Source organism: Alnus glutinosa, chromosome 3, assembly GCF_958979055.1.
Source record: "Alnus glutinosa chromosome 3, dhAlnGlut1.1, whole genome shotgun sequence".
Lineage (NCBI taxonomy): Eukaryota > Viridiplantae > Streptophyta > Magnoliopsida > Fagales > Betulaceae > Alnus > Alnus glutinosa.
In genome coordinates, this window is record NC_084888.1 from 5,430,943 (window position 1) to 5,565,236 (window position 134,294).

The following is a 134,294-nucleotide window of genomic DNA, read 5'->3' on the forward strand; positions in this document are numbered from 1 at the left end:
AGAGTAATTTTTCTTTTGAGGTGTTAAAATTGCATTGGTGGAGAACAGAGAACCCCACACACGTTGTTTCACCCAATACCTGCATTACACGGAAATATCTTTTTATTTATTTATTATTTTATTTTATAGATAACATGGAATTATGTTTGTCGCATGCATAAGCGTGTCTAAAAAAGCAAAGTAGGAGGGAACAGAGACAAATATATCACTCACGATTTACGAGAGGAGACTTTTCTGTTCCATATTTTCTCTCTCACCGATTATTTTTTTACTCGTTTCCACGACTCTTCTCTCTCTCTCTCTCTCTCTCTCTCGGAACCATCAGAGAACCAATCCTGATCTTTCATTTCTGCTGTTTCCCCTTCACTTTTAAAGTCTCTGTTGCTCAGCTCAACATCAAAGTCCTGAGCTTTATTTTTCCCTGGCTTCTCGCTGAAACTCTGTTGCTCTGAACAAGGTGCGTTGGACCGTCTTCTTCTTTATGGGTTTTGTTTCATCTTTCTTTTGTATGGGTTTGATCAGCTGTAAATGATTGTGTATCTGTGCATGTGCGTGTCTCTGTGTGGTCTTGTTGGTGGTATATGAGCTACTTGGAGCAAAACTTTTCCCTAAAGGTTGCTTTAGATTCTCTATTTTCTGTATTTCCTGAAAATTTTTGACTTTCCGGACCGAATTTTTTTTTTTTTTTTTTTTTGGGAGGAAATTTTTTGTAGCTTCTCTGCTTCCAGGCTTTTACTAATTTCCTGAATATTTTTGTGGATCGGATTAATGAGAGGCTTGGAAAAGTCTTTATGTTCTGTTCCGATTAAAAAAAGAAAAAGGGGGATTTTTGTGTTTTTTTTTTTTTAAGATTCCATATATCATGCCCTCTTTTTTTTAGTGAATGGTCACTGGGCTAGGGAATTGCTTGCTTGATTCTTATCGGAATCTTACAAAAATGAAAAAAAAAAAAAAAGAAGAAGAAGAAAAAGTTGAGAACTTTTTGCAAGCTAAAAGCTAGTGCTGCTTTTTATGAGAATCTGCTGAAAGATATATAAAATTTCTTCCGTCTTGATCTTTGTCATGGATCCAATGGAAGTTTATTTTTACTATTACCTTTTGTTGGTTCTTTCTTTTGTTTCTCAGGAGTCTCGTGGCATATCTATTATAGTTTTGCTTTCTGAGAAATATGAGAAAAGAAAGGGAAACAAAATCTGGTGTCTAGCCTTTTGATTAAATATTTAATATTATTAAATCATCGTGTCAATTAAACCAATTAGCTGGGGGTGTCTTTTTCTGTGTGGAAACACTGTTTTGTGCCGTATAATTTTTTGAGTTGCAACAATTGAGTGATGGAGGTTAATATGTTTGTTAAGGAGGTCTTTGTTAAGGAATAATCAAATTTAATATCTTTACTTTATGCCTGATGCACTGTCTCTTGGTTAGATGGTTGGGGAATCAGTAGAACACATCGCATGGTGTTAGATTGATTAGATGGTTAAATTCATAATTTTCCATTATCTTAGACTTTTGAGGCAAATGGTAATTTATCATGGTATTAAAGATCCTATCTTCACTTTATGCCTCCCATTCAAAATTGCAAGTTTTCCGCGAATTGGATCCCATTCATTGAGGGTGGATTGTGGGGCTATACATAGAAGGAAGTTTTAGATCGACTCAATGATTAATTTGTATGTTTTTCCATCATCTTATGCTTATGAGGTAAGCAGTAATTTATCAAAGGAGCTTGAGATAGTATTAGAAGACCTAAAGACTTAAGGTCCAGTTAAGCAAAATGGCAAAGAGTATTAATGTATTGATTCAGATTGCTAGTAATGGATTAGATTGAGTTGAGTTGCACTTAGATTTGTACGCTTGTGGTGGTTAAATCTCTTCAAACTATACTTTGCTTCTTTGACCAGTGTCATCATGATTTCTTGATTGATGGTTTACAAAGTAAAACACATCTCTTCTGGTATTGAGTCTGATATTAAACTTTTTTTTTATTTTTTATTTTTTATTTTTTAATTTTTGTAGAACGACATGTACCTAGCATATCTTTCAGTCATATTACAGAATATTGAAAATTCAGGTTGTGGCAAAATATTGGCCTCAACTTGTGCATATAGGTGTGGAAGTACAAGGGACTGGATCCAATATAGCTTTCTTTTTTCATTTGTTATTTGCTGTGAACAAATTTCAACACTTCAAGTGTTTTTCGTTATTCAAATCCATGTCTAAAATGTTTGATTCTTCTTCTTTCTCTTTCCTTCGTTTATGTTCATCAATGTTGAACTATTTGTTCCTTCCTTTTCAGGTAGGCTTGTTTTCTTGCCAAGTCCGACAAGTAGCTGCTTATATATTATTCACATATCTCTTCTCAATTCTAATATAAATCTCATGAGTAATCTCAAACTAGGGGTTCAGGTTGTGAGTGCCCATGACCTTATAGCCAAAGATGGGCAAGGCTCATCTAGTAGTTTTGTGGAGCTCCACTTTGATGGACAAAGATTCCGTACCACTATTAAAGAAAAAGACCCGAGTCCTGTTTGGAATGAGAGCTTTTACTTCAACGTCTCTGACCCAAACAACCTATCTAACCTCACCCTTGATGCCTATGTCTATCACCAAAATAAAGCCAAAAACTCCAAATCCTGCCTTGGGAAAGTTCGCCTCACTGGGACATCATTTGTGCCGTATTCTGATGCTGTTGTTTTGCACTACCCTCTGGAAAAAGTAAGCTTTTTATCACGTGTAAAAGGAGAGCTTGGTCTGCAAGTCTTTGTCACTGATGATCCTTCTATAAAATCCTCAAATCCACTTCCTGCGATGGAATCCTCTTTGCATACAGGCTCACGTTCAATCCAAAGTCAAGCACCAGCTGAACAAGTTCCAGATTTTGTCCCAAACCCATTCTCTAATGAAAAAGCTGACTCCAGGCACACATTCCATCACCTTCCTAATCCGACTCCTGCACAGCCACAGAAGCTTAACATTCCCTCCATGTCAACCCTACCAAGTTTAAACTTTGGGATGCAAGAGATGAAATCTGTACCGCAGCCCCCAAATGTTGTTCGCATGTACTCGGGCTCACCAGGGCAATCGGCTGATTATGCACTTAAAGAGACGAGTCCTCACCTTGGAGGCGGGCAGGTTGTTAGGGGGCGAGTAATACCTGGAGACAGGCCAGCCAGCACATATGATCTGGTTGAACAGATGCAGTACCTTTTTGTACGTGTTGTGAAAGCTCGTGAGCTTCCTTCAAAGGACATTACTGGGAGTCTTGATCCTTTTGTTGAAGTTATAATTGGAAACTTCAAAGGAATTACAAAGCACTTTGAGAAAAAACAGGACCCTGAGTGGAATGAGGTGTTTGCCTTTGCAAAGGACAATATACAATCAAATGTTCTGCAAGTTGTAGTAAAGGACAAGGATATGATAAAAGATGACTTTGTTGGGTTTTTGCAGTTTGATCTCAATGAAGTTCCTAAACGGGTTCCACCCGATAGTCCTTTGGCACCAGAATGGTATAGACTTGAAGACAAGAAACGAGAGAAGAAGAACAGTGGGGAGCTGATGGTTGCTGTCTGGTTTGGCACACAAGCTGATGAGGCTTTTCCTGATGCTTGGCACTCGGATACATTTACTTCCACTGATAGCCCTTCAATGGTGTCCTCACATACCCGTTCAAAAGTTTACCATTCACCAAGATTGTGGTATGTTCGTGTTAATGTAATTGAGGCACAGGACCTTGTTGTATCCGACAAGTCTCGTTTTCCAGACACTTATGTTAAGGTACAGATTGGTAACCAGGTTTTGAAGACAAAACCAGTTCAAGCTCGGAATGGGAACCCACAATGGATGGAGGAGTTCATGCTTGTTGCTCCTGAGCCTTTTGAAGATCTTCTGATCCTTTCAATTGAAGATCGTGTAGGTCCTAACAAAGATGAGAACATTGGGAAAGTTGTTGTTCCATTGAACTCTGTCGAGAAGCGTGCTGATGATCGAATTATTCGAAGCCGGTGGGTCAACATTGACAAGTCCATTTCAGCTGCCATTGATGGGGATAGTGGAAAGAAAGACAAGTTCTCTAGTAAGCTCCATCTCCGCATCTGTCTTGATGGAGGGTACCATGTGCTTGATCAGCCTACTCACTACAGTAGTGACCTCCGACCTACAGCGAAGCAGCTCTGGAAGTCATCAATAGGTGTTTTGGAACTCGGCATTCTTAATGCTGAAGGCCTCCACCCTATGAAAACAAGGGATAGCAAGGGTACATCGGACACATATTGTGTGGCGAAGTATGGGCACAAATGGGTTCGGACTCGAACAATAATGAACAGCTTGAGCCCGAAGTACAATGAGCAGTATACTTGGGAGGTTTATGATCCAGCTACAGTTCTTACTGTGGGGGTCTTTGATGACAGCCACATTGGTGGTTCAAGCGGTAACAAAGATAAGAACATTGGCAAAGTTAGAATTCGAATTTCTGCCCTTGAGACTGGCCGGGTTTATACTCACTCTTATCCATTGCTAGTCCTTTTCCCTTCTGGTGTCAAAAAAATGGGTGAATTACATCTGGCAATACGGTTCTCGTGCACATCCCTGTTGAACATGATGCTTATATACTCTCGACCTGTTCTGCCGAAGATGCACTACAAAAGGCCCTTGAATGTAATGCAGCAGGATTGGCTGCGTCACCAGGCTGTGAGCATAGTGGCAGCTAGGCTTGGTCGAGCAGAACCCCCGCTTAGGAAGGAGGTGGTTGAGTACATGTCTGATGCAAACTCTCATCTTTGGAGCATGAGGCGTAGCAAGGCAAACTTTTTCCGGTTGATGTCAATTGTCTCAGGATTACTTGTGCTTGGAAAGTGGTTTGGGGATGTTTGCATGTGGAAGAAACCCATTACAACGGTGCTAGTACATGTTCTCTTTGTGATGCTCGCATGTTTCCCCGAACTGGTTTTGCCAACTGTTTTTCTGTACATGTTTGTGATAGGACTTTGGAATTTCCGATACCGCGCAAGGAAACCTCCTCACATGGATACAAGAATCTCTTATGCGGATGCAGCACACCCAGATGAGCTTGATGAAGAATTCGATACCTTTCCGACATCTCGGGGTTCTGATGTAGTTCGAGCAAGGTATGATAGGTTAAGGATTGTGGCTGGGAAAATTCAGAATGTTGTTGGTGATGTGGCTTCCCAACTAGAGCGGATCCAGGCACTCCTAAGCTGGCGGGATCCTCGTGCTACGGTTATATATGTGTTATTCTGTTTTGTGGCTGCCATTGTGTTGTATGTGACACCCTTCCAGGTGATGGTTCTTTTGGCCGGGTTTTACATCATGAGGCACCCCAAGTTCCGGCATAGCATGCCAGCAGGACCGCTTAATTTCTTCCGCCGGCTGCCGGCTAGGACAGACAGCATGTTGTAGATGGATGGGATTTTCTATCAAAAGCTTCTCCCGTTTGTGTGTTGGATATGTTTGGTAGTGATTGTAAATGTTGTCTGTCTCCTGTTTTTGGTTGTTTATGGTGTCTGGTCATGTAGGTTGATACAGACGTATGCAGTCTGTGAAATGAATTGAAGTTATATGAATTATGTGTTTAGCATCCATTGTCTACTGAAGTCAAAGATGCCACCATTTCAATTTTCACACGCGATGGTTTAATTTCATGGTGGAAAAGGGCATAGTTTTGGGTAATTGCTGTTCATGCTAAACAAGCCATGGAGGCCTAGCTCTAATCTGTACAGCAATCTATTCAATGTGGTTTCCTTTACACTCTTTTGGAGTACCCTGATCGTATGATGGCAAACAAATTACCCATCAAAATGTTTTTTTTTTTTTTCTTTTTTCCTTCTTTTTTGTGACCTGATTGCACCTTTTATTAAGCTTTAAAATTCATCCAACTTGCTCTTATATATTTAAATGCCCAGAAATGTATAGACTTCTGTGCTTTCAGGTCCATCAGAACCCACCACCAAAATGGAGGACTAATTGCCAAACAATGCCTTAAAGTCAAAAGAGTAAAAAAAAAACACCGACCACCAGTCAAACAAGATGGCTTGTAACAAAAGTAAAACTATTAGGCTCACAGTTCTTAGGTTTTGACGCGTTCAAAAATTGGTCTATTGTTTTTTTTTTTAAATAAAAAATAAAAAATAATCGCTTGATGAATTTTCATCATTTTTAAAATTATTCATTCTATCTTATGAATAGAATGATGAGGCACCCCGAGTTTTACCTTTATGAGGCAAAAATCACGTCCAACAATTTCTCTTTTTGTCTAAAACACAAATTTTACTTTTTTGATTAACTACTTTTAGGCAAGCGTAGTAACTTATGTATTCTTTTTTTAATCATTTCTCGATCTCTTTCTTTTTTTTCTTTTTCTTTTTTTTTTTTCCTACAATCCGAGTGGTTTAAGAAAACAATAATAAAAAATAAAAAATAATATTTAAAGACAGAATGGAATAAAAAATCAATTAGGGTTTGTATTGAAATAAAAGTAATACATAAAGTAGAAAATAGCGCTTTTTTATTAGATAAAATGCTCCAAGTTGCGAAATCACTCTTAACCAAGTAATAAAATGGACACATCATACCCATTATTTCCTAAAAAATTACAATTACGTCCTAAAAAAAAAAAACTACAAAAAAAAAACAAAAAGCCTCATAGGTGGAAAGAAGGAAACCTCCACCCCGACATAATTAACAAGGATATTAAAGCTAGGCCTCTTGTCAAACACAAGATTTGGGAATAGATTAAGCATGGCTTTTCATTATTCAATCGCACTTAAATTCGAAAATATATTACAATCGATAGAATTTGAGATAAACTTCTTGTTGACATAGACTCATCGGAGATAAACTCCTTTATTGACTCGGACGTCTAAAACACACTAAAAAGCAATAGAAACCTATTATTATTATTATTATTTTTCTACAATTTAAATGCTGATTTTCATTGTCACAATAACACTGTACTAAATAACATTACATATCCTACCAGATGACTGCTACAAAATTAGATGATAATGTAGGCTCCCACTTACATACCTTCTACTATTGAGAGAATGGATAACCATGGAATGTCGTCTTCCTTAATTAGCTTTATTTATTAATTATTTATTTTAAAGTTCCCCCAGTTTTATTGAATTAAGCATCAGACCAGTAAATATCTAAATCTCCCCAGTCACTTTGTGGCACTCCCAAGGCCTTCCAAACAGCTTTGGAGGCATCAACAATGTTGTTAGGACACGGAGGCTGGTAGTCATGGTCAGCATGACACCCCATGGTGGAGTCACACTCATCAACCACCTTCGCCTTAACACTCATTCCGTTGCCATAGATGGTAATATACTTCAAACATGCATCTCCCTTTATTGTTGAACCATCCCGTTGAGAGCGCCACCACCGGCGGTGAACACTTGTAAGTGGTGTAAGGCTTGCCTTCCACGCAGCAATCAGAGTCGTTCTCATGGTTACACTGTCCTGAAGGAGCCCTTTAATTTTACCCCTTATCTTGCCATTGGGCTTGCAAGTCTGAGCCTCAAAGCTTGAACACTTTGTAACAAGAAGAAGAAAGAAGAAGAGAACAAAGACAGTAGAAGACATTTGGTTATTCGTATCTCTTTGTTTATGTTTTAGTGTGAAGATCGAAGTTATACTGGAAGTAGGCTATATATATAGATTAGCAACTCCAAAAATAGATTTCTTTAATCTCAAATTAGGACATATGTCCTAATTTGGGACAATCGTAAAAGGCAAACAAAAGGGTGTTTAAACTTAGTTTTGTATCTTCTCTGTTTGCAGTCGTAGTTTGGGAGAATCGCTAAAGGCATACAAAAGAGTGTGTAAATTACGTCATGATAGATTAGCCTTAGTTTTGTATCTTCTCTGTTTGCAGTCGTAATCTAGGAGAATAGCAAAAGGCATACAGAAGGGCGTGTAAATTATGCCACGATATTATATATATACAGTAGCCTTAGTTTTGTATCTTCTCATGATTGTCATTTGTGCATTGATCTATATCCCTTTAGAATCTTTTGGCAGCCGTGGAGCTTTCAGTTGAAATAAAGCTTAATTAATATACCCAAACGTTATTTGTGTTGGCGTGAGCTGTAAATATGCTAGAATGGAAAGTAAATATTCAAGAATGGAAAATCTACTAGTATGGAAGGAGATGAGCGTGCAGTGATTATAGCTTGATATTAGGCATAATATTTGTATAGACCAAAAATAGGATGAACGTACTTCTATTTAATTGTATTGATTCAATGAAAATACTATGTCAGAAAATTATTCCCTAATTGTTAACATGGTGTCAGAGCAAGGAATTCGATCCTTGCTCCTAGAAAAAACCCTAGACATTCTTGCCTAACCTTGCTCGTTCAGCCATGGCCGACCCTGTCACCGGTTCCGGTGATGACCCACCACCGACCACCTCCATCCTTACCAATCTCACCAACCAAATGACAGAAGTCCTATCTAAAGTTCAGACCCCAACCCATTCCACTGAAAGTTCTACAGCCCCAATTGGTATCAAGTTGGACAGTTCCAACTACGGCCTTTGGTCCCAGGTTGTTGAGATGTATATCTCCGGCAAAGACAAACTGGGATTTACTATCCGCCACCACCGACGATAGACCCATCCTTTCGAAAATGGCGAACAGATAATGCCATCGTCAAAGGATGGCTGATCAATTCTATGGACCCGACACTCATCGGAAATTTCATCCGATTTCCCACTGCTAAAGCAGTTTGGGATGCTATTGCTACAACATTTTTTGATGGAAGTGATATCTCTCAAGTCTACGAAATCCGGCGACGTGTTGCTCGCCTGAAATAAGTCGGTGGCCCCCTTGAGAAGTTCTACACCGATCTACAAGGTTTCTAGCGCGAGATCGACTTCCGGCAGCTGAATCCGATGGAGTGCCCCTCTGACATCCACCACTACAACTCCTTGCTCCAGGAGGACCGCATCTACACCTTCCTCAACGGGATCAACAACCGACTCGACCACATTTGGAGTGATGTGCTCCAAATGTGACCCTTCCCCTCCATCGAGCAAGCCTACGCCCTTGTCCGCCGGGAGGCTGTCCAGTAGGCCGTCATGAGTGCCGACGATCCCCAAACCACCTTGGGGGTAGTTTTGGCCACCAAGGGGCTACGATTGCAGCCGACCCACTGTGCGGCTTCCAGCCAGCACTCGGGCAAATCTTTTGTGACCTCTAGGTCACGTAATACCGAAAATGCCCCTGCTGGGGTTAAATGCTCCCACTATGGAAAACAAAATCACACTAGTGCTACGTGGTTTAAAAAAAAATGGGTATCCTAACTGGTGGTATGAATTGCAGGCAAAGGAAAAAAAGAATTATGGGGGTGTAGATACAAATACCGACATTGTGGCTGTCATGTCAGCCGAACCTCATCTTTCCCTGCTTCCTCAAATCAAGTCCCTAAATGCGAACCTAGTCTCAGATATAGGTAAGATTGGTTCTGGTTTCGCCACCTCCTCCAGTGATGGCAACCGTAATGCTTGGCTCCTTAACTCAGCAGCCACAGATCACATGACCTTTGATGATACAGATTTTACTACGAGATCTACCCCGCAACGCACTTGTGTTAAAAATGCTAATGGGGTAGTCTCCCCGATTACAAGGGCTGGCACCGTGTCCCTGTCCCTGTCCCCTTCTCTCCAATTATCGCATACATTACTTATCCCAACACTCTCACATAAGTTACTATCTATTGGCCAAGCCATTGAAGAATTAAATTGTGTTGTTCTAATTTACTCTCATTTTGGTCTTCTTTAGGATATTCTCACCAAGGAGATAATTGTGCATGGTACTAAAGGGGGGAGGGGGGGCTCTGTTACATGGATGATGTCAACATGGGTCATTTTTTCAAGTATGCAATGATGGACGGGAACGACAAGTCCGGTTATGGCATCAACGATTGGGGCATCCAAATTTTGGTTATCCGAAGCATGTACTTCCTGAACTTTTTTCTAATATGGTGCTCTCTGAATTAAAATGCCCTACTTGTATTGTAGCCAAAAGTCATCGTACTTCTTATTTGCCAAGTTGAATAAAAGCATTGTTCCATTTGCACTTGTTCACTCTGATGTGTGGGGTCCTTCCCCAATTTCTATTGTCTCGGGAGGTCGCTGGTTCGTCATCTTTGTTGATGATTGTGCCTGCATGACATGGCTCTACTTGATGAAAAATAAAGATAAGGTGTTCTCGATCTTTCAATCATTTCATGCGATGATCCAAACTCAATTTTTGGCCAAACTCCAAGTTCTCCACTCTGACAATGGCGGTGAATTTGTTAATCAGAGTTTTCGCACCTATTTCGACCACCATGGACTCATTCATGAGACGTCATGTCCTCAAACACCACAGCAAAATAGTGTGGTTGAGCGAAAGAACATCATATTCTTGAGACAGCCCGAGCTCTACTACATGGAAATCATGTGATGACCCGATACTGGCCTGATGCGGTATCCACCGCTGTCCACCTTCTTAACAGACTTCCCTCCAAAGTCTTGCAGTTTCAGACCCCACTCCAGGTCCTGGCGTCCCATGTCTCCCTACCTACGACCCTCATGCTCCCTCCCCGAGTATTTGGTTGCGTGGCTTATTATGTGCACCTTCACAAGAACCAACGCACCAAACTGGACCCATGTGCTCTACGGTGTCTCTTCTTGGGTTACGCCACGCATCAGAAGGGCTACTGTTGCTATGATCCCTCTACCAGTCGACTCTATATGACTATGGATGTCACCTTCTTGGAATTTGAACCTTTCTTCTCTGCCCCCAATTCTGCCCTTTAGGAGGAGACACATGATGAATAACAGAATTGGGTGCACTCTGACTAGCCGAACAGTAATACAGTGACAGGTGAAGAACCAAATGGTGAAGAAGAAGAGCCACACTCAGGGCTAGTCAAACAGGTAGAACCAAATACACCACCAGAACATGACACACCTTCGGACAATGCAAGCCCCCCCCCCCCCCCCCCCCTTTCGCAGTAGCCACAGGCCCTTCTCCTAAGAATATCCATGAGGTAAGCACACTTGACACACATTTAGATAACAGTAACTTGAATTCTTCTACTGGATATGTACTACCTTTCAGGACAAATCGCGGCAAGCCACAAAAAAGATCACCTGATGATGAAGAGCGAAGATCAAAGTATCTAATTGCCAACTACATGTCGACCAAGAGATTATCTGAACCCCTCAGAGGATTTGTGCACGTACTTTCCTCAATTCAAGTCTCAGCTGGAATTCAGGAAGCCTTGTCTAATCCAAAATGGACACAGGCAATAAATGAAGAAATCGAGGCATTACTAGAGAATGACACATGGACCTTAGTTCCACTACCTGAAGGGAAGAAGGCAGTAGGATGCAAATGTGTATTCTCCGTCAAACACAAGGCAGATGGATCAGTAGAAAGATACTTAGATACAAAGCAAGATTGGTGGCAAAAGGCTATACACAAACATATGGGGTCGACTATCAAGCCGAGCCTATTCGACAGTAGAGTCGGGCTACTAACAAACTCCAATGCTTGGCAGTGGCTGATTCCCACAAACGTGCGTGCAAAAATGAAGAGTTTAAATCTAGAAAACTATTTACGGTTTTCGTTTTCCAAAAATTAAAGGCTGCTTTTACGGTCAAACTGAAAATAATTTCCGTTAACCATTATTTTCACCCTCACCAAACATTAAAAAATGCTGAAAACATTTTCCAAAAGAAATTTACGTACATTAAAACAAACGGAGCATAAAGGAATCGACCGCTTTAATGGTTGAATTCAATAATGGTAATGGGCATTTCATGAGAAGTACTCCAAGAGACGAGTCATTGGCATACTAAAATGTTCTTATATATTTGAGATAATGAGATTGTTTATTACTTCCTCTTCAAACTATGGACCGACCCGTTAAATTCATGGGACAACCAAACAAGGCCCCGAATAGTCTGAGCACAAATCATAAAATAAATAAACCTAACCAAATACCACAAAAATCATTTACAGATTCAAATCAAACTCATGAAAAACAAAAAGGAAAACCCTCACTAATCAACGACGACATAAGGGCATAATTATATTTTTCTTTTTTATATTCATTCCTGTTATTTATTTAACAGGAATATCAACGGAAGCATCAGATTTAAAATAAGGGAAAATTGTACCATATATTAGTCACGGCCTTGTGATTGACTTAAATTACAAAAATACAAGTGATCCTCATCACTCGATTTCCCTAATTAATTCAATGAGACAAAATTTTGTATCCTTTAGAATCTTGGCACCTAGCCTAGCTAGCCGATGAGATTCAGATGAGCTGATATAAAGGTTAACATCCGAAGTTCATAAGGAGCCCTACTCATATATATATATATATATATATATGTAAGTCACATTCACATTCACAAAATAAGCATCAACGTAATTAACGTTAACGTTGGATATATCAGATCGATATATTGAAGACTTTATTTTTCTAAAATTATTCTTTCGAAGTCTCGATGTGCTTTATTTTCTTGTGCATGATATATATATATTAGTAGTTATATCATGCACATACATAACGCCTTCCTCCTTAATGAATTAAGCATCAGACCAGGAAATATCTAATTCTCCCCAGTCGTTTTGTGGAACTCCCAAGGCCTTCCAAACAGCTTTGGAGGCATCAACAATGTTGTTTTGACATGGAGGCTGGTAGTCATGCTCCGCATCGCACCCCTCAGTGGAGTCACACTCATCAACCACCTTCGCCTTAACACTCTTTCCATTGCCGTAGATGGTAATATTCTTCAAACATCTCCCTTTATTGTTGAACCATCCCGTTGAGAGCGCCACCACAGGGGTGTCATCCGAGTGGTACTGATTGTCACATTCCGACGGTCCACCTCCATCGCCACCTTTCTGGAAGCTGTTGAGAGTTAGCGTGGCCTTTGTACGGCCGGCCAGTACTGGCGGTGAACACTTGTAAGTGGTGTAAGGCTTGCCTTCCACGCAACAATCAGAGTTGTTCTCTTGGTTACACTGTCCTGGAGGAGGCTTTTTACCTCTTATCTTGCCACTGGGCTTGCAAGTCTGAGGCTCAGCGCCAGACCACTTTGTAACAACAAGAAGAAAGAAGAAGAGAGCAAAGACAGTAGAAGAAATTTGGTGATTCATCTTCTATATATTCGCTCTCTCTCTCTCTCTTTCTCTGTGGCTATGTTTTTGTGTGAGGAAGAGAAACTGGAAGTAGGCTATATATAGATTTCTTTAATGTAAAATTACGACATGTTTGCAGTCTTCCCTTCTCAGACAGTACCATATTAATGTTTCTTTGAAATATCAGTTGGTATTTTAAAAGTATAATGATTCATGGACAGGAACAGCTCGCGCGAGACAAAATGTCCAAAACCATATAAAAGGGCGTGTTGATTACGCCACGATATACATCAATATATAAGCTTCAATTTTCGTGTAGAAGATCTAGAAGAAGACGAAGACTAGAAAATTAGAAATTAAGTTCAAACCCAAAGTGAACGGAATGGGAACATCTCCTTAATTTCTTTTTTGGATTTATTGTGATCAACTAGCTAGTCAAGCAATGATCAGTACTGGGAATAATCATTTTAATTAGCCTCACATCCAATGAAATGATTATGAATGGAACCATTTTTCAGACATCCCTTTATGATCACTTGCAAAACTATTGACATCATGTGGAATTTAAGAGGCAATTTGCAAATTAAGCGTGGATTCTTTGGATTTGTGGAAAATGTCGTTACTTCTCCTTTATTTCTCACTGTCTACTTTTCTTGAATTTATTCTTGGTCAGTCGAGAAATTTGATATGTGCACGAAAACATGATCCACAATTAGGATCAAGGACAACAATTTCCTTACTTCCAATATTACATATGCTACTTGGAATACATCACTTATCTATCTTTTCTTTTTCTTTTTTTGATATGTCCACGTAAGGAAGGAGAAGGGATTCAAACTAGTAACCTTCTCTTCATGAGGCATGATTTCCAGCCGATTGAATATATATATATATAGTCCTATGTGCATCTCAGATGATTCAGATCCCTTAATATATAATTAAATCAACGAAACAAAATTGTACATTCTTTAGAATCTTAATTACGGCAGCGAATCATGAGCTGAAATAAAAGCTTAATATATAAACTTTTTATATGTTAAGAATCTCAAAATTTCATCGCAAAACACGCCTTGAAGAAAGGGTGGATCCTTTTTGTCTTAATTAAAGTGCATGTTGCAACCACCAACCTGACAAACAAACACAATTGCTCGTTTGATAATATTTTTTAAAGGCAATTTTTGCCTTTTATTGTAATGTGACATAAAATTACAAGTAATTTTGAGTATTTTGCAAGAATATTTTTGTGTAAAGTTGTTTGTTAATATTTTTATTTTATTTTTTGTTAAAAAGCAAAAAGATAAGTCTTAAAAAAAATTAGCAAACGAGCTCGATCATGTGGTAATTTTTATAATCGATATCATTAGATTTTATTTTATTTTATTTTTGTATAATTTCGTATCTTTATCTTTATCTAAAAAATAATGAGAATGAATATTTTGGTATATATTTTTATGCTGATCACTGCAAAAACAGTATAAAATTATATATTGCCAAACAAGAGATCGATATATCGATCCTTTGATCCACAAACATCCAATGGAAAACACCCAGTACACATTGGGAAATCCTAGAAAAGAAGGATCCTAAATCGAGCTTAAATTTGTTCTTGTCATTTTCTAATCGGATGGAGACATTTAATTTTGCTGTCTCCCTACATGTTTTAATTAGAACCATATTTCTGGTTAATCTTATAGAACAATACAAATAAGCGTGATTAGCAAGAGAAAACCTTTACAAAATTAGAACAATTAATCATCCCGGCCTAATTTAGTTTTTGTAATTTAGGATAGCGTTTCCAAACGAAAATGATACAAATTCATCCTCTACACATCTCGTATATATCTCATTAATTTTAAGAATTCACATTAAATCCCACAAATCTAATTATGGTGAATTTAAAACTGAGTTGTATAGAGTTGGCCGGTTTTGTGTATAGAGGCAAAATGCGAACATTAATGTTTTTCAAATTTCAATCAACAAATTTTCTCCTTTGCTCTATCTATGATTTTTAAAAATTATCTGAAAGAACAAGCAAGTGTTACAAGATAAGTAGAGATGATGATGCCAATGGAAATAGTTGTGGGCAACGGTAGTATATATATATGATCATCATATATGGAAACACTATTGACCTCCAATATAATGCTGATAACAAAATTTTAGTTATTGAGATTGCAAGTAATAGCATGTACAAATCAACCTTCCCTTTTTTCGTTTTTTAAACCTCAAAAAGAATTTTGAACGCGTTCGAACGGAATCTAGCCTCGTTCAAATAAACACATGGCATGACTGCGTTAAATTAAGCCAAATCTCACCTACTCACACGTGTGAATAATTTGGGACATCCATCTTCACCTCCTGCTCTCGTGGGGCGCTGCCATGTGGAGATATATTTATGCCATTCTCGTTTGAATGAACATGTGTCTCATTCGAACGAACTTCCTCATATTCGAATCTTAGCCGTCCATTTTCTCTCACGAGCGCGTAGGACTGCCACGTGGAGTCTGGAGATTCCTTTCCATACGTGGGTCTTGTTTATTTAGCAAAATATATGGTACCCCCCCAAAGACGCCATAACTAAGTAGAAAATATGCACAATGAGAGTAAGCTAGTTTTCTAGTTTTACTTGAGGCCACAAAAAGGTGACTCTAACACCCTGTAGAAATTTATGATATATAATAAGAAAATCAAGCGGAAGCTAGAGAATAAGCAAATATTTAGGATTAATATTCTTGTTTGTGAATTTAATTGTTTAATTAGTATTTAACAATTCCGAGCAAGTAGAAAATGTGATGACGTTGATGTTGTTAAGATATATGAGAGGATAAAAAGGGTTACAACTTTTTTCATTTTTTGCCGACCAAACAAAGGAACAGGGGAAAGAACGTTCAAAGCATATACAAGTTAGCTTTCAAGTCAAAACATTCCAAATACTTACGATGTCATACGACGTACGTACAACGTAATTTTTGTCATTGATCAAAACATGTATATTTTGATCAGGCATTTGCAATAAATACCTGCTCAAAAAGTTCATCAATGCATCAAGCAATTCTCCTATTAACAAAGAAGAGAGACAAAGAGAGAAAGAGAGAATGAAGAGCTTGTGCTTTCTCCTACTAGTCATTCTCCTCTTAACTAGCTGCCTGGACGTTGAAGCTCAGAATTGACGCCCAAGCGGCAGAATTAGGGGAAAGAAGGCCCCTCCAGGACAATGCAACCAAGAGAATGACTCGAATTGTTGTGTTGAAGGCGAGATGTACACGACTTATCAGTGTTCATCACCACTGTCTAGCCACACTACGGCCTATCTCACCCTTAACAGCTTCAAGGATAGAGGAGATGGCACGATCTGTCAGAATGTGACAACCAGTACCGGCCACTCTGATGACACGCCCGTGGTGGCGCTATCCACCGGATGGTTCAACAAAAAGGGCAGGCGTTTTAACAACGTCACCATAAGCGCCAAAGGGCGGAGCGTGGCGGCCATGGTGGTGGATGAGTGTGACTCGATTATGGGGTGTGATCCAAACCATGATTATCAGCCTACATGTGCTAACAACATTGTTGATGCCTCCAGGGCTGTGTGGGAAGCCTTGGGTGTGGCTCGTGACAATTGGGGTGGGTTGGATATATATTACATGGGCAGACGCTTAAGTTTCACATAGATGCTTGTATCATGAAAGCTTGCATCATGTTTTTCATGTGCCTTTTTAATAGCATTAATATATAAAGTATTTTTCTCATGTTGGACAAATATTATTTTTAGAGACTGTATTGGAGAAAATATTATCACAGTAAAAGACGAAAAAAGGTTCTCAGATCTTTTACCCCCGAAAAACTTGAAAACAAATCGTCTATCAACTAAGCCTAATACATTAGTTTGAATAAGTTGAGACAATTCAATTGTGGTTTGCTATAACTGTATTCAGAATTTTCTATTGTGGTTGATTTTTTGGATTTAGCTACTCCAGAGTGATTTTAGGTTCCTATAACTGCTGCAATATATATATATATTTATTTTTTGATTGTTGCTGCATATTGAGTGTTACTGTGCTTGGGTTGGATTTCGATCCTTTCAACAAGGAAAAAGTGGCCATTTATTGAAGGAAGATAATGCTTGAATGTTCCAAAATTTCTCTCCTGTCAACATAAACGAAGACAAACAGCTCGCTATATATGACGAGATTTTTATGAAACTACACGACAAGAGGAAGAAGTGGCCAAGTTCTCCGGAGCTTCACTAAGTTGTGCTCGTACGTTCCAAAATTTCTCTCCTGTCAACATAAACGAGAGTGAAAGCTACAGGCTGGTTGTGCGGTGAAGGAAGGGATAGATAATTGTGTTCTACTTGTGCATGTTTGTTTTCTTTTATGTTTTGTTCCTCCTCTGGGTCACACTTTGATGCTCATATTCATTCATATATCTTTGTCATGTTTCACATTTTCCAACTTTGTTTCTGTTAAACTGATCATAAGCGAGCTGGTCCTGATCGAGCAATCTCGAACTAATTACTTTGCCTTATCCCATGATGATTATATTGATTCATTCATATATGTGTAATTTTTGCTATAAATACCTGCTCAAAGTTCATCTATGCACCAAGCATTCTCCTTTCAACAAGACAGAGAATGAAGAGCTTGTGCTTAAGTGCATGCATCTTTTCTCCTACCAGTCATTCTCCTCTTAACAAGCTGTCTCGACGTTGAAGCTCAGGAATGCAGTCCAAGCGGCGTAATGAGCGGAACAAATCCCCCTCCTAGACAATGCAACCAAGAGAATCACTCTGAATGTTGTGTTGAAGGCAAGATGTACACAACTTACAAGTGTTCGCCACCAATGTCTAGCCAAACTAAGGCCGTTCTCACCCTCAACATCTTTGAGGAAGGAGGAGATGGCCGTAATAAATCACAATGTGACGAAGAGTACCACTCTAACGACACACTCGTAGTGGCACTATCTACCGGATGGATGGTTCAACGAAAGGGGCAGGTGTAATAAGACGATCACCATAAGTGCCGCCAATGGGCGGAGCGTAGTGGCCACAATGGTGGATCAGTGCGACTCAACTATGGGGTGTGATCAAGTGCATGCTTATCAGCGTCCATGTGATAACAACATTGATGATGCCTCTAGGGCTGTGTGGGTAGCCTTGGGTGTGCCTAGTGACGATTGGGGTCGGTTGGATATTACATGGTCAGATGCTTTGAAGTTTCACATAGATGCTTGTATAAGTTGTATCATGAAAGCTTGTCTCGTGCTGCTATGGTTGCTGTCTTAAGGTGATGGAATGTACTTTGAATTCTCTTTTGTGTGCTATATATTAAATATACTTCTTATGTTCTACTTAATACAGTTGCTACTGCTTAGTGCTTTCTACTTGTTCATCTGTCTTTTTTTCCAGATTATTGAAGGAAAAAACTCTTTTCCTAAAAAGTGCTTGATATTAGTTTACTACGGAATAATGATCATTATAGAGTGATATTTTCAATCTAAGTTTCTTGGTTAGAACTGAAAAGAAGATACAGAATGCTGGAAATCATGAATGTCTCGTTCTCAAACTAAATTTCCATTAAGCTGCAAAAATATGAGTACAGCCCATTGTCTATGATGGGTAAATGAAGTCAGAGTTATAGAATGCCAAAATCAAGTGGCTTCCTGTCATTGGAACATCGAGAAAATCAGATTCAGGTGGCAATGAAAGTGAAATTTATATACATTGCTCATTATCTATCAACATGGTCACCCGCGCATCAAATCAATGTCGGCATGGACATTACGCATCTCCACTCCCCTTGATCCTGGCCAAACACCCATTGAAGAGGTTGGGCTGAGATTTTGAGCCGGTGGAATACCAGTTAGTGCATCTGGATTGTCAGCAGCTGTTTGATGTTCCGAGTTTATCGCACCTTCTGAAGCTTCCTTTTTCTTGCTCTTTGTCTTTGAACCACCCCATATGAAGCTACCCACAATCACCTGAAGTCATCCATCACCATTTGAGCCTCAAAAAAAAAAGAAACTTGATTCATGTATTCCTATCATATTGGCTTATGGACCAAAATCACATGCCCAATACCCAGGCTTAAAGCATAAACAGTCATAGTTCAGCTGACTGTAACAGATTGCTTATTCAAAATTATTTGTTTTGATAAATAATTCAATCCCAATAAGAATTACAGAGAGACGCAACCCAAATACATGGTAAGTATACAAGAGAAACACTAAATTAAAAAAGTTAATTCAATTTTATTATCAGTTCTTCTCTAGAATTTATGTGGCGAAGTTCTCCCGCAGCTCATCCTTGTGGTAGATTCACTAATCTATCCCAATGAATTAAATAGCTGGTAGGAAGGAGCGAGCTGAAAATCGAGAACAATGGTATAGAAGATAAATCAATCGCGAAAATACCTGAACAGGACTCGCTGCAATAAGCATTCCCCCAACTCCTCCGCCAATGACACGACCATCAGGACTGGCAAGGGAGACACTAAGACCACCAGTTCGGTTGCGAGACCCACCACCATCTGTGAGCAAGTAAGAGCCTGACAAACACAATATCTCAAATCGCCCCTACAGAATTCAAATCCACCAAATAATTTTCTCATTAGAGGCACAACAATATACACAATTTTTTTAAAAACAAAAAAGCACCTAAGAAACTAAGGGGGCCAGAGAACAAGAGCATAACACTATTTAAATGATTGTAGAGAGGTTGATAACTGAACAAAATTCGCAGAGTAAATACATAAATGATGACTGAGATGAAAGAAGCGTACATGCCCAAGCCATATCCTCACTCACTACTCAAGCCTCAAATTGAGACATCATCCTCTAGTAACAACATTCGTAGGTTTGAGCATAGTCATTGAGCTCATAATCCAGGCATAAACCTCAATTTATCCCAAAAGCTTAAGCTTGAAGGAAATAGTAAATTTAATCATTTAATTAATATTCTAAACCTCCCCCTTGAGGCCCAACATGTGAAATATTTAATAAATAAATAGAAGTTCCACAAAGCACCAGCATTGTTCTCCATCATGTATCAGATCATGCCCAGAACTGTCAATATTTATATAAATAGAATAAAGTGCTCAAACCTCATATGTGACAGTGCCACCAGACATTGAAGGCTGACGAAGAGTCACAGTGGAGACAGCACCATTGGCTGACAATACGCATATAGCTCTTGGCCCCTGCTGCGAAAATGACATTATTTTTGTTGCAATGTCCTACAGCAAAAGACAATCAAACTTCAATCAACAACATAAAATGCAAAACATACCACTCTAAAAAGACAGCAGCGTTTTTGGGACTAATGAACTGAAAGACATAATAGCTTCTATTAGATCTGAAAGCAAGCAGAACAATATCAATTTTCTTAGTCCATTCCTTATCCAGGGCACTGTTGTACATTGACCTAAATCTGGAGAAATTGCTTTTGGGTTCGCATGGTAGTCCAGAACTTTCAGAACAAATTGCTATTTCCTTGAGTATTGAAAAATCTGAAATTAAAAGCTTTAGACACCAATAGTAATTGATAAGAGAAAATCGCATACTTCTCCAATTGCAATGGTGATGATATGTGGAGTAAAACCCATCCCAGCCGAACCAGACAGCCATTCACCTATCAAAACAGTCAACCATTTGCTACATCATTCATTTACTAGGAAGTACTCGCACGATAAAGAAACAGATATATAAAGTATACATATCAAATGAATATTCCCAAGCTCACTCCACAAGGCAGAATGTACTCTCACAGACAACTAAATTATCAGAAAAAGAAAAAAGGTAGCTAAAATTTTACATTCTAGCCATATAATTGCCTTAGGAAAACCAAATAATAAACTTGTGAAACTGAGATAGCAAGCATATGAATATAACATATCACATCGATAAGTTCAGAAGGATGGATTTCAAACTTATCACACATAGTAATAATTTTTTTGACAAGTAAAACTCATTGTGATAATAAGAATAATATACTGACACATATATACAAAATAAAAGCATGTACTGACACATATATACATAATTTTGTTAAGATATACACTTGGCGCCATCACTCATGCCCTGTCCTTCAGCTCCTTTGAAAGGTTTTACAGTGGATGGTGATTCCTGATTAGGACATGAATCTGGAATATTAATCTGCAGTTAATGCCCCTACAAATTCTCAGTGGAGTTCCATCAATGTTCTCATGCCCCTGAGATTCTGAGAATATAAAGATCTAACTGTGCATGACTATTGGATCAGAATCCTATTCGTTTTCTTGGGTGAGTTTTTCTGAGATATGGTGATGGACATTTTGAATAGGTATTGACGCTGCAGGGGAAGCAACGGTGGTGAAGATAGGTGAGGGGTTGGAGGTTTGAGTGGAATCGGTTTCAGATGTTGGGATAGCCATTGACGTTTGTCATGAAAGGCTCTGATACCATATAGAGACTTAGATTGCTTTGTAATTCTGCATAACATGTATGGCAGTAGTTGTATTTATAGAAGAATCCAAAACATCTAGATAATCACTAGAAATAAACTATCTATCTAATCTGAACGTATAACTCTAGAGTCCTAGTAGATTACATTCACAACTAGTCTAGAGTTAATCTAAATAGAAGTCTAACTAGAAGAGTCTTTGTTTAACTCTAAAGCTTTATCAGAATCCTTATTCAAGTCTATAGCATTATCTTTAGCCGAATAGGATTCTGATCCAATAATGACTTGTTAAAAATGGGCGGCTTGCTACTTTTCTCTTAAAAACCAACCTATGTCTATATTACATAGCAATGTCGTCACCCAGAGGTCTTCACTTCTGAGTTTTTTAAGTCTAAACGTTGCACACCAATTTCTCAAATCTAACACAATATCAAACATAATTTTCCCGGGAAAAAAAATGCAGGTTGACCAAGGATTAAAATAAAAGAAATGATACACATACTGCCAGGTGCTCACTTCCTGACGTGGCAGTGAAAATTAACATTGGATGCTACATGTAATTTCATTTGTTATTTTATCAAATTGTGCTACACTTGGGAGTATGGGTAGAACTCCTCTTAAAATAATCAATATAGACACATTATTTCAAACATGTTAGTTCCATGAAATTCCTGAAAAGTTGTTAATTCATTATATCTACATGCATGCATATAAATGATGTGTCATTGGAATTGTCTCTGAAAATTTGAAATATCATGGAAAATGAGCACAATATAGAGCAAAATGAAGAGAAGATGGAGAAAAACAAATAACAAAAGAATTAAGGTAAGTCGGTCTTAGAGGCTTACATCCATCATGTACAACATCCAAGAAACTGCATCTTTATTATTGACTTGTTGATAATACAATACGATGAACCCATATTTCTAACAGGATTTACACAATTCAAAATAAAAAATTGACTATCAACTCTTCACAAAATATTTTTTAATTCGAATTTCAAATCAATATAACTGTTTGCTCCAATTCTGCAATTAACTCTTAGCAATCAATCCCTTGATTTATTATTCATAATAAGGAATGTGAACCATACTTCAACAGTCACTAATGTCTAAGTTTGTTCTTTATCTCATCGATACCATGTTGGATATCATTGAGGCTACAATTTTTTACCACATCAATAGCAAAAGTATAAAGGCCAAAACCCTTTCATTCTAATTCACTCTCTCGTAATTTTTATCCATTTTAAGTTGAAATTTCAATTGTTTAAAGTTTTTCAATTTTTAACTCCAAAATTCAAGAGAAAAAGGGACCATGATAGGATTCCCCGGACGTTGTTTAGGTCCATTAATCCTTAAAGTAGGTCAAGGTTTACATCCATAGACCAATAAACTCCTGTGTACAATAAGGTTGTGGGAGTTAATAGATCTACAATTAAACATGTGAGTTTGAGGCATAGGCAGGTACAAACCGGGGTCCAACTCACCTTATAAGTACAGTACAGATGATGCAAAGCTATCATAAGAATTAACAAGCATAACCTCAGTCAGTTAACAATTTTTCTGATGACTACATGCAAGAGCTAAAAGATTGAAAGCAAATAAGATGGAAATGTACAAAATGCAATGTAGCGCTTAGGATAATGATGGTCAACATGAACAGACCACATAAATCCAATTGGCCACAGAAACTTACCGAGAGAAGCTAATTGTTGCTTCCTTCCAGTCCCCGGTGGCCGTCCTCTACCCCGCTTTTGGGATGACGTTATTGAACTCTTTCCTGGATGAGTAGACGATGAGGGAGACAATGCCAATGACACAGTCCCATCAGGTCCATATTTCCTTGGCCTTCCCCTTTTCCTCTTCACAGGCTCATTCTGTGGCACCGCAGATGGTGCACCCACATTGACACTGTGAGGTGAAATTGAAGAAGAAGGCTCCACTTGTAATGTTGATCCGATAGTATTTCCACCAATGTTGGATTGAAATTGTATATTTGGATTAGACAAGGAACGAATGCCCGGTGATCCCTGTAACCCCGCCTGCGTTCCAGACCCAGCCATTCCACTGGGCATATAATAAGATGTAGACCCTGATAATGCCATAGGGTCCCTTCGATCCATGCATTTACTTCAAATAACTTACACTCAGAAATCTTTCACAAGCAACCTTGACCCAAGCTTCAATTCACTCCAAGTTTTTTAACCTCCTCTCTGTTCTAATGCTAAAAATACAAAGACAAATTCCCCACAAGAACTTGTTTTTGGAATAATGTAAAAATCTATGAAGCACAATTTGTAACCAGTGAACAGGGTTTCCTATAGGGTACTTTTTCTTTTTTCTTTTCTAATCTCTTACAGGGTACTTCAATATTTTAGAATAAACAAGGAAAAGCAATAGGAAACACTTTCAAGCATTCAAAACTCGAAGTGATTCCCAAATCTGCTTCAATTCAAAACGAGAAAGTTCCAAGCAGATACATTGTCCCCAAAAACAACCAAACTAAGAGATGAAGCTCCTTAAATCTAGATATTGCAAAACAAGAAAAGTGAAACACCCTGTTCAAAGCACTAGCTGCATAAGTACAAAGGAACAAAATATCAACACCCAAAGAACAAAAAAAAAGTAAGGATAAATAAAGGAATAAATTAAAATGGCCAAAAATCAAAGGAAAACCCAAGATTTTAAGCACCTAAACAAGCAGAAAGAAAGAAGACAAGTCTGAAAATCAAGTAAGTCAAATCGAAGACAAAAATGGAAGCTACTTTTACAGCTTACCAAACTACAGGGCACAACAAGAAGGCTTCATGTTGAAGTTATAGAACAAAGAAGACTGAAACAGGTCCACTCCCACCAACCCATTGGTAAAACCTTAAACACCACGCATCCTCTAAGGCAAACCCAAACAAACAAAACCCTTGCAAACCAAGCTCAAAGCCTTCAAACCCAACACCCACCCAAAAAGAAAAGAAAAAAGAAAAACAAAAATTGAAAAAGGGTCAAGTCAATGCCATTAAAGAGCTCAACCCCAGGTTAACTGTGAAAATGCAAAAGACAACAATGGTGAATTTCGGTTAAAGGTCGAACAGGTCACAAAGACCCAATCTTTAGAAGAAACAACCCGGGGGAGGAATGTGTGAGGAAATTGAAAACAGAGAGGGAGAACAAGATCACATTTAGCGAAGTGGGTTAAAGGTAGAACAGTTTTGTGTGTGAGAATTTTTGAAGGGAGAGAGGGAATTAAAGGTCGAACAGTTTCTGCAAAATGTTTTTAAGGCCACAGTGTCTGCGGAGAAAGCATTTACTACAACAGAAGAAAAGCAAAGAGCTCTGGACACAAGTCCTTATCGGATTGCATTTTTATTTTTTTTTCTTTTTTCTGGGGCAGAGCCCTCTCTCTCTCTATCTCTATCTATCTAAAAAGCTATTTATCTTTATTTCTCTCTCTCTCTCTCTTCTGTGTTTTAGTTTGTGTGGGCGATGATGCTCTGCTTTTACTGTGGGCTTCAGAGAGTGATAGAGAGAGGTTGAGAAGCAAACAAAAACTTGAACAGAAGAAAAGCGCTTCTCTTTGGATAATGCTGATTATTTTCTTTTTCTAATTTCTTAAAAAAAAATTTAAAAAAAAAAAATCAAACAAAATTCTTTTTTTATGTAGATAATATTGTGGGCCTCTGTAACTGTGGGCGTGCTAGACAGAGGAAGGCCTTTTAATGTCCACAATATTGACCATTTCGTCGGCTATGTCTGCCAACACACTCGTTTGTTTTCTGGATAGAATTTGAATTTGAATTTGAATTTGAAAATGGTGGTTAATTTTTGTGAGAATAAAAACTAATTATTTATTTAAAAGAAATAATTAGAGTGATCGTGTAGCCACCTTAGATAGAGGGAGTGAACGAGCACATTTCTTTGTCTAAGAATGCGAGAAAGATATTTTTTATCGAATGCCTCGTCGCATGCATAATGCATTCATTGCGGTGCACCGTTTTTCAGCGGCCCAATTATCAAACAATATCACAAATACAAACCGCCTTCAACTAGGAGAGGTTTCAACTGCCCAATTATCAAACGACATTACAAACACAAACCGCCTTCAAGGTGCCCTTCTCCTTAGCCTTTTGGTTGAGGAATTATGGGACCGAATCTATTTAGATCAATTTCTTATTTTCTTTTTCGGTCTTAATCTCTTAAAAGGCTCAATAAAATTTACTCATCTTCTTGTGTTTCCTACACACAAAATCAAAATCAAAATCAAAATCAAAATCAAAAATAAAAATAAAAATAAAAGAAAAGAAAAGAGTTGAATAATGTGATTCAAGTGGGACATAGTGGTCTAAGGTTTCTTGACCACTCCAAGTAGGATAGATGGTAATTTGTCTACTATAATGGCCCTCACCCTAATTTGAACTGTCACCATCTATTCTATTAGGATAAAAATGATAACGGAGAGCACTTTAGTTTTACAGTTTTTACTACAATTTCTTCATAAACTCACCTAATCGTTTTAATGACCGTCACGAGTGAAAACCTTAAGCAACAAAAATTTTACAGATAATTTAATTGTTTGTAAATAACTTATAATAAAAATTGTAATACCTAAAAATAAAAAAATAAAAAAAAATACTCATTTTTTGTGTTTCCTTTGTTACTTGTGCCAAAATTTTACAAAAAATGAAAATTTTAGGGAAAATGATAACAAAGCTGCTTATCTACTCTCTTTTTTTTTTCTTTTTTTTTCTTTTTTTTCAATAACAAAGGGCCAGTATCAATCTTTAAAAATAAAAAATAAAATAAAAAATTGAGAGGTTGGAATATATTTGATTGTCTTGTTACAGCTGATATTTGACTTCAACATTCTTAACCAACACAGTAGCCCCACAAATCATTAAATCACGCATTTAATAGACACATGGTCTGCTTTGAAAAAAAATTTTAAAAAAAAAGACACATGGTCAAATTGGATGTTCCTAGTTTTTGTGGTTAGGAAAAAGAAACCTATGTAAACAATGATGACCTTTTATTTCCTACTATTCTCATTTAATAAGACGTGTGATATATGCATTTGTTTTTATAATTAGTTCTCATAATTTGCATGACTGTTTAACCATCTTCCTAATTCTATTGGACAGCCTACTGTAATGTAAAATGGTTTAAAATTATTACATGCATTATTATTTAAAAAAGCTGAGAAAATAAAAAATTACAGTGATTCGATGTTACACACTCATTTACTATTAAGGAAAAAAAAAAAAAAGCCCAAAAATAATACATCTTTCTTTTATTATGTCATAATATTTCAATATAAAAGACTCATATTTTTTTAAAAAAAATAAAAAAATAAAAAATTGGTAACTTTATATTTATTTATATTGAGGTAAATGTAGGGGTGTCCCACCTCTTTTTTGTATTTTCTTTCCCATTTTAATGCGTTCTCACTCTTAAAAAAGAAAGTCCACAATCTACAAAGATTTATAACATCAACCTATTAAAGGAAGCAATATTCGGCGTAAATTCTTTTCAGCATATTCCGCCGTGACATATTCAATTCACATTTAAAAATGCTGTAAAAATACAAAATAAATATATTTTTTATTTTAAAAAAAAAAAAAAAAAAAGGTCCTTGTGGTGGTGTATCCTTATAGAGGTTTACATGTCCGAAAGAGGTGGCCGGAAAACATGAAAAGGCCATTGACAAGTTGTCATTTCGGAGGGTGGCCTAACTTTGGGCCCTGCCCTAAAGACAGGCCACGACTTTTTGACTTTGTTTGCAAATTGCACGTGACTTTAACTTTCTCTGGTCACCACTTCATAATCCAAAAATATCTACAAACAGCTTTGCTTTGCCAACCGGACTCCACTGCAACGGCTGACCACCTTTTCAAAGTTTCGTTATTTTTTTTTATTTTTTTATTTTTTATTTTTTATTTATTTTCGAATAAAGATGAATATTTTTGGTACTTGGGTTAGTTAACTTATGCGTGCATTAGAATGTTCTTTTAGCCTGTTTTGGTACAAACCTACCCTTTTTATCTTTTCTTTATTTAATTTTAAATTATAAAAATGCCTTTTTTGAATGTTCGATCCCATCTTTCTGAGGACCATCATTTGGTCAAACCCTATAAAATTCAACAACTTTTTAATTAATTTATTGGTGGGAATTTAAAACTATTCTTCCCCACATGTCAGCGCACTTGATTACTAATGAATTATGGTTTGAAAATTCAAATTTTTTTTTTTTTTTTTATGAATAAGTTGTTAAAGTTAATATGTTTTAAAACATTTGAAAATTCAAATTAAAAATACAAAACGTTGGGTTTATTTATTAATTAATGAGTTCCCGAGGATTTTTTTTTTTTTTTTTGGAATTGTTTGTTGATTTTTTATAAATATTTTACTAGGCATAGCCATTGCTTTATTGTAGACGAAAAAAAAAATGCTAAACACTAGGATAATCCAATAAAAATTATTCTAATTAAGAGATCAAACGTAAATAATCCTGATTTTTAAGAAAATTATGCATTATAATTTATAAGTCTCTTTCCCAAGCCGCGGGTCAAGGTCTAAGATTTATTGAAGGAACATGCAACTTTACATAGCGGAGGGATTACGCTGGTGAAAAGAAATTTTTTTTTTTTTTATTTTTTAACACTTTAAACAATTACACTAATAGAAAACAAAAAAAAAAAAAAAAGACGGCACAATTAAACATTTAGTCTTAATACAACCATATTAGTATATATAAAAAAAAAAAATTAAAAAATGTCAAACGATTGACATGATCCAGTATATAAATTCTTGATATGAACACCAAAAAAAAAAATTTATGACGGTCGATTAAGATGGTTAATGATATGTTTGGCAACAGAATTTTAAAAATACAATATAATTTTGATTCTACTTTTTTAAAAAGTAAATTATATTTTATTCAATATTTTTAAAAACAAATCATATTTTATTCAATTTTTTTAAAAATCAAACTTTGAAATTCGCAAACAAAATAAAAAATTAATTTTAATTTTAAAAATTCAACACCCAAACGCACAATTAGACAGTGCAGCCGACACAACCAGAATGCAAGGGAAATAATGTATAAAGTAATGTACAAGTGGGTTGAGTTGCATGGAATAATGGTGACATGGGATCATCAACTCCCAAAATGGAAGAAATATTATTCTTCAATTTATTTATTTATTTTTTGAATAGACTCTTCAATTTAATTGGGTGTGTGCTGAATTTGTTCCCAATGTCGCATCGCACTATTTTATTCTTTTTCATAATCTTGTCGACAACCAACGCAATTTGTGTAATCATTTCAGGATTTTTTTTTTCTTTTTTTTTTTTTAATTAAGGATGTTTTGGAATATTTGTTATTTATAATAATAATAATAATAATAATATCTCATTCAATGCAGTAAGACTAATTCTTACGTGGGCCCTTATTGAGAAGAAAAACTGGGATCTAAGCCTGCAGACTTTTTGAATAGCAGTAGAAATAGACTAAGGCTTGAAAATCAACAGAGACACTTTTTCCGCCGATTAATCAATTTTATTATCACATGCGTAAGGAAATGCTGACTGCTTTTGGACACCTATATATGTACGTATATGATGTGTTTGATCAAATAACAAAGAGTAATTTCTGTTTTTATTATAATTTTTTTACAAATTTACATGAACACGTTATTAATTAAAATGTGTAAATTGTTTTCATGTTTATAAATTAACGTGACAAACTCATGTAGCAGTTATCATGTCCGTCACTAAAATATAGACCGTCTCATTTTTATAAAATATAAGATGTCGGATTAGGATTCCTTACAATTTTTTTTTTTAAAAAAAAAAAAAAATTGAGATTATCAAATTATGTGAATTTAGGTCGTTTCATGTATCGAACGGCATGTGACATGTTAATAATGAGAATTGAGTATATTTTTATCAGGTTCTTACACTTTATGTCCTATAAAAGCCTTGAGCAAAAAACTGTCTTTTGGTTTAGTAAAAAAAAAACGTTTCTTCAAAAGTGAAGAAAAAGTCTTTTGAAATGATTTTTTTTTTTTACCTCGATAGCATATCATATCTTTAATATATAGCATTTTTCACGTCATTCGATATTAAAAAAAAAAAGGAGGGGGGTTTGAATTCATAAAATTTGAGAATTTTAAATTTCTTTAAAATTGTAAAGAATCCTAATCTGAACAGTTGAGACTGGTTTACTGAAGCCCGGCAACACATGAAACCGAAAATAAATTGACAATTGGCAAGAAAAAAAGAAAAGAAAGAGAAAGAAAAAGAAAAAGAAAAAGGTAAACATGAAATTCAAGAGCAAAATAATGGTGTAGAGACGTGAAAAAGAGAACTCAATTATTAATGGGAACAACCATTAAATTATGGTCCAATTATGAATTATGTATCCAAAAAATCCCTTTCCCTGACATCCATATACCAAAAGTGGGAAAGGAAAATGGGAAGAGAAAATGACATAGGAGTACAAAAGCAAGGATTATGTTGGTTGGTGGAACAACCCCCGACCCATATTTGTTGAGCTTTTACTTGTAACCTTTAGGTGAATATAATTTTATTTGAATGAGAACAAGTCTTATTTGGACTAAGAAACCCTACTTGCTATTTGTTGGGAACTCTCAATATACACCCTTTTAAATTTGGAGCTTCCAATTCTCCCCCACCCACCCAAAAAAAAATTAAAAGAAATTAAAAGAACCCACTTTTACTTTTCTTGAAAAAATTGAACCATACAATAGAGCATAAGAGCATTCCCAGCAGCTTCCCAACCATTTTCCCTAAATATAAAGAACAAAACTACTTTTTACTCCCCTATCAAAAAAATCTCACGACAACTTCCCTTCATTTTTTCCTATATCATTAAGTTTTTTTTTTTTTTTTTTAATTAAAAGTAGGAGAGAGATAATATATTTTGTGAATGGGAAGCACTATTCACTTCTCAGGAAAACGAAAATTTTAGGGAAGCTGCTGTGGAGGGGTTTCTGTAACTTTTTTGAAATCTTCCCTAAAACTTAAAGAACAGACATTCTTTAAAGAAGCTGCTGTCAATACTCTAATAAAATTGATTAGATTTTCTAATTTTATGGTCATACAAATGATGTACTAAAAGGAAAGGAGATCGTGAAAGGACACTAGATTCCACCTAGTTAGGCATGTGTCGATCAAACCGAGCAGGTGTTCAAGTTCTTTACATGAACAAGTGAGGCTTAGGTGCGGTCTACTCATGTGAGTTGTAGTTCATTGCACCATATTTGAAATCTTACCTTAAAAAGACATGTTAGATAATAAATTATAATATTTGATACACTAAATGCGTACCAGAAGCCAAGTTTAACCTATTAATATTGTACAAACAAAAAGGTTAAGAGACTCAGAACAATGACCCACATACACATTCCAATTTCAATGACAATAAACAATAATGAAAAAAATAAATAAATAAAAATTGCCGAATTCAGGAAGAATTTTTGGCAGGAAGACCGCCGGAATAACAATTATTAAAGGGCCCAAATCTGGCTTTGCCTATGATTGGGTCACCTACTTTGCAATTTCTTTAACATTTCGACAAAAATTAAAAATAGTTGTCATTGTGGATTATGATTCTTTACAATTATTTGCTTGATATTTGAGAGAATTCGGGTGGGTAATTGTGAGAGACAACTTATAAGACTCTCTTAACAAAATAAAAATTGAGCTGCCCAATCACTTGTCTGGCCAAGTGAGTCTCATAAGTGGTCTCTCACAATGACTTGTCCGAATTCTTTCAAATTCGGACAAATAATTATGAAAGATCCTAATCTCAAACCTGTAGTTGGTCTTACTGCATTTAAGCCAAATTCAGCGGCGGAGGGAAGGGGGAAAATGAAACTTTTGACTAAGCCATGATTTGGGTTTGAACCGATGTAAATGGCATATGGTCCTCAGATCCGGATCAGCCAATTGCAAAGATGCACCACCCCACACGTCGCATTAATCACTTTGTATCCATATCTTTCTTCACAACTCGCCAAAAAAATTGAAAAACGAAGGAGCAAATGACATATTTGTAGCTTTGCAAGATAGGCTTTATGAAGCAGTTGATCACAAAGTCAAATTTAGTTAGTCAGTTTCTGTCTATAAGCACTTGCAAAACAAAATTTAGGTAGTCAATTTCTGTTGATGAACACTTGCAAAACAAGTGGGGACAGTCGGAGATTTGCCGGAACTCATCAGCCGGAAAAAAGAAGTGTATAATGCCCCAAAAGGAGAAGCTGGGATTTTATCTAAGCTATTCGAATTCAAGTCGGACTGAAATTACAGCATAGTTATCCTAAGCCCATAATTCTTTTAGCAGGAATTACTGTCTGCCAACATGGCTGATCGAGCTATCTAGGTTTATTCCTCTGGTCGAGTCCTAGCATCTATTTTCCTGACCCCTGATTGCTCAAACATCATATATATGGTCTATCAATCTTTTAGAAATTTAAAAACTGATGTGAATTAAGCTTTCAATCGTTTGCTGATAGTCCTTGCTTTGGTCTGTGAAAAATGGACACAAATCTGGACTAACCAGGCCCAAAGGCTTGGTGAAATGATCAACATCCAATATTATTGTGATTAAATATGGTCAATTTATGGTTTTTTTTTTTTTTTTTCTTTCATTAGTAAACAATACATGCACCATCATCATCCCGAGTCACCTTCCAGAAATTTACTTGAAAAATTAAAATAAACGTGCCTGACGGATTTTGAACTCAAAACCATACCAATCATCTTGGGCTTAGAAAGGGAGGGGAGGTGCCATACAAATGAAGAGAAATAAGATATCAATGTGGTTTTGTTTCTTTTTCGCTAATTGTTTTTAGCATAAAACTAAAGAAGACTAAACACCAATTATTTTATTTGTAATACAATCCCTTTCCATACTTATGTGACAATATTTTAATGGTTTAAAAAAAAAAAATTAACAATAAAATTTAACAGTTAAATTTAAAATCAATATGATAAGTATTACATGGACTATCACATTAATTTGCAAGCAACTTACAGTAAAAATTATAATACCCTTAACTACACTCTAGTCCAATAAACGCTAAGAATACCCATAAAATTTGCTTACCCCTAAAATAAAAAGGGAATACCTGTAAAATTCATAATAGGTTTTAGTTGAAATCCCTTTTCTTGCGACTTCAATATATTGAAATTAAGTTCTTATCCAGAAATGTGTTACAGACAGTCACACACACCGAGTTAGGTTACAAAGGGGTAAAATGAATACTTAAGCAGTGAGTGACCTTGCACAAATCAACAATCCATATTCCTACTTTCATGGATTAACAAACAATCCAGTCTTTTGATTCAACTCCAGACTAATTCTTCAACAATTCACCTCAACATCATCGTCTTGACTGCTCTTATCTAACCAATATAATTTCATCACAGAACAAGGTTCCCCCACCAGAGCATATATGGATTGTTGCAACAGAAGAATTCTCAATTCAATTTGCACGGAAGTCCAATTAAGGTTTATCCTAGGTGCAAAGAGATACAAAAATTGACCTGATTTTATGTGGGGGCTCAATATTTCAAATCATGCGCACAAAACTTCCCTGATATTTGTCAAATGCTACAAGCATGCCAACAATTTAAGCAATTAGCATCAAAGATCATTTGGAGACTCTGATGAAGGAATGCAAATGGTAAAATGCACAAAGAGCCAAACGCCTATCCTTCAGTTTATAGCTTTCATATTACTCAACACCGCTTATCCAACTAAGTCAATGGCTTAGCCCTAAGGAGGATTCTCAAAAGGCAGATCTTCTGCATATATGGCCTAAACTGCATAGGAACTTGTAGTCTAAATAGTAGTAACAACTAATAACAACATACAAAGCTTCATCTGAACCTAAAGGTTTTGGAAATATGAATGTTTATCCACCTGTGTCTTCATAAAACAAAGATGTCCGAAATGCAAAAAGTATCAAACTTTTACAAAGCTTCAATTTAACCTCCATAGTTTGCTTTTCAAACCCTTTCTCCAGCCAAGATTTAGTACCTCTAAGCATTTGTTCTGTATGCAAAACACCTTGTCATATGTTACATGCCAGGGACCCCATTCATCCTAACAAGGCAAGGTTTCAAAACTTTCTTTATACTCTGCACACCAGACTTGGATTTGGACGAAAACAAGTAAACTATGACAACAAGCTGTTAAAACACAAACACCCTACTCATTACATAAACAGCATATATGTGCGAATTCCAAACCATGAACACTACAAGTTACATTCGAAATACCATTCTCCTTTTCCACTATAGACGACCATCCATACTCTAGTTAGTTAGCCACTACAGACGAGGAACAGAGTAAGCATGTCAACATGAGATTATTACAGCATACAAATCTTCTAGCAAATATAGAAACATAATTTCCATAAGAAAATTGGGTCAAAAACAAAAACAAAAGTGATAGTGAAGATAACATTAACTTTTCCATCTAAATTACGAATCATTAAGCTCAACAAATTGTGCATATTTTTAGCTCCGACATGTTTTTCTTGTTAGCTTCACCACATACATGTAAAATCTTTCAAATGAAACCTCATTTTTCAATCTCCATTGCTTGGGCAGCTTTAGCTTTTGCCAATGCCGTCAATTTGGTCTTCACCTTTCTCTTCCCCACTTGAAACCCACTTCCGGCCTTCTTTTTCTTGTTGCTAGCACCAACCTAATCACATAATCAGCGGAAAAGAAACAGTTCTCATCATACTCGAGAAACCAAAATATTTTCAAAAACAACTTACCATATCAAACTAACTCAGTTATAACTTCACCACTATTGTTATCATACCCGACGCATTAGGTGTTAAACTCAAATTGGTTAAGATTCATCAAAATTATGAATAACCCAGTTCCGATTGTTTTGTAATTTTTCACCTAATGTGAGTCAGCAAACACAAAAACATGAAATTTAATCCTCCACTTTCCACTCCTCTCCTCAAAATTCTCGGCGATCACACACAACGTGTGTAGTCTTCAACCAATCAAAATAATAATAATACAAAAAATAAATAAATAAATAAAAATAAAAAATAAAAAAAAATCCTAGAGAGAGAGAGTTACTTTCATCTTGTTCTTCTTTGCATGAAGCTTCTGGGTCTGCTTTTCCTTTTCTTGTTTCTCTCCTAATTTACCAAAAAATCAAATTATTTTGTAAAATTCAAAAATTCTACAAATCTTACATAGATTTGAAGGAAACAGACTAGAAGAGAGAGAGAGATTTGAAGGAGTAATTTACTTCGAAGATCGAATTCATATTGCCTTTTTCTACGGGCGAGATTGTTCTTCTTCGACATGTCTCTCGATTCGGTTCGCCTTCGTCTTCCTCACCAAGTGCTTAAACCCTAGATATCCTTCTTAATAGGAGAAGTTTGTTTTTCGCTTTTCGGCCCCTAAAGTTTCCGGTTTTTCAAGTAGATGCCTCACAGAATATTAGTACGTAATTAATTAAATTTCACTTTAGCCAATGTGGGCATTTGGTCTAGTGGTATGATTCTCGCTTTGGGTGCGAGAGGTCCCGAGTTCGATTCTCGGAATGCCCCTACAAGTTGATAAATTCTACTCTTTTGTTTTATATTTTATTATTTCTCGGCCCCTAAATTTGTTGACCTTTAGGTCAAGATTTTTGTTTCAACCAAGTCTTCGGCCAATTTTTCTTGCAGTTTACTGGTTTTTTTTTTTCTTTTATTTTTTTCAAATAAAACTGTAACACTTTTATAATAGAAGAATAGAGCATATTGTCCTAACAAAAATAATTTCACATATATATTCAAAAAAAATTTATATTCAAATCCGATCTATAAATTATTTAACAGAAGCCTAAACTAAGTATTGTGCCGCTTTTATTATGAGGTAAGGATATTTAAAATGGTCTTTGTAATTAACCATTCGATAAAAAATCATTAAACGCATACGAGAATTCATACAGCCAATTATGATCGACACATCGTATTATTACTGATGACTCACACTACTTTTTACCGTTGTAAAATTATAGTTTTTTTTTTCTCAAATTTTAAAAAATAAAATACTCTATCAATTATTCTTAATTAATCCTATTTTTCATATCTAATTTGTTTAGGTAATCTTACATATATATATCATTGGAGTTGTGAACCTCATGAGCCCCCGAAAGAACGAGAAAGAATCTTTCAAAATTTATAACCATAAATATAATTTACTTATCATTAATTGCCTTTGAGTGGCATCAAAATTATTTTACAATTAAGGCTAATCACCCTTTTAGCTACCCCTAGCCAAATTGGGTAATTCTAAAAGTTATACTCATATCCCTTTCCTATTCTTATAATAATAATATAGCTTTTAAAATTACCAATGAATTTATGACTGATTATTATTGAATTTTGATCCAATAATAATTTTAAAAGCCACGTCATTATTAAAATGACATAGGTATAACGTTTAGAATTACTCCACGAAATGAGAGGAGGATAGGAGGGTGGCGGACTCCGAAAACCACTCCTCGTCTAGTGATGGGTGAATGTGGAGCAATTTTTTATTTTTTATTTTTTATTTTTAATAATATTGTAACACTTTTATAATTGAGAAATACAGCAGATTGTTCTAACAAAATAATTTCACATATATATTCAAGAATTTATTCCATCCAAATCTAATTTATGAACTATTTAACAGCAGCCTGAACTAAGTAATGCGCCGCCTTTATTACAAGGTAAGGTGTCTCTTTAAAATGGTCTTTGTAATCAACCATTCGATAGAAACCATTAAATGCACACGAGAATTCGTACAGCCAATTTTGATCTACACATTGTCTTACTGATGACTCACACCACTTTTTACCATTGTAAAATTATAGTTTTATTCTCAAATTTTTAAAAAATAAATTAAAGAACCAATTAAAAAAAAAAAAAAGGGCACCCCTTCGTGCTCATATCCCTCTTGTGTCCCTTTAATAATGTTGATTATTATTAAATTTTGATCAAATAATAATTATAAAAGCCACGTCATTATTAGAGGAATACAATAATAATATGAGTATAATGTATAGAATTACTCAACCAAATAAGAAGAGGAGAGGAGGGTGGCGGTCTGGCGGACCACTCCTCATCTAGTGACGGGGTTAGTGTGAATAACAATTTATTTTATTTTATTTTGTTTGTCAATTGGCAATTAGTTGTGACGTGGATCAATACGTGCATCTAATGGTTTCGTTGACAGCTAGACAACAAGGACTATTTTAGACCGTTGGATTACCCATTAAAGTTTGAATGTCCAGGATATTTTTGGTACCTAAATAAAAGACCAGTTAGGTAACGTAGCAGACAAATGAAACGGCGCCGCTTCTCAAACGTTCTTTTAATTAAAGTCGCAGAATGGAAATGATTACGGCGGGAGTAAAGGAGTGCATGAGAATGATTAAAGAGCTCCAACTATTGCTTGACCGTTGGCCCCCCGAACTCCCGTATAATCCAAATTAATTGGCGGTGCAAATTAAACAAATAAAAGCTAATAATTATTGAGAGTAGCATGATTATTTTGCCAACAAATTCCAATTTCCAATTAGATTTTTTTTTTTTTGGTTTAAAATAATAAGCAGATAAAGGGCATTGAATAATCTTCGTGACATGTCGGTAATAATTGGTTTATTTAAATTGTCAAAAGAAGTTATTGAAAAAAAAAAAAAAAAAAAAACAAGCACACAGATATAGAAAACTCAAACATCAGCTTATTCTTATTCTCAGAGCAAGGGTTTTGAGTTTTTCAAGCACCCCGTTTTCTAGATTCTGGGTTTATGTATTTATTAACTAGTCTGAGAATTTGTTTTTGTTGAATCGAGGGGTCCAAGGATTATTGGGTTTGGGAAAATCTGGGATTTTTCTTTTGAGTATATAGAGGAGGGGGTGGGTTCAATTGCTTTGATAACGAGATTTTGGAGCGAAAATCTGGATCTTGTAGAGCCCTTGATTTGATCCAGAAAAAGGGGTATAATTTGCTTTGATTTGATTGGATCGTGCTGAAGGTCGATTAAGGTTTTTGTTTCTGCGATTGGAGAAGAAGCTCTTTCTGGGACAATTGGGAAGCTGAGTCTTACTGGGCTTTTGGTTTTGAAATCAGGGTCGTCAGGTTTTTGTGGGTTCAGTCTTACTGGGTTGACATGGTAGGAAAAATAAGCTTTAAAAGGTATTTCTTCTGGGTGTAATCTTTTTCTTTTTCTTTCTCCTTCTCTTTTGTCTTGGGGGGAGTGGGGGAGGTTTGAATGTTTCATATATATTGTTGCTTTAATTGTGTATAATGATTGAGTTATTTATGATAAGGCTACAAATTGAAGTTACTTTTTTGGTTAGCAATTTATACTCAGCAGAAAAGGCAAGGAAAAGTGAAAAAAAGAAGAAAGAAGATAAAAAAAAAAAAAAAAGGAGCTTTTTCACTTTTTCTGGAACATTGAGTTTTGAGTGTGTTTTGTGGTCGCTAATACAACTAGAAAATTTTATAGCTAAAAACTGCACATTAATTCAAACAGATTCACTTGACTTGGAGCATTTGTTTTTTATTTATTTTTTCATTTGAGTTTCTGATTTAGCTGATAATTTGCTTAAAAACATTTTTGCGAATACTCAGAAGAATCTAATATATGATTCATTTATTTTGAGAGTAATTTGCATTGTTTGGTACATATCCATTCACTTACACAGAGTTAAACTTATTTTCAGAGAATTGTTGTTCTGAGGAATCTGAGTGGAAATTTGCATTTTTAATTTGTTGCATTGTGCTTTTAAACCAGTCGTGAAGATCATAGAACACTAGTTTGGTAGAAGCTATTTATTGTGCAATGAGGCCGAGTTACTGTATTTGAAGCTTGTGGCTTGGATGTGCAACAGCCAGTTTTATTACACAAATAGGTATACATTGAAAAGGTCTTCGCCAATTAAGCTTTGAATTTGGGAGATGGGTTGTCAGTCCTCTACACTCATGCCATGCTGCTGGAATTCACAAGTGAAGGCATCGGTTCTTGAAGCTCCAGATATTGGTGGGTACAAGTGCATTTCAGTGTAGGTTTTTGTTATTGTGGAGGAGCACATGGTTCGTGGATGTTGATTGTTGTGTTTGTTGCAGAGAATGAGGAGATAAGCGAGCTCGACCACTTGCCTGCATTTCGTGAATTCACATTTGATCAACTTAAAAATGCTACATCTGGGTTTGCAGTGGAAAATATTGTATCTGAGCATGGAGAGAAAGCTCCAAATGTTGTCTATAAAGGGAAGCTGGAAAGTCAGATGAGGATTGCTGTCAAGCGCTTTAACAGGATGGCTTGGCCTGATGTCCGGCAATTTTTGGTAGATTATTTTTATTATTTACCTCTAACTAGATATTTTGTGTCCATGAAGCTCTTCACCCCGTTCTTCCTGTCCAAATCATGCTTTTCCCTGCAATAAATGAGCACTTAATGATGGGATTATCTTATATTATCTTCACCACCAATGTTCATTACGTTACAAAATTCTCTTACCCCCTCAGCACCACAACCACAAGCTTTCATCAGTTTCTTTGGGGCAATTAACCATTTTTATATTTGTTCTTTGTAAATGGCAATATTACTTTGCAGTTATGAACCACGCGATGTATATTTTGTGATCAGGGGCAATATCCGTTTATTTGTTTTCATAGGGATCAAGTGATCAACATGATAGCAGGGAACAATTCCATTTTCTTTAGTTAATTCGCTCCTTAAAGGTAAATGTTACATAGCTCTGACAGATCTTTTCATAACTATAGGAGGAAGCAAGATCTGTTGGTCAGCTCCGCAATCAGAGATTGGCAAATTTACTTGGTTGTTGTTATGAAGATGAAGAGCGGTTGCTTGTGGCAGAATACATGCCCAGCGAAACTCTTGCAAAACACCTTTTTCATTGTAAGTGTTATTATTCATGTGTATTCAAAGGTGTAGTCTTTCTCTCTATCTCTCTCTCTCTCCAGTCCAGTTTCTGTTCTTGTGTCTATATCTTCTTTGCTATACTTTCGTAGTTATTTAGTTAAAGTTACTGGCTGTGTGCACTAATGTGTCCAAATCTAGAGATGATATGAGTGCTTTCTTCAATCAGGGGAAGCACAACCTATGAAATGGGCAATGCGACTAAGGGTTGTTCTACATCTTGCCCAAGCTCTAGAATACTGTACAAGCAAAGGGCGTGCCCTTTATCATGACCTTAATGCTTACAGAATTTTATTTGATGAGGTACTTATTTTATCACTCCCTTTATTTGGAACCATCATTCTAGTTAGGTACTATATGCATTCGTCTATTTATGTATTAGAACTTTGCAGGATGGTAATCCTAGACTCTCAAGCTTTGGCCTGATGAAAAATAGTAGGGATGGAAAAAGTTATAGCACAAATCTGGCATTCACTCCTCCTGAGTATCTCAGAACTGGTATGTACGCTTGGTAAGCAAGAAATGTTTTGAGTCCCAACAATGTTTATTATGCTTATGAATTACTAGATGACAGTTGGGTAATCAATATAAAATGTATGAATTTGAGTAATTAACTGTTATGTTGACCTCGGTTTGGCAGTGTTGGGTTTCATTATGAAAATCTTTGTGAAATGGCCTACATTAATCATGATGCAATTGGTTTCTTGTAACATTGTAATATATATGAGTGTATACACAGACAAATATATATATATATATTTATGTGCACACGCACCCAAAGGATCTTGAACCCATGACCTTGCCTGGCACCCTATTCTTTTCGGGGGAGGAAGTGCCATTTTAGCTAAAACTCATTACAAGGTAAACTTCAGTTACTATCAAACATATGGTTGGCATTTGAAGAAACAACCCTCTACTCTTTGGTAGTTCTCTGGCCCTTTGGATATCATATTTACTTATTGTCAAAGACTGTATACATTATAATAACATTCTCATAATCTCCCATAAAGCTGTTCCAAATACACATTTGACTGATGATCTAATTACTTTTGACATGCATTGTGCATTTAACCGTAGTTTTCTTACAATACACCAGCTCTTGATGATTCTTCTTGCCATTTATTTGTTTCTTTGTCTCTCTTTGCATCTGTAGAGTTATTGGTGGTGAGTTCTGCTTATTTCTGCTTAGTCCACCTGCCGCATTTTAATTTCATATTTAAAATTATTGCTTGATCTTATGGTTTGTGAATAATGTCATAAATATTTTGTTAGAGTATTTACTATCATGTAATGCTGTTGGTTTTGAGTCCTCATCAATATTTCTGTTTGTGCTCTTCTATGGTGCAAAGTCTATGCTATATTTGACACATTACAAATTACTTTGACTTTGAAGATTAATATTTGAAGGCTAAACTTCATGTGCCTTTTCTACTGTAGGGAGAGTAACATCAGAAAGTGTAATATATAGTTTTGGTACTCTTTTGCTTGACCTTATCAGTGGAAAGCATATTCCCCCCGGTCATGTAAGTGCTTGTAGATATTTTTCTTTTTCAAAAAGAAGAAAAAAAAAAACGAAGTTTCATCAAGATTGCATCTATCATATTTGGAACAAAAATGTTATAAATTTTGCACCTTGATATTTCCCCTGATGTATTTAAACATATTATCTAACTCTTTAGTGATTTGCTACAGGCCCTTGACCTGATTCGGGACAGGAATCTCCAGATGCTTACTGATTCTTGCTTGGAAGGACAGTTTTCTGATGATGAAGGGACTGAGTTGGTACGGTTGGCTTCCCGATGTTTACAGTATGAACCTCGAGAACGGCCAAATCCGAAGTCGTTAGTGTCTGCTTTGACTCCTCTTCAGAAGGACACAGAGGTCAGCTATTTTCTATTTTCTCAAGTAGTAAGGCATTCTATTCTTAAGCAACCCCAAAATTGGGTAACGTCATTCAATGCAATGGTTTTTTCTTTTGTTTAATTTTCTAAATAGTCTCGAGATCCATAACTTGGAATGCTGTGAAGAATGGCATGAACTCTTGGAATATGTTTATGCCAAGTGATACTAGCTGTGACCTAAAGAGGAAGAGGACTGATGAGAACTGAGTCTATTGACTCAACTTAATGATGAAGTAAAATTTAAAGAATCAAGTATAGCTTATGCATTTCATTCTGGACATGTTTATGAGTAAGTCAGCCGAATGATTCCTGCAAATTGCAGGTTGATGCGCAAAACGTAGGGTGTATCTGATATTTCCTTATACACAGTCGCTCAGAAACACTCCCCATTTGGCAGTATCAGTTCATAGAACTTCCTTTTGTTATTATTTTTTTGTTGTTGTTGTTGCTTATCATCATCATCATCATCATTATTTTTTTAAATAAATGTTACTTTCCTGCACAGGTTCCTTCTCATGTCTTAATGGGTATTCCACATAGTGCTTCGTTCTCTCCTCTGTCCCCGCTAGGTGAGGCATGCTCAAGAAGGGACTTGACTGCCATGCAGGAGGTCTTGGAAAAAATTGGCTATAAAGATGACGAAGGAGTGGCAAATGAGGTTCTGTATACATTTCAAATGATAATGAATCACTGACTAGGTTCATCTTTTTACATGTTCTACAAGTTTAGTTTCTAGATTCACTCTTGTGCTTTCTGGGCTTTCAAGCAGTTCCAACTATGCTTTTATGAAGTTATCACTGTAGATTTTCATTTTTTGAAACATTTCTGTTAACTGTCTGCTCTTTTTAGTTAGCTGTACTCCTGTTGTCTCTGAAACATGCAAAGAACCTAGTACACATTGATGATGAAAATTTTATTTTCTTATGTTACACTACAGCTTTCTTTTCAAATGTGGACCGACCAAATGCAGGAAACGTTGAATTCAAAGAAAAAGGGTGATACTGCTTTTCATCAGAAAGATTTTAAAGCTGCAATTGAGAATTATACACAGGTGATTTTCTTGTTACAATAGGTTGGTTGGATCTTCTAGAATTATATGACTCTTCAGGCAGGGATTTTCTGTAACCTCTGTAGAAGTTGTTTGGCCTTTCTTGCCACTTAAGATGCATGTATCATTTATGATTTTGCTGATAGTTTCTTGTTTATCTTGCAGTTTATTGATGGCGGAGCAATGGTTTCTCCAACGGTTTTCGCACGCCGTAGTTTGTCTTATCTAATGAGTGATATGCCTCAGGAAGCTCTGACTGATGCAATGCAAGCTCAAGTGGTTTCCCCTGTATGGCACATTGCTTCTTATCTCCAGTCTGCTGCCCTTGCTGCAATTGGAATGGAGAATGAAGCACAATCAGCTCTCAAGGAGGGTACAATTCTTGAAGCCAAGAGGAACGAGACTGCTGGACACAAGTGAAAACTGAAGTGGAGATTTTTGTTCTCTCTCTTCTCGTTGTGGTGGTCCAAATATGAAGATCATCATCATTGCTGTTGATTGCAAGGTTTTCACTTCCAGGGTGGGCAATCATTCCACAGAGCAGTCATGTGTTCTCAGACAAATGCTCTGAGGTTTTCAACGGATTGAAGAATTTCGGACAAACAATATTTGGATGGGTGTGGGTTTTGGCTTCTTTTTTTTTTTTTTTTTAATCTGTGGGCTGGTAATTTTATTGTTAATTCTGTTTACCATTTCTTCAACTGTGCATTTTGCCTCTCCCTCCATTGAAAATGAAAAAGAAAATGTGAAAGATGAGCGGGAAGATTATTTATTTATTTTTTTTCAAGATGTAATTTGTGTATAGAAGATGGTATGCCAAGTTTCTCTTGCTGATAAAATTGTTGGTTTTCATTCTTCTCCTTTTTTAACTAAAGTTCTTCGTTCTCGATTGTCTTGACGATTCTGACTGTACCATCTCTCTCTCTCTCTCTCATCTCACTCATGTGAGATAAGGTAGAGTGTGTTTGGGATTGCGATTTCGTAGTAAAAAAAAGTGTGCTATTAAACAAAATTGTAAATAATAAATCGTTTGAGAATTGTATTTTTAAAAAATTGTAATTTGAAAAGGCAAATTTACAGGTAAGATGCTTTTTTAAAAACTCATAATTTTTTAAAAATCCTTTTGCAATAATTCATTTGTGAAGGGAGAAAACGATAAAAGTCTGATCAAGGTTTCTGCAAATATCCATTGGAAGAGTTTTGTGATTGGATGATGTTAAAAGATGATGATTTTAATGATGATATTATTAATTTCTGAACTTTCCAGCCAAATCCATAATAAAAGTGAAAATGAAGATATTAAAAATGATGGGCAGCGACCATGTTTCCAAGTTGAGCAAGGGGAGCAGGGCATGTATACTGTGGGTCCTTGGTGACCAATCATGTTGGGTTATGAGTGTGAATAGAGAGAAATCTTAGGATAGTGGTTGAATCACAGTCAAAGGAGTAGGTGTTGTCGGCGGATGTAACGTGTTACGTGTTACGTGAACGTGCCAAAACCAATCAACAGACAACAATTGTGTTTTGAACAAAAAGAGGGCCCAACCGGGTTCGAACCGGTGACCTCTTGATCTGCAGTCAAATGCTCTACCACTGAGCTATGGACCCTTGTTGTTATTGGCTATTGAATTATTTTATTTAATCACTAAATGGCTTCTCGAGTAAAAGCGTTTTGGGCCCTGATTTTATAAATTAAGCATATTATTCGATTGGTAAGCTCTACTACATACGATATTTGATAGGATTGTGGGGGGTTTGGCCGCCCGAGGCCAAAATTTCCTTTTTCAATTTTTTTTTTTTTTTTTTTTTTTTTTTTTTTTTTTTTTGTCCACGGTGGTTGAGCCACCCCAGACCCGTAAGGGGGGCTCCTCTTATTTTTTCTTTTTTCAATTTTTTTTTTAATTTTTAATTTTTAATATTTTTTTAATTTTTAATATTTTAATTAATTTTTAAATTTTTTTATTTTTTATTTTTTATTTTTTTTTTATATTGTGCCACATGTCAATCTCTAAAGGTTGACACGTGGCAGAACGTTAAAATTTAAACGGAAAAATAGATAAAGGTACCAAGTCAGTCTTTTTCTAAAATTCAGATATTATCTGTAAAGCAAAATGAAACTAATGCTCCGTTTGTTTCGATGTAAAATGGTTTCCGTAGTAAAATGGTTTCAGGGAAGTCATTTTTCAAGAAACCATTTTCCGTCGAAAGCATTTTTCGGTGTTTGGCGCGTACGGAAAATCACAAATATTTTTTTATATTTTTATTCAATCATATTAACTTATAAAAATCAATTTTTATTCACAACATAAAAATATTAATGTAAAAATCATCGATGACGAGATTCGGTCACTGACCGACAAGATTCTGATTATTTTTACCTAATTTCGGCTAATATAGCCAGAATTCGAGATAAAGGCAGGAATCCGGACAGTTTCGTCAAAATCTGGGATAGCCGGATTCCGACGAAAGTGGCCAGATTCCGGCCAGCCGGCCGGAATCCGGCCGGTCTGGCCAGATGGCCGGATTCCGGTCAGATTGGTCGCCGAAATCTGGCTGACCGGATTCCGGCGAAGGTGGCCGGATTCCGTCGCCAGATTCCGGTGACATTAACCGGATGTTGGATTCTGATACCGACAATATTTCGATAGTGGTTGTCTGCTTGAACGTGAAGGTCAACTGTGCCGTTTAAAATAGATCGACTACAGCTGGCGTCTTCGAAAAATGATTTACGCTTTTAAAAAATATAAATCATTTTTCAAAATTTATTAAGCATTTTTGGCCAAACAGAAATCATTTTCCGGTTGACTATTATTTTCGCCCCTACCAAACACCGAAAAATGCCGAAATCATTTTCCAAAAATAATTTTACGCCTAAACAAACGGAGCATAAGGTAACAAAAAATAATGTTTTTAAACCACATTACGATCCACGGCTCATTTTAAGGTGGGGTTTTTTTTATTATTATTAAAAAATAAAAAAGTACGTGATGAAGGGTATTATTATTATTATTTTGGCCTGGTGCAAAGGGTTTTTCACGCACTAGTTTGAAACTTTGAATCCAGACGCTACATTTCCCATCATATCCCCAAAAGCAAAAGAAATGAAAATGATTATAAGCAGGCTTCCAACATTTGTAATACGGTTACCCACTTCTTGATGCTCAGCATTTGCCTTCAGTTTGCCCACACGACACTTCGCTTAAAGTTTTGGGGTTTTGTCTGATGTTCAGGAAAGGTAGATCAAGAAAGCATCCTTCTATAATGGCTGTGCTTTACAACAAAAGGCTATTTAGTCCTAGAGCTTATTGACAAGGGCATGCATGAAAGATCAAAGATGCTAAGGAAGGAGTGAGACCCATCAAAGAACTAGGTAAAAGTGAAAGAGACAGATAACAAAACATATATAAATATCGTACCTCTGTGAGACTAGCTCTGCCAATATTAAAAAAAATAAAAAATAACAATAACAATATGTGTACGCCATTGGATGCTACAAAACAAAATAAAGACCATAAACAGTTCAAAATGAAATGGAGAGGATCTTGATCTCAACTGGAATGCATTGTAAACTCATTGTAACAATAATATTATACTCATTGCAAGTGATAAAATCATGAAAAACCCTTTACACTAATGATATGGGATAGGTTCCAGGAATTTATAGCTGTCAATGTTGAGCGTATTAGTGCAAAAGAGAGAGACAGAACGAGAATGGCAAAAGGAATACAAAGGAATTACTCTGCTGAATTACTTGTTCGAAATGCTTCTTTTGTTACTCCATAATAGACTGATTCGCTGTCTAAATAAGTGATGAAATTCCAGCCGAAAGCTGATCCTCCAACAACATACGTCCCAGGAATTTGACCGTCTTCACCCGTATGCTTCTCAGAGGCAACCCCCAAGAGTGATTTACTCCCAGATGATTTTGAAATTATAGTCTCTGTTTGAGGCTGCTCCGTCCTTGGCTTAAGATCCTGGAGTTGCTCTTGTGGCTTTTGACCCTCCCGGTTTTCACCTGACAAAGGCTGGCTTTCTGTTACATTCTTACTCTTAACTATGGAAACTGTTTCTGCTCTGATCTCTTTGCACAGTTCCATGAGAAGCTTCATCTCTGCAAATTGCAAGTTTAAAAATTTAAGCAAATGTCATGAACCAACACAGATTACATTCTTCTTATCCACCATATAAATAACAAAGGGCCACATCTCATGGACTTGGTTATATCCTTAGGGACCTTGGATACTATATAGTGGCTGGAAGTGCATGATTTAGAGAATGAGCACAGGCATGGATGGAGTTTATAAATCACTAATTTCAAGTCATGAATAAGATTAATGGATCCTCAATTGGATGCAAATCCATCTCAATACTATGCTAACAAACATTCTAGAATTCAAAGTGACAACAAGCCAACCATCGCAAACTGACTTCAGAGGATATCAAGGATCAACTGTCATTAGATTTGACTAAAATGTTCAAGGATAATCCATGTCACACGCTTCAGAAATATTCTAAAGAAATGAATCAGCAAACCAACTTTGACTCCATGATCTTAGGCCAAGCCAAAGTGAAAGAACCTTTATATTTATATATCTGTTAAGCAAAGAGAATACAAGGATCAACTTGGAAAAAGAGAGGACAAACTCCTATAATTACAGAAGAGAGATGAATATTGTGACAACTACAAGATTGAAACTAGCACACAAAATAGAAGATAACAGTTGTTATTATTGTTCTCATGAAGAGTTAACCTTCGGCTAGCCAAATTGCACTAACACAGAGATGGTTATATGCATCCGTGTGAATAACTAAAAGAGTGTTAAGCTTACGTTCTCGTATTTCACGAGCTGCCTCGCAATTCCGAAAGTCACGGGTCCGGAGAACCTTCAAGAAAACCAAAAAACAAAGAACATTCAGGCCCATCATGCTTGATAAATTTCACCGCGGAAATAAAGCAGTTCCAATGTACAATCATCTCGCCAAAAGTTACTATATCCCAACGTGAAATGTCATGAACCTTAAATCCTTTGATCATGAAGTTTTTAGTCTGAAAGAAAGGAAGAACTCTTTAAAGCACTTGATGGCTCAATTCAAATTGTGCAAAAAAACCATTGCAGTAAATGTGGGTAAAGTGTAAAAGAAATAATATACAGGGCACTTTGGAGTATGGTGATGCTCGGAAAAAGGAAATAGTTAACAAAACTATAACTACCCAACCACTAGTAAATGCATCCAAACAAGCACTTAGAGGAAACAGTGACGATTGATTACAAAATAGAGAAAAATGCTCATTGTGTTATTGTCTAAGTTGGCTGGACCAAATACTAAGAAGTATGGAACTGGTTTGAATTCTAAAATTACTTATAGGACCGACATACAAATGAAAGTTTTATCTGAAAAATGCTTCATGGCCAGTTTTCCAATAGAAAAAGAGTGAAGTAAACAACTTCAATGCTGCACCAGTAGATTCAGCCGGAGTAGAAGTTTCTCTTTAAGAGCAACGCCTAAAACCAAGATATTTGAGAGAAAAGTAAAATTCATCCGCCCTTCTAACTTTAGTAAATTAACTTTATCTAAATACATGATTAGGATTCTCTTCATATGCATAATCAGAGCATATAGAGTGCAATTCAAGGTAACTAGAAAATTTAGATTGACAGATCTCCTGAAAATAAAATATATTTAAAATTTGAGAACAAATTACCTATCCTTTGCAGTTTCTATATGGGCCTTCATCCAAAGTCCAGTTTCTTCTTCTTATGCCAAAACTAGTACATTGGCCTGAAGGTTGCATCATATTAATCCCACTACTTAATGAAATGAAACTCATCAATTAACAAAACTCAATTTCTTTTTCTTTTTTCTTTTCTGTTTTTTGATAGGCAAATTCAAGTCAAGCACACATACGAGGATTAAACATTTGACCTCACCCTTCAACACCAGTTTGTGTGGAAAAGAGATGCCATTTTGTATAAGATCAAGAATTGAATGATTCTACTATCTGCATTAAGAGCTATAACAACTAGGGCAACGCCCATTAGCCTAGATATTCCACTGCACTTTACTGCATGCCTAACCTTATGAACACTACAGATGGTGTATATAAATGCCAATGTGTATTAGCCTAAGTACACTGCCCAAGCAGCATCAGGTCCAGCCCAGAAAGATGGCAAATAAACACTACTAACTCCTCATGATTTTCCACGTAATACATCATAAGCAATATCTCTCAGTAACTATAGATAGATTTTGTACCTTCATGTTTCATCTATACGACTTAGCATGCTTACCGAGAGTTTAGAGCATATGTTCAGAGCTACCATAAAAAAAATTCAACGGAACAATAAAATATAAAATTTCTAAAACATTTTCCAATTTTCAACACTATCAATTTCATTAAAACTCACCGACTTAGATTCTGTACATGAATAGAAAAGGAAGACCTTACTGTGATCATATCAAGACTTTTTTTCAAACACAATAATATCAAACACCGATTCCTAGCCTCAAAATCCCATGTCAAGCACCTCCAGGCCAATCACAGAGAACAAAAATAACACATAGCAGCACCCGGATTACCTTTTAAAAACAAAATTTTTACCATAAGAAATGTTAAATATTGTCCTAGTTCCCACCCATATTGTCATAATTATGCATCAAGAAGAGAAACCGATCACTAGAAATCTTAATATAACTGTAACTTGTGTATTAAAGAACCCAGTTAGTGCCAACATGTACTTCAAATGACGAAAACAAAAAACTTACTACATAAACATGCATCACAAAAGGAACCCAGAAATGAAATCGCATAATATCTTAAGACTACCAGAAATTCCGACTAAATTGTTGTTCTTGTAGCTACTTAATTGTACCTCGATAAAATGAGGACGAAGCTCTTTAAGAACAGCACGCATCTTGAAGTACCTGGGATTATGGATATGAACACTAGTGTCAAGCGGTCTCTTCTTGCTCTTAGGAGGACGAGGAGGAGTGGGAGCAGGAGGTTGTGGAGGGGGACACTGGGCTGTGGTTGGAGGGTTTGGGAGTTGGGTCGGTGTGGTCTGGGCTCGCACAGGTTCCTCCATTGATGGTCTTCTCTGGGTTTTGTATGCTCCAAGTCTGAGGGTTTGAGGATGTGTTGGTCCGAAAAATCAAATGGAGAGTTTCTGAGGCGTTTGGCCGACTCTTAGGTTTAAATTGAGAAACTTGATGAAAAGTTTTGGGAAAAATGCACAATAAGTTCATTTAAAATTAAAATAATAATAATAATAATAATAATAATAGTTGGAGTAAAGAAAATGCCAAATAAGTCAACGTAGTTACACCCATTTATAATTAACATCCAATGCTATAAAAATTGGCTGAAAACTTCTTATAGTTAAAAAAAGGGTTAAATAGAAACTTGTCCATTATGGTTTGTAAACTTTATTTTTTGTCCCCTGAGTTTTACTTTTTATCATAGGTGATACTTGTGGTATGTGAAAAGACGAAAATGGTACATCCGTCCATTTTTCCATCCAAAACTAACGTCCGACAATGTCAGTGAACACGTGTTAATTGGACGGTGCGACACCTGTCACCACGCCACATCAGATACGAAACATGAGCCACATAACTCACTCCATTGCCACGTCATTTAAGAGGGAGTGCCGTTAACTATTTCGAATTGTTTCCGATCCCTTTTTCTTCCCAACTTCACAATTATTCCCCGCCCTAATTTCTCAAAGTTTGTCGACCTCCCCCCAAACCTCTTCCGTCTGTTGCAACGCCCCGTCCATTTCTGCCTCCCCAAGCTAAAGTTCCAACATTTAGGCCGGATCTGTTAGATCGGAGGCTTAGAAGCAGATTTCCGGTTATATTTCCCGGAACCCAGTCGGCCATCCTTCCCGGAACCCACTCAGCCATCCTTTGACGGAGTAGCAGTGAAAGAACAGCAGGTATTTCTAAGACCCTAAAGTTGTTTTTCATGATACTTTGTGTGAAGTTTCTTTGTGAGCTGCGGAAGGACTTGACCCAATAAGCTTTATATACATATTTTGTCTTAAGGTTGGACAAAGTAATATTATATGAGTTTGGTTTAGTGGGCAAAGCATAAAGTCCCCAACTTTATGTAGGGTCCCCAATGCACTATGTTTTGTATGTTTTTGTCGGTTGTAGCTTTTGGCATCTTCTGACATGTTGTTGTCGGTTGGTTGTTGGAATTACTGCATTATTTAGTTCTGGGTTTGAGTTGGGTGAGTAGTAATTTTTAAGTATTCGCATGTCATTGGTCCCCACTCCTTGGTGCTTATTCTGACAATGTGGGTGTTCTTAACTGAAGTTCCACAGTGTAAGTACAATTATAAAACATCTAATTGGTCCAATTTGTACGTATGAGTTTCCAATTTGTACATATGCCCATCCACGCATTTAATACTAAGTAGGACTTGTTAAATAATGATACTGTTATTATGAAATTATGTAACATAAATTTGGGAAACTTGTACAAATAATGTAGAAGTTATAGGTAGTAGTCATGATTTCTGTTATTATTTGTTGTAATATCGTTTCAAAAATTGTTATGCTATATAAATAATATGTTCAGAGTGGCATGATATAGACTGTATACATAATATAAGATATGATGTGTCAATTGTGTCTTGGCTATGCTCACAAGTTAATTTGTCACATCTCACAATGTGCACACATTCTATAACATATTATTAGATATGTGCACATTGACACTCCAGCCTAATACATATATGCGACAATCTAGGCTTATTAAGTAGGCTTATGTGATATGATTTCTGTGTATTGAAAGAAGTAGCCTTATAAAATGTGTGCTTGGTTTGGTTGTGTATGTGAGTTTGATTTTTGTCATAATTGTGCAGAAATGGACCCAATATTTGATCTAGTCATTTGCCACCATGGATTTCTGCCCGGACATAGGATGGAGTACATAGGAGGAGATTGTATGGAAGTTAATAGACTAGATGCAGACAAGTTCTGTTTTTGGGACCTTACAAATATCCTAGAGTCGTACATGGGGTACAAATACAATGAAATTATGGCAATGTATTACAAGTATGACGATGAAAGCAACGAAAATATAAACAGTCTTAATTCATACCAAGATTTCTTAAAAATGATCAACGGGATCATAAAAGATGGCAATGTGAAGTTGCATGTGTTTGTTGACCATGAAGAGGAGGAACTAGCTGAACCAGTCCCAATTGAAATGGTGACCCCAATGCTGCCTCTCTCTTAAACTCCATCAGAGGTGGAGATTTAGTATTCCGAAGAGGATTTGCCACAACACACATCACAACCTTCAATAGATGAGCCACAGTCTGATGAGCCAGTAGAGCAAGCTGCTGTGCAGCCACCACAGCAGGCTGCCCGAAAGTCAGCTCGGCAGCCTCGACGGCAAACTGCCTGGCAACCTCGGAAGCAGTCAGTTCGACAGCCTCCACAACAGCCTCAGGATGATGATGAGGAGGCTGATGAGAAATACCTTGAGATGAGTGACTTTGAGGTCACAGAAGGCGAAGAAGAAGACATTTTTACAGAAAAATGAGATAATGTTGTACGCGAAGCAAGAGAAGAAACAAACAAATGTTTTGGACGTGGGACAAGGCATCTACATCAAAGGATGAAGGTGATCCAATAAATGACCCTGATGCAGAGTCTGATGACAGTGAAACATTTCACAGTATGGATAGTGAGGAGGAGAAGGATGAAGGTGAGGGTCCTCGTAGACGAGTGAGGAGGTATCCGAAATGGAGGCCCATGCGGGACTTGAAAGACATAATTACATTGACAGTAGGGTTGAAGTTCAACAACCCCACTGAGTTCAAGGAAACATTGAAAATGTTTGCAGTGGAAAATTCCTTTGCTATATGTACAAACACAATGAGAAGACACGGGTCTCCGCGGAGTGCAAGAAAAAATGTGGCTGGAGAATACATGCAAGTTGGTCGAACTGTAGAAAATTTTTCCATATCAAAACTTTTCAGCCAGTTCATAATTGTGGCAGCTACCACGATAACAAGCGGGCAACAGTTAGGTGGGCTGCTAATAGATATATAGACAGCTTTCAAGACCAAAGAAACCTTAAACCGACAGCTTTAAGGGAGATGATCCGGAGGGACTACCATGTTGACTTCAAAATGTTGAGCTGCCGCCGTGCAAAAAGAATGGCATTGGCGATACTGGATGGTATAGATGGTGAGCAGTACAAGCACACCAGAGAGTATGCCAATGCATTACTGCAATGGAATTTGGATTCATCAGCGTTCATTCAGCGGGATGGAGTGTTATTTCAAAGGATGTATGTTTCGTTGGCGAGCTGCAAGGAAGGTTTATTGGCTGCCTGTAGGCCAATGATATGCGTAGATACATGTTTTATGAGGGAAGTGGAGTGGTCAACTGCATGCAGCAATTGCTCGGGATGCAAACAATGACATTTACCCGATAGCATATGCTATATGCGAAGCTGAAACTAGGGACACATGGACTTGATTCTTGAAAATACTTTTGGATGATATTGGGTATGATCGGAAGCATATGTGGTCCTTTATGTCCGACCGTCAAAATGTAATATTTAATGTACATTAACATGTTTTCTTAAACTTTTGTTATCAAACATATTTTGACATGTTTGCTTTTAACAATATCAAACAGGGGTTGGTTAATGCTTTAGAAGATTTGATGTCTGGCGCCGAGCAGAGGTACTGTGTTAAACATCTGCATGCCAATATCAAGAGAAAATGCTTTAAAGGGAAAGAGTTCAAAGATGCTCTATGGGGTGCAGCAAGGGCTTCCAATGAAATACAATTCAAGTATTACCTCAAGGTGATTAAGGGTATGGATCAAAGAGCATACAACTACATCGAGAAGATAAACCCTAAGATGTGGTCCCGCCATGCATTCTCCACTACAAGCTGCAGTGACATTTTACTAAATAACATTGCGGAGAGCTTTAATGCATGGGTGTTGGAGGCTAGGGATCAGCCGATTCTATCTTGTATGGAGACAATAAGGAGATCACTGATATATTATTAAGGGTACATGTATAATAAATTCCCGAGTCAGAGCGCGATTTAAAATCGATTCCTCACTTTTTAAAAATTAACTTTTGTTGCTTAAGTTTTTCATGAATTTGAAATCAGTCATTTCGTGAGTTTTCTGTCCATTTTTGCAATTTCTGTTAGTGTCACGTCAGTTTTTTCATCACATCATCTTAAAATATTATTTTGCTATTATATTATCATTTTTTTTTAATCTCATCTAAAAAATAATAATAATAACATTTATTTTTTTAAAATGAAAATGGGGAATTTGGGGGGTGGTGGTCTGCGAGTCACTCCCTAGGGCCGGGCCACCCCAAAATGCATCGAGGGGCGGTTCAAAGGCCAAGCCCAACCCTTGGGGGAGGCCGCACGCCACCCATAAAGGTGGCTTGGAGCGGTGCGCGGCTACCCTTGCCCACCTAAATTCATTTCGGGGTGGCCTTCATGCCATCTTTAGGGGTAGCCTGTAGCCTCCTCCGAAATGGATTTAGGAGTGGTTCGAAGGGCACCCCAGCCAATTGGGGTGGCACGGGCCACCTCTTGAGGTGGCTCGCAAGCCATCGACAACCACCCATTACCCCCCACTTTAATTTTTTTTTTTTTTTTTTAAATTAAATTTATAATATAATAATAAAAATAATATTTTAAGATGATGTGATGAAAATGGCTGACATGACACTAACAAAAGTTACAAAAATAGGTGGAAAACTCAAGAAATAACTTATTTCAAAATTCCAGAAAAAACCTTAACAACAAAAGTTAATTTTTAAAAAGTGACGGATCAATTTCAAATCACGCTACGACTTAAAAATTTATTGTATATTTGCCCCGTTAATAAAGAGGCTTGCTACACAAGGGACACTCATCCATTCCCGTGAGTCTTTTTTAATAAAAAATTAATTTTTTATTATAAATGGGTGGTGGGACGGATGAGTGACTCCATCAAGCATTTCCCGTTAATAAAACCATCGGGGGTATAGTTTCTGGTATTTCAAATCTTAACTCTTCCAAAACCGTCTTCGACTTTCTCATCTAAAACTAAAACCCTCTCTCTCTCTCTCCCTCTGTAACAAGTCTTTGATGTGCAGAGCTGAAGTAGAAGAAGCATGATGAACCCAAAGACCGAGAAGTTGGTGAGGAGGACAACCATGGTGGCCACTGTCACTGCTTCCTATTTTCTCTTAACCGCTGACTATGGCCCAGAACCCAACGCCCTCGATCCTGTATGTTTTTCCTTTATATATATATATTTGCTGTTGTTCATGTGCAATCAGCATTCAAATGGAGCATAAGGTTTTGGATGGTTTAGTTTTGAAGTTTATAATATGGGCTTTAGGTTTTTTTTTTTTTTTTTTTTTTTTTGTCTCTTTATATCCTGGATGCTTTTATCTGATATCATCTTCATTTCTCAATTGCCTTTCTTTACTCAATGACAGACATTTTCGCTTTGCGTTGGATTGTTTCTTGAAAAATGTTATATTTTGAGCCAGGATTTGCTATTGTATAGTTCACAAGTTTGGTGGTCGTTTTTGATATTGGGTTTGTACAATGTTGCTTGTTATGGTGTAAATTTGGCTGAATATGATTTTTTTCCCTTTGTCTAATTTAGTTGATAAGAAGATAATCGTGATTTTCACCATTTTTCTTTTTATAAGTATTTTTTTTTTTTTTTTTTTTGTTTGTCTCGGAGGGGAGGGGAGGATGGGAGATTCGAACTAGTGAACTCTGCTTCATTAGGCGTGATTTTCATCATAATGTGAATACTTTGATTGCAGTAGATGAGACATTAGGGGTCCTGCAATTGGCACCTAAGGCACAGATTGCGATTGAGAATGAGAATAACTGAATGCTAAGACAAACAAGTGGCAAGACAGAATTTATCTAGAACTAGAATGGATGTGTCCATATAAGGGATGAGATGGTAGAAAGTTTTATGAACGATTTGCCCATGTCCAGCGAAGATCCAGGTGGCGTGAGGATCTTACAAGGCTGTGTGGCCAAATAGAAATGCTGGAATTGAGCTTTTTTTTTTTTTTTTTTTTTTTAAAAAAAAAAGAACTGATCGATCAATCTCTTTTTTGTTTGTAGTATGAAGTTTCTAATCTGTTTGAGGTGTAAGACTTTTAGAATATAAGGTAGAAATGCTACTCAAGAGACTGAAAGCCAGGATTACATGGCATATTAAAATGATCCTTAGTTGACCAGAATAACAAGGTCAATCAAGGTTTCATCTCAGTTCTGCCCTGAAATACCCTTGCATGACCACGTTTTTTGGAAGTGCCAAATGTATTTGATGCTACCTTTTTGCCCACCCTGTTGTGGTCGCCTCTAGCAATAAGGGTATGGAATAGAATTTTGTTCACAAGCATAACAGGTGCCAGAGCTTGATACAGTCAAACAGAAAGTTTTAGGGTGTAATTTTTAGAAGCTCTAAAGGAAAATAGTGATGGGAACTGCTAGAATGCTTTCTAATGATACGCTATGATTGGAAGAAAGGTAAAGAATGGATAGAAAGAGAAAATTTTAAGAATTTGTCCTGGAAATGTAACTTTAAAAGTGCACTTGTATACCTCAATTTATATGCTCACTTGAACATCAACGTGACCCTATAATTTATCATAGAAAACTGTGGCACTTCTCCACTATTAAATTAGATTTTTCTTCTTGAATGGAGGGTTTTTGACATTGGGGTTATGAAATACCGCTAGGGGTAGTTTTACGATCAACTTTCTCATAATATAGTAGATGTGCGTGGGGTTCAAAAATTTAGGGAATCACTTGAAGTTGTTTTGTCTAAATCTCAGTTGCTTTTAATTTGTGCATCCCTCTATATATATATCTTTTTGAACTGATATACTTGTTTCCTCTTTGGTTCCTCTCTGTCCCTCTCAACGCATAGACACACACACACACACACTTCTACACAAACATTTAATTTGTCCAAATTATACTTCTTCTAATTGTTTTTAATTTTTGAGTCCTTTTTAAGGCAGAAAATTTTGTCAGTTTCCTGTGAAATTTCTTTTTGACCATTGCATTATTGGTAAGAACTATGAATAAAGTTACATTGGATTTTCATTTGTCAAGTTAAAATGTTTAGATTGATGCATGATCTACATTTGAAAGAAGATAAGCAGAGCGTGAACAAAAGCACAGATCAGAAGGTTTACCCGGTGTTACTTCTCAAAAAGTAATAGTTCATGTACATGACATTTGGAAAGCAATATTGTTGAGGAAATCCTTAACTGATAAAAGATAATTTACATTACTATCTTTTTATTGTAGATAAGAAATAGTTTTCCTTGTATTTAATTATAGTTCCATTTGACAAATCCACATACATGTAAAGATTGGTATTCTTTTGGAGTTTGTGATGACACAAATTTGCAACGGCAGATTAAGAAGGCGATACTGTCAGCACAAAATTCTGTAAAGGAGTATGTATTTGGATCAAAGAAATAACCTCAAGAGAGACAAACGGAGAAGCTGGGACCCAATAGTGCAAAGGAACATCCTTCGTTGATGGGCAGCTCACTTTGTACAGGAACATAATGGGTTTAAAGTTTTGCTACAACATTGTTGAATATTTGAAGGTTGTAATACGAGACCCAGTTCTTTTGACACATTTTGTTTTTTGCATGGATATCTCGTATGCTTGGACCTCTTGCTGGAAACGAATACTTGCTATGATGTTTACGTGCTATGGATTGAACATCCTCTTATGCTGTTTTCTAAGCTTGCTTGGATGAAATCTGTACATGAACAGGTCTCGTATCCGAAAAAAGCGTGTAGATCTTGAGCCGTGCCAAAAGCTTGTATATTCAAAGTGCACGTCGGGCGCTGATTTGCCACCAGAATGTTGTACCACTTGCATGGTGCAATTTTCTGGGATCGGCGTTGTGGTGATTTGCTTTCAGAGGCACTTTGTTTTTACGGCCACAAATAGACTACTTTCCTCTGGTTGTCTCTTTAAAGAATTGATATGAAGGTAGCTTTGTGGCAAACTGAACTCTCTGTGAACTTGTTTTATAGACATTTTTCTATTTTTCCCCAAGGCAGTTAATCGAATTCATGCCCACAAATTTGCCTCATGTTTGAACTCAAAACTTAAGAGAAACACACGGATGGTTTGCATATCATTATTTGGTATGCCATTTCTTGTCCTTGTTTTTGCTTTTGCTTATGTTTTTCTTTTTTTAAATGGTAAGAATATTATAAAAATTAAAATTAAAGGGAGGAGGCGATCCTTTTCACTGTCAAGCAGACGAGAAGAGGAGGATATGAGAATATGCTTTCAGAAAATAATATAATGGTGGCCCAATCTTGCCACATTGTGGGTGTAGAAGTTGAATTTCCTAACCAACCCAACCAAGAGTTGGAGGAGGAGGCTGGGATTGAGCTTCAAATGTCAAAAATAATGGGAGCTAATTTCCAATTCGTTCGTATATAGTTGAGAGCAACTTTACAATGCTTCCTATTTTCGTTAATGAATATCTTTTTATTTATTTATTTATTTTTTAAATTTATTTTTATGCAAGGAACCTTACTCACTACAACAAGTATAACTTTTTAGGTGGGTTGAGAGTTTTACCCAAATCAAAAACATGAGTGCCCGCAGCCAATTATATTCCATACACCATTTTCAACTCTTTGCTACAAACTCCTTTGATCTAATTTGGATGGCTAGAATAATCAAGTTCATAAGGATTCCAATCCCAATCCTTCACTCTTTCAAACATATTAACTTCACCAGCCTTACACATCAAAACATGGAGAATTCCTCACTCCCAACCCATTCCCTAGCTGCCCACTCCCCCTCGTCACATCAAAATAAAATTTCACTCTGCCTTTGCTGCCATTGACACCAATTCAGATTCATCAAGATCTTCTCCAGTTGAGAGGAATTGGAGAGGAGCCGATCCTTTATACACAAGAGTATTTTTATAATTTTATATGTATCAGCCTCGCAACAATGTCAGCATTATCTATTACCTTTAGCCTCGAAAAACCTCACCTCACCAACATTTGGAGAATTGCCCTCATTATTTTTGATATTTTTGGTCTCTTTACTCATTTTACAGCTAGACTGCCACCAAGATTGACAAGAGCGCAAACCGCTATATTCACAACATAACTCACTGAGCCGCTACTACCGGTTTGACTTACGGTTTTTCCAAAGATTTGTACTCCTTATTAAATCTCCCCCATGATAATGATAGAGATCCCCATGGGAGTTTTTGCAGCCTCTTTTTTTCTTACAGGCGAAAAAAAGAAAAAGAAAAAGAAAAAGAATAGAACCCCTCCACGCCAGGCAGAGGCAGTGATTCAAATCCACAGTGCAAATCTGCCTGTCACAGCAAATCTTCCCAGCCACCTGTAAACCTAAAATTACTCCCATTATTTTATTCAACAAAAAAAATTTGAACGTGTAAAAACCTCCTTCACAAAAAACAACCGTTTCTAACTAACCCATCCCACTCTGAACTCTGAACTCTCAGAAACCCTAACATGCCCTCTTCTTCCCCCTCCCTCCAAACCCTAACTCCTGCAAATGACACAACCCACAAACCCCATCAAACCCACCTCCAAAATCTCTCTCCCCTCCAACTTCACCCCCAAAACTTTCATCAAATTACCCCCACTGACCCTTCCCGCCAAACCCAAAACCACCCTCTCCTTCAAAACCCACTGCTCCCCACCCTCCGATAACTCCCAAACCCTCGTCTCGATCCTCCACGCGATACCGGATTGGGCAGACCACGTGAAAGAGCGTGGAATGCGACAGAAGCGGACCCTCTACGACCACGAGAAATGGGTCCAGCACCGGAGCTCGCTCCGCCATTGGCGCCACGTCATGTCGAGCCTGTCGTCGCGAGTGGTCCTATCGCTGGTGCCGCCAGTGATCGCCTTCACCTCCTTCGCTGCTATCATTGCAGGGTATAATTACGCAGTGTCTGTGCAGTGGTTGCCAGGGTTTTTCCCGGTGTTGAAGGCCTCAACGTTGCCGTACCAGCTGACTGCGCCGGCGCTGGCGCTCTTGCTGGTGTTCCGGACCGAGGCGTCGTACTCGAGGTTCGAGGAGGGGAGGAAGGCATGGACCAAGGTGATTGCTGGGACCAATGATTTGGCGAGGCAGGTGATTGGTGGGGTTGAGAGTTCGGGTAAAAATGCCCCCCTCAAGAAGGCACTTTTGCAGTATATTATGGCATTTCCGGTTGCACTTAAGGTTGGTTGGTTCGAGGCTTCTAACTTTTATGTTTAATTTCTTGTTGTTGGTAGTGTACCATATTCTGCGTATAGACTTTTCTCAGTTAGTATGTTTGAAGTTGTGCTCAATCGGAAGGTGTACAAAATTTTGGAATTGATATTTTTGTACCACAAAGCAATTAATGGGCTGGTGTAACAATATGATATGCTGGAGAAAAGCTCAATCTCAATGTTTTTAGTTTTATTTTATTTTATTTTTTTGTGATTTAGAGAATGTGATTGGGTTAGGATTAGCTTGGTGACACAACTTACTGATTCGAATAGTTTAAATGCAGTGCCATCTTACTTATGACTCAGATATTAGGCAAGACCTCCAAAGTTTTCTTGAAGTAGACGATCTAGCAATAGTGCTCAATTCGAAGCATCGGCCTCGTTGCATTATTGAGTTCATCTCTCAGAGCCTTCAGTTGCTAAAGTTGGAGGAATCAAGGAAAAATATGTTGGTAATTGCTCCCTTCTTTGATCAATTAAGTCTTCCATTCTAACTAATAAAGTTTCCAAAAGTGACCCAGAGTGTTTTCTGTTTTATTTTTTGGCTTGGGTATTTTATTTCATTCCAAGATGTTGGATAATGGTTACACAGTCATGGAAATCAAATCAATTTACAGGTAATCAGGTTTAGAATTGGAAAACTTTTGATTCTTGATGTGCAGTCTTTTTGTTTTCTTTAATGGCAGTAAATATTTTTGAAAAATGCCTAGAATTAATTAATGACAAATTGAACTTGACACTGAAATGTTGTTTTCCACTCAAATTTACTAAATCTTGTATACTTTCTGAAATTCTTTTTTATTGATGTCAAAGTTTCTTAAATGTGATGCAGGAGTCAAAGATCTCTTGTTTCCATGAAGGAATTGGAGTTTGTGAGCAACTTATGGGTATCCCCATCCCCCTCTCCTACACACGCTTGACCTCAAGGTTTCTGGTCCTCTGGCATCTCACTCTTCCTATCATACTTTGGGATGATTGCCATTGGATTGTGATTCCGGCTACGTTCATTAGTGCCGCTTCTTTATTCTGCATAGAAGAAGTATGTATCCCTGGTATCTGCCATATTATGTGTGTGATTGAATGTGTGCTAGAGAAGTTTTATTGCCATGTGATAATCTTTTTCTACTTTTCGCCATTTGTGACTGAATGATGTTCGGCTTCTGTAGGTTGGTGTTCTTATCGAGGAGCCATTTCCAATGCTTGCACTGGATGAGCTATGCAAGCAGGTTTACAGCAACATTCAGGAAGCAATTGCAACTGACAAAATAATTCAAGCTCAGCTGGCTGCAAAACTAAGGAGCCACTCTAAGGAGCACTCACCAAATGGCCGGCCTAATTCCTAGGCAGATGGAAAGCTCATCTATTTTCACAATTTAGGATACAAGGCAGGTTACCCGCATCTTCTGTAGTGGGGCTTTAGCATCCACATATGTAGATATGAAATGGCCTATTCAATAATTCCCAAGAACTTTTTCTTGTGTTATGTATATGTATATAATAGAGTCATGTTGATGATAGACTAAATCACCAATTTGAGCTGTTCTGAGTTTCTATTTTGATTGTTTTGAGATGACTTGGATAGGTCAAAGGAGATTTACTAACAGAGCGTATACTACAATCTCTTTGCATTCTCTTCCCTGTTAAGCTGTTATGCATTCAAGATTCTAGATTTACATGGAAATACTTCATTTTGTGTTGTGACTCCATATGGAAAATGCTTCTTCACCTTCTATAAATGTTCAGCATACAGAATGTTTCTCTTTTTGATTTTCTTCCCATCTTTAAAGGCAGGGCTAAATCGCCCTTTTCCTTCCTAAGCGAAGGAAAGAGGAATGACAACTCAATTGTCTCATCTAGTTCCCTTCAGTCAGCATGCGGTGAAAGAGAATCCTTCATGAGATTGCCACTAGACCGACTGACAGTAAGTTGTAGCATATACATCTGTCTCCTCGGATTTGAATCACTTTCATTAAAGAAATCTGCAGATGGAATGCTCTGATCAAGGATCCTCGCACTTGCAGCCAAAATATCTAATTCATTTGGACCAAAACCACAAATCAAACCCCTTCCAAATTATTTCTGCTACTAAAGCTTCACCTTTGTCTTTCCCAATCAGCTCGTCACGCCCTCCGCCGAGAGAATAGAGTGGAGAGCGAAGTTAGATGTTCAAGATCTACCGGATGTATGTGGAGATGACAGTTATCTACAAGTTGTCATTTTGTTTCTTAACATAAAGACAATTTCTAAACCTGTTTTACAAAGTATGAACTGCACATGCAAGCCTCTCGCCAAACATTCCTAGTCATGTAAAGTTTGTCAATACATTAACCATTATAATTTAATTCAATTGCTGTTATGCGGCGCACAATTTGCATTCAAATGAGAATAATCAGGACATATCTCTGTGTTATCATTTGATGGAATGCTTCTTCAAACTTTGCATACAAGATACAGCACTCTAAAGCTAAAAATGGGCTGCAAATGAGAAAATATGTTGAGGTCAGGGTAGTAGGGGACTATGCCACCTTGTTCTTTGTAAATAAAGAAAACGAGTGAGGTGTGAAAGCAAAATATGCTGGATTGATTCCTTTTCTCAGCCTATTGAAGATGGAATCCCTGGCGAAACTGCCATTATGGAAAAAAACAATAGACAAACCCAAACACTTAACTATTATACCTCATTCGTTGACTCCAAAAAATTCGAATCACTTAAAGATAGGCCTCGAGTACCACATTGTTATCTGAGATTCTACGTCGTAAATTCTTCACTTTTATTCTTTTATCCAGACTCTGCATTGCCACTAGCAAATTCTCACTATTACTTCCATCCCAAACCGGCAAAACTTCCATCACAATTTTTTGCAACAGATTTTGCTCAATGCCCTCTTTGAGAAGCTCTTTAAGATCTCCAAAGTTCCCCCTCAAATCCAGCAAAACACTGCAAAACCCTTGGCGCGCACAGTATTCCAAAATTTCCTTCAGATTTATCCGATCCAAAACCACCATTTCAATTCCCTGTTGAGCTGTTTCAGGCTCTACATCCATCTCTTTGTCTGTGAAGATTATTACCTTAGCAGCTTCTTCAGTGGTTAGATCTGGGATTTTGATGGGAGGATTAGGAGTTCTTGCTGTTAAAATCCAAAAGGGTTGCTTGGCTCCAGGTTCTTGGGATGCTGGAATGGAGAGCTCATCAATAAATAAGCTGGGAGAAAGTATAACTGCATCATATTCCTGTAATAATTGTGAGTAGTATCCACCGGGCTCTGTCACTCCTTCACCAAGCTGATCTAAAACGTTGCCATTAACTGAGAGAGAGTATCTGCAGGTCACAAAGAGTCCTTAAAATGGAATACATTTTTGTTTATATTTACTCATAATAAAAGTTAAAAACTGCAACTTGTCAAGTAAATTTGAAATATAAGAACCCACAAGCAACATTTTTAACCATACCAATTGAAGGCTTTACAAAAACCCCAAAAGAAAGAGCATTTATGAAGATTGATAACTACTTATTCATGATCAATAAATAATACAGAAAAAAGTGGTGACTTTACCTGAGTGTTAAAAAAGGCTTTCCAGTCAGCATTCGATGGATATAGGCCTCATTAAGCGCCTTGCACAATTCTTCTTCAATGCCCACAGTCACATCAATTCCTGCATCTCTCAGTCTATCCACCCCCTTCGAGGCCACTATTGGATTTGGATCCACCATTCCAAGCACTACCTTTTTCACTTTGGCTTTAATCAAGGCTTGAGTGCAGGGAGGGGTTCTCCCATAGTGGTTACATGGTTCCAAGCTCACATATGCTGTTGCATTCTCAGCCAAATCCCCAGCATCTCTCAGAGCAAACACCTGCAAGGTTTCACCTCTTGAATATGCAAAAATTGTACATCAACAGGACTTATTATAATTTTCTCTCTAATTCCTAACTCTATCATGTTCCAAAACAAATACACTAAAGGCAAATTACACTTCTACTTGAACTATTTCGCAAAAAGAACTAACTACCATATAATCATAAGCTACAAAACTGGACAAATAAGCCCCTTAACTTTTATTTTTTCAGCATTTTTAGTTTGTCAGTCAAGTGGCCACTGGCCATTAACTGAATTGATGAAACATATCAAGTGCTTGTAATGTAATTACTTGATACATTTTTCTCCGATCGAAGAGCCTTTTCTATGCAACTTACAAGAGGATAAGACTTTCTTGGTAGCATTTATTTTCTTTTTTGTTTTTTCTCTACAGAGTGAAGATTGACCTTTTGCAATGACAGCTATGGCATCTCACAGCTGATTAATGGGTCTTCTAGAGGAGAAAAAAGGATTTGGCTCTTTTAAGTTGCAATTGCTGTTTGATAAAAAAAATGTCACTACAATTTATAGCACAAGACAAATGAACCAATAATGGTAAAAGAATAAGGCCTATTTATTTCACGTACGTTGGTAAACTGTTTCTTGCAATACGGTGACGGGTAGTAGTAGTGCATAATTTAATCAAACAGAAACATGATAAGGTCATATCCGTCATCAAATCCAGTCTACCATGCACGAACCAAGCACATCGAAATTGATTTTCATTTCGTGCATGATCGTGTTGCATCCAAAGAACTCACTGTCCGATTTATCTCAAGCAAAGATCAAAAATCTAATCTTCTCACAGAGCCTTTATCTGTGCTCGTTTCTCAACTCTACGTGACAATCATTAACGTTCGCATCCTCCCGTTATGATTGCGGGGTAGTATTGAAGTATCCATGATAGACAAGGAGTCATACCTCATCATCCACAAATGAAGATACTCAAGATCAGAGTAAGTTTGAATAGACAAGGAGTTCACCTCATCTCCAACATTATCATCCACGTACAAAGATATTCAAGTTCAGAGTTAGTTTGTATAAGTTTGAAATTTGAATTTGTAACAGTCCCAGCTTAGCCATACTTTCTATCTTGTAAAAGTTATTTATATTGTACACATGATTCAATTAAATTCAAGCAGTGAAAACATATTCACATCAGACGTGTGTAATTCTCTTTACCCATACCAAAATATAATAATGCAAACTCATTCTATGTTAGGTCCTTTGCATCCAAAGCAAAACCTCTGTTCAGACTCTGTTTGCAGACAAGGCGAAGAATTGCCCAAACATGCTTACCAAACAGTATTTTTGTTTTCTCTTTCCAAGTGAAACGCAATTTGAACTAAACTAAAAATGGATCGTAGACATTATTGTTTCACAAACTTAGACAATGATTCAGTCAGAGCTAAGTCGTTCTATCACATTACATAAGAAATTTTCTACCTTGAACACTTTGCTGTCAAACGCACAAACCACTTCCAAAGTGCCAACAAACAGTTTCTCAAAAGTTTTAGACAAAATTTTTAACTTAAGTTACAGAATGCTCAAAGCTTATCATTCGAATTTGAAGACAAAAAGAAGCAGAAAAAAATCACACAGTTCACAATAGAATAACTATGTTTAAAACAGAGTAATGTGGGTTTTACCTCAGCATGAGGCTGCCCCGCTTTAGGGTGAAAACCTTCACCAACAATTTTCCCATCCTTGACAATCACACAGCCCACCATGGGATTGGGACTGGTACACCCAATTGCCTTCCTGGCAAGCTCCACACATCTCCTCATATAGAACCCATCGTCATTATCTTGTGTCACTCCGCCGCATCTGACCCTAACCAAACCAGAACGGTTCTTCACACCAGTTGGTGATTTGGACATTCTTTTGAGTAAATTGCAAAACCCAGATTTCGAATTTGGATGGGACACAAGTTTAGTGGAGTGGTTCGTGGGAGGGAAAGAAGGGAAAATATGAGGAGTGGGTGAGTAACTTGGTGGTGTGAGAGTGTGATTTTGAAACGAAAGTCTTTGAATTTGCATATTCTTTGGGAAACCCAGATGAGATTTCAATGGACTGCTCAATGAATAGTTTCTTCGTCTTCTCCGTGAAAGCTAGAAAGGATCCGGCTTGGAAATCTCCAGTTAGTGAAATGGACGGTCAAGATTTCACTGACATTTTTACACAGTAGTATAAAATAAAAGAAATGGTGAGGCTAGCGTAGAGAAAGGAAAAAGCTAAAACAAAGATTGTCTGAGCCCGGGTTCGAACCGGGGACCTCTAGTGTGTGAGACTAGCGTGATAACCAACTACACCACCCAGACAAGTTGTGTAACACTGAGAACTATTTAAATCTAAACTACATTACAAAGTCTTATCCTCTGTAAAATCTAAATTTGCAAAACATAAAGAAGGTGACGCACTTGCCAGTTGCCACCCACACTCCAAAAACTTTGAAAATTTGAAGAACCCTAAAAACTTGCAAAAAATTTCAGTTACCCTCCAAAAACCAACCTGAATCGCTCTCACCCAGAGACTCTCTCTGTGTTGGATCCAAATCCTAACATGATGGCTGTGAACAAAACCCTAGGAGCCCGCGAAGACGCTCGGAGCTCCGAAGAGGAGGAGGAGGAGGTGGAGAAGCTGGAAGCGGATGTGAAGGAAATGGCGCACAAGATTCTGGAATACAGAGCTACGCTTCCGGATCAGCTCAGGACCACTCTCGCTTCGGCCCTCGCTGCTCAGAGACCTGTTTCCCCCGACGGCTTAGGACTCGCTCCATCCGGGGCTCCGAATACAGGTCACGTTTCGAGGTTTTCTTCGTTTTTTTATTTTTGGGCTCGATTATGGTTGGTTGTATGCACGGCGGTGCTTGAGAAAACACAGAAGATATATATATTTTTTTTTCAAGTTTTCCAATTTTTGAGATTCCCTAGAAAAGGAGAGAAAGAAAGAAAGTTGTTCAATGAAATGGTGTATTACGGTCTACCGAGTGGAGAATTTTTGCTTTCTGGGGTCGGATAGTTCAAATTTAAGATTCAAGGGTCGGATTTATTTTTCCCCCTCAAAGATTTTCTTTCTTTTTTTGGTTGTCTCGGTGTATTTTCTAAGCAATTGAGCGAAAGAGATGGGTATTTTTCAGTTTTTTTTCCTGTATTTATCGTTTGGAAACAATGATTAAAAGGTTAAGTTGGAAACTTTTTGTCTGGGGTTTTCTGGGTAGCATGTGTAACTGAGAACATGATTGATGATATTCCTTTGAAAATTGAGGAAAACGATATGTGGCAACCGAAATTTTGGTTCAAGTTAGTATTATAGTTGTGTTCAAATTGGTTGGCTGAAGGTTTTAGGATTTGGGGACTCTGAATAATGAAATGTTTAAAGTCCAATAATATATTCGAATATGGGAATGTTTAACTGTCATTGAGTGAGTGGTTAACACAGCCAATTGGTGCGCTTCTTTGCTACAAGGAGGTCTAATTAGCCATTGGCCACCAAAAATGCAGTTGTAGACTTGTTCACTAGGAGAAAAGTGATTGGATGGATTATGTGTTTAGGATATATGATGAACCTATTAATTGTTGCTCAGGAAGATGCCAGGTCTCTGGATTTGTCTTTTTAGTTGTAAATTTGAGAATAATGATGGAGAGTGTAAGAAATACTTGTATATTAAGTAGTAGTTTATGATCAAATGATGGAAGTGTATGGGTGGTGATTGATTTAATGTGTGGTGAATTGGAGAGGATTATAAGTGCAATTTGAGGCATTGGTTCTGATGGTGGAGATCGTAATAGCAGTGGAGCTCACGCTTCAGAGAGGAGGCAAACCTCTTCCTCTTGTCCTAATAAACCTTGTTCCTGCTCAGCACTCTGCTCCAAGTAAGGGAAGCCCCTCTAGTATATTTAGAGATCAGTTTCAACCCCATTCTGTTGTGCTCAACTGAGATTCCTATAAATAAATATATTGCAATTTGGTGCTGATGGATACAGTCTTAAAGAAAGAAGTGCTGGTGGTTGGGGTAGTGGCAATGGTAATCTTTGGAGTGGTGCCAGTGTGAAGTGGACATGATGTTTGTGGTAGCATAGGAGTTTCTGTGAGAGCAATATAGGTGCTGCTGTTGGTTATGATCCATGTGTTATTGCTCAAGGAGTAATGGTTTTTGGTATTGAAGATGACCATCGTAGTGGCTTGGGGGACAAGAAGTGTTTTTTTTTTTTCTTCCCCAAAGAACAGTTTCTCCGTCTTTAGCCTTGAAATATAGTACTTGCAATTGGAACAGCTAAATAACATAATTTTTTGCTTGCTTTATTTGCCTGCTAAAATGGTTCCTACTTAAACTTTCTTCTATCTCTTGACACTAAGATCGAACTCAAACCAAATGGTTTTTACTTCCAAGGCTTCAGTGACCACTTTTCCGGTGAGCTTTAGCTCAAATGGTACAACCTCCCTTTGTAGCAAGGTGGAGGGTGAGGTCGTGGGTTCAAGTCCCATCGGGTGCGTGTGTGACTTACCAATAATAATAATAAATTAAAAAAAGACTTGAGTGACCACTTTATTGTTTGTAGTTCAGTTATTCCATCTGCATTTGTTTGAGACACTGACCTTGTGTCTGTTATACAGATTCAGGAGGACAGTTTAAATCTAGTGAGGTGGCACCACAGGCAGAAGAAGATCAAGAGATGGCTAAGAAAATACAATTACTTAAAGATAAAATTTCAAGTAATGCCTCTGCCATGCCTATTGTCTTGAAGAGGATGAAAGAGTGTATTTCTAAGATTGACAAATTGGATTCTAACAATGGAATCATACATCCTGCATTTAAGAGGAAAAAGACTAGCTGACCAAATTTTATCAAGCTTGCATTATTTTTATATTAGTTGTTAATTTGAGGAATGGAATGTCAAGGGTGTTCCGAGGATTGTTTGAACTTATCTGCTCAAATGTGGACGTACATCTGGCATTCTGGCTTTTGGAAGGAAAGGGATCTATCGTCAAAGGTTGTCACCAACAGCGGATTTGAGAGTTTCCCGTGTACTGTAATTATTCAAAGAGGGCATTGCTTTCACCTATGTCATAATTTGTTGATAATATGCACAGAGCACCTCTTGCACCCATTGTTGATGTATTAAAAGTGATGAAGAGAAGATGCTATATTCTAGAATGTCTATATATATATATATATATTTTCCATTGTTCTTTCTTTTGTTGCTTGCTTCGACAAACAATACTGTAATGGACTGATTTTTGTACAACGCAAATGCAATGGCGTTGTCCTCAATGGAATTTGGATCCTCTCCATTTGATCCTCCAGTTAGTGGATTTGTAGGGGCATAGTTGCCTTTTCACATTCCATGAAAATGTGAAAAGACAAATATACCCCTAAAATCGCTTGTCTATAGAAGGTGTAACTAAAATAAACTCATTGATCCATCATTCTACTGCATTGGATGCCTTTTTTTTTTTTTTTTTTTTTTAGATGGTAATTTCCACGCATGTCTTGCTGCTTGGAGTTTCAAGTTTAGAGAATTTTACTTTGCTTTTATGCCACGCCACTACATGATGCTTTCCAAGATGCTCTTTTGATTTTGCCCTGACTTAGGAGACAACCAATTATCAGATCTTAGTAGTAGTTTCATACATCTTGTCCTGCGGAATCAATTCAAATTTAACCCAAAAATATTCAGTTTCAGTTCAGTTTTAGATTTATTTGTAGAATATTAGATTAGATTCATAATCTTATGTACCAAATCAATCCAAACCGTGTTGCACCTTTAATTATCAAGTATTGCTATACATCACACTTTTATTTCACTTTGTTAAATATGACATTACCAATCAACACTTGAATCAATTTCTGATTGACAGTATCACGTTAGCAAAGTGTAATAGAAGTGTGGTATATATCACTTCTCTTCATTATCTATGCACATGTTTTTAGCACTGTATTCAGAAACAATGAATCTCCTCCAGCACGATGCAATCACAACAATCTCTATTTGTATTTAATATCTTATCTGACCTACAAAAGAAAAAGAAAAAAAGGGAAACATCCTCCAGCGCCTGTCGAGAGTATCACACAGCAATTCATACAACACAAAAACATCATCCACATTGGAAATTTATTTTAAAGTATAAATTCAAGATAAAGTTAAATGTGGAATAAGATACACGTATCATGTTCATTTCCAAAGGTTGTCCCAGTGTAACCCCCAACGCATGCAGTATATTCAGAGTATCACCCAACAATCAATTCTTTTCTTTGACAAGTAATTAGCCCCAAAGGGAGTGGGTAGGGTAAATCGGTATTATTAACCTCAACTTCATGAGATGTAGTTTTTAGCCGATTCAACTACATATCACTTGGGGTTATCACACAACAATCTTTTTTTTTTTTCTTTGATAAGTAATTAGCCCCAAGGGAGAGTAGGGGAGATTCGAACTAGTAATCTCCACTTCATGAGGCATAGTCCTCAGCCTATTGAGTTATTCCTTGGAGATATCACTTATCATATAAGGGTCAATTTAAACACTTACATACAAACGGAATCTCAAATTGCTAAACATTTACAGCCAATTATATCATCATCGGAAGTTAAATTAGGTATTGAAGAACTCACCATCACCCCTCCCATATTCCCTGCATTGCCAACATCGATCACGACGGTACTAAGCCCCTTTCCCACAACAAATATTCTTTTCCCAACAGCAACCATTTGGCACGGTGGTCTTGTAAACAAGGGTGACAACCTCCCGACCGGCACCCACTCCCTGGTTTCCTTCCGCCACATTATCAGCCTGGTTCCTGAACTCTGATCCAATGCATAAAGAGTCCCATCCACAGCAACTGCTGGACCCTGCCATCCTGACACCATGTCAGCATCTGCATGCTGCCACGTACCACTTGATGGCTCATAAACCACTGAATGCACATGAGAAGTTACAGCACAAGTGCAACAGCGAATATAAATCTTCCCATCCATGACTATGGAATCTTCGATTTCAGGAACAATGTTTAGGTCTGAGTGAGACTTCCAACTGTTTGTGGAAGGGTCATAAGTGTCCCAAGAATGTGGACTGCTTGAATTTGAACCTAACCCACCAATGGCATAGATTTTCTCATCTAAAACTTCACAAGCAAAATAACACCTGAATAAATAGAACTACATGATGATTTCCAGTGCCAGGAAAAAGAAAATGATCTTTGAGTAAGAAAAAAAAAAGTGATGAAGAAACATAGCAGAATGCATGCATGAATAGCTCAGTAACTTAAAAAATGCACAATCAATAGTAAAACAAGAATAAACCCCATATTTAACCAATTTTCGACAAGAGTGTCTGTGGAGTGTAGCAATTAGAAGAGTAAAGCCCAAGAAATCACTTAAATGCATAAAGGCAAGAAGAATTTTAATCCACTTGGGAACAATAAAAGTGCCATTTGCAAGTCAGAGGGAGGGAAAAGGGCACATCCAACGAGAAGATATTGTATCATGCAAGGGAGGGAGAGGGATAGATAAGAGTCAAGGATTGAATGCAAGGGCTTTTAAAACAGGAATTTAAAAGGCAAATACTCTCAATCCCTGGAAGGGAGGATTCTCCCTTCCTCTTCCCTGGAAGAACCCACGTCCAAGCCTCTTATTCAATACAAACGTAAAGGGAGGAAGCCAAAGCCGGTGGTGGGTCAAGGAAATCATGAAGATGTGGGTTTTCTCAGGCGGGTGTTTCTTGAGTCGAGCTCCTCCTTTCTTTCACAAGCAGATCGTAGTTTCACAAGCGCCCGCCCTCTCAATTCTGCGGGTGGTCTCCAGGCTACCTCTCCTTTGGAGCTGTCCTTGGCATGCTCTATGTATTTTGGGGATAAGGGGGATAGAACTATGGCTTTCCTCTTTGCCCTTGATGAGGACCATAGGAGGTGGGATATGATTGAAGATTGTGAGCTTTAGGGGCTTAGGGTTGGGTTGTTTTGTGGGCTGTTCCTTGTGGGGTCAGTGGTGAGGCTGTTACTTCTTGTATACTCCGTGTGTACTAAGGGCGCCTTACGCTGTTTTTTATAAAATTACAATTACTTATAAAAAAAAAATACTCTCAATCCCTTTTCTTTCCCAAACTCATCAAGAGGATGTTGGAAGGCCATTCAGGGACTTTTTTTCTTTTTATAAGTAAATCTTGAACCTTTTTTTTTTAATTAACACCAACCCCATAGCGGGAGGGGTCTGGGGCCCCTTCTTCTTTTTTAAACGCTTAAAAAAGGACATAGAAAGGAAAATCTTGTACAAAAAATTTCAAAAAAGAAAAAAATCTTGTATTTATATATGCCAAAATACAGAAGATGTGACAGCCTTTCCATTTGCTCCCATGCAGATCCAAGAAAATAAAGGCTAATTTGTGAATTTGCAAAACAAAAGTGAAAGAAAATGAAACACTTCTCACTGTCGACCGAAGTTACAGCTGGCCTTGGATGCTAACAATGAAGAACAGAATCGATACGGATTTCATAGATTGCAATATGTTATCTACGAAAGTGAGGATCAATTGAATCTAGAGGAAACTTAAATTACCAGCGTGCATGTTACTTTGTTGTGAAGTGAGGAGTATTACCTTGCAGTTGACAGTGGAGCACCATCACTCCAAATGTTCATCGAAGCATCATAGCAGTATACTTCATTGGTGGCATCTTCCGACCAACCACAGCCACCCAACAAGAAGACTTTCTTTCCCAATGCTTCAAAACCGATGCCCTTTCTCTTCAAGCTGCGAGGTGGAAGCCCTTGAATGGTCTTCCAACACCTTCTTGATGAGTTGGGGTCCAACACGTAACAGCAAAGCTGCTCACATTTGTCTCGGCACAAAGCATAAATCCAAGTCTCATCAAGTTTATGCTTTCGACGGTGAAAATGCCACTCTTCACTGCACACTAGGTCTCTCCATCTCCTTGAGACACACTTAAGAAGCGTATGGTACTTTCGAGGAACTCTCGCCAGGCAAAAAAGAGCAATGTCATCGGGTAGTCCACATATAATCGGAGGTTCAGTGAACTCTATTTGACTGACACTGCCTGATCCACAATCTAGATGCTCCATTGCAATATTGCAAATAATCCAAAGCCTGCTAGATGTAAAAGACATCCATAAGCCTCCCAAACATGCAACATTATGCAGAACCTAATAACCCAACTACAAGCTAGAGCCTCAATACCTAAACCAGTATTTGCAATTTGACTATGCTAAATCCTTGTGCAGATCATTTCTACGCCCTAAGTCTACCCTTCATATCATTCACTGAAAAAAGATTATACTGATAATTACCTCATAAATTAATTTGAACTAACAGTAAGAATTTCCCAGTATCCTAATGATAGCCTGAGTTTCCCCTCCCCAGACTGAGAATCCTATTCTGAACAAAAGGAATTTGTTTTTGGCATTTGGACAAATGCATGAATAAAAATTACGATTTTCCAATGTTTGTAATACTAACAAGATATATAAAGTTATAAACTACCTAAAATGCTAAAAAAATCTATAAATAAAAATATTGTTAACCTGATTTTCAAAACTATAAAAGAACAGAAAAAAAAAAAAAAAATCATTCCATTTCCAAAATTCCACTAGATCACTCAGCACGTGGAAACTCACAAAATTATGCAATAAATAACATTATTCAACCCTACAATCATAATCTGAGTCAATTTTTTTTCAAGAATCCTCTCTTTAAGAGAAAGAGACAAACTAAAAACTGTAAAAGTTGAATCCCAAACAAACTCACCACTCTTTCTATATCAATTAAACTGATCAGTGTAGAATTAAACCAAAAACACAGGCCTTCATCCCTGTTTGGTTGCTAAATAGATCAAATTAAAAAACGAAGCAAAGAAAAGGAATCGGTATATTTCAATGGCCAATGCAACACATATTTTCGAGAACAAATTCTCAGCAACCAAACAGACCGCAACGAAAATCGAATTAACTTATTGGAAACCACCCTAATTTCATACATTGCACATGCAGATCGAACAAAACGGAAGGCCACAGATATTTCCAATCCAATCAAACCCGACGAACGAAAGGAGTAAAACTGGAAAACAAAAAAAAAAAAAAATTCGAAACAGACGGAACTTTGGTTGAAATAAATAAATTGCGGAAAAACAGACCTGTGAGAATTTAAGCTGCCAAGTTGTGGATTCGATCATGAATGAGATGAATGGTGAAGGTAATCGTTTCTTTTGGGGGTGAAAATGTGAATCAAGAAAGTTGCGTGTCGATGAAATCACTAAAGGATCGGGCTGACCCGTGAATTAAAGTTTCACGGGCTTTGTGCTGTCGTGGCCCAGCTCAAGCCCAATTTTCTCGATCTTCATTTGTTCATCGGGAAATAGTCCACTTTTTTCTTTTTCTTTTTTCTCAATATATTTCGATCTCAAGATTCTTATATGATTTCACTCTCTAAGGTATGTGTCATATGATACTCGGGCTATTGGTATAAAACTAGGGGTATATATGAAGCTAATACCTTGTGTTGTGGGTCATTTCCCATTAGTTTTCTTGCTTGTCAATCAAATCTTTCTAACAAAATTCTTGTGAAATCTCAATCATATCACGATGAAAAAAACTAAATAAAAAAAATTTGATGTTTTCTCTAGAAAATAGAGGGCTTCAAGACAAACAGCACAAGATCACCATCCTCCTAAAAGAACAAATAAGTAGTTTAGGTTTATGCAATTTTTATAAGCTTATCAAAAGTCCTTGAATTTTTGCTTCCACAAACTCCATTTCTTTTCTTTTCTATTTTTTATGAATATCAAACAAGTTCAACTGGTTTGGGTGGGGTAATAGATCTATATTGAATCATCCACCTCTGTCATCCACACGCCTTCACTCCATCTTTATTGGTCTGCTCTCTTCCTCCCTAAGGCTTCGGTCCCAACAGGTCTACAACACACTCCTTCTTGACGCGCGTAAGCTACACAAGTCACCGCTGCCATTAATTTTTTCTAGCAGATCAATGATCCATAAGCTCTTTTCTAAAGAGACTTTTTGGTCCTTCAATTTTTCAGACTCGGATTTGAGCTCAAATAACTTTTTGTTTGGTTGGGCTTCAGACTCACCGTCCTAAAAGCAGATATCTCAATTGTTGTATATATATCTCTTAGCCTCTCCAATTCCTCAAAAGCTAGTCAGGAGCTAAATTCTTTGAGGTTTTCTTGTTAGTACTCTGGTGAAGGGCCACCACTAGCTTTGCTGCCGACATTCCCGCTTGACCCCTTTTTACGCTTGCCTCTAGAGCGGTGAGGTGTTAGACGTCTGCCTAAATTGAGTTTCACTATTGCAACATCACATATTTGGTTATGTATTTTTCTGATTTTTGTTGGTTTATTTGTTGTTCGTAGTTTGTTTTCTTTTGTTATATCTTAAAAATAATAAAAAAGAATCAAAAGTCTTAATAAGATAGTGAAATATGCCTTGAAAAATTAGGTTAGCCAATGTAGTAGCCTATGAGTTAGGTTAATGAGCCCCTAATCGCAATCTCTCACATTCGTCTGAACTGACCCTTTTACCTCAACCTGTTGTGGAGGCTCTAATCTATGATGCCTGTAATTGCCTCTTATCGCAATATCATATATTTATCGCCTTGCCGCCGGCGCCCGGCGGCAACCAGGGGTACGGGGTAGCCTTTTTCTTTTTGCTATATGAAAGGAAAAACATAGGTGCTACAACAATAACATATTGCGTAAATGAGGTTCTTTACAACCAAATCAAAAACATTAACCTTTATTCAGCACAGAGATAATTATCCATGCCCCTTTCCTCCCAAGAACAGCCAGAACTAATGACTATGGTATTTTTCGCAATTTGATTACAATTGTTACACATCGTTGTTCAATAATTGATATAAAGGAAATCACCAGGATTTTATTATAATGCCTCTTTTGCACGAACTATTGACTACTGTAAAGCAGTTCACAGCTTGGCTGTCACAGGTGGCCCTGGACTTTTAACCTTCCTAATGAGGCCCTCTTGAGTTAGTGATACAAGAAGCTGCCATCAAGAAATGCATAAGATCAGTTCATGACACAGACTTCACTTCAATGGAGTAGAAACAACAGCAAAGAGAGAAGAGAGCGAGAAAAGGGGGGAAACCCTAAGAAGAAAGAAAAGAAAAATTGTGGTATTTTACTATTTTATGAACATATATAATGAAATCTGTTACCTCTCCCTTTCTATTGAACATTTGGCCTGAAACAAAGCCACGCGCATTGTGGGCAGCAGGACCAGAAATCTGTAACAAACTGCATAGTATTAGCACCTTAACAATACTAACAGTATATTAGCACACAAGAACTGAACACTTTATAGCACGTACCACAAATAATATCCAGTCATCAGCTCTGAGAGGCCGGTGGAACCACATCCTGATATGGAAATAAAGACAAATTATAATAATTAAATTACATAATAGTAGCAAAGATGTAACAGCCCGCTCCAAGTGGTATGATATTGTCTGCTTTGGGCTAAGCTTGCACAGTTTTGTTCTTGGGTTTTACCCCAAAAGGTCTCATGCCATTTAGAGCGAGCATGCTCTATATAAGCACATCCTCTTTTCTACACCCAGGCGATGTAGAATGCCACAATCACCCTCTTTTGATATCCAACGTCCCTGCTAGTGACCCTTGCGGGCTTGTGCACGCTCTCCCATCTTAGACTGGGCTCTGGCTCTGATGCCATATGTAACAGCCCACTTCAAGTGGTCTGATATTGTCCGCTTTAGGCCAAGCCCGCACAGTTTTGATCTTGGGTTTTACTCCAAAATGCCTCATACTATTTAGAGAGAGCATGCTCTATATAAGCACATCATATTTCCCACACCCAGGCGATGTAGGACGCCACAAAAGAAGCATTTGGATCCTCGAATTGGAAGGGATCAAGTTAGTGTTATTTGAGAGGCAAAATTGTCTATAAAAATGTGAAAGGACAATTTTGCCAGTCAAATACAACTATCTGGATCATCTCCAATTCATTTGAACCGGAGAGGATCCTTGTCCACAAAAGAAATACTTCAATCAAATTTGAAAATGAACTTAAATGCACATACCGAAATTGACTACATCTATGTTAAGATTTTTATGTTTGTCAACAGAGAAACATGATACATCCAAGTCATGACCAGAAACATCATCTTTGATGAATGAGAACAGTGCATCTATTCAGCAACACGCAAAAGGAATTGATCCATTTTGAAAGAAAATGCAGGGTACTATACAGATACAGTGACCTGGATTAACTTTGTGTTTCTCTTTTGAAATTGAAATCCAGGTTAACAATAAATGGTCTGGTCCTCTTTTTAAGACATAACAAGAAGGCCATATATTATCAACCTCATACTAAATATAAGTGTATTCTCCCAAAATTTGACATATTTGTTACATGGTTTGGCCATTAGTTACAATTAACTGTTAACAGGAGCAGATACTTACGAGTGGTCTAGACTAACAGATCTTGTCTTCAAATCCTTACTACGGTGGGGGTTCAAACTTACATTAAGAAATATAAGATCTGAAGCATATGCGACTACACATCTGTAAGCAACCAAAAAAAGCTTGTTAAAAAAATAAGAAGAAAAATAAAGCTACGTAAATTGGACCTTTGTCCAGAACATCCTTAATCATCATAAGAAAACTTGATGAAGATGTCCAGGTAATCGTAAAAGTTGGGGTAAAAATCTGAATTCTTACTTCCAATAGGGTGGCTTCAAATTCAGATATGTATCATGTAATCATCACCCATTGTCTACACACTCGGGATTTAAACTTGAAAAGAGTACAAGACACATCACAAGACATGGCATGTTCTACATAGGTGGTTATTGTACTAGTACTATAATCGGACATTGATATTGATTTAGGGAAAATCTTAACTTTGGATAATCGGACATTGATATCGATTTGGCGCATGGCTCCATTGTGTTTGATGTGGTGTGTATGGAGGGAATGAAATGCACGTTGTTTTGAAGATTGTAAGACTGATTTGATGCATTTGAAAAGAATGATGTTACAAACGTTGTTTATGTGGAGAGAGAAATTTCAGTTTATGCATGAGTGATCTTATTTTGATTTTATAGATAGGTGCTCTCTTTTTTTCTTTGAATTAGGGGCTTCATGTATACATCTTGTGTACTATGGGTTGCGCCCCTTTGCGCCTTTTGAATATACTTTACTTATCAAAAATAAATAAAAAGTCCTAACAACGCTTATATAAATGCCAACTTAACATTTCTTGAGCAATGGTCCACCAACAAAATTTTTTCACTGACCAACTAAGAGCAAAAATAATGAGGCCAATCCAGAGCACGTACTGTGATACTAGGAATTCAATCGTGTAAATTTGTCAAACAGAGAGATGATATGGCATGTATATGTTATTAGACAACATGTAAAAGATAGACAATGTAAGGTTCCCTCCAAATCAAAGCAGAGTGAAGATACAGACAGGTCGTATGGTTCATGCAATACTAAATACTCATTCTGCTCAGTTTTTATCCAAGCAAAGCATAACCAACCTGTAACTTGTATATATGTTTGTAAAAAGGTTTAATTACCTATGCAATGCCTGATCATCAGAGAGTTTACCTTTTGCTCTAAACCAATACCTCAAACTGCAAAACAATTTAACATGAAATCATAAGATCTGGCATGTAAACATATATATATCCACATTTCTAGAATAAGCGATGCACATATTCAGCCCAATAAGAAACATGGATGCTAATAGATTAAACCAAGCTAACCTTGAAGGAGATTTAGTCTGACTGGTTGAACTGTTAGGCTCACAAAAACGTAACTCTATGGGCCAAGGGACAAATTTTGTAGTGGCCACCTTGTTCCGATAAGTCCTGAATTAACCAAGCACTATCATGTTAGTTATTTGAGATGAAAACTTTAAATTCAATTGTTAAGCTCGTAATCATAGAAACAGTATTACTTGCTAAATGGAGCAACCTTATACCAAAAATTAAAAGTTAAAAAACATCTTTTTTTATAAGAAATTGAAATATCATTAAAAGTGTCAGCCGCCCCAAGATACACATGAAGTATACAATAGAAGCCACCTAACTAGTAGGAGCAAAAAGAACAAGAAAATCATGATAACTATCACTAAAAGAGAAACAAAAACAGTTATCCATAGATACAAAGTGTTGAAAAATAAAAACTTAATTTCCTCCAAAGTCCTTTCACAGTTCTCAAAACTTCTATCATTCATTTTCTTCCATAGACAGCACAAAAGGAACGAAGGCACTATCTTCCACACAACAACACTCAGAGTGTTGCCAGCAACCCACCAACAAGCATACAAATCGACTACTCATCTAGGTATGACCCAAGACAACCAAAATCGACTAAAGAAAACATTCCAAATGGCACAAGCAACTTCACAATGAAGTAGAAGATTGTCAACAGACTCCCCATTCCTTTTACATAAACAACACCAATTAACCACAATGACATACTGCTTTTAGAGATTATCCATTGTAACGATCTTTCCTAGGGCTACCGACCAACCAAAAAAAGGCCACTTTCAACAGAACCTTAGTACGCCAAACACTCTTTCAAGGGAAACGGACACCATCATGACAACCAATGACATTGTAGAAGGATTTAACATCAAACAACCCATTTTTTGAAGGGACCCACTATAGCTTGTGTAACACCTACATCCCACATTGGAAAGAGATGAGTAGCGCATATAGAGTGGGTGGTTTATAAAGATACTCATTGATGTTAAGTCTCACATTGCTTAGTTACTAGGTGAAATTGAGCTTTATAAGGAATTCTAAAGAAGCTCCAAATTGATTAGTCTCTTTGGGGTGAAAGCGCAAATGTGGCTAATGCTTTTCCCTAGGTCGTTACAAATGGTATCATAGCCACCTAGTAACGCCATGTGGTACTGGGGCACTACATGACGTAGCCCTGACGAGGATGTCAGGAATTGAAGGAGGGAGTTTGTAACACTGTTGTCTCACATTGGAAATGAATGAGTATCCCACATAGAGTAAGTGGTTTATAAAAATACTCATGAGTGCTAAGCCCCACATTGCTTAGTTATTAGGTGAAACTAGGCTTTTAAGAGATTCTAGGGAAGCTCTAAATCGATTTGTCTTTTTGGGGAGATAGCACAGATATGGCTAGCACTTTTTCCTAATTAGGCTCCCTAGAACTTCCATATTTAGAGTCCACCACCACCCTCCACCAAGCTTCTCTCTCAAGCCCATAGCACCAAAGCCATTTACTTAAGAGAGCATGATTGAACTTTAGCAAGTTCCTAATCCTCAACCCTCCCTTAGAGATCGGTGTACAAACCTTTGATCATCTCATAGGGTGATATTTGAACTCTTCACCTAGCCCCCCATAAGAAATCACATTGAAGCTTCTCAATACGGTTTGCAACACTCGCATGGAGAGGAAATAGGGACATGAAATACGTAGGTAAGTTGGATAGGGTGCTCTTGATAAGGGTAATCCTGCCACCCTTAGACAAATACATGTTGCAACTAGCCAACCGACATTTTATCTTCTCAATCACACCGTCTTATAAATGATTGGCCTTATAAGAAGCCCCCAATGGAAGACCAAGATACTTCAAGGGCAGAGACACAACCCCACTACCCAAAATTCCAACCAACCCAGCCACATTATCAACATATCCCACAAGAACCAATTTCGACTTGGCTAAGTTCGTCTTCAAACCCGACACAACTTCAAATAATAAGAATAAACTCTACAAAATGGGTAGATGATTTGGGTCAGACCCACAGAAAAGTAAGGTATCATAAGCAAATATAAGATGGGAAATATCAGTCCATGTCCCCACATAGAATCCAGACAACAAACCTCCACTCACTACAGCTGAAATCATCCCACTCAAAGCCTCTATCACTATGACAAACAACAAAGGAGACAATGGGTCCCCTTGCCTCAAGCCACGAGATTTGCTAAGGTAGCCTGTGGGAGAGCCATTCACCCAAAAAGAGAACTGCACCGAGGAAACAATGAGCTATCCATGAACACCATTTCCTCCCAAACCTGCACCTTCTCAACATGTACAGCAGGAAATCCATTTTACAAATAACCCCCGATTCTCCATATCTCAACCTGCTATCAATACATTCATTGGCAATAAGAATAGGATCTAGAATATGCCTACCTAGAATGAATGCATTTTGTGACTTAGAAATGATCTACTCCAACACCATCTTAAGCTTGTTCGCTAGAGTCTTGGCAATAATCTTGTAGATGCTACCCACAAGAGTCCAAGACTGATCGGATGAAAATCCTTGGGGTCAATAGCCCCTAGAATCTTTGGAATGAGGGTGAGGAAAGTAGCATTAAGGCTTCTCTTGAACTTAACCTTCACGATGTCCTCTTTCAAAACAACCCCAACAAGCTTGGATGAACGCCATAGAGTAACCATCAGGGCCAAATGCCTTATCACCATTCATTGCTTTCACAACCTCCCACACATCCTTTTCCTCAGAATCTCTCTCCAACCAACTAGCCACAACCTCATCAATAGAATCAAAGGAAAGATCATCCACCAAAGGCCTCCAACTAAACCGCTTGGTAAAAAACTTTTTATAAAACTGGACAATGTGCTTGTTGATCTCCGATTGGTTGGTAGAAATAGTACCATCAATCAACAACAAATCAATGGAATTCCTTCTTCTGTTGGAGTTAGCCATTGTGTTAAAAAACAAATAATAGTAATTTCATTATTGCACAAGTCATTCTTCTTAAATCTAATAACTCTGAAAGATTAGATCACAGTATAGAGGTTCCCAAACTAATTTCCAAAACCCCAATTTAACGTGGATTTAGGATCTGAAAGGAAAAGAAATCTCCAAAAAAGCTACCTCAAAACTTTATAAGGTGTGGTAAAGGCACACACATATTAGGTGTGCTTAATAGGGTTTCCTTGTCAAATAGCCAACTAAGTTACTGAGATCATTACTTTTTTTATTTTTTATTTTTTTGGATAAGTTACTGAGATCATTATACAGTGCATGAGAACATACCAGCAAGAAAATAACAAAGAACTGGACAATTATTAACAAGATGCAATAAAAAGGGAAAGCTGAATCATTCATGTCTAACACATGGACATAGAAACTCCATACGCAATGGCAGATAGCAGTGAACTATAAATCGGGTACTACAAATCTTACCTTGGAAGACGTGGATCAGTAAGACGTTTCTCACGTAGCTCATCCATTGACAGAAGCTGCAAGTCAGAGTTCAATAATTGCAATAGCAATAAACAGGAAAAAAATTTAATTAATAAAGGAAAGAATATATTAGTTACCATCTCTGGAGCAGGTACAGAAGGCATTTTTGCTTCCTGGTGGACAAACCCTTCTTCTTCTTTCTGAAAAAACTTAACCCAATGTTATATTTGTGACAAAAAAAAAAATTAAGAATTCCAGCCTTCAGAACCACAAAAAATCAAGGCAAGCAAAATGCATGGTGATCAAAAACTTCTATAACTACTGGTCAAAATTCCAAATACAAATCACAGGAAAAATTGCAATTAACTGCATACTTGGAATGAAGCGAGCAATGTGAATATGATGTTTCCCTTTTGTATTGCATCTACTCCCCGGGTAGCAAAGCTTTTCCCATCACGTAATCTGTTAACTTGATATATAATTGGCACTACAAAAACATATTTACATGCATATCCTTAATAACCTTCTCACTTATTTTTTATATTGAATGAAAAGGACAATGGACAATGGTACCTGGAAAGTTATAGATTTTTATAATGGAGCTAAGCTAATGGTCAAAATTATCAAGATAAAACACTAATTCCTGTAGCAGCAACAGTATATATATTCCAACAGTGGATGAATCTACAACATGTTGAATCAGCAATTTGACATGCAAACTTCAAGCACAAAAACCATTTGGAAGCCACGGTTTGTTCCTACTTCATTATGCATTTTCAACCAAAATGAAGAATACTTTGGAGTTTTTACACAGCCCAACAAGAGGCTCAAGATGAGCAAGCTTAAACAAAAAACAAATTGTTGAAAAAGAAGCTAAACTCGTAATAAAGCCTACTAGGAGACCTCCAAATTCTTTTATCTTACAACTTATTTGCTATCTTTCAATTCTTTTCCTTTCACTTATTGGTATATTAAACACAGAATCAACAGGCTCCAACTCCAATCTTTGAAAGCTTGTATAAAGCTAAGGTTCCATGAACGAATGTTCTCATCATCCATAGAACCCAAATAAGAATGCACAGAAGCATTTTAGGCCTTGGCACTTAAATACAAATCTAGAAACAACTCTTTCAGTACATAACACAACACCTTACATCATGCCAAAAACGCACTCTTCTGCCATTCCTACCACTAATCCAATACAGTCTTGCCAACCTCTCCCTGCCTGGCCTAATGCTTCTCCCAATACTAAGCTCATGAATATTTCTCACCAGCTCTGCTGTCTACTAGTCCCAAGTTTCCCCATATTTAGTGCCAGCTCACCTCCTCTCCAAAACACCCATTTATCCACCAAATTTTCATTAAAATTACTAAATTTCTCACCCCTAATCCCTCATTCTTGATAGAAGAGCACAACATATTCCACTCTGCAAGATTTAAAAAAAAAATCATCCACTATCCCAACCCATAGAAAAAACCAATTGTAACTTTTCCGATAAGTCTGTTGCATGAGTGGAGATAGTAAAGAGTGATAAAATAAAATAAAAAAAGGCAAACTAGATAAAGTACTCTTGAAAAGACTAAGACTATCACCCTTTTTTAATCTTCCATCTTGTTAAATGCCGCCCCATTTTTTCTAGGATTAGATTCCACATCACATGTGCCTTATATGAAGATCCCATAATTCATAGGCAAATAACCCACTTTAAAACATAATTTACCTGCCTATTCCAGAACACCTTCAACTTCCCCACAGGAACAATCTCACTCTTGCGCAAATTCACTTTCACAGGAGACAAAGCATAAAAACAAAGCAAAACAGCTCTGATGCAAAGGAGGTGATCTAAATCAGCGTCATAAAAAGTATAGTATTATCAGCAAGAAGTAAATGAGAAACTGGCAAATTTCCTTCAGACCCACCCCAAACCTGAAAGCTAGATAATATTAAAAAAAATCTCTCTACTGTTCTAGTAAGCATTCTAATCAGGAACTCCATTTACAAGAATAAACAGCAGCGAAGATAAATGGATCCCTTTGCCTGAGCCTCCTAGAACTTCTAAAAAACCAGAAGGGGTGCCATTAATCAACACTGAGAAGCACATAGTACAAATGCAAGAAAGAATCAAATCCCCTCCATCTGTCTCCAAAACTCAACCTATCTAAACAATAAGCTAGACTATCCAGTTTACATGATCATATGCTTTTTAAATATTTAGCATGCAAATCACTCCTGATATACAACTTTTGAGTCTACAATCCAAACATTCATTTGCAACAAGGACTGCATCTGAATTGTTCTCCCTTCCACAAGCGTTCTGACACTCTGAATTGATTTCCCCAAGATCATTTTTGAACTATTAGCAAGAAACTTCAACCAATAGTTTATAAATACTCCCCTACCAAACTAATGGGCCAAAAATCCGTAGTACTTATAGCACCACTCTTCTTAGCAACTACTGTAATGAACAAGCATTTAGAAACTTGTCAAACCTGCAGGTAACGTGGAATTCCTTAAAAAGAGCCATAACATCTCCATCCACAACCCTCCAACAATGTCGCAAAAAAGCCACCTTCAACCACACACCCCATGATTTTTTTGGCACCAGGAAATCTCATCCATCAGAGATAAGCTCTCAGCTTCAAACATTCAAATCCTCTTTATGAGCTTTCAATTATCTAGCTAGATCAAACAGGTATCCATTTCACTAATTCTGGACTTCATCAAAAAAACCAATCCACTTTAAGCCACATGTTTTCAAATTTTGAAAGCATCCTTCCCCCCCAGAATACCCCACGCTTCTAAAAGAATAGAACAATCATCAAACACCAGTTTGGGCAAAAGTCGCATTACATCCAATAAATACTCCTTCAACTCACTGGAATAATTTTTTTTTAAAAAAAAATGCAAGACATAAAAGGATCCAGATTATGAGACCAAGTAATGGACCAACCTCTAAGGAAGCTCAACAAGATTTGAATCTAATAAAACCTAAAAATTCCTTCATAGAGGTAGAGAATCTGTCACAATCCAAACCTCACTCGGGAACCTAACCACCCCGCCAAACACCAAGCCCCTCCCCACCTATCTACAGCAAATCTCTATTCCTTCTACAAACCACTCCTCTATCTGTCATCATTAGGACCTTACACCCCACTAAATGCCCAATTAAACCCATCTTCCACTTCATGCAGCATAAATGACAATGAGAACCTCCGTAGCACAATATCTATCCTCTCAACCACCCTCTTATTCACATAGCTTATTTTTCCATCTTTGTAAATCTAACTTTTTAAGGAACACCATCCATGGCTTTCACATGCAAATAAAAAAAATTCACTTTTCTGCAACTGTTTTTGTTTAGTATTATAGAACATTTTAATTCAAAAAAGTAAAGAGTAGTTTTGGGAAGTTACATAACTGAATACATTGATTCTGGAAAGTGGAACTGGTATGGGACGTCCTCAAGGAAAGACAGAAAAAAAAAAAAAAAAAAAAAAAAAGAAACAGGACAAATAATAACATTGGAAAGATATACTATCCAAAAAAGTTCAACAAGCTCATAGAAATGTACTCACTGTCAAAATCCCCGACAAGAAGAAAATAAGCATGCAAACTATGGACAACCTTGAGGCAATCAACTGTTTTTGATGCGGCAGCCAGTGCCTGCAAATCACACATCATCTTCAAATACCAAGTATGTAAAAAGCTGCAGCCATTGTTAATTCCATGTTGTACTTGACGTCCGTGTCCGATTAAGAAATCAAACTATATTATACATTTTGAGCAGCTGATATTATCCTAAATTGTAATAACATGAGAGAAAAAACATTTTCTTATAGCCATGGGCCCAAAAACAAATCAATAACACTAAATTCGCACTTATCTTAACTTAAAATCAAACACAGTGAAATCCAGATGCCGTGAAAACCCAAAAAAAAAGGTGTACTCTATATATGGAATAATTGCAATTTTCAGTTAAGTAATCATGGGAAAATAGAAGATGCCTTGAACAAGTGTACATCAATCTGATGCACCTATTTCTCTTGGAAATTCTCCAAAGATAATCTCAAGATCAAGCACCCTATTGACATTGCAAAAAAAAAAAAAAAAAAAAAAAGATTCAAGCATATGTTGACATTTGAACCATTCAACTTTATGGACCATTCCAAGAAACTAATCATTTCTCGATTTCTAGAAACATATGATCTTACTGAATTTGCAAATGATGAGATGTGTGAATATCATGCATGCGAACAGATAAGAAGCATACTCTGCCTTACTACAGGCTGTCACAATATGTGCATAACTATTTCCTGAGTTTAGTGAGAATTTGTTTTATAGAACCGAAAGTGACCATCGCTTCTCCTCTCTCTCACTGCCCCTTTCTCCCAATGATTCTATCTCTCTTCCTCACTCATCGTCTTTCTTTTTTTGTTTTTTCTCATTGTCCCTTTCTCTCACCACTTTTCTTCCAATAGCTCTCTTTTTGAAAACTGCCACCAACTCAATTAGTGGCTGAGAGTTAAAACAAAGTCAATTGAACTAAATTTCATCATTTATAGAAAGGGCACTTTGGGTATCCTTGGACATAAGACAATATTTTGAATGCTTGGCCTAAGTGAGTGATTTTGGGGTTTCTAATTGAGTCTTTTTCAGAGTTTGTATTATGTGTGTGTGTCTCATATTATTTCTCATCTTGTTATGTCAAGTAGACTAGTTGGTGTACAAGTGCTTTGTGATGTGTGTGTGTGTGTGTGTGTGTGTGTAAGAGCTTCTTGTTTTGGCCTCTCCACGCTTTGATCAAACAAAACATTCAATACTAAGTAAAAAAAAAAAGAGGAATTAGCTTAATCTTGCCTGTCCAATAAATTGTCCCCCAAAAACCTTTCCAAACTTTGGCGCATCAGGCAAGGTGATCCCCTGGAATATATTTACCTTAAACAAGAAAAAGGAAAAGATTTAAATCTAATAAGAATTTCTCTCTACAGAATATGACAAGCATTTTCTAGAACATTAAACAACTTTTACAAGGAGATAAAAAAAGAAAATGCATATTTAGCCTAATAATCTGCAAACAGAAACAGAAAGTGCTGTTGTCAGAGAAAGCCATTAAGAAAATGAAATTCACTATCCCTACACTAAACAGCAAGAACCAAAGATGTTAATTTCATTTCATTTTTCTTTTCTAGGTATCATTTTTTATTTCTTTTCATTTCAGCTCATTATAGACCATGCTGGAGACAAAAATGGACAAATTCCAGCCTATGTCAATTATCTCGGTGCACTTGTTTTTTAGCTTGTTTTGGGGCATTTCAGCTTTAACCTCTTCCTGGGAAAGCCTTATACATTTTGTCGCTATGTCTACAACAAAGACCAAGATACAGCACTGAAAAGACTGATTTCAAGAAGATGAAGCCAGAAGGACAAGAGAAGGTCCAAAAGAATGTAAAGGCAGAGGGATGTATACATTAGCAAGCATTTGAAAAAGAAGGATGTGCCATTAGCCACACCGAATGACAAGAAAAGAGTGGAGCAGCTGACTCCCATGCTTGGAATTAAGGCTTAAATGAGTTTAGTAGCGAGTTGAGTTTTCGATATTTCCAAGATTTCCACACTAGGTTATGATTTTCCTTCTTCTAATTCCCAAAAAAACTATTTATCCACTATTCTTTATATTTGTCTGAGAAGTACAGTACAATCTATATGAAACTTTATTTAGATTTCATTAAATTATCAAAAAAATAAATAATTTAATGAAAGCTAAATAAATTTTCATATAGATTGTACTGTACTTCTCAGACAAATTATTTATAGATTCATAAGGAAATTAATTTCATAATTTGTAATGCTTCTTATCAAAAATAAAAAATAAATAAATAAATTTGTAATGCTCAGCATGTCAACGTAAAACCAAATTAACCAGAAGTAAGGAGGAATACAATAACTAAGGCACAAGAAGCATATTTATACTTGTAAAATGTTTGAACAAATTATCCTAGCAAGAAAAATCAATCTGTAAATGCTCTCTCACAGAAGCATAAGCACTCAACATCGAAACAGAAGATTCTCAAACAACATTAGGAAACATACTTCTATTGGCGCCAAATGCAATATACTCTCCACAAGTGAGCATGTCTCAAGAGTTTTATCTGCATTCCATATTGATTTTGTCTGCAGCAAACTACAATGTTCATGGGGAAGCACTAAGCATGTCAGCTGCCATAACAAACAACACATTAGATACTCAAACAGCAGACATACACATTAACAGAATCGGGAGGTAAATCTCATACGCTTTAGCAGTCTGCATATGTGCACGTTATAGGAAAGCAACAGACAACAAAACAAAAGGCACAAGTTTGTGTGTACATATTACAGTTACCTTAGACAAAGCAATTACATTTGCTTGATGAACAACAGATGTAGACATGCCTGCCAAAAAGAAGTTCGGCATTATTCTTCCACATAACTGTTGGCAGCATCTTGAGCATATATATACACTGACAAACTTAACACATGAAGCCAGATGAACTGAGGAAACACTGACCACTATTACCACCAATTTGTCATGTTATGTAACTACAGTGTCCATGAAAAAGCACCAATGTAGCAACTTCCTAGTTCATACACCCTTTAGTGAAAAAAAACATCATATAAAGAGATACTAAGGAAGTAAAAACACCTTCTAATGCATTAAAACCTTGTTATGATACACAATCTTCAGATATGAACCACTCGAAATACTTCTGAAGACAATAACAAGAAGAAACCAACTAATCACACACCATATATAGCTTACAATTAAAACATAAATGAAAAAGAGAGAGTTCTCACTGTACCAAAATAATCATATTGCTTCAGTTGGAACTCGGGTCGACTTTCTTCATCGGTAGTAACAGATCCAACAACTTCAGCCTGTAAAAAGGACATTAAACTTTCAGTCCTTAAACTCACTCATTCTAAAAAAAGTGATTATCTTAATCTCTCAAGTAAGCTTACCTCTCCTTCCCAAATAAAGTAAACTCCATCCCCCCTTTCACCCTCGCGTACAATATACTCTCCGGCATCTACACCACAACACATTCAACAAACCATCATTTCTAATCTCTCCAATTTAAAAAAGAATCCAGAAAGGGCAACGAAATGAGCGAACTTTGTTGGTAGCTAAGTAAACAACAAGCGACGAGAGCAACAAAATTCCAAATCTTCATCCACGGATTACGACTAGTTTTGGCAGGAAAAAAAGAGTAACAGAAGCAAAAGAACGCTAAACAGAATTGGAATTCACCATAGCGTTTGGCTAGGACGACTTCTGCGATCTTCTTCAGAGACGATCCCGGTAGCCGTTGTAGCAGGGGGACGCAGCCCAAAAACTCAACCACTGCAAATTCAAACACGCTGTTCATTTTATTTTTCTTTCTCCGTTTCTCAACAACCAAACGGAGGCTAGTTTCTCTCACCTGCGTCGGCGTCCATGAACGATGGGACTTCGTCTCGACTGTCAAAGACTTCTTTCACTTTCACCGCTTTTTTTTTTGGAAAACAGTGGGAGACCATACGGACAGGGAGGAGGAAGGTTGGGGATTCAGTGTGCCGTGGTGTAGAATAGCAAATTCGAATTAGACCACGCGTACGGTTATGTGTGGTTAGTGTTCACTTCACTGCCTTTTGAATCAAATCATTTGACTGTTGAGGTCAAAACCGCGATCTTGTCTGTCGTTTTTTCATATAATAATCTGTATGGAAGCCAGATCAAGATGTGCTCCATCGAATTAGAATCCGTCGTAACCGACCACATCTTAGTGAGGCCTTAAACAATTTGTTTGCATTTCACCGGCATTTAAAATGTGCGGCGGGTCAAGCCGCCTCCTCTTTTTCATCGTTCAAATTTTTGTGAAGGAGAAATGTTATATAAATTATAAACTATTTTATTTTGTTAATGAGTATTTGTCAATAATCCCAAATTTATAAAATCATACAACAAGACGTCTTGCCTTCTGTCGTTTTTGTGCCTTTTTTTTTTTTTTTTTGGGAAATCTTTGTGCCATTTAACATGTGTACAAATTCCCTTCAAAAAAAAAAAAAAAACGTGTACAAATTGAGACTACTGAAATACTTTCAACCACAACCCTAAACACCATAAATTTGTGAAACTAGGAATGAACACAGAATACCCAAAACACCTTGAGCCAAAAAAAAAATAGGATCATCTTAAAAACTGCTTGGAAAAAAAAAATGCATTAAAGAGAGTCTAAAAGAAACTGCTCAGAAGTCAGAAATCCTCTGCATATTCTGGTATGAACCCAAATCATTACAGATTCCACGGAAGGGATTCATCACAGCACACAGCAAACAAAAAGAATATCTTTCATCTCAATACCAACTCACAGTACACTTGTCATCAAGTTTTCCACCATTGAGTTTATATAACCATGGCATATCAATAAGTTTAAAATGCATGGCAATGCTTTGGCTCACCAAATTTAACGAGGACCATCAGAAGCAGATTATTTGAAGATGGATAATTAATTAATATCAGTAGAAGAATCTGCAAACTGGAATGCATGTTCGAATTTGAGAAATAGCAGAAAATACATCTGAAGGGAAAAAGTTGGTCTACAATTAGAAACGAGTCAAAACTGTTCTGCAAACTTCCAAATTTCGGCAACCAAATCAAGATTTCGGCAACCAAATCAAGAAATTTAAAACTACACAGAGAGATCTTGGTACAGAAGCTCACTTCTTCTTCTCTCCCCCTCCAGACCTGAGTAGAAAAGGAAACAAGCAAAAGAATCTCATCACCAAGAATTTACAAGGAAACAAACAAAATATAAACTAATTATCATCACATTATTTAAGCATAAAAATATTGTCACGAGCGTAGAATTTACCATGAAGAAAGAACAATCTTCTATTGTAATTAAACATGTCAATGAACATGTAAATAACATATAAAGCATTTGGCAGTCGATTACCTCACTTTACGAAGCACATTAGACATCTCCTCACGCTTCTTCTTGGCCCTCTTATGGGTGCCAAGCTTTCTCTTGGCCACCTTTAAAGCACGCTTATCTTTCCCAACTTTCAGAAGTTCAGTGATCCTCTTCTCATAGGGAGCAAAACCAGCAACCTCTCGGATCAGATTCCTCACCAAATGGACTCTCTTACTGGTTTTCTAATTGTAAAGGAAGAAATGATCTAATCAGTGATCCAAACCATATGAAGACACGGCAAAGTTTTTAGATTTGGAAAAAAAGAAAAAAAATATATTGTTTGAATGAAAGCAGATGGAAAGTGAAAATAAACATTCAGAGGCTTACTCAACAAAATTGTTTCAACAAACCACCTTAAATACTTGGCATAAAAATATTTTAAAGGCATGAGGCCAGGGTAACTTTACAGCCAAATGGTGTGCTAATGAGTATTTGTAAGGAAAAAAAAGCTTACCCCTTTTCTATCAGAAGGGCGTGGAGCCAATTCCTTCTTAGTTACAACATGTCCTTTGTTCAGGCCCACAAAAAGGCCAGTATTTGGCTGTTTGGGAGCCATCACCTGAAAGAGCAAATGCACAATACATCATATCGATCAATATTTTAAGAAACCCAACAGAATACCTAAACTTGAAGATGATGAATAGGCAAAACAATATAGTCCCGCAGCTTGAGCAACTGCAGGAATGCAACCTATCAAGCAACCACAACCCAACACATCAACAGTGATTACACAGCACTTGGTCATACAGCTACAACTATAAAGGTTAATTTGCTAGCCAGTCTTTGAAGGTAACCACTAAACAATCACACTTGAGATACACTCAAGTAAATGTATTTTGATACGGTTGCAGCAACTTGACAAAGCCCATTACTAGACATTAAAGGGAATCCAATTGTTAAGGTTATTATTAGACCCACCATAGCAAAAAACCAACTTTCAAACAGTTCTAACCATACAATCCTATATTTTCATACCATGTCAGCAGAAGAAATAAGAGACAATATGATGTTTGTACCATCCAGTAAACATTCTTTTCTATTAAAATTATAACTACTGATGATGATGAGCAGGCAGAAACATAATTGCAAATGAAGAACAAAAGATCAACACAAATTTCAAATCAAGATGTTAGTATAACAAATCTATTAAATGAAACTAATCATATGGGGTACAATTTTATTTTTTTTATTTTAAATTATGACAGGTCAATTGGGAAACTAACAGTCAATAACCAATACAAATTGTGCACTTTATAGACCCACCAAACAATGAGTCCCAATACAAACTCAGCTTAATCTAGTTTTTTAGCATTGTAGATTTAATCTAACTCAATTAGCTTGTAGAATAAATGATAAGTAGATGGTTTAGATGCATCAAATAAAATTGAATCCCATCCAATCGTGGAAACGGATCCCTTTTTCTCCATGATGGCATGGCATAAGAACCAAATTCAATAGTTAGAACAATAAGAAATCCATCTCCTAAAGCTATCAGTAAACTCCACAAAGCCTTCAAACAACTCTAATGAGATATTTATAAAATTCAACCATTGGATAGTCAAAGAAGCGTTTACATATGAGCTTAGGAACAAAGAATGGACACATACACACACAAAAAAAAAAGAACAAGAAGAAGAATGGCATGGATGTAAAAACTATACGTCAACCAAAAGCAAAATCTTGACAACACCGATTTACAAACATCCTTCTCACAGATCAAGAACCACACCTTCTTCAAGAGCACATGTCAAAAGACATCATTTGTGTTTAAGAACATTTTTACATGTTTACACATTCCCAACATATTGTTCACATTGGATGTAAAGTAATCTTTCAAGCCAACTGAAACAAAAGCAATTCCAACAACATCAGTATGGTGCCGGCGTGATGTGAAGGTCTAGGAGATGAAATTGACTATTTGATAGCTAAAACTATACAGACTTAGGTTATTATGCCATGTCAACATGAGGACACAATTTTATTCTAATGGCTCCCTTCAAAATTCAATTTGATGAGTTTTAACGATCGAACTTGAATATTCATTTCAAAGTAAGCCAAGTTATCTTCAATAAAGCTTATCTTTAGTACATTTGATCTACTAAATGAGACCCATTATAGCGGGAGTCCTAATCCTCTTCATATTTTTCTTGACATGACTAGTTTATCCCATGTAAATGTTGGGAAAAAAAAACTAAACATTGGAATCCTATGATATGATGAGTCCCATTTAGTAGATCAACCATACTAAAAATCAACTTCACCTAAGAACTTGGAGTCAAAAGTCATCAAACCAAATTTATTTAGAACTAATAGCAGCCCCCATCCCTTTTCCTCATGTTAAACATAGCATAAAAACATATTTGATTGTATGGTTAGAACACCTGTGAGTAAGACACTATCATTAAATCAACACTAACTAACCATAGTCAACAAAAGGAAATGTCCAAATTTCACATAAGAACCCACATAAGTTTCGAACTAAGCCTAGCATAAAGAAGTCTAACCATGGAGGCGCCTGACGGAAGAGGAAAACTAGATAAGCAACCCTGTTTGATTGCTGACAAAATGAAAATAAGGAAGTAAAAATCACGAATCATTTGGAACTTTGATTGGCACCCGAGAAAACTCCAACCTCCACCCAACAAAACCCTATCAAAATAGTCAGGTTCATTTTTAAGTTGGATTTTCATTTTCGGGAGACCAAATCGAAAAATCATCAAAATCATAATTTCACTTCCTTTACTTTCCCTTACTTTGTCAGCAACCAAATGTGAGCAAATAGACCAAAAAAAAAAAAAAAAGAGAGAAGGAAATCAAAGCATTTAACAACGGACAGTAAAATATAAACAAAAATGCTATTCAAAGACCTAACAGGCACAGTTTGCTGATAATAGATCACCAACAGGCACAGTTTCATTTGTCGATAAGATTTGAAAACTTTTGATGATGATGACAATAGTAAAAAATTACCAAATCTTCTCAACAAATGATTATGCTATGCATTTAAACATTTACACCTCTTAAAACACCAAAAATCCAACACTACGGTATTTTTCTAAGCTTAACTGACATTTTCATTTTTTTATGATTTAATAAAAAAATATAAAGTTCCACAAATAATCAGGAAAAAACAAAATCTAAAACAGTTAGCTTAAAGCTAATGCCAGAGTAAAACAGATGACAAAAAATCGGTTCCCAATCGGGGACTGAAGTAGTTGAAGTAGATTTTCTCACCTAAAATACGGCTCCCGCGAAGACTTTCCGAGAAACTTTGAGATCTGAGAAAATGGGAAAGGAAAATTAGCTCAACCTTCCGCGAGTAAGATTTGAGAAGAGAGGTTCATCGAAAAAAAAATTTAAAAAAATATATATTTGAGAAGAGAGGCGCTCACCCGCTACGCGACACTGGAAGAAAATTAGGGTTTTGTAGTATGAGTCATTGAGTTGTGTATTTATATGAGAATTCGAAGGGAAATTGGTGAAGGGTAATACCGTAATATGGGGAAGTGGTGGTGAAGTGACTGAAACACCCAGGGAAGTTTTGCTAATGCCCCATGCGGAAGTGTATTGAAATGAAAGGCAGTATGGACATTTAGGTACGTTAAGCCTAGGGCTGTAGAGCATTCACATTAGGCCAGTAATTAACCAAAAATATATATATATATAGCAAAAAAAATATCATCTAGTTCAACAATGCATTAAAAAAATTAATTTAAATTTCTCTCCTCTTTAAGAATAGTTAAAAAATTAATAAAAGTAAATACTTAAAATGCTTAGTCAAATGTAAGTGTTTAAAAAAAATAGATAGTTAAAATATAAAAAGAAGTTAATTAACTAGATGTTAGCTAAACATTTGCTTAATTATGAGTGACCATATTTTACATTTTAGATAAAACAATGTCATGATTCATGAGTGACCATATTTTACACGTGGTAAATGCTTTTAAGCCGCAACCCCTTTTGTCAATGAAATACGATACATTGTTCCATCAACTTCAAAACAAAATTCTTGATCATTTTTGTCTATATAATAACTTTTACTTTTAAATACAAGTGACGAGACTATGTTTTCTCTCTCTCTTTTCTTTTTGTGAAGTTTCTAGAGAGGGAGCGAATTCAGTGTGAAAGACGTTTCGCCGGGGGGGTTGGCCTCACACCTCTCCCTCCCGGCGCTGTTCTTCCCTTAGCCTTCGGCTATAGTGGTTTTTGTCCTCCTGGCTTGTTTTCAATGGTGGTTTTGTCCCCCTAGTGTTAAATTCGGTGGTGGTTGTTGTTTTTTCTTTGTTTTGTTGTTGTTAGTTGGTGCAAATAGAAGATTTTCTGGTCCAGGTTTGTGATGAACGGCGAGTGTTGGTGGTTCCGGCTGAGATGTTATCAAAGCTAAATCTACAAGACTCGGCTGGAATATCGTCGACAAGGACCTTTCTGTTTGGCACGTGACTAGCACGTGCCGGGGTTTTCTTTCCATGGTCTTACGCGTGAGGGTCACCGTTTGCTTCTCCAGTCTCGGACGGTGACGATTCGGACTCCTGAATGTCGTCTGACGCAAGAGAGGTTCCTAGAGACGGTGCGTGTTCTACACGCGCAGTCTCCGGCGGCGGTTCTTGCTTCCGGGAATTTTTTCTGTTTGTATTAGTGTATATTCTTGTCTTTGATTTACAGTCTACTATAATGGTAACTGCTTTAAGCTAGTTTTTATAGCTTTGTGGGTAGATAATCTTTTTCTCTAATCACTCCTATAGCCTTCGGGCTTTGCTGTTTGTAGCTTTGATTGTGGTACTGTGGTTCTTTGTTTGTGTTCATTGATTGTATTACCCTTTGGGGTGGATGTTCAGCAATGAAGATGAAGATGGCACTTTGTTCAAAAAAAAAAAAAAAAAAAAACTTTTACTTTTGTTTTTATTTTCTTCATTAAAAAAAACCCTAAAGCTAGGTAGGAGACCACATTGTCACATAGACAAGTTAGTCAAGAGTTATGTCTTGAGGTGGCAAAATATCATATTTCTTTGTCAATTTGGGAGTAATTCGACCATTTTAAAAAGTTTTTTTTTTACTTAGATTTATAATTTTGTTTTTATTGTTTTATATTTATATTAAACGAGACACGTATCGTCCTCTAATTAAGTATGACATAACAGTATCTCTAAAAATTTATTAGAAGAGTGATGCTATATATCATATTTTTATCTTACAATTATGACGTGACAATCCTAATTAACAGTTTAACTTTTTTTAAATAATAATTGATTTAAGAGTTGGTTGTGACGTCAGTATTGTTAGATGTAGAATAATTATAAATTAAAAATAAAATTTATAGCATTACTCGCAATAAAATTCATAATTCATGGACCATTGAGCATTTTTCTCGGAAATTTACGACCACCGTGTATTGGATCAAATTATTTTGGTTTATCAATGAAAGATGAGAAGTTTTCTGTTAAAAAAAGAAAAAAGAAAAAAAGAACTTGTTAATTTATTGATTTTAAAAAGGAATCTACATGGACTGGCACAAGGCGCCAACCATACCTACCACACAGAGCAGCCCCAGGAGGAATTAGACTGCCGGGCTAATGCATGAATTGGCCAACCACATCGTTCGATTAGACTTTCGAGGCCATGGTTACTCTTATGCGTAACTAGTGGAATCTAAGCATTTGAGGAGGTAGATTCTTGGAGCCAACCCAAAGGAAATGGGGTTGACTTGCAGGTATTGCACAACTTGACAATGTCTTCCTCATTTCTCTTTCACGTTTCAGCTTCCCTTCAATCCTTTTTTTCTTTTTTTATTTGTTTTTATTGAACATAGTTTATTTTGTTTGTCCTCAGCTCAATTTGCACTTACTACTCCGTCATATAAACCTCAACCACAATCACCCTCTTAAGTAATCTATCTTTTCCCAATTCAAAGCGCCACCAAAAGCTTTGTTCTTGTGTTGGAATTTCCAATTTTGTTAGTCAAAAAGTGCAATTCAATGCTTCTTTTTCACTGTTTTGAAATATGTTATAATGGGTCCAAGTAATTATGCCTGTGTCCAACTTTAGCCGCTGATCCTCATTGCTTTTGTTCCCGAAAACCCTAGGAGAATAGACCGGAGCCATTGTTTTAAAGTTCCAGAATTTGGGTGTCCTTCAATTTCAATTTTCCGCAATTGGGTTTGATCCGTGTTGGTTAAAATTGTATTCTTTAGCTGAAACTCAATCCCGTGCCTCGTACAGATTCCCACAAACGGCTTCAAATTTTCAGTGTCGTGTTAAGTGCACATACACTTTGGGCTTCATGTATCTGTATCTTGTTATTTAATTAGCTCAGCTTTCATCTTATAAAGAAGGATTCTGCGTTTGGAATTATCTTTGTTTTATCAGTTTAATCTGTTGCAAGCTCAAGTTTGTCTTTCATCCCAGAAGAAAAAGGAAAAAGGGCTCAAGTTTGTCATGGAGTGGCTCATTTGAAGGTCCTCAAATATAGTTTTCCATGTATAGCTCGCCATACTAGTTCATATGTTTTGTTTGTTCAACTAAGATCATAAACTATTTTTGTTGATTTAGGTGCTTTTACCTTGATCCCAGATACTTCTATTTAGAAATCTACTATTTTCACTCATCTTTCAAATCCTATTGTTTTTTTCCATATTCATTTTACATTTTCAAGAACTTGATATTTTCATCTCTCTCTTTCTCTCTCTCTCTCTCTCTGTTAGATATATATCCACACACATACACACCTATATATCTATTGCCATCATTACGTACACTTGGAGTCATGTTTGTTGATGTCTGTTAATGTGCTTGCTATATAGGCGTCTATGTCAATAGCCTGTGGCATTCCCATCCTTGAGGGTGTGTACTGTCTGGCTTGTGCTCGCTGGTTGTGGCAGAAATGCCTCTACACCGCAGGCCATGAAAGTGAAAACTGGGGCCTAGGCACCGCTGAAGAATTTGAGCCTGTTCCTCGCCTTTGTCGCCTCATCTTAGCTAACTATGAAAACGATATTCGTAATCCGCTTTGGGCTCCGCCTGGAGGTTACAAAATTAATCCTGACTGGGTAGTCTTACGTAAAAATTATGAAGAAACTGTTGGCCATGTTACTCCTTATATGATCTACCTTGATCAAGATAATGCTGATATAGTCCTGGCAGTTAGTGGGCTCAATTTGGCGAAGCAAAATGATTATGCAGTTTTACTTGATAACAAACTGGGGCAGACAAAATTTGGTGGTGGTTATGTCCACAATGGGCTATTAAAGGCAGCAGGATGGCTTTTCGATGCAGAGTGTGAGGTTTTGAGGGAATTGGTCGAGAGGAATCCAAATTATACCCTGACATTTGCTGGTCATTCCCTAGGAGCAGGGGTGGTAGCACTGTTGACATTGGTCGTAGTTCAGAATCGGGGAAAATTGGGAAACATTGAGAGAAAGAGGATCCGATGCTATGCTATAGCTCCTCCTCGGTGTATGTCACTGAATTTGGCAGTCAGATATGCAGATATTATCAATTCTGTTGTACTTCAGGTACAATCATCACCTTCCATTGTTTCTTTTAGATTTGTGTGCCTTCCCATCCATAATTTGTTTACTATCAACCTACTTATATTGGAATAGTAACTGTGATTTTTTCATTGGACTGAGTTTAGTTGCATGTGTTATCTTAATAGTAATTTAGTCAAAATGATTTATGGTAATGTTTATCATATAATAATTTTGAAAATATATACAATCAAACTTTAAAATGGTAAAAAGACTAAATTACGCGTATAAATCTTCTGTCAACACAAACTTTTTACAACCAAAGCATCATAGAATAATAAATTCATAAATTCTTAGAATTATATAACTGATTTGCTAGAGATGGATATCATGTGATGGGTGAAATATTAGAAGAGCAGAGCATCTTCTTGAAAAGCACATGTCATTAAGTTGATGACCAAGTTTGTCGCAATTAGCGGGATGGATTTGCAAAGATAAGGTGGATTTGTTGACTAAGGGGTTTAAATGTCATTAAAAGGTTACTTTGTTTTCCAGCATTACGTTTTCATCAATATTCATGTCCTTTATGTGTATGGATGATTGTATGTGCTAATGTTTTTAATGTGAGTTATCTTAATGAACCAGGATGATTTCTTACCTCGGACAACCACTGCCCTGGAAGATGTATTCAAATCACTTATCTGGTAAAAACTAGTATGTCGTAGTCACCTTTATTTTTGCTTGGCAGTTACTAGAATGCATGATTCAAAGTTTTCCCAATCACATGTAAAAGCTAACAGTGTGTGAGGAACTTTAGGAAAGAATAGGACTTCTATGGATTTCGGAAGGGTATATAGCATATACGCAGATGTCCCTCCAAAGGGAATCTTTTTCTCTTTTTTATTTAATGTTTTCTTTTTTTTGTGGGGGGGGGGGGGGGGAAGGTGAGGGAGAAAATCGTAGTTAATTCTTTCGGGAGAAAGTCATACATAATTCTTTCAGGTTCTATATTGCATCTGCATGAAAATTGGAAGTCATTCTTCTTTGTGGTCTGTTCCCAACCACACCAAATATGTATCCCTCTTTATTTATCTGAACAAGTACTGCTCCAGTTTTTATCGGGGGCTTCTTTGAGGGAAGCCTGAATAATTTTAGAAATGAATGCTTTCATAAACATGCATTTAGTCTGTCACTAATATCATTTTCGATGCAATTCAGAGTGTACCATCTGAGTAAGATTCTAAAGTTGGGTTTCCTTCATTTGGACAGCTTGCCATGTTTGCTATGCCTGATGTGCTTGAAGGATACATGCACACTGGAGGAGAAGATGCTTAAAGATCCAAGACGGCTCTATGCACCTGGTCGTCTCTATCACATTGTTGAGCGGAAACCCTTAAGGTATAATAAGGTTCATATTGAGCACTATATTCCCTAACATGTGCTCAGTTAAGAAGAGGCACTGGCTTGATGTTTGAATATCCTTTACTGAAGGAGGCAACCACCAAACTCATAGATGATGTGGGAGACTTGATATATAGAGGAGGCTTAACTTTTGCTAGGTATAGAGCAACTTAAGAGCAAGTGAGAGGAGAGTGTAAGAGTTTTTTTTTGTCGGAATATTTATAGCTTCTTTTTTATATAAGCCTTTTTATTCATCTTTACTAAGTGAAAGAGATTAGTGAGTGTTGCTGAGGAGGCATATGTAGCTGTTTTCTTTATCTATATTTGTTTGGCCAATCTGGCACATGCAGCCATGCAGGGGCCTGCTCCTGGCAGTTTGCTCCTGTTTGCAGGCACTCTTTAGGCATTTCACCATCAGACTGTCTGGGCATCATCTTTGGAGACAACAAAATACTTCCCCCCCCCCCCCCCCCCCCCCCCCCCCTCTCTCTCTATCTCTCTCTCCTCTGATTCTGTTGGGATGGGTGGGGTAACCTGGTAGGCTAGGGTCTGGACTTTGGCTTCACCAGGCCACCTGAAAATCACTTTCAGGAGCTTCTACCATCTGCTTAAGTCATCAAGAATCTCTGAAACCCATCCCATACACTGATGCTGGAATTACTGTGGATTTGCAGCTGTTGAGTACCGAGCTCAAATAGAGCCCCTGAGGACCAATTCTCATGGTAGCATGGTGTAAATTATAGGGTTCATTTACTCGACAATCTTACATGCGATGCAGTGAGGCCTAAGCCTTCTGCGTAGTTAGGGAAAGTAACCCAGATATGTTTTAACCTCTGCTGCAATGACATGCTCCCCTGTTTCGCATGCTGAATTTATTTTGAAACTTGTCTGAGACATTGGGCTATCTTTGTTTTCATTCCTTATGAAGTAAGAGATTAATGTGTTAATTGAAAGGAGAGGGATTACAATGTTAGAATCACCGACAGACATTTTTGAAAATGTTGAGAAATGACTAGAGTGAGAGGCATATTAGTCAAATAATAATTGCTTCTTTGGAGTTATTTTGAGATTTAGCATCTTAATTTTTTTTAGGGGCATTTATGAAATGATGTCAAATAAAATTATAAATTTTATTTGTAAAATGGTAATTGCGTCATATCCATGCCTTTCTGGTGGGATTATTTGAAGTATGGCACTAGTTTAGTGCTTTATGCACAATTATTTTTTTCCATGTTGCAGGTTAGGAAGATTTCCACCGGTTGTGAGGACAGCTGTACCTGTGGATGGGAGGTTTGAGCACTTAGTTCTTTCTTGCAATGCAACTTCTGACCACGCTATCATTTGGATAGAGAGAGAATCACAAAGGGCTCTTGATGTAAGTTATTGGCAATAGAAAAACCTTTAATACTACAGTTTTCTGCCCCCATCCCCACTGGCGTTTCTGTTTAAACCTGGGATGGAAATCCAACTGAAGTGAAAGAGACTACGATTATTTATAACAAAAAAAAAAAAATGGAAAGTACATAATTCCATACACTGTTTATTCAGCTGCATTTATTAACATTAGAGAATCTTCTTATACAGATAACTCACACAATTGAGCTATTTTCTTAGGCACCCAAGTATCCATGGGATTACCCTACAAGCTTCCTTAACCATCCAGGATCCACCCCCCCTCTTCCCTCCCTTTTCCCTTCTGTGTTTTGATGATACTATGCTTAATTACTTAGGCCCTACATCCAAGCTTTAGAGATGAAGGATTAACCATTGGATAGGTTGCATTTGGAAAACCGCCTGCAAGCCATTTATCCTATTTGCTTTCTCGATAGAATTTCAATTAAGTAAATCATTTTCCAGGATTCCAACATTTTTCTCCTTGTTATCTAAAATCAAACTGGCTTTCTTATAACTGCGAATCCAATGTCTTCACAGTAAAGCTACAGTAGTCATGTATATCTAAATACCACTTGAGGTTTAAATGGTTGAAACTTGAAAGCTTATTTTCCACCTTTGCAGTGGTTTTGAAACATTTATGTGTCTTGAATTCAGTTAATGCTGGAGAAAGATAAGATTATGGAGATTCCGGTAAAGCAGAGGATGGAGCGGCAGGAATCTCTTGCCCGAGAACATAGCCAGGAATACAAGGCAGCGCTTCAGAGAGCCGTTGCTTTGGATATCCCTGAGGCATACTCGCCTTCTGAATATGGAACATTCCATGAACATGAAGGTGAGAATTCTTCCAGATCAAGTGAGGACATCTCATCCTTGCCCGTTAAGGGAAGGAAGGAAAGCTGGGATGGATTTGTAGGGCGTCTATTTAAGGTGGATGAGTCTGGCCACATGGTGTTCAAGAAGTCATAGATGATCAGAAGAATTTCACATTGTAACTTAGCCAACAAGTCATTCTTTGATTCATATCAAGCACCCTTTGACAGGGCTATGTTGAGTTCAATACCTGGATATCTGTCGAGGGACATGAAGATGTGTACATGAATGCCCAGCTTCGATCAAATGTAAAAAGAATTTAATTCTTTAATGATTCTTTTAACCCTCCATTCCATGGGTGCTGAAGCATATAAAAAAGCTTTCCAAATACCCTCTTATCCATGTGTACATTGTTTATTTTGTTGTACCATTCATCCAAACCATTCTGTGCATATTCAAAACGCTCACGTTTACTCTCTCTAGACTCTAATAGTTGGTCACCCCACCTCTATTCTCCTAACACTCCTCTCACTTAAAAGAATCATTATAGAAACTAAGATCATCATCATTTTGACGGTCATATCCAAAATTCTTTCTACAATTTGTTGGTGGTCGAGCTATCACTGCAATCAATGCCAATCATACACAAGGAATAAATTTTATTTATTTATAAATATTTAGGAGCACCAACAAAATATTATAAACGAAATGTGAATAAGTACTTTTGCTGTGAGTATATAAATGATTGATTGGAAACCTTAAAAAATGTATAGGAGAATTCTATTTTGAAAAATGTAAAGTAGGAGATGATCAATTTTCACCTATGGCGAAGTGAAAAGCAAAAATTGAGGAGTTTCTCTCGAATAAGCTAGCTGGTTATTCTTTGGGAACAAGGAGTGGGAGTTAATTTGGATGAATGCTAATTTGATGTTGGGGACGTTATGGGTTTATGCAAATTGATTAAGGGCATTTTGCCAATTTAGGGGGGGGGGGGGGGGGGGGGGGGGAATCCAGGAAAATGAATCCACATTCCAGCAAAAGAAAATTGACAAAAATCCAGATATGGGGTCATTTGAATTTCCAAAAATTTATAAAAGATTACCCCCAATCAAACGGCTTCTTATTGTTTTAGTTTAGTCTAGGTCTACTGTTAAAGAGCCCACCCTTTTTTCATTATTTGGATTGCCCAATTCTTCTTCCTTTCGGATCACAAGTGTGAAGGATCCACTCTTGTAACCTTTTTCCCTAATCTATTAAAAAAAAAAGAGTGAAGAAGCACAAATTCAGAGGATAAAGATGCAAAATGGGGGACACACTCATTTCCTAATCACCGCCTTTGTATGTCAAATTTCTTAACCTCTCCCTCAAAAGCTAAAGCAGCATTCTTTTCATCTTAAAAACTTCAAATGAAATACAAAGCACAAACTGTATCTGCCAAATGATATGACTATAAAGTAGGGTTAATAAACATCATCTGTGCTATGTAGCCCATTACGACCACAATCAAATATTGCCACCAAGCTACTCTAGGTGAACACTTAGGGTGGAACAATAATCTAATACACTGATGAAGATTCAGCTTGATGCATCCAAAAGGATGATGCTAATTCTATGTATAAATTACTTTTACAGATTGGCTGTGCTTTGATTAAAAAATAGCCCGACCTAGTTGTCAATTACCTAGTATAGATAATAGCAACTAAAAATACTATTCCCCTAATCTGCAACACAGTAAACCCCCAACAATTTTTTTTCTTTTTTTTGGGGTGGGGGGGGGGGGGGGGGGGGGGCGTGGGGGGAAGAGATAAATAATACACATTCTGGAGAGACTTCTGTCATCCCACTATACCTGGATATCAAGAAATGCTTCCCCTGCAGCGAAAATAAGACAAATTCAGTTACAATTCTGATCATGCCTGCATTCAGAACATTCAAAATTATGTGAAGCTATTCTGATTCATAAATTTAATCGATGCAGACATATGAACTCGATGCCCTCATCACTAATCTAAGTTCCATTATACCAAACAGCTCATAGAGACTTATGCTTATGTTCCGTAAAATATTATAGATTACTTAGATCATGCAGCAGTTTTACAGGAATTGAAAAGCCAGTCTTTGTCTACTATTTTGATATACATTGATTTGATTCAGTAAGAATTTTAATGCTGATGACAGCCAATCAAGGGAAAGCCATTTCATGGTTGTCTAATATAGCAAGTTATATAACTCCAAAGCTTTGACTTATTTTTACACCTTTTTAAATTACATCAATTCTCAAGGCATATACTGATTGGTTATCAATAAAAACCTTGTTAAAGGTACGTTTGTGTTTGCGATTTCAAGAAGTGTGATTTCAAAAAGTGCAGTTTTAAAATGTACGATTTAAAAAAGTGATTTGTAAAAATGCGGTTAAGTGTTTGACAAAATCTCAGTTTTGCATTTAAAATCGCAAGTTGGCTTTCAAAATTTTGCGTTTTCAAAAAAACATCATTTTGCCTGCGATTTGAAAAACAATTTTCAGCGTTTACAAATCACAATTTCAAAACGATTCATTTTATGCGATTTGGTTTAAAATCACATTTTTTATCTATGAAATCGCAATCCCAAACGCACCCTAAATCTCTATTCCTAGGCAAACAGAGGAATTGATTCCCTCCATACCAAATGCGTGTTCCAAAGGCAAATAAAATAAAATAAAATCTGTATAAACGCAAAAGTAAATATTTGAAGAAGAGTGTCTTCAGTGCTTTACCGTGCATTCTCTTGACAAAGCGTTCAAATTCCATGAAGTTTTGTCTTTCCATAAGAAGTGGACTAAGCCTAAGGTAGGTAAAAGACAAAAAATGCCTCCCATCTAGATCATTCATGGGCTTGGCGTTATCTAATAGCTTGTTGTAGCCTACTCTGTCATGACAAGGAAGTGCATTTTCACTAGCAACTGGTATGCAAACATCCCATGCAGCATTCAGCACCTGAAATAGGCGATTAGGATGTTCATTGCTCAAAAATCCAAAAAATAAATCTGCAGACTTGAATCTAAGTGATCATCTGCAAAATAATTCTCCAAACTGGACACAAGAGACAGACACAGGCTCTAGTAATATATTCTGGCTTTCCCCAATGTAATAGCAAACTTAATTTAAGGAAATAACAGAGGTCATAAGATGTTTCAAATACTGATGCTTACTTGCCAGACTAAACCCTCAGGATCTGCCAGCGCCTCTGAGAAGTCCTCATGCTGGTCTAACATTTGTACCTCAGCACACGTGAAATTTAAAGCAGCTCCATGCTTCTTTATCATTGCTGCAATTGTAGCATAACCATCACGATTGCAAGAGTTATAGAACCCAGCCGTTAATTCAGCAGCATGATTGGCTGTCTTGTACCACCAGTAAATACTTGGTAGCTGCTCAGCAATTAAAATATAGCAAACATTCTAAAATAAGCCATAACTAGTAAAAACAAATCAAGGTTCCAAAAATTAGGATTCAGATGAATTTGCTGAATTAAGCCATAACTGGTAAACCAACTTCCATAACTCAATATTTATACTGAAGATGGATGTGATAGCATTTTATATTTGTGATAATCGAAATTAAAATTGGCCAAATTTTATGTCGCAGCTTACCATGAAATGGGTCTGCAACAAGACAATTAGGTAATTCTCCTTGAAAGCAGGGTGAAAACAGTAAAAAACAAGAATGAAGGTGAAAGCAGTTTTCAATCTTCATTACAAAAATTGCATCTTTCCTGTAAAATAAGAAGACTTTTGACAGCTAACTCACCTTTGCAGCAATACGGTTCCGTTCAAAAGCTAACTTTGCCAGATAAAGTACTCGATCGCCATGATCAACTAAAACCTGAGAATACCATTTAAGGAAGAACCTTCCATAGTAGCCATCATAATCACCTCCATCACAAAAGAAACCCGTTTCGTGAGGCCGGGAATTATAGGAACCGGCATTATCTGGTCCTCTTGCCCATAAGGAGTGTCCCCTAGCTTCTGCTGCCTTCCTCAGACTTCTCAACAAATACCGATCATAACACTGCAAAATAAAGAAAAATAATTATAATAACACTCAAACAAGAACTAAAAACATGATTTTGTAAAGAGACAATGGCAACAATGGGTTGAGATGATTAGTAGACTGTGAGCAATACTGTTATCATTTTTTTTTAAAAAAATATATATATATATATATATATATATATATATATCTTAATCTCCAGCTATGGCTAAAGAGTAATGCTAGAAATCACACTTTTATCCCACTATTATCCCACCGTGTTGACGTGGCAGTGCCAATCAACTATTGTTAAAAGGGATTTGATTCCTGCACTACACCGTCTGTGTGGGGCCCACCCTCATGTGAGAGGTTGTTGTGCACTTGTTGTGTTGGTGTTATAAATTTAACATTTTCCCTGTTAAAGTAAAAACAATGGTTGACTGGCACTGCCACATCAGCACGGTAAAATAATGGTGGGATAAAAGTGTGATTTCTACTCGTGGCTAAAATACCTTGTAAATAAGTTCATTTCCTCGAGTTAAAGGGCAGCCATTTAAAATAAACATTGTTTACATGTTTTGATCACCAGTTTTTCTAAAAGCTTAAGTTGATAGGAATGAGTGAATTTAATTATCTAATTAATATTCCAACAAACTACCTGTCTAGAATTCTATTTCTTTACAAAACTTCTTAAGCCCAAAGTTTTAAAAAAAGAAAAGAAAAGAAAAAAAGTTTCTTTTTCTGGGAAGATAACTTGTTTTTCATAAGCACTCTCAGAAAATAACATTTGTTTCAGAGAAATCCAATGTAAGCTAAAGAAGAGATTTTTCAAACTAATCATTTATATTGCCCCACAAGACTAAAGTCATTGTTTCTCAAAGTCATCTTTATGCTATTACTATTATCATGACTATCAGTCTTATAATTATTATTAACCCTACGAAAGATGGATACCATACAAGGCACAAGAAATCACAAAGTAATCATGTGTATGCCATCTTGCCAGAAAAAAAAAAAAAAATGCATATGCCAAAGAGTAACGAGAGCCGCTTGTGAAGATATACCAGCTACTTCAGCAAAAATGGCAGACATATATCTCTTGAAATATATACACACACACACACAAAAAAAAAAAAAATCATTCAAGAAGTACCTGGAATTCACCAATGCCAGGATATCTCCAACCATGCTTTACAGGACAAGATGGGTAACGTAGCTCCCCACATGGTCCTAGTCCAACTTCAATCACGGAAATGGTGTCATCCTCAAAGAACTCATTAAATTCGACCCGGAAGCTTCTCATGTAATCAAAGTAAACCTACACCATTTACCAAATAAACCAATAAAACTTCTACACTTGAGATTATAACATGCATGGCATAAAGAGAAAATAACACCCCATCATTTTGTTTGAATTACGTTGAGAAAAGGCACTAAGATTGTATCAGAGCTAGGCTTGGCATGTTGAAGAATGTGCAAGAAAACTCAGGAGAATCTTTGGCTTCAACGAGCCTGGCACTTGAATGAGGACCTATGTTAGCTTGTGTAGCTTTAATTTTGTAATTTTTTTTTCTTTGCTCATTTTTGTTGGTGTAAATCTTGTTGTGGGTGCTTACATCCCGTGTATTGGTATGCTCTGTTTTGTATTTTCTGGCTAGGTTCCTCATCTTTGTGCCTTTATGTGTGTATATATATATATATATACACACGCGCGTATGTACCCAAGAAAAATAGAATTTAATTTTCAAAATCATTCACCAAGTTTTATACCGATCACACATAAGAACACAAACCAAGTAGCTTGACTGTTAATACAAAATGGAATACCTCAATAGCAGTCCGGCCCCTTAACACCCGTTCCTTGTCTATACCCCACGAGAGACATTCAGGATTGCGTCTTCCCTCTTTATCAGTGAAAAATATGTCAGGATTGCTTCGACCAATTTCTGCCACCCAATGAGGCAATGGAATACAAACATCATCACCAACATTGCCCCCACATTCATGAAATGATATCACGACCTGAAACAACGTCAATCAGACATTTGAGGTTTAGATACAGATGAATCTTCAGATGAATTAACAAAATCAAGTATTGACAAATCATTAACTGCATGTCAGGTATCAACTTTAACTGTTTTGCATAACAGCAATAACAACACTTCAAGACCTTAGTCCAGTCAACTCAAAAACACAAGCCTAGCTTTTGGATGGATATTAACATTTTATGATTCACGGTTATCTGACTTGGGTTGTACATGGTCATCATTGTCTAATAATTCTGTCTTCCATAAACAACTTCAGAGCAACATCTGCACCGAATTAACCCAAACCCACACCACTCTCCCCCAATAAGAGAGTGAATGCCACCATACTTTGCATTAATGACACACCTGAGAGCAGCATTAGTGGGTGTATTACACATCTTCATATGAAACGCACCTGTAGCTTAAACTTAAGCTCACGCACCATCTGAAAGAGCTTTTTGTAACCATTCCAGTTATACTCCTGAGGAGCATGTGCCTCTACTATCCCCCACCAGCAATCAACCTTAACACCATCAATATTAACTGATTTCAAAACCTTTAGCTGCTTTAGTAGACCATCTGGATCGACCAGCTCGCACTTCATATTAATGACACCCAACTGCATCAACAATGTAAGCCACAATAACAGAACTTACAGAAGTACTAAAAATTTGTATCAGTGTATACGGAGTAGAAATGTGAGATGTTGAAGAAAAGATAAACAAACGCCCAATCTACAGAAACAGAGTAGGAGTAGAAATAAACAACTTACTGGTAGCATCACATAAACTGGAACATTAGAGGTTCCAGCAAAATCACGTTCAAGTAACTTTGGGGGTTGGTCAAGAATCTAGAACAAGAACAGAAGAATGTACAAAAATTTGATTAAAAAACAAAAAATAAAAGAAAGATTGACATCCAAAAGACATGAAACTAAAAGCTGCAATTATTAGTCATATTGCAGGGTCATGGTGGAAGCAAGAACATGAGAGCAAGTGAAAGGGTAGCATGTTTTCAGTGTTCGAGATCTGGTACACTATGCAGACACGAGATGATACAAAATGATCAAATTACAAGTAATATTACAGAATCATGCTGGATGAGAACATGAGCACGTGCAACATATGAGTTGCTTTGTACATGATCTTGCAATTAAAAGTAGCATACATCTTAGGTTCAACTTTTGAGACGCATCTTTTTTATAGGTAGCATACTTCTGAAACCATATAACCTCCAAGCAACTTGGACCTAGTACCTGCTTGTCACCAACTGTATTCATGGAGCTACCAACAAGAGGATGACTCTCAGTATGTTCTACACCATCTCCCACCAAGGGTGAAGTTTGAGATCGAACACTGGAAGATAGATCATAAGGGGATGAACCAGGCATATAAATGCTTTTCATACGACCTGCGTTGTACTCCACTGAGCTCTGGTAGCCAGAAGTAACTCCTCTAAGGGAAGCAGGTGGAGACTGTTGTGACACCATATGGGAAGATGACGAAGTCACCACAGCAGAAGTGCCACCCGCAGGCCTTTGGCCCTGTCAAAGTTGAAAAGAAAAATTCCCAGTTTTGGGTTTCTGAAGTTCGTTAGAGGTGGGGATAACAGGAATGTGGGGAAAAGGACTTTATTTAAACATGTGACATATAAGATAATCCTCACCAACTATGTTATGCAGGCATAGTGCTTACAAAGGATCTAAGATTAGCGAATAAGTAAAACCATGCAAAGCACCTTATATAACAGTAAGGGAAAAGTGCATTTACCCCCTCTAACTACCAAGCAATGTGCAATGTTCTTCTGAACTTTCAATTGTTGCAATGTCCCCCAAACTACTATTGAGGTTGAAATGTTCCCCATTTGTGCAAAAATTGACAAAAATACCCATGATAAAAAAAAAAATTAGAAAAAAAAAATGAAAAATGACAGAAAAATAAAAGAAGACAAATTCATGAAAATGAATTTTTTTTTTTCATTTTTTCTAAATTTTTATCCGGTGTATTTTGTCATTTTTTGTGAAAATGGGGACATTTCAACCTCAATGGTAGTTTGGGGGAAATATTGTAAATTGTTTGATAATTAGAGGGGGGTAAATGAAAATGTACTTTTCCCTAACAGTCAAATGTGACTTATCAAGAAAAACATAGTCAAATGTAACAGAATCTTATGGTAAAAATCATCTTACTATCTATGATAAAATACTTCTCCTCAGATGTTACTGAAAATACAGGACTTTCCTCGTATTCTCAAAAATCACTCACACCTCCCTTATGTTTATATGCAAACATACACTTAAGTCTGATATCAATGATAAGGACAACTAATAATGACACTATTAAAATGAAGTAAAAAAGAAAAAGTAAAAAAGAAAAAGTACATATGCGGCATTTTAATAATATTTTGAATTGTTGTTGAACATAACTAAAGTTTGTACAATCTTTCGAACCACGAAAAGAAATTTTTTCTCTTGAGAGATAAATACCTGAGATCTTGAAGGAAAGGTGGTTCCATCCGGAAGAACAACCCAACCAGCCTCTCTTGCCAGAGCCGCAATTACATCATTGATATCAGCCCGAACTCTAAGATTATAGTTACCATGCCTCCGAAGCCCAGCCAAGATCCTTGCAGTAATCGCCCTCCTATGCCGCTCTCTTAGCTTGGTTCTCTCTTTCTCTTCCAGTGGCCTACACCTCCGAGTGCTTCCGCCTGGGGTGCCCACTTGCTCTTGATTTTGTTGGTGGTGTTGTTGAAACTGGTTATTACTATTAATCCCTCCAACCCCTACCATCACTGGTGCATCAATATGCGTTTCTCCATTTTCTTCATCGTCATCATCCTCTTCTTTTACATCCATCTCCATCTCTTCCTCATCATCTTCTTCACTTGTTCCAATCAATTTATGCAACTCAGTTGCCATAAACACCTCCACCAATTCTCAATCGCTCACCAGAATATATATTAATATTCCTACTGCCAACCCTCCATTGCTGCTCAAGTTTTCACATTATTGATGAAATCACTGACATAGTTCAAAAAGTGCAGCAAAATAATCTGGAACTTCAGAATCATATCTCAGGCTACAAAAAATAAATAAATAAATAAAAAATATCAGTTTCAGCGAAAAGTTGGTCCAGAAAATCTTTCAGACAAGCTTTATAGTTCTGATAAAGAGTACAAATTTCATAACGTTTCATTATTAAGGAATCAGGAAGAGAGAATTTCACTCACATAACTGTTATATCAGTGAAACTATAAGTCGAAGGTTTTCATTTTTTATTTCTCGACAATTATAACCATGGAAAGAAATATGACATAAAGAATTAAAGATGTTGCATTCTTATCTTTTCCCACTAGTTAAACGAACAAGAGAAGGGTAAAGCTCGTTTTTTTAAAAATATGGTATCACCCACAGAGGCTACAGAGCTTTTTAAAGCACATACAAAAACCCTTACCAAGTCTTTTACTTGATAGTTGATATTCCCCTCTCCCCTCCCAAAGAAAAACCTGTTCATTCTACATTTAAATTAATCATATTTTGCAGAAAAACATTTTCCCCGGAAAACTTTGGAAAAAATTCTTTTCCCCCTGAAGTTCAGGTCCTGGGCAAACAGGACAGAACAAAGACCTCCAAAACCTATTTCCAGCGTAAGTCTGACGCAAAAACTTTCACTTACTTCAAAAAGCCCGTAACTATCCATTCTCGGGCAACCATTTTGAACTTCGAAATAACAAATATCTCACAATAACCAAAACGAAAATACCAACTAACAAAGAAAATGATCTCTTTGTCTCCATAGAAACTCATCCCTAAAGATCAAATCCCAACAAAAATTTCATTATCATTCATGATTAAGTGATTAAGAAGACAAAAAGAAAGAAAGAAAGAAAAAAAAAACACTCAATTAACTGAATAACGACAATAAAACTTCAAAAAGTCGAGCCTTTCCTTGGAATTTCTTCAAATTAGGAACAGCAATAGAGGACATGACACTCTAAGTATTGTATTCCCACTTTTCCCACCAATTTCTCAGCAATGGAACGGGGTATAAGCTCAATTCTCTCACTATAAATTACCGTAAAGCCCAAAATAATTTAAAAAATTCCGTTACCTACAGAAACAAAAAGGGAAAAAGAAAAGAAAAATCTCTTTACACCTTAAATTAATTATCTTTTAACCGGAAATACTTTTTCCCGGAAAGTTTTTCGCCGAAACGAACAGTCAGAGAAAAGTTCCAAGATATCACACTTACCTTCTTATGTCAACGTGAATACGGAGAATCCACTTCCATCCAAGAAATGATGCGACAAAGAGCCTCTAATTTTCCAATTCCTCCCAAGAATTCCAGCTTGGAGTCCTCAATCAGAGCTCAAACAACGCTCTCTTCCAGATCCATGTTCTTCGCTCCAAAACCTAAAATTTATACAGAATTCGGCGCCGAGAAGGCCGAATTCCGGCGACCGGCGTCCGGCGTGGTGTCACGGCGACCCACCGGATCTCCGGCAAGAGACGAACCGAAGGAGAGGACAATACAAGCGTGGGATTCTCCGGCGAGCACAGTGGTCAAGTCCGGCCGATGAGTGGGAGAGAGAAGAGAGAGCGTGAGAAAGCGTGCGAGCATGCGAGGCCTGGGGTTTCGCGCGTGTGTGCGCGGAGGCGAGCGTGTCTCAGTGCGAGTGTGTGAGATTAGGGCTTGGCACGAACGAGGCGTGTGTATAGGCTATGGAAAGCGAGTGTACGGACGTGCGAACGGCACGCGTCGCACGTGGGAGGTGCACGAGATTTCGGTGCGTCCCCCTCCAAGGCGGGATGAATCATATGATCACGTGAACTTGATTCGTGCCGAGGCTTTTTATACAATCTTTTGTCACGGCTTTTGCATTGTGTTTCAAAGTACATCTCCTCCTGAATTGCGTGGTTCTAGACTGTGATTCTTTTAACACCCATTCAAATCGTATGTTCAATGTTGTTTGATCCAAACTAATCCTAAGATAATTACTCCCTCTTGTTAAACAATCGCCAATTTTGTGACATTTCTACTGTCCAGGATTGTGCCTTTTTTGTTAAATAGTTCAAATTTTGCCACCTCAACATACATAAAATGATTAAGTATAGTTATCAGACTTTAAGAACACAAATTACCCTAGAACATCTAGAGGATCTTGTGTGTAAGTGGATAGAGATGAGTTAACACTAATAGTACATAGTTTTTTTTTTCCTTTCGGTAATACAGCATCAAACCATGTAAAGAAGTGTGAAATATATCCATATCTTTAACCTAAGCAGCAACTTGGCCATCTGTATCCTGAACTTTGGTGTGCTTTTTGTTTGGATTAACTTGAAGATCAGAAACTGCTTCCCCTGCAAGTGGAAGTGAGGAAAGGGTAACTATTAAACCTCCACAGCAAAATATGATGATTTTTATGTTCTTGTAGAAACAACCACATGGTCCAGATCATGTCACTCAGTGACCTCAAATTGACTCATATCTACAATCACCAATAAAGAACACCTGTTCATGCAGTGACATTACAGTCTATGCATTGATGAAGTAGACAAACATAAAAAAAAAATGGAGGAGCTATTGATGCTTTAAATTGCATAAGAATATATTAAGCTGACTATGAAGTTAATCAAAAATGTCACTAGTATGCCTAGTCTAGTTATCAGAGATTTCAAGCATCGGACTTGTTTCAGATATGACTGGAAGTCAGTTGAAGTACGTAAAATCTGAAAGGGTGGTAACTGTCTTCAAAGAACAGTTGGAAATGCTGCTTAATGATACTGACCCATCATAACTTTGAAATCAAAAGAGTTTCTACCCACACTAATTCCACTCATTAAGTCCTTTTTTTTTTTTCACTCCTGGCTTCAGGTAACTGTAGTTGATACTGTATAAATCAACAAGATTCATGAATTAAACTATTGGTTTCAACCGTTTCCAACTCCAAGGTGAATGGTGAGAAAGGTTCAGACACAAAATACACAAGGGCCTCCATTCATTTAATACATTAAGGCATCCATAAAAAGCACCAAAAAGCCAACTCAGTACAAATCCAAATAAAAACAAGCATTAGCCTCTGCTCATTAGCAAAGACGATTATTCTTAACTAATAAGGAGTGATAGTGTCGCATTGACACATTGAAGCTGCTACACAGGTTAAAAGCAAAAGAAATTGTTTATTGGGGTTGGAAAACATGCATGATCCTCGAAAAATATCAACCTATATTTAGTTGACTGAAGGCATGATTCAAGTGGGTGACCCCAAACATGCATGTAGGATAAAACTTTAACCAAACATAAAAGTGTGTATTGATGAAGTAATCTTAATCTCAACGTACATAATGCAATCAAGAATATGAAAATTGGCCTAGGCCCCTGCATAAGTACCGTCATAGCCCATCATTGCTAAAAGACTAGTGATCAGCAACTGGAGGGGCATGAAATTAACCGGATGGGGATTGCAAAATCGAGTCTTACAAGAACTTTTTTTGTAATGACCCAAAAAAAAGTGCTAGTCACACCTACGCTATCACCTACAAAGACTAGTAAATTTGGAACTTTCCTAGAATTCATTATAAAACAAAGTTTCGCCTAGTAACTAAGTAATGTGAGACTTAGTACTCGTGACTACCTTTATAAACTACCAACTCTATGTGCGCTACTCCTCATCTTCCCAATGTGGAATAGGGGTGTTGCATTTTTACTAAGGTCATAGTAGAGTCTTCTGGGAATCCATAATGGATGTGTTTAGAGGTGAGAGATATATACCCGCCCACCCAAGCTAACCTGTCATTTTCAACCCAACCCGATCCAACAAGAAATTTTGGGTTCCAACAGGTGTCGGCTTGGGATCAATAAGAATTTCTAGTTACCGACAGAGGTCGGATTGGAATTTGACAATAGGTGGTCTTTTTCCGACCTCGACTTAACCTAATAAGACCTGCACTTTACACCAGGCCTCTCTCTCTCAAATTCCAGATATGGCAGCAATTTCTACCGCCAAATCTAGCAGCATCCTGGTTGCGGGGTACAAGATCTTACAACCTCACCGTGTTGACTCAGTTTGGCATACACTGAGGCATAAGGTTAGAGTTGGAATCAAGATGCCGCTTCCAACCGCCAGAGGGTTGGTAATCGGAAGGAGATACCCACCCTAGATGTGTTGTATGTATCTTATATGGGCTTGCCAAGGGTAAGACTTACTGCGAACAAAAGGTTAAAGAAACACTGTCGCAAGACTGAATGACGTTGAAAGAGAAGAGGGACGGCAGTGGAAGGCTTACCATGCATTCTCTTCACAAATCGCTCAAACTCCATGAAGTTGTGTCTCTCCATGAGGACTGGGCTGAGCCTGAGGTAGGTAAAAGCAGATAAATGTCTTCCATCTGGATCAGTCAGGGGTTTGGCATTTTCCAGGATCTTATTGTAGCCTTCTCTATCATGGCAAGAAAGAGCATTCTCACTAGCTACTGGAATGCAAACATCCCACGCAGCATTCAGCACCTGGAAATAAATAAAGATCTAAAAGCTTTACTGAACATAATATAACTTACAAGCAGACTGGCAATGGATCTGCTTCAGATCCATCATTGGTTGTTAACTAAGCATTCCACATTCCACTATATTGTACTGAAGTTAAATCTGAAGTAAATTAAACCCTAATAGAGTTTGTACATATTGTATTTCAAAAAGAATAGCATGAGTGGCATGCAGTGTCTCTCCAAAGAAAATTACAGGTGGTCAGTCAAAAAAGAAATGAAAGTGTCAATTGGCATGATGATCCAGCCCAAACAGATAGAACTCTAGTTCTCAACCAATCACCTTGAATAAGATAAACATTTGAGTAGAAAATTATTTCAGTGTGAGCAAAGGGTCTTAAGACTCAAACCGCATGAGATTTTGACTGAAATAACTCCATCAACTTGATCCCAAGCCCTGTTCTTAGCACCAACATTCTTCACATTGAGCTAAAGATGCATCCAATTTTCCAACAAGAGGACCCTTTTCAGCAGGGTATAAAACTACTATACCTAGTAAGCAGAAAATGGAGTACAATTTCTGCACAGGCCTACCTGCCAAACTAATCCCTCTGGGTCTGCCAGTGCTTCTGGAAAATCCTCGTGCTGATCTAATGTGCGCAATTCAACACATGTGAAGTTAAGAGCAGCCCCGTGCTTTTTTAACATTGCCGCAATTGGAGCATAACCATCACGATTTGAGGGGTTGTAAAAACCAGCAGTCAGCTCAGCAGCATGACTGGCTGTCTTGTACCACCAATGTATACCTGATACCTACTCATCAATCAAAATAAGCAAAGGTTCTTTAATAGCAAACATTATAAGAAATAAATTTCATATTGTGATCATCATTTTTACCACATAAGTAAATAAATAATCACTGCTCTAGTTAAAGAGGAAAAAAAAAAGAGTATTTCTACAAAAGTGAATCACCTTTGCAGCAATGCAAGTGCCTTCAAAAGCTAAATTGGCTAGACCAAGTACACGTTCGCCATGATCAACCAATACTCGAGAGTACCAGTTAAGGAAGAATCTGCCATAATAGCTATCATATTCACCTCCATCGCAAAAGAACCCAGTCTCATGGGGTGTGGAATTATAAGAACCTGCGTTATCTGGTCCTCTGGCCCAAGATGAATGCCCTCTTGCTTCTGCTGCTTTTGTAAGACTCTTCATCAAGTACTTATCATAGGACTGAACAGAATAGGTTGTGTCAATGCACGAAGAATTTAATATATTTTATGAAATTAGCTAAAAATGGTGACAGTGAAACAAGATCATGACTATAGAATATGTTGAAGCACATCTAATTAACCATTTTGTGACGCAATCACTATTTATGGATAACTCTGAAGTAACTAAAGACATTCATTCCAATCACCATTTATTCACCGAAAAAAGAATACCTGGAATTCACCAATACCGGGATATCTCCAACCATGCTTTGCAGGATAAGAAGGATATCGTAGCTCTCCACATGGTCCTAGTCCAACTTCAATCTCAGAGATGATTCCATCCTCAAAAAACTCATCAAATTCAACCCGAAAGCTTCTCATGTAATCAAAGTAAACCTGAATTTTTTATTAAAAAAAAAAATATAACAAAACAAAACACTAAATCTTAAATCTTATGATATGCATCAAACAACAGAATCTGTTGTAGCTAGATATGTAAGGAGAATAAAAATTAATAGAAATAAAGTCCAACCCTTACGTCTCAACAACATAACCTTCAAATCTTTAGTTTTATATTTTATTGTGTAGTAACACAATTCTTTATATAATATATATTAGGCTATTAGCTAAACAAGGATTCTATGGCTATGTATGTGTCTATATGTATATATGAGTGCGTATATGTTAACGATTAAAAGAATAGATAATACATTTAGCAAATAATATACGTCTTAAGACTAAAGATTAGAACATAAAATAGGATAGTGATAGGAAAGGTACAATGACAGATATTTCTTAAACTTAAAAACTGCTATACAGAAAGATGGAGATCTAATATAGCTTAACAATCATATCTAAATGCAATACCTCAACAGCAGTCCGGCCTTTTAAGACCCGTTCCTTATCAATTCCCCATGAGAGGCATTCAGAATTGTGCTTTCCTTCTCTATTAGTGAAATATATGTCAGGATTGCTTTGACCAATTTCGGACACCCAGCGGGGGAGCGGAATATGTACATCATCACCGACATTACCCCCACATTCATGAAAAGACGTTACAACCTGAACCACTTTGGATTAAATGGCAATCAGGTCCAGCATGAGGATGCAAAAGAGAAATAGCAGAGAATAATCCTCATGAAAATGATTTTAGTTCCTACTTTGCTATCAAGCTTATTAGTGCTTCTCAACAATAATGTTAGAACAAGTTTCCACCAACATAAACTTTCATCTACTTGTTTGTTGAAAATTATGTTAATTTCTACTAAGATATTTCTTATGATGTCAACATTTTTAGTAATTTTTCGGCATGTTGTTGCAGATTCTCTTTCTTTTTGCTCCTCATTGGCTTGGAGAGAGAGAGAGAGAGAGTTCATAGTAAGCTGAGCTTTGGGTGGCCATCGTCAAATATCTCCCCATGGCCTTTTGACTCTAAAAGCGTATATATATTAGTCAGTCTTGCAATCACCAAACATCTGTAGTTTGGTCTTCTTTTTTTTCTTTTTTCTTTTTCTTTTTTTTTTGTCTTTGAATTTATCCCAATTTACTTCTCCCTTGGAACCAATTTAATCTGCATTCAACATCCAAATCAGCACGTTATACTCCTCAGTCCTCATGTTACAGAAGAGATTTAAACTGCATATATGTTTGATTGCAGCCATACATAACATCAGGTGATTCATTACCATCCCACTAGAACACTTCACAGCATTCACTTCTCTAAATCAACCCACAACCAACAAGTTTGACAGTCGTAGAGTAAAAACAGTAATTGTTTCACCCTTTCTTTCTATCTACACACAACAAAAAGTGCAAGCAAAGAAACATTTTACATGCCCAAAGCACAGATTTAATGATTTAAAAAGCTTGAACAAGCATAGCAACAACATAGGGTATATACTGCTCACCTGCAATTTGAGCTTAAGGTCACGCACAATCTGAAAGAGCCTTTTGTAGCCACTCCAATTATATACCTGTGGAGCATGTGCCTCTACGATTCCCCACCAGCAATCAACCATAACCCCATCAACATTGATTGACTTCAAGATTCTTAGCTGATTGAGAAGACCTTCTGGATCAACCAACTCGCAATTCATATTAATGATGTCCAGCTGCCACTCCCCCCATTGTGATACATAAGAATAACTTAAAAACTATGTAGCCATGACAGGCAATTAGGTAATTTTACCAAGCAAACAACGATTCTGTGCATTAGGTTCCATAGAAAAAAGTAAATCTTTTGGAAAAATGAATCGCTCTCCACCATAGAGTAGTATTACTATTAGCGGGCCTGATTGAAAAAAAAGAAAAAGAAGAAGATATACAACTACATCCAACTAGAGAACAGATAGTATTATTAGAAGACTCACGGGTAGCATCACAAATACAGGAACATAAGGAGTGCCAGCAAAGTCTCGCTCCAGAAACTCCTGGGGTGTGTTTACAACCTATCAAAAGAAAGGAAAAAAGGTCCAAAAAAATGGCATGAGAATCCTCATAACAGCAAACCAACTAATCCAAATCTCAACAAGGTCACGAACAACTTCTAAACCTCAATGTGTAACGTGGTTCTCTTCCAGCAATTTCTGTAACCACTGCATCTTTCCCGATATCATCATGATTTTTTTTTTCTTAGTTGACATTGTTGTTTTAATAACTGTTTTCATTTAATTCTACAAATACATTCATCGACCTTCACCAGCATTATAAAAGTCCAACCTCCAGGATTTAAAATTTCTTTCCACTTTTTAAAAATTTAAACAAATTAATACACCAGATAAGAAAATTGGAAACTTAAAAATGCAATCATTTGCTATTAAACAAAAAACAGAAGAAACTAAAGTGTTACCTGCTTATCATCTACAGCATCCACGGAATCACCCGCTAGAGGGTAATCCTCAGTTCTCTCTTCTCTCTCTCTCGCCATGGCCCAAGCACGGGACCGAGCGCTAGACGGTACAAAGCAACCCTTCAAGCCGCACGAATTGAAGTCCACTGAGCTCCGAAACCCAAAGGAAACTCGCAAAGAAGCTGAAAGGGTTTGAGAATTTCGCAGCGACGAAGCCGCTGTTGCAGTAGAAGATGCATTAGGAGGCCTAAGGCTACGGAAGACTTGAATCGACGAAATCGCCATTCTCTCACTGCTCTCAAAGAGAAGTTGGAAATGGTAAACAATTTTCAAACCTTTGTTTGGTTACAAAGAAAATCAGAAACTTTCCTCAGAAAGAGATAGTGTCTTTGTTTGGGATGAATGAGAAAAGAAAAAAGAGAGAGAGTGTCGTATAACTGTAAACCGTAAAGAGGAACTTTCACTCGAAGCTGCCGAGTAGAGAGATGGAGTTATTTTAGTTATAATGCTTGCATTTCTTGGGAGTATTCACTTGCTTTGCCGTTAATTTCGCACCGTTTTCTCGGGAACCTAACAGATAGGTAGAGAAAGTGGCGGGGAAGAGAACCCGTGGGAGGGTGTTGGATCCAAGATATTTGTAACTTTATATATATATATATATATATATATATATATATAGTAATTGAGCTCATGTCCTTTTGAGTCTGACATGGAACTCTGTATTTTTTAATAAAAACAGGATGAATAAATTAAGTTGTAATATTTTTTTTATTTAAAACAAAGTATCATGTCAGTATAAAATGATCCCATCAAGACGTTAGAAAAAGTTATAGCATTTTTCAATGGATTTAGTACGTCTAGAATTCTCATTTTATAATTTTTTTTTTTAAAAAAAAAAAAGAGTACACACATACCCTATCAAATTGTTACAAACTTACAATGTCCTCTCCAAATTGCCTTAATTTGTTAATGTCCCCCAATAAAATAAGGACTATTATATCCTATCACCCTATCACGTCAATTTTATGATACAATCGTGAGATATTTGTATGATATATAGAGTTACTCTATTTTTATTTGAGTAATGGTAGAAATTATGTTTTTATTTCACAATAATGATATAGCAATCTCAGGGCATCTCCAGCAGGAGTGCTATTTTAACTGAAAAGTTAAATTTGGCTATTTTTATCTCTTTTTCTTCCTCCAGCGGAGTAGCTATTATAACTTTTTTCCTAACTTCATGAACAGTAAATAGTCATTATTGGCTATTCACTGTTCACATATCTACTATTTTTTTATTGTTTTTTTTTCTCTTCCCTCTTTCTCTCGCCCAGCGAAGAGTCTCTCGCCCACTGGAGAAGACGAGGTCCGACGCCGACACCGACGCCTCTCTCTCTGCGCTGACGCCGCTCCTCTGAATAGGCACCGGTCTCCTCTCTAGGCGCCGACGACGAGGTCCAACCGAGCCTCCCAAAGCTCCAGAGCCGAACAAGACCGTCCTTGACGACCCAGATGTCGACGCCGTCTACGTGCGTTGCTGGCCGACTCCACCGTCTTCGTCTCTAGGAACTCCATAATCTTCAGCTTCCCCACCGTCAGATCACCCACCACATGATACAGAAACACCAATACCATTCTCAATCCCTCGTTTGTCTGTCGAGAAACACCAAGGAGAAGTAAAGAAAATGTTGAATCCGGCTTCCCCACTGTCAAATCGCCCACCACATGGTATAGAAACACCTATACCATTCTCAATCCCTCGTTTATTTGCCGAGAAACACCAAGGAGAAGCAAAGAAAATGTTGAATTTAGGACAAATTACCTCACTACATCGCACCATCGACAATCGACCGCTCTAGCCACCATCAACCGCACCAGCCACCAGCCACCATCGACTGTTCTGAGTCTTGGGTGTGGGTGGGCAAGGCTGGTTTCAATAGTTTGGTTGTGGGTTTGATGGGGTTGGCCGGTTGGAGCTGAGGACGAAAGAGAGAGAAAGAAAATAAAACAGTAAAAAAATATTATTTAAAGAAAATAAAAAGTGGGATAGAGATTATTGTTGGAGTGTTTTTAAGATAACCAGTAGTTAAAGTAGAGATTGTCACTTTTTAAGTAGTTACTTTAACTCCAACTGCTGGAGATGACCTCAGCCAATGATTAAATCGGTCTTTGGTAAAAAAAAAAAAAAACTAAGGGTTAGTTAGAATTGTAACATCAACATTATATGATAGTTGTAGGATAACAATGTGACATATATCATTACTCTTTTAATTTATTTTTTTATGAGTAAGGTTAGAAACTGCGTTTTTTATTTTACAACTATCTCATAATGTTAATAATGTGACAATCCCAATCCGTCATTGAAAATTTTACAACAATCTCATAATGTTGACATAATGATCGCAATAAACCATGAGATCAAATTTAATAGTTGATTGGGATAATTGTAAAAAAAATAAATAAAAGGTGGTATACATTACTTTTTATTATTATTATTCAAAGCAAAAACTAGACCATTCTTTACGATACACGTGGTCAATGGCAAGGGAGTCTATTTTGGGTTGGTGGGGGTGCAAGCTGGACTTGGCATTAATTTCCAATTTGCCTACTATATGGGGCCTCAATTTTCTTTTGGCCCATTTGTGAGAAAGGGCCTAGAATTGTGTCAAAAAAAAAGCTTTAAAGCAAACACAACCCAAAGCATGTAATTACTCCATGGGCCCTGGCCTCAAAGACGCATATATTATGTGAAACTCCCAACCTGTATCGATACGGATCAAGATCCCCTCAAATTCTTTGTCTGAATTTGAGAGAATTCGAACAGTTAATTGTAATAGACCATATATATGGCCCACCTGATCAAATAAAAATTGGGTTGCCTAACTACTTATCCTGTCAGGCGGGTCCCATAAATGCTCTCTCACAATCACCTGCCCGAATACGGATCAGGATTCCCTCAAAGTCTCTGTCCGAATTTGAAAGAATTTAGGCCAGGTAATTTTGAGAGAGCATTTATGGGACCCACCTGGCCAAATAAAAATTAGGCTGCTCAACTACTTATTCGGTCAGATGGGTCCCATAAATGCTCTCTCACAATCACCTGCCTCGACTGCCCGAATATTCTAAAATTCGGGCAGAAAATTTGAGGGGATTCTAATTTGTATGGGTACAATCAATTTCTCTCTTGTATGACCAGGGGAAAAAACAAAATAAATATTTTAGCCTTATGAATTAGCTTCGCAATTTTTCATTTACGCCATCAAACTTTTAAATGTGATATTAGGCCCCATACTACATCTGCATATCAAATCATATACTCTGTTAGAAATTAAAGACATGTTACACGTACGTAATTTTTTTTTCTCTCTTCTAGAGCCCCTCCCGGTGAAAATGTGAGCATGGTTTTCACCGGGAGGGGGTGGCCTCACGCCTCCTCCTCCCGGTGGTGATTTTCATCCTGGCTCCTCGTGAGTCAGGGTATTTTTTGTAGGGTTGACAATTTTTGATACGACCCGCGAACCGGACACGAACACGACACGGGAAAATCGGGTATGGGTTTTATATAGTCGGGTTCGGGTCGAAATCGGGTCAAGGCGATTCTGACCCGGTTGTATTTTTTTTTTAAAAAAAAAAAAAAAAAAAAAAAACTAAATGGAAATGCCGGATGCGGGATGCCCAAATCAAACACAATTTTGCTCATTCTGTTATGTGAATCACAGACTCACAGTGATTTTGGCATTTTGCCTTGCGATTTGCGAACCCTAGCCGGCTAGCCCACTGCCCAGTAGCCCGCCCGCCCGCACGCCGCCTGCCCAACCGCCAGGCGCCAACCATCCGGATTTTTCCCCCTCTCTTTGACTCTTTGCTTAGCAGTTAGCAAGAAGAAGTTCCTGATGAGCTCCCTCTTTCACAGTATACAGCAAAAAAAGAAGCGGTACCAGGAGAAGGTAATGGGGTCTGCTTGTTTTGCACGTCTGAGAAAAGCTGTGTGTTTTGGTAGAAATTCAAGTTTGGGATTTGGTTGCTGGGAATAGGAAATGGTAGTCTGGTTTCTGTGAAATGTGGTTGATTCGAGTAAAAATCAAGTTAAAAAATGTTTCTAAAATTTTTTAAAATTATATGACACTTAAATGTATGTTAGAGTATATGTTCTGTGATATCTGTTTGGTTGCTTATAAAATATGTGTGCGTTTGGTATAAGGTGGATGTGGGATTTGGTTAATGGGAATACAAAATGGTCACTTTGTTTGTGTGAGATACTGAGACGAGGTTGCTTCATGGAAAGCAAGTAATCGGGTCGTGTTCGGGTTGCCCGATTATTAATCGGGTCGTGTGTCACAACTAGGGTGGGCAATTCGTGCATTCGGGTCGAGGTCGGGTCAACCCGACTGACCCGATTATTTAAACGTGTCAACCCGAACCCGGCCCGATTATTAATCGGGTTGCGACACGCGACCCGAACACGACCCGATTAATAATCGGGTGACCCGAACACGACCCGACAAACCCGACTAATAATCGTGTCACCCGTTTACCCGACACGACCCGACACGAGAATTCCTAATATTTAAGCAAAATTAAACCGAATAGATTAGAACTAAATTAACTAATGTATCGAAAATTTAAGAAAAATGAAAAACCACTTAAATTCCTAATAATATGTTTTTATTATTTACAATTTTACACTTTGTTACTTAGGGAGTTAGCCAATTAGGGTCCTACATAATATATATTCTAGTAATTCTACAAATATTTTATCTATTTCGGTTTATCTATATATTGATTATATTCTACAAATATGAGACTAATGAGAGGATGTTAGTAAATTTGTAAATAGTAAACATAGTATAATATATATAGTATTACATATTAATTATAATACTTTGATAACAATATTTAGTATGTTAAATTAACATATTAAGTTATTAATAGTTAGTATATAACAATATAACAATATTAAATAGTTAGCATATATATATAAACACATATATCACATCACACATGGTTAACAATAGTTATATATTATACTTATATTATAGTTACTTAGTTATATAGAATATATTAGACTTACTATTTGTTCACATTATACATATACCATTGTTTATACTTTGTAGTTATATATAATAACATATTATTAATTTGTTACTTATAAACTATAGTTATGTAATATATTTTATAATATGCCTTATATACTTACATATTATATATTTATGTTATTAATAAATGTATAGAGGTTGTTTATAAACTTGGGCTTGAATTCTGCTGTGATCACTCATTGAAACATAGTATAATATATTAGTAAATAGTAAACATAGTATAATATATATAGTATTACATATTAATTATAATACTTTGACAACAATATTTAGTATGTTAAATTAACATATTAAGTTATTAATAGTTAGTATATAACAATATAACAATATTAAATAGTTAGCATATATATATAAACACATATATCACATCACACATGGTTAACAATAGTTATATATTATACTTATATTATAGTTACTTAGTTATATAGAATATATTAGACTTACTATTTGTTCACATTATACATATACCATTGTTTATACTTTGTAGTTATATATAATAACATATTATTAATTTGTTACTTATACATATAGTTATGTAATATATTTTATAATATGCCTTATATACTTACATATTATATATTTATGTTATTAATAAATGCATAGAGGTTGTTCATAAACTTGGGCTTGAATTCTGCTGTGAATCCTGTGATCACTCATTGAAACATAGTATAATATATTAGTAAATAGTAAACATAGTATAATATATATAGTATTACATATTAATTATAATACTTTGATAACAATATTTAGTATGTTAAATTAACATATTAAGTTATTAATAGTTAGTATATAATAATATAACAATATTAAATAGTTAGCATATTTAATTGCAGTAAATTCATCTTGTTGGTTAAATTGCAGTAATTTTTGACAATTACATTGGCTCTTGGTAAGTGCAAATTAAATCAACATTATTTCCATTACTTCAATTGTCCAACAAATTAATCAATTTTTTTAAGCAACCCATAGTGTTAGAATATTACGAGAATTGTAGTATATGGTTTACACAAAATATAACGCATAAGTTGTCATATTTATTTATCTTACCAAATTTCTGCATGCCTTGTGAAAGTGACCAACTACCAAAAAATGAAAAAAAATTTGAAACCTACTCTACTTAATTGCATTTTCTTTTACTAATATTAGGTAGTGAATCTACCAACTAGGGGGGCCAATTCTGAGTTAATAATCGGTTATATCCCCATCAAGTTCATCAACCATATTTAAGCTTCTTTATCAAATATTTAATATTTAATTATCTATATTCTGTTAAAATTTAAGAGGAATACAAAAAGAAAAATGCTAAGCTATTCCTCTCAAGTTAAACTTAAGTTAACTAAACATAACTAAAATTTTTACAACTACTAACTACTAAGGGCAAGACATAAGTTACATAATTCAGTTTCAGTTCGTAAAGGCAAAACAAAACCCATAATTAAAGAAAACGCATCCACATATAAGCCAATGTCAAGGAATATTAATAGAAGCTGTTCCTGATGAACTTGGAACCGAAACATCATTGGAATTGAGATTCAAAGTCAAAATATCTTCTTCAAGCTTTTCAACATTCATTTTTGTCAATTCTACATCAAAAGATAAGAGGAATTAGTGTAATAAAAAATAATAATATAAGTTAATGAAAAAAATAAATATACAGATAACAAATATTACCTTCCTCTTCAAATAACCAATCCCGAGTGCATATCAGTGCCTCAACAATATCAGGTTTGAGCAAACTCCTATATTGATCAATTACACGTCCACCAACACTAAATGTAGATTCTGAAGCAACCGTGGAAATAGGAATGCTCAAAATATCACGAGCCATTGCAGCTACAATAGGATAACGACATTCATTTCCTTTCCAATAGGAAAGAATGTCAAAATCTCCACCCTCAGCAATTATCAGTCTGGGTTCATCGAAATAAATTTCTAATTGACTCTTATTTGCACGAGCATTCCCGCCAGAATTAAAAACCGCCTACAATAAAAAAGATAACGTGAACATAATTTACTAAGGAGTTAAAAGTATATATATTATATTCTAAGTTACTAACAATAACACATAAATCACAACATAAACATATAATTTTACCTTCATCGTTGCGGAAGTCCGCTTGACAGCCTTGACTTGTGGTTGGGATGCTTGGGAATTAACATTTCTTGTATCAAGAGATATGGCGCTTGAAGATGTAGATGAGGAACCACCGTACTCCAAAAAAAGATAGATCATTTTGTCACGAACATGACAATACTCTCTACAATTATTAACTCCATAAAGCATCGTATAACATAAATTTACAAGTTCAAGCTTGTAACGAGGATCCAACGCAACTGCAATAGCCAATACTATACTAAATTCTGACCAATATTTCTCAAATTTAGAGAGCATTTGTGCTGACATTAATCTCTTATATTCATCTTCGCTCTCAACTTCTTCCTTCAAAGTTACATAAATATCAAAGATCACAGGAAAGTAGAGGTTGGCTGTGGGATACTTGGTACCAGAAAACTTACATGTAGCATGGTAAAAAGGAGCAAAAAAACTACATATATGAGTAGCTTGTTCCCACTCAGGTGCAGTAGGGCAATGCTGATAGTTTGAATCAATCATCTCTAAATAACTAAAAGCACTCCGATAATGAATAGCAGTCTCAAGCATAAGATATGTAGAATTCCATCTGGTTGGCACATCTTGTTTTAGCCCCTTTCTACTATCCAATGACATTTTATTCACAGCCAAAAGGAAATTTTGTTTTCTAATTTGTGATCCTCTAACATACTTCACACTGTCACGGATCTTTTGAAGTGCACTATTAATCTCTTTCAAACCATCTTGAACTATCAAATTAAGACTGTGTGCACAACAACGAATGTGAAAAAACCCGCCTTCACAAACAAGGGCTTTCTTTATGTTCAATTGATTTCTTAATAAACCAACACAAACATCATTAGAAGAAGCATTATCCAATGTTATACTGAAAACCTTGGTCTCAATCCCCCACTCTTCTAGCAAATTATACGTCTTTTCACACAAAGATATACCATTATGTGGTGGGGGCATGAATGAAAAGTTTAACACCCTTTTAGTTAAAACCCAATTCTTGTCAATAAAATGTGCTGTGAGACACATATATCCATCAGTAGTCAAAGAAGTCAACAAATCAGATGTTAAACAAATCCTACCAGGACAACCATTCAACATAACTTTAACTTTTTGCTTCTCCCTCATATGCAAACTTTTCAAATCAGCCTTAAGGGTATTCCTAGAGATAAGAGGTGCATCAGGATGCGAGTATTTTATCATCTCTCTCCAACCATCATACTCAACAAATCGAAAAGGCAAATCATGCTTAATAACCAAAGCAACCAACAGTTCTCTAAATTTTTTGGGACAAAATTTAGAGTTACTTACAGACAGAGATCCCTGACTTTTAGATAAGAGCATCTGCCCAACATCACGAGTGCTTCTCCTCGGACAATTTTCTATGTGGCGCTTCAAATTTCCAGTTCCATAAGTACTTGGAGCCAAGTACACAGCACCACACAACTAGCATTTTGCCTTTAATTTCTCACCCTCCTTACCATGAATGGCATCAAAATGATCCCAAACGGCTGAAGTCTTTCTACGCTTCTGGCCTTTTTTCAAAATTTTCCCTTTCACCTTCTCCACACAAACAGAGTCGTTTTCTTCTTCTCTCGTAGTCAATTCAATCACATCATCTTCAAAGTCTCCAACAATATCATCATCACCAAGTACTTCATTACTCATCTGCAAATATCATTATTAGTAAATTAGTTCTTCAATCCAAATTAGATAATATATAAAATCTAGCTCACAAAGACAACTTGAAACTTAAAAGGCTAATAATTTTACCTGCTCAGGCTGCTCTTGATCTTGATTCATGATTGAACACAGGTCCTGCGAGATGTTTCAAATAAATTAGAAGAAAACAGCACCATAGAGAACATAATTGTGTTTAAGATTACTTATTACTCAGGCAAAGATGTTGAGGAGCATGTTACCCCATGCAAATGAAAAATGTCTTAAGATTATAAGAACTCATGGAGTCATGTCTTGGTTTTGCATCAGATACCAATATGTATGACAGTAGTACTGTAGTAGAGCACACACCATAATAGAATTAGGATATGAGGTTTTTTTTTTTTTTTTTTTTTTAAAAAAAACCATTACCTAGTTAATACCAATTGTAATAGTTCAGCAAAATACCGAAAATAAAATAACACTGGTAACTGACAAAGTAACTTTGCATAAAAAATCTGGATCATCCAATTCAATTACCACTTTAAGGGGGTGGGGACTAATGTGAATAATGGTTATTATTGCTTCAATCATTATGAGCCTGAAAATTTTGGGCAACATCTTTGTGTTGCTTGCTTGCTTTTGCAACTTTTTCTTTCTTTTTCCTTAATTGTTTTCATTTGGGTGATTTCCAAGAGAGATATCTTGCATGCTTTTTCTATCTAAATGTTTTGTATTTATTCATCAAGAAATCTTTATCTATCTATTTGTAAGGAGGTTGGGTGGTCGGCATTTTTCATAGAAATTCATCCTCCAAAACATGTTTCCATCATTTTCATGCTTAAAAAAAAAAAGGAAAGAAAAGCCCCCATGACAAGAAATTTTGGTCAAGAAGCATTGGATTGGGAGCAAGTTGGTGAGCTGCGTGAGAGAAGATAAATAGATAAGAAACAAAATCATAAGAAGCATGCAGGGCATTTAAACACAGACAAACAACAATTGGTAAGAAAATTGTCTGAAGGAGAGGGTGCATATTACAACACAACATATATACCACAAACAACAGGGCGGCATTTCATGATTGTTTTTGACAATTAGAGGGAAGTTTTGTCACACATATGATGGAATGGCAGAGCATATATGGCATCTCATCGATTGATGGGGACGACTTAATTATCCTGAACTTTGCTTACGGGATTATGGATAGATAGCTCAAGCAGAAATTTGTTCAATCAACAGATAATTAATTGGGTTTAAAGCTTCACTAATTAATTAAGGAACGTCCATCTTGGTCAACTTTCTTTTTGTTGATCTCATGTTGGGCAAATACCTTAACCAATCAAATATATTACTGCATTATCCGTTTAGTCTCTTATCTTCTTTGTTTTGCTATTGAAAATGTTAGCTCATTAATCATCTGTTTGTTCTATTAATTTCAGTGGTCATCAAGACTCAAGGCAACCCAACAAACCCATGGTCAAAATATAAGCAACCGAAACCCTAAGTGATCCACAAATTCACAATGTAAGCGAAAGAAAAATTGAAAAATAAAGGGAGGGGCGAAAGCGGAAAGTCGGAAACCAGACCTTGGCAGTTGGCGGAGATGGTGGGGATGGCGTAGAAGGCCGGTCTGGCCGGATGGCCCGGATGGTTGGCACTTGGCAGTCGCGCCGGTCGGGCGTGCGGAGTGCGGTGGCCGGTGGGCGGGCGTGCGGAGTGCGGTGGCCGGTGGGCGGACGAGCGGAGTGCAGGCCGGCTAGGGTTCCAGTTCCACCGTTTCGTCGATTTGGGTTTCGAGTTCAGTCTTCAGATTTCACTAATTTCAGAAATCAGAATATCATCTGATTTTGATTTTTGAGATTTTTCTCACTTTCGGGTTAGTCGGGTTAGCCGGGTTACCGTTAGACACTTAGACTAGTTTTTTTTTTTTTTTTTCATAATCCTAATCGGGTCACATTCGTGTCTGGCGGGTCAACCCGCGGGTTGACCCGCCAGACACGAATATAATCGGGTTGACCCGAACCCAATTACAGTAAACTCTAACCCTATTTTTCCGTTTCGTGTTCGTGTCGGGTTCGCGGGTCGTGTCAAAAATTGCCAACCCTAGTCACAACCCGATTAATAATCGGGTCGGGTTCGTGTCAGACCCGTTTACGTAATCGGGTCGGTCGAGTTGACACGAACCCGCCCCGTGAACCCGAATTGCCCACCCTAGTTTTTTGTTCCCCTTGAGTTGGTCTAGTGGGGTTAGTTTTCTCCCAACCTCTAGCGTTGTGGAGCTTTTGTTCCTCCCGGTTAGATCCGATGGAGGCTGACCTTCCCCTAGCATTTTTGGGCTATGGTGGCTTGTTTATTTGCTTTTCTTTATTTTTTTCTTTCATTTTGGCAGGATTGTTCATTTCAAGATGTCTTCTTTGGGGGAGTGGTAGAGCCAACGTGTCATCAGCGGGATGATTTTTGGCTCATTGTTTCACATTTTTTTCTTTGATTTTGGAAGCCAGATCTACACTTCCTCGCCTACTTCTGACTGATACGCGCCCCTCAGCCGCGTTCCCTGTCGTTTTCTGCCCCTGCCACTGTAAGTCCCGGTTGTGTCGGTCACCGGAGATCAGCACGTGGTGCCCACGGGCCTGGTAGATCTCTGCTCTTTGGTGCGCATGTGGGCCACGCTCCACCTTTTTCCGGCCATGTTCGGTGGCAACCGGTTATACGGCGTTGGACCTCCGTCTGGGTGGCATCGGTGTCAGCGCGTGTCCTTCACGCTCTGCCATCCGGCATCTTGGCCCCTTTCCTCCACTGTCGGCAGCTTGTTTTGGGTGGTTTTTGCTTATGTGTTCTTGTGTTTTTTTCTCTTGTTTCTTCAGTCACAATCTGCTTATGTTTGGTTCAAATATTTTATGGGAATATTTGTTAGCTAATTGCTAGATCAAGTCTCTTTTCTTTATAGAGTGAGCGTTAATGTAAGAGAGGCTCAAATGTCATTCTTATAAAATTTATATTTCTGCTTAGACAGCTGTTTTACTAAGCCAGATCCTTCTGGCTTAGAGAATGGGGGGTCTTGTCTAGGGCTGGCAAAACGGGTTACCCGACACGACTCGTTAAGATTCGCGACTCGTTTAGCATATACCCAAACACGACCCGTTTATGTTAACGGGTCGGGGCTCCAGACACGACACGAACACGATAATTTCATGGGTCACCTGACACAACCCGTTTAGCTTATAAGTGTTTTTTTTTAAATAATAATAATAAAAAATTATTATTATTATTTTTTTTTTTTTGGGGGGGGGGGGTTGTGGGTATTTAAATGAAATAATAATAATTTTAGCAATTCATCTCTAAACTCCTACTTCTAGTCTCCTAGTAGGGTAGCACCAAATCACTTAATATATTTAATTGTCTAATCAAATAAAATAAAAAAAAAAAAAAAAAAAAAAAACTACATCATCATTACAAATTTACAAATACAAAAAACTGCATCATAATTGTCCACTCTTGAGTTTTGATTTCTTGAATGACCTACATATGCTCATTCCCCTCCCCCCACCTCTCCCCTTTTTTTTTTTTTTTTTTTTTTTTTTTTTTTTTTTAATATATATATATATATATATATATATAGAATAAAAAATAAAAAAGTTAATCGTGTTTGGCGGGTCGCGACCCACCCCGCTAAACCGAGATAAACGGGTCGACCTGTTTATGACCCAAGACCGTTTAGGGTAGACCCAAACTCGCTAATTTCATGCCGTGTTCGTGTCAGGTTATCGGGTTGTGTCAAAATTGCCAACCCTAGTCTTGTCCTTTATTTTCAAGTTGTAGCCTTTGGGCTTTTTGCAATGTCAATGATAGAATACAGTTCCTGTTCAAAAAAAAAGAAAAAAGAAAAAAGACATGTTACACGTACATATTTTGTATATGTCTTTTATAAATGAACCATTAAATCTGTAGGACCCACATACAGATCTAATAATTGATTTAAAAAATAGATGTATGAAAGATGTACAAGAGATATAAAAAGATCATTTCTCTATAAATTAACCTTAAAATGAAGCGATGTGATATAAATCATCCTCATGTCCTTCTCCCATCCTCCTATTTTTTAAAATCACTATTAGCTCTATGGGCCCAGGTGAGGGACCCACTGATCCAATGATAATTTTCAAAAATAAGAATAAGAAAAAAAAAACTGGACAAAAAATGAATCATTTCTCTAAAATAAATAAAAAGGTAGACAAGTCTATCGTTAGAAGTGTCCAATAAAAAATTATGGCAAATGATATTTGTACACACACTTATAATTGGTGTGGGATCCATAAATGTGAAACATATTTCATATGCATGAATCTCACACTTAATGAGAATATGTATACAAATAACGCATCTCTAAAATTATATCTTTATTTTATTGACTTTAATACAACTGAGATACAAAATGGTCTATTTATAGGAAAAATATAGTAAGTACAAGTCAGTTAAGAAAAGTAGCCAGATCCTAACTTCTTTTTTTTTATTACAGACAAATAAGTATGCAAATACCTAATAGAAAAAATAGTCAAAACTATGATAGAAAAATATCATACATACATTTTATAGACATGTTATATGTACATTTATATTTTTTGTATGTTATTTTTTTTAAATTAATCATTGGATCTGTAGGATTCACATATGGATTATTATGGGTCATATAAATCCAATAGTTGATTTATAAAAGTGACGTACAAAAAATGTGCAAAAATTATTTTTCTACGTTTTAATCGCTCAAGGCTTTGTTTGGTTATGCTATTTGATAATAGTTTTCCATTTAAAGAAAAGCAGAAAACAATGCAAATCTACTTATTTTATATCTTTTGTCAATCTATTGTCCATCTTTGTATAAAAAGGAGAAATAATTATTTTTACATATCTTATACGTCTCCTATACATATCTTTTTAAAATTAACCATTAGATTTGTAGGACCCACAAGAACTCACATGCGAGTCCTATAGTATAAAATTATAAATAGAATTATTGATTTAGAAAAGAAATGTGTGAGAGATATATAAAAGATGTACATGCAATATGTCTCTATAAGAAATGAACTCACATGTGTCCCATTCATATGTCTTGTTGTACGCATATTAGGACACGTATTTTGTTGTACACATATTGTGCACACTTTTATTGTGCATGTATCACTCTTCATCTTACTGTATATCCGAGTCACGAGCATGTTGGCACGTGTCTCGAGACAATTTTTATCCTAGCAGGAAAAAAAAAAAAAAACAAAAACAAAAAAACTGTCGGTGGCAATTGATTTAAAACGAACTGCTTGCGTTATGCATTAGCCGATTAGAAAAGGTCCAAAAATAATAAAAGAGTACTATATCTATATATTAATAAATATTTCTTCCATGTGAACACCACGTGATCAGAATTATTTTATTTTATTTGTCTAATCCTTTTGTTAAGGTTGTTCATGATTAATCATACGTGGTTTTCGGACAGAACATAATCCTTTACATTTTACTTACAATAAAGATAACTTATTTTATTGTATTCCCCTTTGGATTTCAATTCATCAACGAAGGTTCTGGAGTTTCGTTAAAAAAAAAAAAAAAAAACTTATTTTATAATTAAAATATAATATTTGTATTTAACTGTGTAGATTATACTATCTAGTAAACATATTGACACATAATTTAAAATAAATAAATAATATAAAATCATTTACCTCATAAAATATAACAATATTAAATTATAAACATAAAATATGTCTTCCTGCTTTATAACATGGTTAAGAAAGAATTCGGATCCCAACAATTTCTTCAAATTTCGAGATTTTCAAATTTTAAAAAATCCAAGCAGTTTTTTATATCAAACAGCAAGAAAAATTATACATATTTAAATACAGTTTAAAGAG

The 134,294-nt window shown here is 36.8% G+C and overlaps 15 protein-coding genes, 3 non-coding genes and 2 pseudogenes across 30 annotated transcripts; 8 read left to right on the forward strand and 12 right to left on the reverse strand.

Moving 5' to 3' along the window:
* Positions 1–236: 236 nt before the first annotated feature.
* Positions 237–5,593, forward strand: LOC133863853 (FT-interacting protein 3-like). The gene is made up of 2 exons (XM_062299973.1): positions 237–457; positions 2,297–5,593. Exon 2 carries the CDS (start codon positions 2,380–2,382, stop codon positions 5,413–5,415), a length of 3,036 nt encoding a protein of 1,011 aa, XP_062155957.1. The 5' UTR covers positions 237–457; positions 2,297–2,379; the 3' UTR covers positions 5,416–5,593.
* A 1,547-nt stretch (positions 5,594–7,140) lies between these two features.
* Positions 7,141–13,221, reverse strand: LOC133864499 (uncharacterized; annotated as a pseudogene).
* A 3,037-nt stretch (positions 13,222–16,258) lies between these two features.
* LOC133864747 (uncharacterized) lies at positions 16,259–18,469 on the forward strand (annotated as a pseudogene).
* Positions 18,470–18,709: 240 nt separating this feature from the next.
* Positions 18,710–24,947, reverse strand: LOC133863668 (AT-hook motif nuclear-localized protein 9-like). Its single transcript, XM_062299709.1, has 6 exons — positions 24,375–24,947; positions 23,293–24,170; positions 20,720–20,787; positions 20,261–20,392; positions 19,572–19,733; positions 18,710–19,139 (listed from the first exon to the last, which is right to left on the reverse strand). Exons 2-6 carry the CDS (start codon positions 23,717–23,719, stop codon positions 18,906–18,908), a joined length of 1,023 nt encoding a protein of 340 aa, XP_062155693.1. The 5' UTR covers positions 23,720–24,170; positions 24,375–24,947; the 3' UTR covers positions 18,710–18,905.
* Positions 24,948–33,958: 9,011 nt separating this feature from the next.
* Positions 33,959–35,051, reverse strand: LOC133864264 (uncharacterized). Its single transcript, XM_062300546.1, has 3 exons — positions 34,897–35,051; positions 34,722–34,783; positions 33,959–34,326 (listed from the first exon to the last, which is right to left on the reverse strand). Exons 1-3 carry the CDS (start codon positions 34,952–34,954, stop codon positions 34,201–34,203), a joined length of 246 nt encoding a protein of 81 aa, XP_062156530.1. The 5' UTR covers positions 34,955–35,051; the 3' UTR covers positions 33,959–34,200.
* Positions 35,052–35,128: 77 nt separating this feature from the next.
* Positions 35,129–35,200, forward strand: TRNAP-UGG (transfer RNA proline (anticodon UGG)). The gene has a single exon. It is a non-coding gene; the product is annotated as a tRNA-Pro (tRNA).
* Positions 35,201–37,328: 2,128 nt separating this feature from the next.
* On the forward strand, positions 37,329–43,375 carry LOC133863562 (serine/threonine-protein kinase BSK3-like). 3 transcript variants are annotated; one of them, XM_062299555.1, is made up of 11 exons: positions 37,329–37,820; positions 38,351–38,667; positions 38,754–38,974; positions 39,414–39,549; positions 39,740–39,873; positions 39,963–40,068; positions 41,008–41,093; positions 41,263–41,451; positions 41,977–42,129; positions 42,409–42,522; positions 42,685–43,375. In XM_062299555.1, the coding sequence occupies exons 2-11, from the start codon at positions 38,586–38,588 to the stop codon at positions 42,937–42,939; spliced, it is 1,476 nt and encodes a 491-aa protein (XP_062155539.1). In that variant the 5' UTR covers positions 37,329–37,820; positions 38,351–38,585; the 3' UTR covers positions 42,940–43,375. The 3 variants fall into 3 exon arrangements, with proteins under 3 accessions (XP_062155539.1, XP_062155537.1, XP_062155538.1); XM_062299553.1 differs by having other exon boundaries at positions 38,422–38,667; XM_062299554.1 differs by having other exon boundaries at positions 38,519–38,667.
* Positions 43,376–44,055: 680 nt separating this feature from the next.
* TRNAC-GCA (transfer RNA cysteine (anticodon GCA)) lies at positions 44,056–44,127 on the reverse strand. The gene has a single exon. It is a non-coding gene; the product is annotated as a tRNA-Cys (tRNA).
* Positions 44,128–46,061: 1,934 nt separating this feature from the next.
* Positions 46,062–49,725, reverse strand: LOC133863922 (uncharacterized). 2 transcript variants are annotated; one of them, XM_062300073.1, is made up of 4 exons: positions 49,392–49,725; positions 47,537–47,566; positions 47,349–47,403; positions 46,062–46,630 (listed from the first exon to the last, which is right to left on the reverse strand). In XM_062300073.1, the coding sequence occupies exons 1-4, from the start codon at positions 49,602–49,604 to the stop codon at positions 46,254–46,256; spliced, it is 675 nt and encodes a 224-aa protein (XP_062156057.1). In that variant the 5' UTR covers positions 49,605–49,725; the 3' UTR covers positions 46,062–46,253. The 2 variants fall into 2 exon arrangements, with proteins under 2 accessions (XP_062156057.1, XP_062156056.1); XM_062300072.1 differs by lacking the exon at positions 47,537–47,566.
* A 4,827-nt stretch (positions 49,726–54,552) lies between these two features.
* On the forward strand, positions 54,553–57,292 carry LOC133864114 (uncharacterized). 2 transcript variants are annotated; one of them, XM_062300338.1, is made up of 2 exons: positions 54,553–54,793; positions 56,967–57,292. In XM_062300338.1, exons 1-2 carry the CDS (start codon positions 54,677–54,679, stop codon positions 57,030–57,032), a joined length of 183 nt encoding a protein of 60 aa, XP_062156322.1. In that variant the 5' UTR covers positions 54,553–54,676; the 3' UTR covers positions 57,033–57,292. The 2 variants fall into 2 exon arrangements, 1 of the variants encoding a protein (XP_062156322.1); XR_009899464.1 differs by lacking the exon at positions 56,967–57,292 and adding an exon at positions 56,671–56,930 and having other exon boundaries at positions 54,655–54,793.
* A 1,714-nt stretch (positions 57,293–59,006) lies between these two features.
* LOC133863043 (voltage-dependent chloride channel 1, chloroplastic-like) lies at positions 59,007–61,464 on the forward strand. 2 transcript variants are annotated; one of them, XM_062299016.1, is made up of 4 exons: positions 59,009–59,796; positions 60,113–60,280; positions 60,661–60,867; positions 60,995–61,464. In XM_062299016.1, exons 1-4 carry the CDS (start codon positions 59,122–59,124, stop codon positions 61,169–61,171), a joined length of 1,227 nt encoding a protein of 408 aa, XP_062155000.1. In that variant the 5' UTR covers positions 59,009–59,121; the 3' UTR covers positions 61,172–61,464. The 2 variants fall into 2 exon arrangements, with proteins under 2 accessions (XP_062155001.1, XP_062155000.1); XM_062299017.1 differs by lacking the exon at positions 60,113–60,280 and having other exon boundaries at positions 59,007–59,796.
* Positions 61,465–61,479: 15 nt separating this feature from the next.
* On the reverse strand, positions 61,480–65,917 carry LOC133863042 (riboflavin biosynthesis protein PYRD, chloroplastic). Its single transcript, XM_062299015.1, has 3 exons — positions 65,333–65,917; positions 63,383–63,681; positions 61,480–63,147 (listed from the first exon to the last, which is right to left on the reverse strand). Exons 1-3 carry the CDS (start codon positions 65,720–65,722, stop codon positions 62,538–62,540), a joined length of 1,299 nt encoding a protein of 432 aa, XP_062154999.1. The 5' UTR covers positions 65,723–65,917; the 3' UTR covers positions 61,480–62,537.
* A 13-nt stretch (positions 65,918–65,930) lies between these two features.
* Positions 65,931–66,004, reverse strand: TRNAV-CAC (transfer RNA valine (anticodon CAC)). Its single transcript has one exon. It is a non-coding gene; the product is annotated as a tRNA-Val (tRNA).
* Positions 66,005–66,075: 71 nt separating this feature from the next.
* Positions 66,076–68,841, forward strand: LOC133863044 (uncharacterized). The gene is made up of 2 exons (XM_062299018.1): positions 66,076–66,480; positions 68,301–68,841. Exons 1-2 carry the CDS (start codon positions 66,246–66,248, stop codon positions 68,519–68,521), a joined length of 456 nt encoding a protein of 151 aa, XP_062155002.1. The 5' UTR covers positions 66,076–66,245; the 3' UTR covers positions 68,522–68,841.
* Positions 68,842–69,593: 752 nt separating this feature from the next.
* LOC133862197 (F-box/kelch-repeat protein SKIP4) lies at positions 69,594–73,967 on the reverse strand. Of its 3 annotated transcripts, XM_062297960.1 has the most exons (4): positions 73,669–73,769; positions 72,276–72,782; positions 70,298–70,826; positions 69,594–69,699 (listed from the first exon to the last, which is right to left on the reverse strand). In XM_062297960.1, coding segments are annotated over exons 1-4 (1,047 nt in total). In that variant the 5' UTR covers positions 73,671–73,769; the 3' UTR covers positions 69,594–69,690. The 3 variants fall into 3 exon arrangements, with proteins under 3 accessions (XP_062153944.1, XP_062153943.1, XP_062153942.1); XM_062297959.1 differs by lacking the exons at positions 69,594–69,699; positions 73,669–73,769 and adding an exon at positions 73,825–73,967 and having other exon boundaries at positions 69,764–70,826; XM_062297958.1 differs by lacking the exon at positions 69,594–69,699 and having other exon boundaries at positions 69,764–70,826; positions 73,669–73,770.
* A 1,412-nt stretch (positions 73,968–75,379) lies between these two features.
* LOC133863785 (acyl-CoA hydrolase 2-like) lies at positions 75,380–89,551 on the reverse strand. Its single transcript, XM_062299878.1, has 17 exons — positions 89,349–89,551; positions 89,177–89,269; positions 88,888–88,955; positions 88,728–88,803; positions 88,271–88,320; positions 87,979–88,104; positions 86,746–86,823; positions 85,464–85,551; positions 82,262–82,374; positions 82,025–82,087; positions 81,888–81,943; positions 78,456–78,560; positions 78,267–78,323; positions 77,146–77,247; positions 76,035–76,083; positions 75,882–75,950; positions 75,380–75,709 (listed from the first exon to the last, which is right to left on the reverse strand). Exons 1-17 carry the CDS (start codon positions 89,443–89,445, stop codon positions 75,632–75,634), a joined length of 1,368 nt encoding a protein of 455 aa, XP_062155862.1. The 5' UTR covers positions 89,446–89,551; the 3' UTR covers positions 75,380–75,631.
* Positions 89,552–90,395: 844 nt separating this feature from the next.
* LOC133862293 (large ribosomal subunit protein eL36y-like) lies at positions 90,396–94,347 on the reverse strand. Its single transcript, XM_062298064.1, has 5 exons — positions 94,274–94,347; positions 94,116–94,159; positions 91,336–91,440; positions 90,864–91,063; positions 90,396–90,652 (listed from the first exon to the last, which is right to left on the reverse strand). The coding sequence occupies exons 3-5, from the start codon at positions 91,435–91,437 to the stop codon at positions 90,625–90,627; spliced, it is 330 nt and encodes a 109-aa protein (XP_062154048.1). The 5' UTR covers positions 91,438–91,440; positions 94,116–94,159; positions 94,274–94,347; the 3' UTR covers positions 90,396–90,624.
* Positions 94,348–96,415: 2,068 nt separating this feature from the next.
* Positions 96,416–102,338, forward strand: LOC133864154 (uncharacterized). Of its 4 annotated transcripts, none has more exons than XM_062300404.1 (6): positions 96,416–96,588; positions 97,679–98,389; positions 98,990–99,048; positions 99,614–99,742; positions 100,985–101,120; positions 101,795–102,338. In XM_062300404.1, exons 2-6 carry the CDS (start codon positions 97,685–97,687, stop codon positions 102,104–102,106), a joined length of 1,341 nt encoding a protein of 446 aa, XP_062156388.1. In that variant the 5' UTR covers positions 96,416–96,588; positions 97,679–97,684; the 3' UTR covers positions 102,107–102,338. The 4 variants fall into 4 exon arrangements, with proteins under 4 accessions (XP_062156388.1, XP_062156390.1, XP_062156389.1 ...); XM_062300406.1 differs by lacking the exon at positions 96,416–96,588 and adding an exon at positions 96,622–97,333 and having other exon boundaries at positions 101,762–101,892; XM_062300405.1 differs by lacking the exon at positions 96,416–96,588 and adding an exon at positions 96,629–97,355.
* Positions 102,339–103,380: 1,042 nt separating this feature from the next.
* LOC133864285 (beta-amylase 7) lies at positions 103,381–112,789 on the reverse strand. 2 transcript variants are annotated; one of them, XM_062300566.1, is made up of 11 exons: positions 112,241–112,789; positions 110,473–111,009; positions 109,243–109,530; positions 108,760–108,837; positions 108,403–108,606; positions 107,788–107,982; positions 107,114–107,278; positions 105,739–105,999; positions 105,141–105,359; positions 104,706–104,925; positions 103,381–103,822 (listed from the first exon to the last, which is right to left on the reverse strand). In XM_062300566.1, the coding sequence occupies exons 2-11, from the start codon at positions 110,905–110,907 to the stop codon at positions 103,794–103,796; spliced, it is 2,094 nt and encodes a 697-aa protein (XP_062156550.1). In that variant the 5' UTR covers positions 110,908–111,009; positions 112,241–112,789; the 3' UTR covers positions 103,381–103,793. The 2 variants fall into 2 exon arrangements, with proteins under 2 accessions (XP_062156550.1, XP_062156549.1); XM_062300565.1 differs by having other exon boundaries at positions 110,473–111,067.
* Positions 112,790–113,165: 376 nt separating this feature from the next.
* LOC133862274 (beta-amylase 2, chloroplastic) lies at positions 113,166–120,167 on the reverse strand. 2 transcript variants are annotated; one of them, XM_062298041.1, is made up of 9 exons: positions 119,533–120,167; positions 119,054–119,131; positions 118,592–118,795; positions 117,552–117,746; positions 116,916–117,080; positions 116,443–116,703; positions 116,065–116,283; positions 115,276–115,495; positions 113,166–113,349 (listed from the first exon to the last, which is right to left on the reverse strand). In XM_062298041.1, exons 1-9 carry the CDS (start codon positions 119,815–119,817, stop codon positions 113,267–113,269), a joined length of 1,710 nt encoding a protein of 569 aa, XP_062154025.1. In that variant the 5' UTR covers positions 119,818–120,167; the 3' UTR covers positions 113,166–113,266. The 2 variants fall into 2 exon arrangements, with proteins under 2 accessions (XP_062154025.1, XP_062154026.1); XM_062298042.1 differs by lacking the exon at positions 117,552–117,746.
* Between the last annotated feature and the right edge of the window lie 14,127 nt (positions 120,168–134,294).

Excerpts from the sequence above, each read along its gene's own strand:
- LOC133863043 (XM_062299016.1), top strand. The coding sequence starts at position 59,122 with ATGACACAACCCACAAACCCCATCAAACCCACCTCCAAAATCTCTCTC. Across the intron at positions 59,797-60,112 it reads CATTTCCGGTTGCACTTAAG|TGCCATCTTACTTATGACTC; the intron begins GTTGGTTGGTTC and ends GTTTAAATGCAG. Across the intron at positions 60,868-60,994 it reads CTTTATTCTGCATAGAAGAA|GTTGGTGTTCTTATCGAGGA; the intron begins GTATGTATCCCT and ends CGGCTTCTGTAG.
- LOC133864285 (XM_062300566.1), bottom strand. The coding sequence starts at position 110,907 with ATGGCAACTGAGTTGCATAAATTGATTGGAACAAGTGAAGAAGATGAT. Across the intron at positions 107,983-108,402 it reads AGCTTAAGTTTAAGCTACAG|GTCGTGATATCATTTCATGA; the intron begins GTGCGTTTCATA and ends ACGTTGTTTCAG. Across the intron at positions 106,000-107,113 it reads CTGGCATTGGTGAATTCCAG|TGTTATGATCGGTATTTGTT; the intron begins GTACTTCTTGAA and ends TTTATTTTGCAG.
- LOC133863562 (XM_062299555.1), top strand. The coding sequence starts at position 38,586 with ATGGGTTGTCAGTCCTCTACACTCATGCCATGCTGCTGGAATTCACAA. Across the intron at positions 38,975-39,413 it reads CTGATGTCCGGCAATTTTTG|GAGGAAGCAAGATCTGTTGG; the intron begins GTAGATTATTTT and ends TCATAACTATAG. Across the intron at positions 41,094-41,262 it reads AGCATATTCCCCCCGGTCAT|GCCCTTGACCTGATTCGGGA; the intron begins GTAAGTGCTTGT and ends GATTTGCTACAG.
- LOC133864264 (XM_062300546.1), bottom strand. The coding sequence starts at position 34,954 with ATGTCGAAGAAGAACAATCTCGCCCGTAGAAAAAGGCAATATGAATTC. Across the intron at positions 34,784-34,896 it reads ATATGAATTCGATCTTCGAA|GAGAGAAACAAGAAAAGGAA; the intron begins GTAAATTACTCC and ends TTGGTAAATTAG. Across the intron at positions 34,327-34,721 it reads CAAAGAAGAACAAGATGAAA|GTTGGTGCTAGCAACAAGAA; the intron begins GTAACTCTCTCT and ends TTATGTGATTAG.
- LOC133862293 (XM_062298064.1), bottom strand. The coding sequence starts at position 91,437 with ATGGCTCCCAAACAGCCAAATACTGGCCTTTTTGTGGGCCTGAACAAA. Across the intron at positions 91,064-91,335 it reads GCCCTTCTGATAGAAAAGGG|AAAACCAGTAAGAGAGTCCA; the intron begins GTAAGCTTTTTT and ends CTTTACAATTAG. Across the intron at positions 90,653-90,863 it reads AATGTGCTTCGTAAAGTGAG|GTCTGGAGGGGGAGAGAAGA; the intron begins GTAATCGACTGC and ends TTTTCTACTCAG.
- LOC133862197 (XM_062297958.1), bottom strand. Across the intron at positions 70,827-72,275 it reads GCTCCACTGTCAACTGCAAG|GTGTTATTTTGCTTGTGAAG; the intron begins GTAATACTCCTC and ends CTATTTATTCAG.
- LOC133862274 (XM_062298041.1), bottom strand. The coding sequence starts at position 119,817 with ATGGCGATTTCGTCGATTCAAGTCTTCCGTAGCCTTAGGCCTCCTAAT. Across the intron at positions 119,132-119,532 it reads ATGCTGTAGATGATAAGCAG|GTTGTAAACACACCCCAGGA; the intron begins GTAACACTTTAG and ends TTCTTTTGATAG. Across the intron at positions 115,496-116,064 it reads CAGAGGGATTAGTTTGGCAG|GTGCTGAATGCTGCGTGGGA; the intron begins GTAGGCCTGTGC and ends ATTTATTTCCAG.
- LOC133864114 (XM_062300338.1), top strand. The coding sequence starts at position 54,677 with ATGATGAACCCAAAGACCGAGAAGTTGGTGAGGAGGACAACCATGGTG. Across the intron at positions 54,794-56,966 it reads AACCCAACGCCCTCGATCCT|ATTAAGAAGGCGATACTGTC; the intron begins GTATGTTTTTCC and ends TTGCAACGGCAG.
- LOC133863853 (XM_062299973.1), top strand. The coding sequence starts at position 2,380 with ATGAGTAATCTCAAACTAGGGGTTCAGGTTGTGAGTGCCCATGACCTT.
- LOC133863042 (XM_062299015.1), bottom strand. The coding sequence starts at position 65,722 with ATGCAAATTCAAAGACTTTCGTTTCAAAATCACACTCTCACACCACCA. Across the intron at positions 63,682-65,332 it reads CGGGGCAGCCTCATGCTGAG|GTGTTTGCTCTGAGAGATGC; the intron begins GTAAAACCCACA and ends GAAACCTTGCAG. Across the intron at positions 63,148-63,382 it reads AAGCCTTTTTTAACACTCAG|ATACTCTCTCTCAGTTAATG; the intron begins GTAAAGTCACCA and ends TGTGACCTGCAG.
- LOC133863785 (XM_062299878.1), bottom strand. The coding sequence starts at position 89,445 with ATGGTCTCCCACTGTTTTCCAAAAAAAAAAGCGGTGAAAGTGAAAGAA. Across the intron at positions 89,270-89,348 it reads GTTCATGGACGCCGACGCAG|TGGTTGAGTTTTTGGGCTGC; the intron begins GTGAGAGAAACT and ends TTGAATTTGCAG. Across the intron at positions 88,321-88,727 it reads GAAGCAATATGATTATTTTG|GCATGTCTACATCTGTTGTT; the intron begins GTACAGTGAGAA and ends TCTTTTTGGCAG.
- LOC133864154 (XM_062300404.1), top strand. The coding sequence starts at position 97,685 with ATGTCAATAGCCTGTGGCATTCCCATCCTTGAGGGTGTGTACTGTCTG. Across the intron at positions 98,390-98,989 it reads TCAATTCTGTTGTACTTCAG|GATGATTTCTTACCTCGGAC; the intron begins GTACAATCATCA and ends TTAATGAACCAG. Across the intron at positions 101,121-101,794 it reads AATCACAAAGGGCTCTTGAT|TTAATGCTGGAGAAAGATAA; the intron begins GTAAGTTATTGG and ends TCTTGAATTCAG.
- LOC133863044 (XM_062299018.1), top strand. The coding sequence starts at position 66,246 with ATGATGGCTGTGAACAAAACCCTAGGAGCCCGCGAAGACGCTCGGAGC. Across the intron at positions 66,481-68,300 it reads ATCCGGGGCTCCGAATACAG|ATTCAGGAGGACAGTTTAAA; the intron begins GTCACGTTTCGA and ends TCTGTTATACAG.
- LOC133863922 (XM_062300073.1), bottom strand. The coding sequence starts at position 49,604 with ATGGAGGAACCTGTGCGAGCCCAGACCACACCGACCCAACTCCCAAAC. Across the intron at positions 47,567-49,391 it reads TTCGTCCTCATTTTATCGAG|ACTAAAAACTTCATGATCAA; the intron begins GTACAATTAAGT and ends CCTTTCTTTCAG. Across the intron at positions 47,404-47,536 it reads TCATGATCAAAGGATTTAAG|GTTCTCCGGACCCGTGACTT; the intron begins GTTCATGACATT and ends GTTTTCTTGAAG.
- LOC133863668 (XM_062299709.1), bottom strand. The coding sequence starts at position 23,719 with ATGGATCGAAGGGACCCTATGGCATTATCAGGGTCTACATCTTATTAT. Across the intron at positions 19,734-20,260 it reads GTGGCACTGTCACATATGAG|GGGCGATTTGAGATATTGTG; the intron begins GTTTGAGCACTT and ends TGAATTCTGTAG. Across the intron at positions 19,140-19,571 it reads TTGCAGCGAGTCCTGTTCAG|GTGATTGTGGGTAGCTTCAT; the intron begins GTATTTTCGCGA and ends GGATGACTTCAG.